The sequence below is a fragment of the Dipodomys merriami genome, unplaced genomic scaffold (assembly GCF_024711535.1).
Source record: "Dipodomys merriami isolate MVZ:Mamm:240054 unplaced genomic scaffold, mDipMer1.0.p SCAF_1315, whole genome shotgun sequence".
In the NCBI taxonomy this organism is placed as follows: Eukaryota; Metazoa; Chordata; class Mammalia; order Rodentia; family Heteromyidae; genus Dipodomys; species Dipodomys merriami.
This window is the reverse complement of record NW_027202622.1, coordinates 1-144179: the sequence shown is the minus strand read 5'-3', so window position 1 is coordinate 144179 and position 144179 is coordinate 1. Positions and strand designations below refer to the sequence as shown.

The following is a 144179-nucleotide window of genomic DNA, read 5'->3' as shown; positions in this document are numbered from 1 at the left end:
CCCTTCCCCAAATCAGATAAATATATATAAAAGACACATGGTACCAAAATAAAAGTCTGACAACAGGGGATAAACCAAAGGGGGAAAAAGCAGGGAAAAAAAAGGAAATAACTTCACACAGTACATTAAAAACAACAGCAACAAAAACAACAAAAAAATGCCTCTTGTTTCCATATCTTGGAGTTCATTTTGGTTAGCATCATTTTATATGGTCTTATGTACATAGCTATTGAGCTATTGTAATCCTCTGCTACAACTATCCTAGACATATACTAATTATTACAAATGAGGGAAGCCATGGAGCCTATGTTTCTTTGGTCTGGCTTATTTCACTTAATATGATTTTTTCCAAGTCTTTCCATTTCCTTATGAATGGGACAGTATCATTCTTTCTGATGGAAGCATAGAATTCCATTGTGTACATATACCACATTTTCTTGATTCATTCATCTACTGGGGGCATCTAGTTGGTTCCATATCTTACCTGTGGTAAATATTACTGCAGTTAACATAGTTGTGCTAGCAGCTTTAGTGTGGCCTTGTTTGTGTTCATTTGGGTAAATGCTAGGAGTGGGATGTTGGATCATAGGGTAGTTCTACGTTTATTATTTTGAGGAACCTCCATACTGCTTTCCAGAGTAGTTGACCAGTTTACATTCCCACCAACAGTGCAGTAGTTTTCCCTTTTGGACACATTCCTGCCAGCACCTACTAATTATTTGTTTTCTTGATAATGGCCATTCTAACTTGGGGGAGGTAGAATCGCAATGTTGTTTTGATTTGCATTTCTTTTATGGCCAGAAATGTTGAATATTTCTTCATGTGTCTATTGGCTATTCTTATTTCCTCTTCAGAGAAGTCTCTTTTTAATTCTTTAGACTACTTATTAATGGAATGCTTGTCTCTTTGAGGATTTTTAATTGGGGGGTTTAATTTTTTTTTTAGCTCTAGGTGTATTTTTTATATGAGGCTCTTGGCTGTTATATAGCTAGATTATTGATGGCTATGACTGATCCTACTCTTGTATTGAATGAAGCTTTGAAGAGTGGACATTCTCTTTTGTGTATGATCTCATTATCTTCTTGGAGCTGCAAGACACACTAATGGAAAATATGAACTAGATTATTAGATGATTGTTCAGATCTCCCCTCTCTGGCCAAGCTGTCCTTTGACAGTGGTGTGTGTGTGTGTGTGTGTGTGTGTGTGTGTGTGTGTGTGTGTGTGTGTGTGTGTGTGTGTGTGTGTGCAAGTGCACATGCATACCAGTATCTAATATTTTTGGCTTGATTGATTGGAGATAGAGTCTTGAAGATGTGTGTGTGTGTGTGTGTGTGTGTGTGTGTGCAAGTGCACATGCATACCAGTATCTAATATTTTTGGCTTGATTGATTGGGGATAGAGTCTCGAAGATTCATCTTCCCAAGCTAGTCTAAAACCAAGATTCTCAGATCTCAGTCTCCTGAGTAAATAGTATTGCAAATATGAGACACTAGTATAGCCCTGACCTTTGACATTTAATTACAATAGAGCTATTTTTTTTGTAGCATTAGTTATGGAAGCTCATAGCTTTCACAGCCTCAGTTTTCAGGGGTTCTCTTGGTATAGGGCTCATCTGTTAATGTTTGCTCAGGCTGTGCCCAGTAGATGTGATGATGTGGGACCTTCACATCAGGGCAGAGGGTACCTTTAACATTCTTTTATTCCATTTAGAAGAGGGGACTGGCCATGTTGTGACATCTTCATAAAACAAGTGCCTTTGTGAACTTCAGAGTCCAGAGATGACACAGCCAGACCCCTGGACACTAGCATGGGACATGTACTTCCTTATTTATTCTCTTTAGGAAAAACACATAGCTCTATAGCTGAGAGCAGATACAGAGGCCTGGGAATGCTTTGTTTGGGAACCATGGTTCTGTTTCTCTATTACCATACATTAGATTAAATATAGGGGCTTGTTAACCATCCCCTGTCACTAGGCCAGAAAGACAGTCTGTCTTTGTTCCCAGTAGAGCACTGAAGTATCAAAGCATAGATTCATGAGGCTACTGGGGACTCTTGATGTGTCCATTTTCATAGTTCCCACTGAGCCCTGGACATCCCTGGGGTTGGATGATTGGGGGAAAAATAATGCCACACCGCTCAAATACCAAATTTTACAGAGTTTCTTTTCAGGGTCTTATTTCTTCTTATTTCTGAGTATAAACAAAGAGTCCGTGGCTAAATGGCTAGAATACCTTCGGTCAAGACTAACTCCTCATTTAACAGGTAGGCGGTCCTGACCTTCTGATCAGGGATGGTTGCTGGCCCATTGGGATGGAAGCCTGGCACTGTAGATTCCTTCCTAGACAAAAGCTTGCTGGATTTGGAGACTGTAACCTAGGAGTGTAGAGGAGCTGCTCTGTGTGCTACAGGGTAGTCTGGGGCTACCCTGTTCTCTCTTATATGAGCCATGCAGGGCCCTGACAGGTGTGGAGGTGGGGCAAAATGAGAAGAGCCTGTGGGGCCTGGTACTCAGAAGGCAGCTTTTCTGAACTGGTCCAATCTGTGGAGACTAGCAGGTCTGTTCTTTTTCAATGGCATGGAGATCTGGCCAGGGACCAGGGGATTCTTCAGGTGGCCTTGGCCTCCCAAGTGGGACTTGACAGTAAAATCCTGGGTGTCCCAGGAAGGTTCTAGTATGATTTGGATGGGGATAGCTGGTAAGAAGCAGTGCAGAACAGCAATAAAGTGTATAGAGTAGTAGCTCAGACACAGGAAGGGTAGAGTGGTAGGGATGGAGACAGGACCCTTGGACAGCCTGGCCCATTGAGGCGCTTATTTGTAAATGACTTGTTTTCTGATACCAGCTTAGGAGAACATGGAGTTGGAAGAAAGCTGAGACAGGCTAGGATTGAATGTGAGTTACTGCCTATGTCCCTGATAGGCCTTTGAGAGCCTCCCTCTATAGAAATGTACTGCCCTGCTGTGGACTCTGCCATCCTAAGTACATCTTGTTTCCTGTTAACAGGTCTGCCGCCGCCTTAATGGGGTCCGGTTCACCAGCTGCAAGAGCGCTAAGGACCGCACAGCCATGTCTGTGACACTGGAACAGTGCCTGATCCTGCAGCATGAACACGGCATGGCCCCACAGGTCTTCACACAGGCCCTTGAGTGCATGCGCAGGTGAGTGCTCTGTCAGGCTACCGCCTGCCTGACTAGCTGCCCGCCCATCCACCGCCTGTGTAAACTGCAGATGAGATGGTGCCGGTTCCCTTACCCCACATGGGGCCCAATGCCCTGACATTGTAGTTTAACCCCTAGTCAAACAGCTGGCCCTGTATAATTCAGGCAGCATTTCCTTAGAGGGCAAGGCAGGGGAGCAGGACTGCACTGAAGCAGAATGAGAGAGGCAGGCTTGTGGGTCGTGCAGTTTGGTGGGGATGGAGAGTGACACTTGGCCTCCTTGCCTGGATGTGGGTGGGGTCTAGGGCTCACACTGTCTCAGTGGGCAGCTGCTGTTTGCTATTGTACATTGTATAGTTCCAATTTTGAGTGAGGAAGTACGTCTGCAGGTTGCACTGGTTTGCTATGCTTCCATTCTAGTCGTGGACACAGTTTGCTTCTATGAGCAAAGTGTCTACTGAGTGTTTTATGGTGACAGCTATCAGTGTGCCCTGGCCACCTCACCCTAATGACACCCTGATTTTGAGGCAGCAGGAGTGTTTGCAGAATGAAACCCATAACTCAAACTGTCTACTGTTGATCAATGCCTTGTTTCAAGCACTGCTGGGCAGCTCCCTACCTCACATACCACAAGAAAGGATAAGAAACCTGGTTTTCCTGTCTCCTTCAATGTAGTCACCAATGCTGTTAAAGTCTTGTTTCTAACGGTCACTTCTACTGAACGTTCTGTATCATTTGTCCTCTCACCAAATTCTTTAAAGTGTTGTGATTCTCTTATCCTTTCTGTATGTTTCTGCCGTTTGGCCTTCTCACAATAATGCATAAGTGATGCATGAACTCCTGCCTCTTGATAATAGCATTTTGTAAAAATGGCACATTTTTGTCTTTGTTTTGTCACTTGAAGTTCATTAAAACCTCTGTTAAAGTTCCTAATCCCTTTGTTCCTTTGCTTATAGCAGTGGAGAAGCAATGGAGATTCAGAAATTCAGGGATATTCAGGGTACTTCTTAAAAACTGACTTAAGAACCCCACCCTCAAGAACCTCAGTACCCTTAGGTTCCATGGCCAAGGTAACCCTGGTGCTGGAGGGGTAAAAGGGTGCATCTATACCATTAGTGCTGCATGGTTGGGGTGAGCTGCAGACTGCCAGAGAAGTGAGGATAAGCTAGAATAGAGATCCTTGTGTTTATAGAAGTAGAGCTCACAATCGGGTCTAGTCAGTAGACAAGACCCAAGTTAGGCTTAACCCACCCTCCAGTTTTGAGCTCTTAGGCCACATTTGGGCATCTAGGTCTCAGGCAGCCAGGGATGGAGTGACCTAAGGTCTCTCCTTTAAGTGAATGCCAGGCCTGCCAAGCCTCGAACACTGGAGTGCCACCTTATTCACTCACTTTAGCCCATCTGGACTTTTTGTATAGGACAGCTCTGTGTGTGTGTGTGTGTGTGTGTGTGTGTGTGTGTGTGTGTGTGTGTGTGTGTGTGTGTGTGTGATGTGCGCATGTGTGTGTGCATATGCGTGGGTGCGTGGGTGCACATATGTGCTGCTGTGGATGGAACCCAAGGCCTTGAGCTCTATCACTGAGCTACATCCCCAGAACAGATAGTGATTATAAGTATTGTAACACATAAAGCATTTTTATCACATGCATAACTGATGCTTCTAGTAGGAAAATTAATAAATGAAGTTGTCTCCTCTCTCTCTCCCTCTTCCTTCCCCTCCCTCCCTCTCTCTCTCATCCTTCCCTCTTCCTTCTCTCCTTTTCTACAAACAAATATCTGTATTCCAACTATTTTCTCTGCTAACATTATTTGATGATAGATATGATCATACATACATATATATTGGTGTGGGATCATTAATCCAGTCCCTGAATAACACATAAAGACATACATATGTACAAGCACAATTATATTTACAGTTTTTTTTTTTTTTTGGTCGGTCCTGGGGCTTGAACTCTGGGTTTGGGCACTGTCCCTGCGCTCTTCAGTTCAAGGCGAGTGCTCTACCACTTGAGCCACAGCGCCACTTCCAGTTTTCTAGTGGTTTATTGGAGATAAGAGTCTCACCGACTTTCCTGCCCGGGCTGGCTTTGAACCGTGATCCTCAGATCTCAGCCTCCTGAGTAGCTAGGATTGCAGGCGTGAGACACCGGTGCCTGGCTTTATATTTACAGTTTTACCTATTGTCTTAGCCTACTTTTTCCACTTAACTATTGTAAGTGTACTTTTATGTTAATAAGTATAATTCTTGTCAGTTTTAACATCCCATATTTTTCTAACTTTTCACTGATTAAATTGTATTTGATTTTCAGTATTTAATCAAAGGTAGTACAGTCAATATATATTTTTCTATTCATGTGCAATAGACTTTTTCATTATTGTGACAGATTCTTGAGAAAAACAACTTAAAGGAGGAAAGCTTTATTTTTGGCTCAAGTTTCAACTGAACAGTACATGTTCAGCCGACTACATTGCTTCAGGGCCTTCAGGGTGTGAGGCAGAACATCCGTGGGGGAGAAGTATAGTAGAGCAGATCTGTTTAGGGGGAGTGTGGAAAGAGAGAGAGGCAAAACCATTATACCAATATAATAGAATGGTGAGCTGCCTTGAAAGGCCTTGCTTAGTAAGTTAGTTCATCATTCTACAAGTATCGGGAAAAGGACAAAATGGAGATAAGTTTTTTGCTAGAATTTAATATGAGTGGCTTCCACTTCATTTCCTAAGTCCTGGCTCCCATCTGAAACCTCCTGAATAGTTTTTACTGTCTGCATTCCTATTAAGCATTCTGGTGTTTAGAGTTCCCATTTAGTTGCCAATTAAACTCTACTTATGGCATTCTAAGATTTTTCTAGCCAACTTCTTCAGGCTTTTCCAAATTCCTTCCACAAACCAATTACAAAGGCTTCAGGAAAACCACATTTGTCAAGGTTTTTCACCGCAGTGACCTCATTTTTCTGTTCCATCACTTCTGTGACACAGTCCCTGAGAAAAGCAATTGATGGGAGGAGGATTTATTCTTCCTGTCAGCTTCAGAGGCTTCAGTGCATGATTAACTGGCTCTGTTGTTTCTGGACCACAGTGAGATACACACATCATGGTATATGACCATGGTACAGCAAGGAAGCAGAAAGCAGCACAAAGGAACAGGTCAGATACAAGATAAACCCTTCCCTTTGTGACCTACTTCCTCCAAGTAGCTTCCACCTTCCACAGTTTTACCCCCTCCCGCCCCCATATTCTGCACATTTTTCATCCAATTAGTATATTAACCTCATGATGAAGTCAGAGCCCTCATGATCCAGTCAATCCCCCAATACCCACTTCTCAACACTGCTTGCTACAGGGACAAAGTCCTTACTCTATAAACTTTGTTGTTGTTGTTGTTATAGTTTTTAATGTACTATGTGATTTCTTTTTTCTTGTTGCTTAATTGGAAATAGAGACACATGGACTTTCTGGACTAGCTTCGAACCCCACTCTAAAAACTTTTTAGGGGAACACTTCATATCTAAACCACACACCATGTTTGCTAAAATAGTTCTTTAGGTTAAAAAGCCTACACCTTTGTAACTAAATAATTTTAATACAAATTAGCAAGCTGCTTCCATACTAGTCACACTCCTGTCCAAAGTTTCCTGAAGTATCCATCTCTACCCTCATTGGTCCTGTCATTACTTTCTCCATTCTGAGCTCAGAAGGCTGTATTTCATGGGGGACAGGAACCCAAGATTCTGAGCAGGAAAGAACTTTCCTTATATGGGAGGGCGCACCATTCCCTAACCTTGCTCTGCTTCTTACCCCTTGCCACAAATTATAGCTAGAACCTGCAGCTCACCTGAGAACCCTTACGGGGGAGAAATTAATCTCACCCATGTTTTTGAGCAGAGGAGTGCATTTTGGCTTTCTTTTATCTTTGTCAGATGGAAAGTAGAGCATTCAGGGAGAGGTAGATATAGGAACAAAGCCTACACTTTGCTGACTCTTGGAGGCCCAGGGGAAGAATGGCCAGAGTTAGGCTGTTCAGCAACCAACACACTACACACTGATCTACAGTGGTTGCCAATTTCTGTGACATAAATAGGTGCCCATTTGAAAATAGGTGAGCCAGAACCCATTTTAAGCTCCCAGAATGGCACTACTCAACATGAGGTTGGGAAGAGAATCACATACTTAACTTCTAAAAAGTGCAAACATGACTGTCTAGTGCTGAGGATAATGGGACAAGCAGAAGTGTACCTTTGTCCCTTGTCAGGGGCTGAAACCCTCACATAATGGGCCTTCCTGAGTAGCAGTGACTACCAAACTAGCTTAGCATAGAATGTGACCATCAAGCAATGCTTGCCAGCTTGGAAAATGTCTCTTACTACAACAGCACAGTATAGCAAGGCCATTCCAGAGCTTCTGGGTTCCATTTCACTTCAGTACATTTCTTTACTTCTCTTCTTCCTTTCCTTCTTTTCCTTTCCCTTCCCAACCCCCCTTTTGAGCCCAGGCCTGATGTGCTTTATCACTGACCTATGCCCACATTTTCATTTCTTCTTCAGCACCAAACAAAGGAAAAATAAAAAATGTCTAATGTGGAGTTGGTTGAATTTCTTGGGGCTCATCTTGTAGAAAAGAATCTTGTAAGGTACACCCTGCCACTGCTCAGCCTGAGACCTCCCCCAGGCTGGGAGGAATATGCATAGGGTTCAGACCTGGGATAAATGCTTTTTGTTTGTGTTCATCAAGGGGCAGTTTTGGCCAACTCCATTGTTCCAGCTCCTGCTCAGGCATCTGTGAGAAGGTCAAACCCCTGTGGTTCTTCATGTTCAGCTTGCTTCTCAGAAATGCCCATCTGCAGCATGTGGGGGCATGGTGGGCGGCATGGAGCTGTGCTTGGCCAACTGAGAGAGGGTGAACATGGAAAACCATTTCTTCAACCTACATGTGTTTAATTTCAGTAGACTGCAGTATTTTTTCTTATTTTCACTTCTCTTTCTCTCCTCCTTTCCTGTAACTGTGCTGGTTTTGTTTTGGTCTTCCTTTTATACCCTCCTTTGCATATCATTTTTTCTTTCTCTTGTGGTTTCATTCCATTCTTTTTTTTTTTTATCTTTTGGTTCTCCTTTTTTTTTCTTTTGCATACTTTTGGGTAAAATCCATCGCATGTGTATCTTTTCTTTCTTTCTTTCTTTCTTTCTTTTTTTCTTTTTTTTCTTTTCCTTTCTCCCAACCTTTTTCCTTTTCACAGCATTGGAACACGGGAGGTAGTCACCCAGAAGAACTTGAGCGGCCTGGTGCCCATCCGAGACTTAAGGCTAGACCCCAGCCTCCTCTGTTCCATTCCTCTATTAGCTCTGAGCCCCAATTTACTGATTGTGTGGCTCTTCTTGAGCATAGCATACCTGGTGACCAAATTGCGTTGTAAATGAGTATCATTGTGAAAAATCAATAACAAAAGTGCCCGCATATGTCCAGCTACCGTGTACCTAATTGGACAGAAGGAAGGTGTCAAAGCGTGGTCTGCCAAGAAATATTTCATGCCTTACAGTTTGACGTTTCATTCTTCTGAACTGTAAATACCTGCCAAATTATTTCGCCAAGAGGACTTGTTCATTTCAATCATGCAGCGTCTCCAGTGCTTGTAACATGTTCTTACGGTGCCCTGTTACTGCATTATTTAACTGGCCTGGAATTACTTGTACCAAATCTCTGGCCTTTTTATGTAAAACTATTTATTATTATTTCCTGTACATCTCATGTGCCCTGTTTCCAAGAGAAAGGGATTCTGTCTGAAAAGAATTTGTATATTTGATACTGTTCTTTAAGTGTATTGGTAACCTTTCCTTTCCTTTTGAAGAAAAATGAAAAGAAAAAGATAGATGCTTTATAACTGGCTTCTCTTGACAAACCTATTTAATAGGACATGTACTTTCTGCTTTCATTTTAAAGCATAGTCCCTGGATTATTGTAGCAAAAAGTTTGTGGCATTATAACATCTCCTTGCTTATGTGTATTATTTCTACTTGGGGATGATACAGCTGTGAATACAGTAACACATTGTACAATGTCAGGAGCACATAATGATAACATGTTGCACATGGCTTCAGATTTACTCTTGACTGGATTATTAAACAGCTTCCAGAAATTAGTGCACACAGTAACAAAAGGCTGTTAAAGTTACATGCATTTATTTTTCTTGAAATAACATTTTTCATTTAAAATTACCTAATTTTAGGTTAAAATCATACATCTTTTATCTTTTACCAATCAAGTATTATTAATAATAATCAACCAAAAATATGAAAAAAAATAAACAAAGGAGGCCTAACTTGTGAGCAGTTGTGTCAGGTAGAGCTGTGAGAGAGAAAGGCTCACTTTCACTTCTGCTGTGTTACAATGTCCTAAAACAGGATGACTTGAGATTTTAGCATTCATACGTGGCAGAGGGTAATTATGAAGAGAGCCACAGAAAGTGTGGTGAGGGAATGTTCCCCACATTCTGAGAGGAAATGCAGTGGCTTCTCTGTCTTCTGGTTTATGATATCTTGTACTTCTATTTTGTTGCCCTTCAGCTAGTTCCCCCATCTTCTGTATTTTGTGCAATGGATTTTTTTTTTTACCAGTCTAAAGAACTGGAGTGAGTTAGAAAAGCTTATGTTGCCAGAATCATCGCCCTTGTACACATAAACACAGTTCACTGCAGAATCTGGTCTCTCCATTCTCTCTTCTAGCCTTGCAGTTCTTACTCTGTGGAACCACCTAGGGTACAGGTTCTAGGAGTCAGAGAAGCAGTTGACAACAAATGACAAATGTCATACAGTTTAAATTTTGCAGTATAAGGCCATCCTAGAAACATACTTCTTTATAGACCTGCTGATTATTGCAAGATCCCCAGGGACCTCTGTGTTACCCTGTGGGTGAGTATATTTGTCTTTTCTAAAATAACTGTGGTGGCTGTTCTGTGGCATCCTTTAGCAGAGTCTTACTGACTGTTAATCAGTTGTTAGTGGCAAGTTTTAGCAACATGCCTTAGTCACTTGACAATGTTTTATTTAATTTATGATTTTCTGAAAGGCATGTTACATATTTACCTTCTTTTACTTCAAGGTATATACTTTAGCTCTGAACCATTTTGTTAGCATCATTTGAAAGAGGGAGGGTAGCGTCCACAGCCATATTTCATCAGCAGTGTGATTTCTGCGCTGGATGGCACCCTCCTGATGCCCATGGTTGTGACCTCAATACATACTCTGGCCTGGCAGAGCAGAGACCCCACTTAGATAAGGGTAGACCTCTGATTATAGGACAGTCTTCCTGTCTCAGAGCCCCAGAGAGCTCTGTGGCACTTTGTGGGGCTCCTCTCAGGACCCACTGCCCAGAAATGGCTAGCCATAGCTTGCTAGAAGAGCTCTTCCAGGACAGGGCCCTCCAGGACACCATAACCTGACATCCACATGACCGATGGAGATGGCCAGTACCACCTTCCTGTCCTATATGGAAGAAATGAGAAGGAAAAAAGGAGTAAGTTCTTTGTTCTTTTCCCCCAAGAGATGGGTAAAAGGCAATATACCACCCTGAGCCTCCAGTTAAAGAGGGGCCAGTGCTAGGTAGGATACTGCTGCAGGTGATTAAGGTGGGGGAGGTTCTTTAAATATCTGTTTGCCCTTTATGCTGAATTTCAATGTTGTTAAGACCTTTTACTAATGAATCAGGACAAATACATATTCAAAATCTTACTTGCCTTAACAAAAAGTCAGTAAGATGAAAGTGGGATAGGGAGATCATTCAAGAAGGGGATTAGTGCTGTTTTGTTATGGCTTTTAGATTGCTTCTGGAATCATGTTCATGCTGAAGCATTAGTGATATCATTCAGCTTTTCAGCAAGTATGACTGTCACTGCTTACTCTTTACTCCTGTGCCTTGGTTCAAACAGAGATATTAAAATGATGTTATATTCTCCCTCCACAAAGCAACTTCCCAGAATCTGCTGTGGCAGTGATAGGATGCTAAGGCCTCCTGGAAGGGAAAGCTAGAGATTTCTTTAGGGTTTTCATTTGAATTTTCATTTCAAAAATAAATGTTCATGGGGTTGGAAGAGCACTTGCCTAGCAAGACCCTGGCCCTAAAAAAGAAAAAGACCATGGCACCAGAAAAAGAAAAGAAAAATAAACATCCTCTGGCTAGTTATGGTAGCTCACACCTGTGATCCTAGCCTCTCTGGAGGCAGAGGCAGAAGGATCTTGAGTTCAAGGTCAGCCCAGGCAAAATTCAGTGAGATCAAAAGTTGGTGAAACCCTATCTCAACAAAATATAAAAAAAAAAAAAAAAAAAAAAAAGTATGTGGCCATTGCTGAAGTGGCAAGCACTTGCCTAGCAAATGTTAGGCCCTGGGATCAATCCCAGTACCTGGGGGAGGAGGAGAGATGGGTGTACTGAAAAAAGTATAATTATTTTAAACTTGTGGCTTCAGGATAGTTAAATCTCTCTTGCTTAGACTGGAAAGACCTTCTGAACATGAGTTATTGCCTCCCAAAAATTAGGCATCCCACACAGTCATTGCTGGCTCTGTAGCGGGAAATGCCAGTTACCAAGGTCTGTCTTTCTCACCTTACCTTGTTGCTGACAGAGTGCCAACTAACAGATAGCTGAGCTCACACAAGGATACTGGCAGGATGCAGAACTAGTACAGCAGCCAGATTTTATAAACAACCATATAGGAAAAATGATCTAAAAATGAAATTGAAATCAGCTGGTAATCTTGATTATAGTTTCATGTACATTATTTTCAGTGTTCAAAACCAGGTATTAGCTCCTTTCATGTATAATACAAGAAAATATCAAAATTCACAAATTATTCTTCCTTCTCAGGGGAGTTTGGTATTTTCTAGTGATAGGTAGGTTTTCAGAAGTTTGTCTTTATCTATGGAATGGAGAAGCCATATGTGAAATAGTATGTCAATGTAAGGGCTTCCAAGGATTAAACATTAACTGTACATAGGATCTTATCGCTTCTGCTTTAAAAATAGAATTATATTTTTTTGATTTCTAATACTTTTTTATTGTGAAAATACTGTACAGAGGGGTTACAGTTACATGAGCAAGGTAATGAGTACATTTGCTATCAAGTATTGTTACCTCCTCCCTCATTTGTTTTTCCCCTACCATCCCTTCCCTCCCATCTCCACAACTATACTCACCCCCCAAACCACCTAAATTGTAAAGTTCGTTTTTCAACGTAGCGTCTTGTACATATCATTGTTACCATGGGTCAACCTGTATCCCTATTTAAGCATTTTGTTTTTTCCCTTCCCCTCCCCAAGTTGGAGAAGTATATATACAAGATGCAGAGAATGTTTAAATGTGATCATTATCAGTTGTTGGAGGCCTGGTAGTTACTGATATGGTCCAGGTGTTTTACTCAGGTAGCACTTATCCAGGTGAAGGCTTCAGGTTCTGAGATAAGAAAATATTTAACTCAATATATTGGTTAATAGCAACTAGGAGGATGCTTTTCTAAAATACGTACGGTTATCTTTTAAAAAGAATTACTGTCTTTCCAAAAGCTGTAATGGGACTGTCATTTTCACTTACAAAGGTGTGATCCGTTGCCAATGATTTTTTATATGTATAACATGGTCTTGATACAAATTGAATTTTTTTTAAAAACACCATTTCTTGGTGATTGCAAATTCTCCATCTCATATGGGGGATTTTATACTGAACTTAATAACTACTTGATTTCATTGCTGGTCTTAGAACAGTAGGAAAAATCAAGTTATACTGTGATTTGAGAAGGCATTTATATTGAAAATTGCTTTTTCCTGTCTTACGTCTACCCCAGAACATTTCTCAGAGAACTTCCCTGAGACTCTCACTGGGGATGTGAGGTCTACTGCTCTTCCTCTTGGGCATCATTTGTTTTACCAGTAGGTTGCCATGGCAACTCTCAATCAAATTTTAATAGGAATGTTGTTAGCAGTGACTTTCCCAGGGAAAAGCACCAGTGGGCTCTCTGGTTCAGTAGCATTTGTTTTAGAGGTGACTTCCACTTGTACGATGATAGCTAGCTACCACCAAAGACCTCAGTAAGGTCACTCCTACATAACACGCCCTGCAAGGCAGACTGCACAGGCCTATGGGATTGCTTTATACCCAGCTAGCTGTCTCCTAGTTGGGGATGGGTGTCATATCAGCCTTGAGAGCCAGACAAGCAAAATGAGCATTTTGAGTTTGACGTGATTATAGTGCTTGCTTATATCTGAAAGTACAGCTCTTTAAAGTCTTTGGTAAGAGTAGCAATGTTTTTCTTTTCATATTAAATTTGCTGTAAATAGAACCATTGTACCTCAAGTTACAATAGAACCCCAAATAATCAGCCCACAAGCACAAAAAAACCATTAACTTAAACAGAAAACCTGCTTCCACATAGATACCACAAAGCTTTCAGAAACGCAGCCTCACAGCCCCACACGCATGTGCGCATCTCTGTGCTTCTCCCTTGCCTCATTCAGAAGCCTGCCATCTTACGTCTGTATTCATTGAAGTGGTGAATTCAGCACCCATTTAAGTCAGTCTTTTCTAATGCTATGAAAATAATCAGTTCATTTCATCTTAGTTTAAGTCTTTTCTTTTTTCCTTTTTTATTGCTGTCATTTCTTGTGCTTGTTTTTTCCCCAGTGAGGGTTGTCGAAGAGAAAATACAATGAAGAATGTTGGAAGTCGCAAATATGCATTTAATTCCCTGCAGCTGAAGGCTTTCCCCAAGCATTACAGGCCTCCCGAAGGGACTTATGGAAAAGTTGAAACATGAACACACGGTTTCCTCTAATTAGCTGTTACATAATAATTGTGGGTACCCTCTAGTGCACATACGAATTCTTCAAGAAGACCTGAAGGATTGCTTTCATTTTTGTGATTTTAAAAAAATATTTCACCAAATAATCTTTGGAGCATGTTTTTATTTTTCCTGTTGGAAGGTAATAAGAGGTAATGTTTGGCTCAATAACTTGGAAAACATCGACTGTCCATATAATTAGCAGTCAGCTGTAATTATATGGCTCGCATCAATAGTTACTGATAAGAACCCAGCTAGGTTTGTCTGAAATGCCAGAAGACTTTTTCAAATGCCTCTACAAGCACTACTCACCTAACTTATTTTTCTACAGAGTAACTCAAAAGTGAGCACTGACTCAAAATCTCCTTTTTAAAAATCTGAATGTAAAACAGTAATACATTAGTTAGTTTCCAGGCAGACCCACAAATATTAAGTCAAGCTGGAGCTGTCTTGTGCAGTGAGACAACTGGTTCTAATGAATCACCCAACACCTGCTGCCTGTGAAACTCAAGGTTGAAGGAAAAGCTGGGCTTCACCATGAGCTAAGATTTTATGAGATGTCACTGGCAAAGGGGCTCACACACCTGGGGCCACTCATTTTGCCCCTCATGAGCTACAGAACAAGGTGTCAGCTTAGACAAAGCCAGATATGATCTAGCTAGCTCACAACTGGCTATGCCCACAGGGCATCCTTCCCTTTTCTGGATGTTGAATTACAGCAGGGACCTGAAATGTGGCATGTCTAACTTCTGAGAGAAAAGACTCAGATGGAGAATTTATAGTAGAAGTAGTGGAAACAATATTTCAAAACAAATGTTCTTTTGCAAGATTTACATTAGATCTTCTAAAAGACAATACAATCATGTTTGAATGCCTGATGCAAGTGTCTTATTTTTAAGTTTGCAATAATTGTTACTTTTCTCAGCTGTTGTATGACTATTGAGAAATGGTGGAAATTATCTTCTCAAATGAGATTTTGAAAGGGATTTATGGGCCAGGAAACTTATGTCTGGTCATCTGTTATGAGGTAATTGAGTCTTGTCTGCACATAGTATAATTTTCTTTCTTAGAGGAGTTTATATGTCTTATCAGTTCTGTTTATCATGATGTTTACATATTAAGACTGTAAAAGAAATATATGTGGCACATATTGATGATTTGTAAACACCTTGGAAACTCTTAAACCTAAAGGTCTAGATCATTTTTTTTTTGGTTCCTTTAGAAATGTAACAAACTTTGCCTGGGGCTGGGGCACAGGCAGGACCAGTTTTTGGCAGGTACAGAGGGCTGGCATCAGGTATTCAGAAATCAGTGGGTAAACAGCCTGCTGTCTCCTGATTCCTGCCAGGAGGAAGGCCTGCTTTAATAACCGATGGTTGCAGTTTACTGTCCCTCCCTCAAAGAGCTGGCAGTGGAGAGTCAGTGGAGAACTCTTACCCACTAGGTCCTTCCTCACAGGTGACTGCTTGTGTCTGGTTTTCCTCCTATTCAAAGGTTATTTTTATTTTTCCTTAATATGGCTGAGTTAGCCCTTTCCCTCCCTGCCATTTCATTCGATTTGTAATTTTTTAGTTCCATCTTTTCTCATTTTGACATCACTGCTTTAAAAAAGGATTCCTCAGCTGGGCACCGGTGGCTCATGCCTATAATTCTATTTACTCCAGAGGCTCAGATCTGAGGTTGGCCATTTGAAGCTAGCCCTAGCAGGAAAGTCTGTGAAACTCTTATTTCCAATGAACTACTTTAAAAAAGCTGGAAGTGGAGCTGTGGCTCAAGTGCTAGAGTGCTAGGCTTGAGGAAAAACCTCAGGGACAGCGCTCAAGCTCTGAGTTCAAGCCCCAGGACTAGCACCAAAAAAAAAAAAAAATCCAAAACAAACCCTCAAAATTAAATGTCACTTGTTATTTTCTGATTTTTTTTTTATTGTCCAAAGAGCATTAACTCTGTTTATAAAGGGAATATTAGCAAATGTTGAGTCATGTGACAGCAGTTTTGCATGTAGTACCTTTACATGAATTATTTTTCCAATTTTTGCTTCATATTATGTCACCATAAAACTCTTCGAACTTGGTTACTCACACAGAAAAGACTCAGGCTTCGGTATTCTCTCGGAAGATTTTGTGACCTATATGCAGCACATGGCGCAGGGCACAGGGCACAATGAGGGCTCAGACCCCTCCTGGCTGCATGGAGGTTCGATAAGCTGTTTGCTGTACCAAGAAGGCAGTTGTACAGGTTACTGTCACGTAAAGGTTCCCTCCAGCACCTCCCACCGTTTGTAAAGAAAAGCTGAGGTGCGTGGACAGCTGGGAAGGCCATGTGGGCTCTGTCAGAGCTCCCGAAGCAAGCTGCCTGTAGTTCCCCTTAAAAATGTAAAGATATTGTATAGTACAGTTTCCCCCACACAGCTGTATTTGCCAAGGTTAGTGTCTTAAAATACTTTTATTTATTTGTTTTGGGCAGTATTAATATATATGAATATATAGTTTCTGTTTTATATATTCTTAGCTCATTCAGAGCCATGTATGCTGTAAATGTGCTAGTCTTTAGATTAACAAATAATAAATAACTGACAAGAATATTAAACTTGGTCTTGTTTGATTCATTCCCTTTTGTTGGAAGGACTAGTTGTACAGCTGGCACTTGACTGGACCACAATCACTGGGCATTGTTTTGAGTGCTGGAGTGCTGTATGGACAGGATTGGGACTACAAGAAACTAATGCTTTATAACCTCGTTTTCACTTAATTTGAAGCGAAGGGATAGCAGGATGTGGGGTTAAGAACCTAGACAACAGCAGCAGACAGCAGCAGTCCAGATTCTGCCACTCACTGGCCCATTACTTGGAGCAAGTTGCTTGACCTCTCTGAGCCTCAGTTTCAACATGTGCAACACATGGACAACAATGGTAGGTTCCCAGATGGCAAAGCTGTGAGGTGCCGTGACAGTAAGTGTTTCTTCCTGTCCATAAATGTGGATCACATCATCTCCCTAGCCCTTTGTTGACTTGCTAAAATGTGGTTCATTGTTTGTTCCTTTGTTATAGGGCATCTCTGTATTGACGTCTAGGCTTACATGCCTGGCATATGGCAATATATGTATACTCTTGGCAATGGGAGTATACAGTGACAATTACTTCAATGTTTTCAAATGTTTTTAATTTTCTTTTTTGAATTTTATTGTCAAGGTAATGTACAGAGGGGTTACAGTTATATAAGGTAGTAACTACATTTCTTGTCTAACTTGCTACCGCTCCCTAATTTTTCTCCCTTTCTTTCCCTCTCCAATTCTCCACCTCCAAGTTGTACAGATCATTCCCAACAGCCTTGTGAGTATCACTGTTGTATTGGTTCCCCCTTTGTCCTTTGTCTCAACATTTTATTCCCCTTCCCTTCCCTAATTGAGATAAATGTATATACAATACCCTGGTACCCTGGTACTAAAATCAAATACAGTGACAACAGGGGATAAGCCATAGGTTTCTAATTTTCTGAATTAACATTTCATGATAGTCCCAGAAAGTTAAGTTACTACCTGGAGCAGGTGCTTCTTCTCCCTCATTGATGCATCTTGTTCAGTCTCCATTTCTTCATGAACATCAAACATCCTTTATATTTTTACTTATATTTGTTTCTTTTTTTGACACTCAAGGTCTCCAGTTGATTTAACTGTAACAGCAACTGTTGGTGAGAATTTATTTTTTTCCCTAATACTCAATGTTTCTTTTTTTTTAAACTCAGAATCTATGCTTGCTAGGCTGGCACTCTACTATTTGAGCCATATCTCCACTACTGTTTTTACTGGTTATTTTTAGAAAAGATCTCTCTTTTCACCCAAACATGTGCATGAGCTGTGATTTGCCTACCTTTAGCCTTCCTGTCATTGCTAGGATCAAAGGTGGGATCCACTATTTCTCTCTGGAGATGGAGTATCGAAGAGTCTTCTGCCCAGACTGGCCTGGAACTGTGATGTTCCTGATCTCTACCTTCTACAGAGTTTGGAATGACAGATGCAATCAGTATCCCAAGTAGCTGGGATTATAGGTGTGAGACACCAGTGACTGCTTGATGTTTGCCTTTCTGTGACTCAATTGGAATGTTGTGTGTGTGTGTGTGTGTGTGTGTGTGTGCTGGGCACTGTCCCTGAATGTTGGTCTTTTTTCAGTGTGTGTGTGCTGGGCACTGTCCATTGGAATGTTGTGTGTGTGTGTGTGTGTGTGTGTGTGTGTGTGTGTTGTCCATTGGAATGTTGGGTGTGTGTGTGTGTGTGTGTGTGTGTGTGTGTGTGTGTGCTGGGCACTGTCCCTGAATGTTGGTCTTTTTTCAGTGTGTGTGTGCTGGGCACTGTCCATTGGAATGTTGGGTGTGTGTGTGTGTGTGTGTGTGTGTGTGTGTGTGTGTGTGTGTGTGTGTGTGTGTGTGTGTGTGTGTGTGTGTGTGTGTGTGTGTGTGTGTGTGTGTGTGTGTGTGTGTGTGTGTGTGTGTGTGTGTGTGTGTGTGTGTGTGTGTGTGCTGGGCACTGTCCCTGAATGTTGGTCTTTTTTCAGTGTGTGTGTGCTGGGCACTGTCCCTGAGCTTCTTTTCCTCAAGATTAGCAGTCTACCACTTAAGCCATAGCTCTACTTCTAGCTGCCTTTTTTTTTTTTTTTTTTTTTTTTGAGTAGTTTATTGGAAACAAGAAGCTTTCCTGATTAGGCTGGTTTTGAACCATGGTCCTTAGATCTCAGCCTTCTGAGTAGCTAGGATTACAGGTGTCAGGCTGGCTGCATATTAAGTTTTAAAAAATATGCAGTACATAAAAACTGTCATGTGTTGCAGATTTTTTAAATCTATTTGTCTTTTTGCTTCATTTATGAATATACAAGGGATATACAAAAAAGCTTAAAGCTTAGGGCTAGGAATGTGGCATAGTGGTAGAGTGCTTGCCTAGCATGCATAAAGCCCTGGGTTCAATTCCTCAGTACCACATAAATAGAAAAAGCCAGAAGTGGCACTGTGGCTCAAGTGGTAGAGTGCTAGCCTTGAGCAAAAGAAGCTCAAGAACAGTGCCTAGGCCCTGAGTTCAAGTCCCAAGATCAGCCAAAAAAAAAAGTTTAAAGCTTATGTAGCCAAATTTACCTGTCTTTCCATATTTGCTGCTTGTTCTGAAATTGTTTCAGCTTCCACACCAAAAGTGACACCTATGGGGAATGCTGTCCTTGTCTTGTAAGGGATGGTGGTGTGTCCTGAGGGGCTGGGCTCAGGTGCTTGGCCTGTCTGTGTGTTCATGCTACTCATGATCTCTGTCAAAGCTCTTCTGTCCAAGATTTGTTTTTGCAGTATTCACCTATTGTTAGTTCTTGTTTTGCTGTGGCTTAAGTTTTACACAGTGACCAATTTACCTGGAATTATTTGGCTTAAGTTCCATGCTATATTTAGAATTTGCTGAGAGTGACTTCTTCCTCTCAGCCTGACTTAATTTTGTTTCTTTAAGGATAAGCCATGGGGAAGTCCTGTCAGCCTGGATTTTATCCTGCTGTATCCTTTTCTTTTCAGCCTCTGCCTAGTTGAGAGCTTGATGCAACCTGGCTGCCCAGGACTAACAGCTTCCCAGAGAGGTTTTATATTAGAAGAAGGTAAAGCAGGCTTGAGAATGGAGCATCCCGCTTTATTAGCTACTGAGATGTTGCTATTACCTTGTAGATTCTTCTGATGGGTAAACAGTTCAGTTCATTATAAGCAACATTAAATAGCAAATTGGCCTCATTTTTCTAGAGGTCTCACAAAGTGTGAGGCAATATCATGTGTTCTTCATGCTGCAGTAGTTAGCCATGGGGCTTCCTAAGCTGTAGATCTTCCTTTATGAGCACAGTGTGACCTCCTCAGTTACACTGAAGAGCTTTTCTCAGTGCCAGAAAAGTCTGGCTTCATGCCTGGATAGTCTGCCATGCTCCTAGGCTGGCTCTTCTGGGACCAGCACCCACCTCTGGCAAGCAAGTGCTTGCAAAATGCTCCTAGAGGAGAAAGACAAAATCCTTTTTCTTGTCAATTCCCCCCCCCCAACCCCCACCCCCAAATGCCTCTTAACAAGCCCATGTGGAAAGCTGAGTTTTCAGGAAGTTGTACAGACTTCAACATGTATAAAACCCCACCCAGAATCCCAGGAATTCTGGGAGCATGCAGTGATGGTAGTGATGACAGCCAGTAGGACAAGGTGGGGACAGTGCAGTTAGCCCAGGCTGCCTGATCCAGCACCAAGGGCTGGGAGGCTTCCCAGAAGGAGAGGCAGAGCTTTGGCTTACAGGTGTTCATGGTTATTTTTATACTGTAAATTCAGCCTTTTCTCAAAGAACCTGAATTGTTTCCCAGAGTAGAAAGTAATGACATATACAATGGATATGATTCAGTATTTAAGATCAGTAAGGAAGACAGGAAAAGAAACTCCCTTTTTATGAGAAGAATGAGCACCAAGCAGAACAGACTTGCAGAAGAAGAGAAAAGTAAACAGTGATGAAGACATATTTAATAGGATCTGTGCTTCTGACACACCTTGGAAGTAACGTGTCTCTGGGCACGATTGACCACCTGCTGCAGGATTAGTTTCCTCAGACAGAGGTGAAGAGGCCCACACTGTAGGGGAGTGGAGAGGTCACTTCCTTGGCAAAGTAAAGCCATCACAATTTGAGAGTTCAGTGTCCCCAGCCTCATCAGGACCCTCCCCCATAACATACCAGCCACAGGATCCCATCTTTTTAAAAACCAGTGCCCTCATTTGAACTGCAGACACCATTTAAACTTGCCTTGCAATCCAGCCAGTTCATGTGTTGTTTGTATTTGGATTTTGGCAACTCAGCCCTCTGTCTACAGGAGAAGTTTTCCTTCAAGGCACACTTAGAGGCCTTTAGTTTGCTTGTGCACATCTGGAGCTGAGAAATTGATATCTCAGAGCTAGTTCTTTTCCTTTTGTTAAACTGGTGGCAGAAGCAACCAGACACCATCACTATATTTCTTAATTTTACAAAAATGTTCAAAAGTATCATTTATAGAGTCACCAAATTCCTTGACTCTCACAGGTGATTGATTAGAATTCTGTAAGCAGCCCAAGCCATAGGTTATCAGTGTTCCCTACATTACCCGAGAGTCTTTAGCATCTTTACATCTAGTCAAGTTAATAGTGGTAACTCCAGAAACCACAAACCAATTGCACAGGTCTGTTTCTCTAGAACTACTCTGGGGGAGACAGGCTAAGTTAGGAATACTGAAGCATGAGACAAAAAAAAAAAAAGAACCAGGAGCTAAGAAGCACTATACCAATAAACCATTGAAGTCTCCCATTCCTCACTACAATAACAATACTTTCAACCATACATTAATGATTTGCTTTAGGTAAATACATTGTAATTATCTCAAGAAAAGTATCTGATACAAACTCATCCTTTGGCTAAGAGGAGACCTTGTTAAAAGGAGAATAGTGCTGGGAGCTGGTGGCTCACACCTGTAATCCTAGCTACTCAGGAGACTGAGGATCACAGTTCAAAGCCAGCCCGGGCAGGAAAGTCCATGAGACTCTTATCACCAATAAACCACCAGAAAACTGGGAGTGGCACTGTAGCTCAAGTGATAGAGCGCTCCCCCTGAGTTGAAGAGCTCAGGGACAGTGCCCAGGCTCAGGGTTCAAGCCCTATGACTGACCAAAAAAAAAAAAAAAAAGAACAGTTACTTCCTACAGATGGGATCTCCTGCCTTAAATCAGAATCATAAAAGGAAGAACATGGCATATTTTCAAACATAAAGATATAATTAGAAGAGGAAGATGGTAAAATTAAACACTATAAAGAGTGTACATTTCTTTCTAAACACTCCCAATTAAACAATGTGTAAGAGAATAGTTGCTCTGACCTTGCCCCAGTTACAAGAACAGGTACCCATGACCCTTCAGTTAGCAGAATCACCTCGGACTCACTATTTCCTTGCTTGGGTTATAAAGCTACAATTTTACAATAGCAAAATGATTTGAGTATAACCAGATGCCAAGCACAAAGAACATGCTTATTTGGAGGAAAGTTCAAATTCTCCTGGACTACTTGAGCCTTATAAACATATCTTAACCAAGCATTTGGCACTCTTCATGTGCCCACATCTCCAGGGATGTGTTTTGTGCTCTGCTTTGTTTTCTTTCTTCTGTATGCTGCTAAATAAAACTTCTTACTAGACTCATCTTTTAAGTTCTTTTCTATGAAGTGTTATGAACTCAAGTCAGCACTATTTTCTGAACACAGCACCATGGGTCATAAACTGAATACCACTGGTGGAGGTCCTTGCTCTTTAGGAACCTCTCTCGGTTTGAACAAATACTGCTTCCAGTGACACTGATACCAAGGTCTGCATTAGAATATATGCATCACTGTCAAAGGGGACTTACGAGATCAAGTTACATGAGTAGAGGCTAGTCAGTCCCATGCTGACTGCATGCTGGAGAGGAAGAGACCCTGGTAGTCACTGTCCATGAAACTGGACACCTGAGAACAAGTGAGACCAATGATGTAGTCCCAGTCTGAAGGTTAAAGGAGTTCCCTAGAGAGTGACTGGAGTGAGTCCATACCAAAAGACTGAAGAAGCTGATGTTTGATATCCACTGGCAGTGGCAGCAGGAATAGATTCACACTCAGGAAGAAAGGAGCATACACATGCTGACTTTCTTTTCTAACACTGGATCTTATCCTATCAGGCCTTAAACTTACTAGGGGGTGCTAATGATTTATGACTGGTCTTTCACTCTCAGTTGCTCTCACGTCAATCCTTTCTGGAAATACCCTCAGAGACACAATGCCTTAATAATCCATTAGGCAGCTCTCAGTCTAGTCAAGTTGACAAGATTTTAACCTTCACAAGGCCCCATCAACCACTGTTTACCTCAATCTCTCTCCAGTCTACTCCATAGTTTGTGTCTACACACAACCCTGATCTATGTCCATGTCCCTCTAGTGTGGAGCATTCCTCAGCCTCCTTATTTCTCCTTTAAAGCCCCACCCTAGCAGGTCCTTATTTGGTGACTTCTCTCCCACACAGAATGAGTTGTCCCTTTAACTTGTTATCCTTTCTTTCAGTTTTAAATATGACTGATATTGTGTGTAGCCTCTCCCTCTGGCCATTTATCTTTGTATTCACAAGAGCAAGTGTAATGCCTGCTATAAAGTTGCTAGTCAAAACATTTAATGAGTTAACAGATGAATGATGTTTTGTGGTATATAATTAAAATCCTTCCTATTTCAGCACTAAACCATATTGCTTTTCAGATCTCAACATAATCAGTTATTCTAGATGAATCAGGAACCAGACTCATCAGATCAAAGAAAGGAATAGGCAAATGTCTATTTTAAGTTGCCTTACATTGCATTGGGTATATGCCTGAATGGTATAGCAGGATCATATGATAGTTTTGAGGAACCTCCATACTGATTTCCATAGTGGCTGCACTAATTTATATTTCTAACAGCAGTCATTTTTTCCTGCTATTTTACTATTTGTTATTCTCTTAAAAATCTCAATTTTGATTTGCATTAAAAGGAAAAGACTTTGAATTAAAAGCTTCAGTACTGCCAAAAAAAGGTAATTATGATACAATATTACTCAACCTTAAGAAGTATTACTAAGTGAAACCAGCCATTTGATAAAGGACATATATTCCACTCATATGAAGCATTCAGTACTAAAAATTCAGAGAAAGTACAATTTTTGCTCAGGATGGGGAGGGATGCAATGGGGATGGCTGGGAGAGTTACTTAGTGAATAGTTTTGCAAGATGAGCGACTGCTTCTGGGTTGGGTTAACAATGTCAAGACCCTTACCACTACCAAAATATACACTTGTTGAGCACGAACAAGGTTCTCTGTTTAATTCTCCATATCAAGAAACAGTTGTGGCTACTAATAAAGGTATGTGAAATTAAAAAAAAATGAATCAGACCCAAATGGAAGATGTGAAGTTATAAAATGCATAAATGAGTAATTTTCTGTAATCTACGATTAAGAATGATTTCTTAGTTACACAAAGAAAAACTAATAGACCAAAATTAAAATTCTGCTTCAAAAATCAACAAGGAAATAAATCAAATTGGGAAAAGTACATCTGCTTATTATCTTTAAAGCACTGTATCTACAACATATCAAGAACTCTTACAAGTCAGCTATAAAAAGATGGTACTCTAATTGAAAACTGTGCTAAACAGCTAAATAGACATCTTTGTTTAATGACATACAAATGACCAGTCATAGATGGAACAGACCTTACGGAATGCAAAGTAAAATACAAGTTAGATACCACTTGATAGCCACGTAAATGTAATCTGTTGGTGAGGATGTTAAGATCCAAGAATACTCACACATTGATGGGAACATAAAACCCTGGTGTAGCCACTGAGAATGTTCATGACACTTCAGTGAAATTTGCAATGTACAATTTGTTCAAGACTTAGTATTAGTCATAATAGGCCTAAAGTGAAAACAACTCAAGAGTTTTGGATGAAAGGTAGCATGTCTATAACTACAGAATGCTATCTGTCAACAGTGATGAAGTACAGGGAGATGCTATATATTGATAAATCTTGAAGGTAAGTGAAACCTTAAGGTAAGAGGAACCAGTCACAAGAGGCTATAATCTAATTTGATTTTTCTAATAGATCAAAAATAGACCTAGAGATAAAAGGGAGAATGAGGAATGAGTGTTAATAGACATTAGTTCTTGGAGTGACACATATATTTTAGAATTGAAGGTGATGACATTGTGGATACACTAAATATAATGAATCATGTTGTTTTAATAGTGAATTTTGTGGTGTGAATTTTCAACTAAAGCTCCCAATAAATGTTACTAAACAAAAGCAATGAGATCTTGTAAAAATGCATTTTAGACAGTTTCTTGTTAAAATTACCGTTAATGAAATGTGTAGCACTTGAAATTGGGCACTGTAAATGGTAGCACACTTGCCTAGCAAGCACAAGGCTCTGAGCTCCTTCCCAGCAACACACACACACACACACACACACACACACACACACGCACGCACGCACGCACACACGTTGTAGCCCTTAAATAGCTATACACCAGTATTGAAAAAAATCAATTTTCTCATGGTGGAAAGGTAGAAAGCAGTATACACAGCAGACTCACTGATACTCAGGAATCCTAATTTTAGATGAACTTCTAGAACAGCAAGTGATTACATAATATCTTGACTGTTTTATCTCCAATAAACTGTGGAAGTAAAAAGAAGCTATGTTCCTTTAGAATTGTTCTTCAATTCCAAACATCAAGTTAGAAGTTTAGATTTTTACCTGGCTATCTGCTAAGTGATCAGAATAACATTACTATAATTCTAAGCATTCTCAACCACTTCATGTCTTTACATTTGCTGCCATGTCATGGCAAATGTTTCAATATTCTCCTAATCCCTTTCCTCAAAGGATGAGTCCCATTACTCACCTAACGTGATTTCTGATGGGAGAACCTTAGCCTGGCTAAGATCACAAGAGTGAGATGCAAGGCCCAGTGATCCAGGGAAGACCAGTAGTAGTAACTTTGATTTGTGGACTCTGGGAAGGGAAGTTCCCTTTTTGGGTCATAGTTCTTAAGGATGTGGACTTACGCTTGATACTGGACCACTGAAGAGGGTAAGACTAAAAATGAAACTAGGAAGCAGCAGAAAGAGTCAAGAAGTAGAAGCAAAGAACCCTGGTTCTGCATCCTGCTATGCCTTTAGAGAGTTTTATAGTTTGTTACTTCAATCAGTACACCTGAAGCCCTTCTTCCCCAAGTAATCACAATTACTTTAGAACTAAATAGAGCCAACTGAATAAAAGAAAATCTTTTATCCTGAACTTTCCCCCAAAACACTATCTACATAAGCTGAGATATCAATGGTGTCAATCACATCAGGAGCCTTTTAGATCTTCAAGTTAGTTTGAAGAATTAGGTTTGAAAATAACCATCTTTCCATTCTTTGTACTTTAGGACAACTATCAAAAATACATTATTTCTAGTCCATAATTGTTCAATGAAAATTATCTTCTAAAAATAATTTCAACCATGAGAATCATTTACTCAAAACATAAAAACAAGTGTTCATCCATTTTTCCCAGTGTTCAGTGGAGGGAATGACTGGTCCCACCAAATCGCTGTAGCACACATCATGTTTCCCATTTTGGCTTCTTCTATGTTAATGACCAAAGAAAATATTCTCTTAGTCTTGCTTTTAGCATGGTGGTATTAATATCCTTTTCTTCCTCTGAATCTTGCTCTGGCATCCAACTGAAAATAAAGTGTACAATTACAAAAGTAAATTTGATACAATAAGGTACACCTTTGGTAAAGAGTTGTTAGTCACTACATGAGAAAAGGACACTATTTTCCACAAAATTAAAAAGGTACCTGGGCATGGTGGTATCTGAAATCTAGCCCTGGGTAAAAGGTACAAGCATTGTGAGTTTGAGACCGGTATGGCATATGGTGAGATCTTGTCTCAAAACAGCAAAAACAACAACAAAGGCAATCTGTCAGAACTACTAATGAAAAATACAATAATAAAGATTCATTAAAAATGTTAAGATTGGGGCTGGGAAGGTGGCTCAGTGGTAGAGCGCTTGCCTTGCATGCCAGAAGCCCTGGGTTCGATTCCTCAGCACCACATAAGCAAAAAGAAAAAAAAGCCGGAAGTGGCGCTGTGGCTCAAGTTGTAGAGTGCTAGCCTTGAGCTGAAGAGCTGAGGGACAGCGCCCAGGCCCAGAGTTCAGGCCCCATGACCGGACCCCCCCCCCCAAAAAAAAATGTTAAGAATCACTTAATGGTTAGTAGAAGATCCCAAGGAGAATTCAAATTACACTTATCTTTTCCCAGTTTGTTCAGGTTAGTATGCAAATGTATTTTACATCTTTAAATAAAAAACTGAGAAAAGAGGAAAGAACCCTGAAAAAATTGAGTTTACACAGTCATCTTGGGATCTGAAATCTTCACTGTGAGTTTCCTCCTGTGCTGACAGTGACTGACTTCAGCCTCACAATGCGCCCATTTCTGAAGGGTGGTAGGGAGAGTGGAAGGTTCTAAAGGCAGTCTAAGACAGACTTGTCTAGACAGTACTGCTGCCCACAAATCCCATAGAAAGTAATTTTTTTAGCTCTATCAAAGAGTCAATGCAACCAGTGTGGAGCAGACATTAGTGGTCTGAGTACAAGAACCATATTTTCAGAAAACAGTGGAACATAAGAGTGACCATAAATAATCCTAGCTACTCAGGAGGCTGAGATCTGAAGGTCGCAGTTCAAAGCCAGCCAGGCAGAAAAAAAATCCCCATGAGACTCTTATCCACAATTAATCACCAGAAAACCAGAAGTGGCACTGTGGCTCAAGTGGTAGAGCACTCATCTTGAGCTGAAGAGCTCAGGGACAGTGCCCAGGCCTAGATTCGAGCCCCCCGACAGACTAACAACATATTTGAATCCCCATGTACTCTGAACAGGATTTAATCTCTAAAACAGTAGGCAGAAGTGCCTACAAGATTTAAATGTTTCTCAATTTTACCAAGGCCTGTAAGTTGCCAGCATTAAGTGTGGCAACACTCCATTCATTTGGGAGGAGGGAGGAAACAAGGAGTGAATCAGTCTAGTAGGAAGCATGTGAAAATCTGCGCATCGGCCACCCAGTTCCCCAGGTTGCTCTTCTGGTGTCAGAGGGCAAAGTGATGTTTGCCAGAAGCACTGGAACAGGTTATTCAATTGTTAAAAATTTCTTAAAAGGTAAACTGAAAAAATAAGTTTAGGCTTGCATTTATGTGAGTAACAAAACTGGTGAGGGAAGGCAAGAATAACCTTTTCTATACCTTAAATAACAGGAAAATACATTAGAGAACTGCCACTTGGCAAAAAACACAGCATGGCCAAAATTAAGTATATCTTTGCTAGATGATCAGCCAACACCCTCATGTTCTTTGTTTGGCCTCCAGGCTCATAAATACCCATAATCTTTGTCCTCTGTGAACAAAAGGAAAGGCTTTACCATATGGTTTCTAAATGCAGACTTTGGGCCAAGTTTTTTTTTTTCTTTAAAGGGTGATCAAATTTCTGACTTCATATTTTTCTTTCTTCAGAAAAGCCTCATTTTCCATTCCAAAGATCATTGTACATTTTTCAAATCAAAGAATGTACTACAGAGCTCCAGATTAGTGATATCTTCCACAATCCATCAAATTTAAAATTAAAGCCAAGATACTGACATTTCTCTCTGGTCACATAAAGCAGAAGGAAGAGTATATACCTCACACCTTGACATTGTAAGTTTATGTATAACTGATACATGATCTGAATTGACAGTAACCACCTGCTTTTATACCTTTCTGGTTTTTTGTACTTTAAGAAACTCTTGAAGGTTCGCAGCTGTGGTTAGCAAGGTGAGAGATTACAGGTTAGGAGCTTTTATGAATGCCGTTTCACATTTAATTCACTGCAATAAGAAATAATATCCACATCATTTTTTCCCCAAACACTATCATTACTTATGACTATTAAATTGCTCACATGTAATTCCACGTAGCTAATTTTTAACATGTTTGCAAAACCCTTTAATCACTTACCATTGATCTTTTACACTCAAAAAATGAATACTGCAAAGCTCTGCAGTATCCTTCCTTCAGACACTGTCGAGGGGATTTTCCTTCCTGCGACACACAGAACATGAACATAAGGGACATCTCTGCACAGAGCACAAAACAACCGTCCTGAAAAGTTTTTTTTTTTTTTAATATTAAAAGAGGAAGACAATTATGTAAGAAATCTTAATTCATTTTGACTGCTGGTACTTGAAAAGGATAGAATAAAAAAACTTTTGACCTTAGGCACTTTAAGGAAGTCTGTGAACTTTGGAAAACACTAGTTTCCATGTGAAAATTTTTATTATGCTTATATTAAAATCTAGAATCTTGTTTCTTCTTATGGGTGAAAACTGAGCCAGAAACCCTAGAATCACAACATTTTTAATGTTGTAGTAATCATTTCCTAAGTGTTAATGAAGTAGGCTAGAAAATTACTTGCAGGAAAATATAAGTCAAATTGTCAGGTTGAAATTCAGAGTCAGGGTTTTCTCATCAAGCAATTTTTTTTTGTCTTTTTTTTTTTTTTTTTTAAATCAGTTGTGGGGCTTGAGCGCCGTCCCTGAACTCTTCAGCTCGAGGCAAGGGCTCTACCACTTCAGCCATAGTGCCAATTAATGGTTTTCTGGTGGTTAACTGGAGATAAGAGTCTCACGGACTTTGCCTGGGCTGGCTTTGAACAGCAATCCTCAGATCTCAGCCTCCTGAGTAGCTCCTCAGATTTCAGCCTCCTGAGTAGCTAGGATTACAGGCATGAGCCACCGATGCCAGGCAAATCATCAAGCAAATTTTGACTCACCAGTCCTACCAGCCCAACTACTCCCTACACCCTTATTTTGCTAGAAATAGCCATTCTTTCAACTTGAAAAAAGCTACAGGGCACCATGTCTTTGATATTTCTGTTACTGGGAACATTGCCACTTCCTAGTCTGTATGCTTGGGACCTAGATTTCAGGTGTCAACTTGAAATAGTGATTCTCTCACTATCCTAGTAGCAAGCTTCCTTGCACTAAGTTCCAGCTCTGTAACACTGCTGATGGGGGTTGTTGCCCACATGAACAATGTGAAGTCAGACAAAAAAAAATAATAATAACCTATGTAGAAGACTATGATTTGTAAGCTGATGCCTCCACAAACACTATCTTAGCCACTACATTTTAACGTTAACTACCAGGTGAAAACTCAAGAGAAAAAGATTGATGCTTACCTCCTACCCCCCAGTGATAGGTTGCTAGTTGTTCCTTACCATCCTTTTATCAAGCATGTGGCTGGGCTGCCTTACAGCAGGATACTGTCATGTGACTACGTTCTAGCTAATAATAATGTGTAGGTAACAGATGCAAAACTTCTGGGTCAGTCCTTAAAGGAAAGAGGCTTGCCCTTTCCTTCCACTATACTCCATAAGGTTAGGGAGTCTGATATGGAGGCTTGGCACTTGGACCAATGAAACAATCCTTACAACCTCACAACTTGCAGTCACAAAATCAACAGTCTGAATCCCAGGAAGACTGAAGGAAACTCCTGGGCCCTATTTATATGTGAAAGTGAGAATTTTTATTTGCTTATTTGGGGGTAGAGTCTCACTATGTAGCCTGAACTCACGATTAACTGGCCTCGGCCTCCTGAGTGCTGGGATTATAGGCCTGTGCCACCATGCCTCGCTTAAAAGAAATAACTACTTTATCTGGGTGTCTGTATTATATACTTGAAGTTATAATTAGGACGCTAATTATAACAACTTTGCCTTCTGAGATCAAAACCTGGTTATGTCTAAAAATTGACTTGAGAGACATGGTGGGAATAACAGTGGAATTTGCTTTTAAGCTCTCCTGTGTCCACTGCCAGATGATTTTTGAAGACAAGTCAGCAGGTTTGGCAGCTGTTAATGGAGACACAAATAGGAGTCCTGTGGTGAGCTTCCTGTGGCAGTTCCAATCTTTTGATCTCCCAGAAGTCATAAAACCCTGTACCAACTCCAGAGATGTCTCTTGAATCTGCTCTTCCCTAGACTCTCGTGATCACCCAGGGTTAACCGGATATTCTATGGAGTCTTATGAAGACACTGGGAATCAAGTGTGGCCGACTGCTAAAATTAGCGACTCAAATGTAAATCGGGACCAACAGAAACACTGACACAGACAGGGTGGATGTCCATTTTGGTGCTGCTGACAGTTCTTTGAAATGAGAGCAGCTTTCTGAAAGGGCAGTTCCAGATGCAAAAATCATCGCTGCCCTCCCGATGGGTCTCAAATTAGAAAGGGCTTCAGTGCTTTACTTAGGCTGTCAATCAGAACCTGGGCCAACTAAATTTCACTCTAAGATGCTGGGAAGGCTGCAGTGAGCGAAGAATTAAGGGTGGGAGTGGGGGTGCACTACATCCCGAAATGTAGAGCCCTTCACCTCAGAGACAAAGTCGAACGAGCCAAGAACACATCGTGGTACCCCATCCAGGCACCACCACCAACCCTGCTCGCCCGTGGGGCAGGTGTACGAAGTACCGCATATTCATTCATGCCACGGGATGTTCACTTCCTAGCCCCAGAGATCCCCACCCGCCTCCTCTAGGGTCCAGAAATGCCTCCCGAGGCGACGCGAGCCTTGGCCAAGCCCGACGGGGCGGGTTCGGAGGTTATCTCCCCCCTGGGCGGGGTGGGCCGGGAGCGTCCGCCGCACTACCTGGAGCACACAGTCCGACCGCAGCAGACAGGCCCCCAGGTCCTCCTTCACGCCCGCGCACGCGCCGCCCTCCGGCTTGTCTTCGTAATACCGGGGCATCACCGCGCCCCCCGGCCAGCTGCAGGCCTGACCTCGACGTCCTCGGCGACTACAGCCCCCCCCCTGGGTACACGCGACGCCCACAGAGGAGGGAACCCGGAGGGGTCACCGTCAGTTTCCGGTAGGTAAGCGGAGGTCAGGGCGGAAGAGTTGCGCGTCCCCAGGAGTCGGCGCATGCGCGGCGGAAGTGGGCGCCGGTGACGTAAAGGCGGGGCGCCGGAGCGCCGGGAGCGTCGCGGGGAGGGAAGTGGGCCCCGGCCCTGGGTGGGCTCGGCTTGTGGCGGAGTTGGCGGGCTTTCCGGACCCAGGTCGGGTCGACGCGACCACAGGGTCAGGTAAGGCCCCAGGAGTGCTCTGTCCGGCAGCGGCTCGTGCTGTCTCCGGGGCTGTTTTTGCGGCTGCTGGTGGCCCGGGCGTCGGGGAGACCCGGCCGGGGCGCCCGGGGTCCCGGACCGCCGGGGCGGGGACAGGTTTGGTTTCAGCGTGTCCTTGCTGCTGGACGGCGCGCCCTCACACTCACCACCGATCCGTGCACACACACACACATCCGTCATACACACGCGCGCGTGCACAGGCCAGAGCCTGCTCGTGGCTTCTTCCCGCGTTGTGTTTTCAGCCGTCACCCGCGGCGGCGAGGCCGTGGCCCCGGCCTGGGGCGCTGCTGGCCGGCGGTGGGGACCGCGGCTGCCCCAGCCCAGGACTCGTGTGGACTGGCTTCCCACTGGGTCACTCCTCCTTTAACTGTTCTTTGTGTTAAAAACCAGGGATTGATTGGAGTTTTGTGGTTACATTTTTTTTTTTTAATGTATTCTTCGGCCTCAGATTCTGAATCCCCATCCCCAGCTACATTACATTTTGAGGAACTGGTGGATCACGTCTGGTCAGCTTGCCGGCCATCGTGGACGGACTTGGATGAATAAGCGATTTCACCATTTCATCAATCTTGCTTTCTAGTCAGCCTTAAGTTGTGCCTCAAAGGCTTGGTCGTTAACTACACGGAATTTTGGCCAGAGTTCCATTTTTCACCGTTGTCTTCACCTACCGGTGCCCCTTTCCTCACCTTCCACGGACTGCATCTATCTGGGAGGAGTGTGTGAAGATTGAGTGAGGTCAAGGTTGGAAACATGGGCCCCGGATAAGTGTTATTAGATAGCTCTGAAGGGCGTGGTGCTGCCCTTATGGAGTGCGATCCAGCAGTTCTCCAACCCCAAGACAAGCCTCAGAACCAGTTCCATTGCTTTGGCCCCTGGCTCTTCTGAGGGGTGAAGGAGAAAGTGTAAAATAAGTTTCCAGCTAAGCAACTCAGAAGAGGCATGCTAGTTGCCAAATGTTTCTTCAGATTGCATGAAAAAAAATATATCTTTTTCTTCCTTGTAGAAAGATGCTACCAAGTACTTCAGTGAATTCCTCAGTGCAGGGGAATGGAGTCTTGAATTCCAGAGATGCAGCAAGACACACAGCTGGAGCCAAACGCTACAAATACCTCAGAAGGCTTTTTCGTTTTCGGCAGATGGATTTTGAGTTTGCTGCCTGGCAAATGCTCTACCTGTTCACTTCTCCACAGAGGGTTTACAGGAACTTTCATTACCGGAAACAGACAAAGGACCAGTGGGCCAGAGATGACCCTGCTTTCTTGGTCTTATTAAGTGTCTGGCTGTGTGGTAAGTGCCTGTTTATTTGCCATAGTGTTGAACAAATTGAGTGTTTCAGATTAGGCTTGTCATTTGGCTTATCTTCCATTATCTTGTGAGTTAGAATTTGGGGATATTTGAATCTGTGTGGGCTTTTTTTGTTTATTTTTTTTCTGAAGAATCTCACAGAAAAGTAAATTGCCTTCTTGGTTCTACACATTCCAAGAGAAGTAAGCCACTATTTCAAGCCTTAGCAAGGCAGAGAACAGAATTCAGTCTGTTTCTTGTTTTGTTAGTTTACTATTCTGGGATGGAACCCAAAGCTCTATTGTTGGAAACACACAGCCTTCTGGTGTCAGAAAATGAATAGACATTTACAGAGATTTAGGAGATTAATCAAGGTATTTTACTGATGTACAGAGGTATGTCCTGCCTTTTCAGAAATGTGTCCTGCCATTATTCTCTTCATAGCTAGACAGTCATACTGGGGAGGGTGGTCTGCTCATTTTTTATTCTAATCTCAGAGGTGATTTTTTTTCTTCTCCTTGTTGCTAAGGGGTAGACTCTTTTTTTTTTTTTTATACACCTGGTTACCATCATGATGAGGTAATACAAGGAAGCTAAAAAGCACCCTAACCATTAATGAAAAGTCCCTACTGTATTATGGGCTTCTGGTGGCCAAGAAATGTGTCCTGTTCCCTACAACCTATTAGAGTCCCTTCAGTGACTCTTGTTATAAACCTTGTAAATTTTTCTTTCAGTGTCCACTATAGGATTTGGCTTCGTGTTGGACATGGGATTTTTTGAGACAATAAAGCTTCTTCTATGGGTGGTATTCATAGATTGTGTAGGCGTTGGCCTTCTGATATCAACTTTAATGTGGTAAGTACTGTAACTTGGATTTTCAGATATTGTAGTGCCGCCATTTTTTTTGCTTTAAAAGTACAGTAGTTGATTGAAACCAAAGTCAATTAACTGAAGCCATCATGGTTGGCTGCCAAGATTATTGTAACCATCATTATGTGTGTCAGTACCTGTATCTGAAAATAATATTTAAGGGATGCTCTATATTGCCACAGTAGGAAAAATCAATGAAATGATTATGGCATGTTAACAAAAATCCCTAATTTACAGAAAATCACACATTTATTAATTCTGATAAAGTTGTCTGTATGTGAGGAAGCATTTCTAGGTGTATGTAGTTCCATACAGTTTAGATTTTTTACATCTAGAGGGTTATTTCAGGGAACTCTACTTTGAACCTTTTACATTCAGACAAGCACACTTTATAAAAGGACTCTCATTACTTCAAATGTGGTGCCTTAGCCAGGCACTGGTGGCTCACACCTGTAATCCTAGCTACTCTGGAGGCTGAGATCAGAGGATTGTGGTTCAAAGCCAGTCCAGGCAGGAAAATCCATGAGACTCATCTCCAATAAACCATTAGGAAACCAGAAGTGGTGCTGTGGCTCAAGTGGTAGACCCCTCACTTTGAGCTGAAGAGCTGAGGGACAGGGCCTGGGCCTGGAGTTCAAGCCCCATGACAACCCCTCTTCTTCCCCCCCCCCCCCCCCCCCCCCGCAAAAAAAAAGTGCCTTCTAGTGTTTGGCTTTTCACTTCTCTCATAGACCAAATTCCTCAGTCATTGGCCTGCTGGATAGAGAGGCAGGTGATCTCAGTAGAGAGTCACCAGTGGCTGAGGGAGGGAGGTGGTCATTGTATCTCAAAGGAAACTCAGTAGAACACTGCAGTCCCAGAGACCTGTGTTTGTATAGTCATTGCTTGACTCTTAATGTCTTCCATGAAATGGAGTTATTTTGTCAACTTTTGAGATCATTGTGATATGATAAGCAGTGTAGAATAATAGCTCTTAACATTTTAACCAAAACCCCAAGATTTTAATCTCTGTTATATCAACCTTTTCTTCCTTTGTAACATCTGAGTAAAAAAAGCACAGGTTTAGTTTGTACTAGGTAGGTAACAAATACTATACACCCGTAATCTAAAATTGTAAAATTAGTACAGCTAACTAATGGAACTCCACACATTCATTATCAAGCTACCCATGAAAAGAAATCAGTAAATAATGACTTTCAAGGGAATAAGTTATAGCAAGCCATAAATGTAGCGATGGAGCAAAAGAGACCAAACACAAGTCATTGTAGAGTTTAGCACAGTTTGTGTCAGTTTGAGTTCAGCAGAAAAGAACTTTATACCATTTTTGGAAGTTTGTGTTGTAAACCATGTGAGAAATTAGAAATGGAAATGATAACATACACAGGAACTAGTATGAGGTGTCTTGGTGAAATGTAGAATTGCATGTGGCTTGAAGGGTAGAAGAGATAGTTTGATGGTTTTGAAAGAAACATTGAATTCACACTTTAGGAAAGAATCTTCCCCATGACTGTGAAAGAGAAGTTAAAGAAGTGAGCAGGCCATATACCTTTGCCAAGGGCTCCTGGCAAAAGACCTCCAGAGCAATGCGGTGGTAATAGAGATGGAGTTAAGAACTTGCTATACCATGATGTAGTAAGGAATTGGGAAGAGGCAGCAGCTGCCGGAGGCCTCCTTGGGATGGTCTGAAAGCTTTGGGCATAGGTGACTAAGAGGCAGGTGTAAATGAAGCTTTTGTGGTGGCTGTGCTGAGTTCAGGGAGCTGAGTATTTTTGGTAGAGGGTTTGAAGCCTGGATGCAGCAGTCTGGCCTAGGATCTTGAGCATGAGTGGTGTTACTTACATGGCGGTGGGAGAGGTAGGCAGCTGGCATTTCTCTGAAGGGATGTCTGTGTTCCACTTAAGGGATGAGCAGAGGGAAAAAAGCAGCAGCTGGATTTCCTGGGGAGTAAGTTACATGTAATTCCATAAAATTATATTCTTACTCAAAATTTGTATTAATTGTACGTATGTGTGGAGTTCTGGGTGATAACACAGTATAAGGATCAAATCAAGGTGATTAGCATTTCCATCTCAAAAGTAATGTTTTGGTGTTGGAAATATTGAACTTATGGTTCTTAATAAAATGTATAATGAATTGTTTTGAATTATAGTCAACCTCTACTGTACTGTGGGACACTAGAACTAACTTCTGTCTATTCTGATAACTGTGACCTAATTGCCCTTCATCACCCCCACCTCCCCAATCTCTAGTGGCAATGCATTATCCCACACATTATTATGGGTGAACTTTATCTTACATGTGAATGGGAAACTTGTGGTGTTTGTCTTTCTGTGTGTAGCTTATTTCATTTTGTAAACTTTTATGGCACATGTTCTTGGCTAAAACAATGTTTTGGGAAGTTCCAGTGAAGCAGTATTATTTTAGCATTGCTAGATAACTAAGTGCAGGACTGTTTAGGATTCTATACCATGTTTTCCCTATTTCTTTATTGTCTATCTTTATTTCCATTGTAGGAAGAGCATTTTCTTAATTGTATCCTTGAATTGAAATGCAATGACATAAAAAGGTACATTGAGTTTCAACAGATATATAGTAAAAATGATCTTTTGTGGGTTGTTTTTTGTTTTTTTATTTTTTTTTTAAGAGACAGGGTTTTGCTATATAGCCCAGGCTGGCCTTGAACTGGATGCTGAGATTATAGACGTGCAATACCAAGTGATGTTCTTTTTCTTTGGTATGTTGTTGTTCTTTTGTATGTTGGTGTATTATACTTTCTTTCACTCTTCATTTAATAGGTAACTTGTAGAAAGTGACATAAGCTTGAATAACTTCTTATGGCTAGTATGTCATTAGTCCCTCTTTGCTTTCTGTTTCTGTTTTCTTCATCTTTAATAGGGAGTTAGCATAGATCTTAGGTCTTGGATCTACTTACTGTCTTTTTATTGTTTTGGTGATGTCATTCCAGTCCACAGCTTTAAATATATACACATTGATGAGTTTATATCTGCCATTTGGGTCTCTCCTTTAAACTGCAGACTTTACACTTCTTTGTATGAATAAGCATGTTTAACATAATTAAACAAAAATCCAGAGTTGTTCCCTCTTCCATTTGTTCCAGGGCAAAACTTCCATTTGTTCCAAGTCACCTTTGACTGCTCTTGTTCATTCCCCACATCCAATACTTCATCCTTCAGCTCTATAATGTGTCATACTTCACCTCGCTGCTAGCTGCCTATAGTTACAGGCTGCTGCTTGCTTTCTATGCAATGTAGCTTTCTGTCTCCACTCCGACTCTTCCCTAGTATCTGTTCTCAGATTGGCCACCAAGGAGCCCCTCAAAAATTTCAGATACTTTTTTGCAGCTCCACAGATCTTTTTCACTCAGAAATCAAAGGCACCATACAATGTGGCTCTTTGGCTCTTTTTTGACATCACTTCTTAGAGGCACACTGGGTCTTTTTACCCAGTCCTCACTGTCCTTATTTTACCTGAACATCACTGTATAACCATCCTATTTAATGCATCTCAGCTTTGCTGTAGTTTTGTCTATGGTACTGTCTGACATATGTTTATTTTTTATTTGTCGGTCGTGGGGCTTGAACTCTGGGCCTGAGCGCTGTCCCCCAGCTCTTCAGCTCCAGGTGAGCGCTCTACACTTGAGCTACAGCACCACTTCCAGTTTTCTGGTGGTTTTATTGGAGATAAGAGTCTCATGGACTTTCCTGCCTGGGCTGGCTTTGAACCTCGATTCTCAGACCTCTGCCTCCTGAGTAGCTAGGATTACAGGCATGAGCCACCGGCGCCCGGCTCATATATTTATTTATATCGATATATATATGTTTATATATTAAATATATTAATATAATTAATTAATATATTTATATTAATTATATGTTTATTTATATTAATGTTAGTCTTCTCCCACCAGATGTAGCTCCAGAGTTCAGTATAATGTCTGGCATATAGGAGGTAGTATTAACAGAACTAATTTTATTGTATAATGCAAGAAATTATAATGTTGCTTTTCAGGTTCATCTCCAACAAGTATTTAGTAAAACGACAGAGCAGAGATTATGATGTAGAGTGGGGCTATGCCTTTGACGTGCATCTGAATGCTTTTTATCCACTCCTAGTGATTTTGCATTTTATCCAGTTGTTTTTCATCAACCGTAAGTAGTAGTTTTTCAAATATTATCAAAGTCTTCATTATGTACATCAGACTCACGGTGTGCATTTCTCCTGGCAGATGTTATCCTAACAGATACATTTATTGGATATTTAGTTGGAAATACTTTATGGTTGATTGCAGTTGGCTATTATATCTACGTAACCTTCCTAGGATACAGTGGTAAGTAGTTTTAAAAGATGTTTTGGTTGATTGAGTGGAAAAGCTTTAGGCCTTGTTCAAGAATTTTACATGAATTATCTCATGTCTTCCTCCTTTGAAAAATAAGGAAACTTAAGCAGAGAGACTAACTTGCCTGTGACACATTGTGGTATTTCCAGGGTGTTGGCAGAAGGCCAGGACAATGTTTTTCTTTTCTCCAAGGTTCAGGTTCCAAGTTATTAACAATAAACTGGGGTGAGGGAAAAGTATGGGCTCACTTGATATGCACTGAAATCCTTTTGCTTCATTTCTATGTTTTGTGATCACTGAAGATCACAAAAGATCAGGTCCAACTTTTCCTAATCTCAGAACACATTTGCATTTACTTTTTGGGGGGAGAGGGCAGCACTGGTGATTGAAGAGCCTGGCCTCATGCTTGCAAGGCAGGTTCTGACACTTGAACTGATTCCTCTAGCCCCTTTTTGCTTAAAGGGTTAAAGGTAGGGTCTTCCTCTTATTCCTGGGCCAGCCTGGGTTGTGATCCTCCTACCTGTACTTCCCCTGTGGTTAGGATAACAGGATATGCTCAACCATTGGTTGATATGGCCTTTTGATCTCTCATGTTGGCCTTGAACCTTGATCCTCAATCTCAACCTCTCAAGTAGCTACTACTATAGGTATGAGCTGCCTTGCCTATTTGTATTTATTCTTTTTGGCTCAGGTCTGGTGTTATTTCCCATGAACCACAACTGTCTTCCTGTATTTATTCTTCAATCTTGTCAGTTCATTTTTCTTAACATGAATGAGAAAGTCTTATGTTACTTAAGAAATGCATGCCTGGGATCCCAGGTACTTGGGAAGTACCCTCACTGTACCACCTTGTTTGGGGTCATTTCTCTAGTCCAGAGGGGAGGTCTGGGATCTTATATTCACATTTCTAATGACCTCATGTATTTTTGAGAAAGCATTTTGTTGTTTAAGGAAGCACTAGGTTCTCGGTTCTCGAAGTGAACTTTTTTTTTTTTTTTTTGCCAGTCGTGGGGCTTGAACTCTGGACCTGGGCGCTGTCCCTCAGCCATTTAGCTAAAGGCTACCACTCTACCACTTGAACCACAGCGCCACTTCCAGCTTTTTCTGCTTATGTGGTGCTGAGGAATTGAACCCAGGGCCTCATGCATGCCAGGCAAGCACTCTGCCACTGAGCCACCTTCCTAGCCCTCTAAGTGAACTTTTGATGCTTCTGCCTGTAGAACAGTGTGCTGTTCAGTCTGTGGTTAAGAGCAGCCTATATACCTTCAGTCAGAATGTGGGGCAGGGTCCCACTTACTAAGAATGAACAGGCAACATGGTTGTTTATATTTTGAAGCTTAACGCTTTCCTAAAGCGTAGAATATTAGTTGAGTGTGGAGCTTTGATACTTTTCAATCTGTGAAATTGCAAATGGCTCTTTTTCCTCACTTCTTCAAACAGCTGTCAAAGATAGGCAGTCACTGCCAATTAGGAGTTGTGACCTTGGTCCCTCTCTGTCCTGATTTGCTTCACATTCAGCCTTGTGCATTGAAACAGTTTGTCCTCAGTCCTAAGTGAGAAGAAAGCAACAGAAAAGTAAATTTGTCATTTTGGATACTACTTAAGAATGTTCATGTTTCCTTGTTTAAAAAGTCAATTTGGCTTTGTTTCTTTTCTAGCACTGCCATTTTTGAAAAACACAGTAATTCTTCTTTACCCGTTTGCACCTCTCATTCTACTATATGGGCTGTCGCTAGCCCTAGGATGGAACTTTACCCATGCTCTGTGTTCTTTCTACAAGTACAGAGTGAAGTGAAGAAGTGGCAATACTATTGTCTGCAGTATTGGGGAAGTGAGTTTTTGTAAAGCTTGTAAATATCTTTGTAGATATCCTTTAGCTGTAAAGGGGACAGGTTAACACTATTGTCAACATTCCTTAAGACTAATTAAATGTACATTTCTGTAATAAATATTTTTAAAGCATACTTTTTGATGTACTATTTGCACATATATGCTATAGATAAAATAAGGGTATGGGGAAAACAACAAATTTTTAATATGAAGTACTTTTGGATATAGTAATACCACACACATACCCAATCCTGTTGACAGGCACAGGGTCTACCTCATTTATGTAGGGTGGGGAAGGTAATGCTGAGGTTGAACTGAGAGTGGGAGGTGGCCTAGTAGACAAACATGTATCCTCTTCCCTCTGTTCCCCAAGTCACCAGGATTATTGGCAGTCATGCCTGTAGTCTATCCCCATGTACCTTAAAAACGGGCCATGCAACCCTAGTCTCACCTTCAGTAATATGAAAGTAGAACTCACACAAGAACCACCATACTAGGCTCTAACAACACATAATAGAGCACAAACCTGAAAAATATGTTAAGTTGAAGAGACTAAATAAAGCAAACATTGCTTAAAGCCTTCCAGACTTTATCAGTGCTAAACAGAAGTTTATCAACAACCACTTTCTTGTTTTACCCATTTTATTAGAAGGAATCTTGCATTCAGTGTGGCTTTATAAACGTCTTTATTCAAATACACATGAACATTTGTGGCACAGAGAAACAGTGATGGAAGGCACAGTCAACAGGACCAGGTATTCCGTTTTCATTATAGCAGCAAACTTGAAAAGAATCTTCCTGTAAAAGTTGAACAAGTACCTAAAATATTACTACGGATGTTAACTGTTTAACCCATGAAGACATCCTAAGAAAAATATGTACAATACATTTAAGAAGGAAAAACAAATTGGCAAACCCTAGCAGAGAGATTCCTCAGGCAGCTTCTCCAGAGGGTGCTTCCAGAAATATCCTCAAATGCAAAGACAGCCTTTCCAAAGGAAGTGTTCTGAATGAAATACACTTTTTTTAGTTTTTTATCCCATGAGTTAATCATTAAGCTTAGAAGACTTCTAAATCTTCCTTAGAAAACATTACTGTCTATACTGAAAAGTATCAAATCTGCTGGCAGTGCATCTTACAGTACTGTCGGTATCAGCCATTTTTAAGGCTCAATGTACATATCTTTAAAAGTTATTGTCACCAAATTTGAGCAAACAGCATTTCACATAATGGAATGCCAATCAAGCTAAGTACCAAACCTTAGATTCCAGGACAATTTGCTAACTACTAAAACACCAAACCTTTGATTCCAGGACAATTTGCTAATTACTAAAACAATGAAACAGCTAGGAACAAGTGATACAAAATAGCCTCCCTAATATCCAAAAGTATTAAAATATTCCCCACACCAAATAATCCTTATTTTAGAACAGTTTTAGCACCACTAGTCTGTACATTTTTACTGCAGTGTTAACAGTGAGAATGATACTTTGCACAATTGCTTCCCTTCAACATTCTGTTACTGTCTGGAACAGTCTTAAATCTCACACAGACTGGAGAGCCAGCTCCTGCTGCCATGCTGTTCCCTGACAATCATCTAGTTAGTATTCCAACTGGAGAAGGGAAGGTTTCAGGTGAGATGCTGTGATGGCGTGATGGCATGGGGCATATGTAACAAAATCTTAAGTTGGATGCTTTTTTAAATTCTTCCTTTAATAATAATACTGTTGTAGTCTTTTAGTATTGTATATTTGCATGCATTAAAGAACTAAAGCATACTAGTTATCATAGCATATATTTTAAGATCAATAATTTAAAATTTTACAACTATCGAAGTTTTAGTTTTACATAAACATTGTTACATAGGCTGGCAAAAGTCCTTCTCTACAAAAGATTAGATTGGGAATCTAAAATCTTTTATAACATAAATATAAGATTATTACATAAATTGGTGATCTTTTGACAGTATTTAGCCTCATTATCTTTTCTTTAATTCTGGTTTGTCTTTCATCAAGAGTCTGGCAATATAGCAGAAGTAAGCACAGAGATTAATGGATAAACCAAAACAAAAATGAACTTCATTAGCATGGCACAAAGGCAGGGGTACTTTGGAAAACATTCTCAAATATCAACAAGTTGATTGACACAAGTACCTAACTAAAGGCATAAGTTACTTTTCCTCTTAATGTCTGATTTTAAATAGCACTGTTTATCATTCTTTACTATACTTCTGATGCCCCACCCCCCAAAGCAGCCTGTCTAAATCCTCATGTTGGAAAATATCCTATACATCCCACAATCTCATTCTAGCAGTTCTTTCACAGAACACTACCCAAATGTTGGACCTTTATTTCTTTTTTGTGATATAAGGGTCTGATCTCAGAGCCTTGGGCTTGCTAGGCACTCTACTACTATTTGAGCCATGTCCCCCAGCTCTACACTGCAACTTTTACTACCAGTAGAGACAGATCTCTTGGCAGAGAATCCTAGCTGTAACCGAGAAATAATGATTTATCAGTAAGGACTTTGTGTTTAAAGAAGGCATACACCATGAACTAGGCATAAAATCACCAACAAGTGATGTTACAAATTTGATTTCTAAGAAATCTGGGGAAGCTCAAGTGGGAGGATTGAGTTCAAGGCCAGCCTGAGCTGCAGAGCAAATCCTCTGTTTCAAAAAACCAAATGGGAGAGGGACAATGCAGGGAATCAAATAGGAATTCAACCTTTTAACAATATATTCATTTTCTACATAATAAACCACTATATCTCTAGCAGCTTAAAACACTATCCATTCTCTTACAGTTCTGTGGGTCAGAATCCAGGCAGGTTTGAGGTCTCCAACAGCTGTAGTCAAGGTGCTGACCTGGGTAGACTTTCTGGAGACAAATTCATCTTCTGAGTGTGGAAATCAGTTCCTGTGTTTGTAGGGCAGCAGATCCCACTTCCATGGCTGTCAGCCAGAGCTGTCAGCTCATCGTCACCTGTATTCCTTCCCTGTAGTCCCTTTTTAAACTAGCAAGGGTGCTTTGTCTGACTTTTGCCCTGAGAAAATTGCTTTTAATGGGATCATGAGATTCAACTAGTTATCCCTAGATAACCTTCCTTTCACTATATAGCATGGATCATAATTTACAGTTCCACTTACAACCAAAGTGGAAGGTATTATACAAGGTCACAGGGGTGTTGTGAGAATTCTGCTTACTACAAATATACACTGCTATTAACTGGAACAAGTTGAACATGCTGTTCACATATAACCAAACTGCTATGGGTTTCATATAACCAAAGCTTTTTTTAAGAGGCAACATTATTGGGAGACAACTTTGTTCTTTATAGTTATGAAAGATTTAAAGGAAAGCCCTTACAATTTTGCTAATGATGTTTTTTTTGGGGGGGGGTCAGTCATGGGCTTGAATCCAGGGCCTAAGAGCTGTCCCTAAGTTTTTCCGTTCAAGGCTAACGCTCTACCACTTTTAAACTCAGCACCACTTCTGGTTTTCTGGTGGTTGGAGATTAGAATCTCCCTGACTTTTCTGCCCTGGCTGGTTTTGAACAGCCATCCTCAGATCTCAGTCTCTTGAATAGCTACAATTACAGGCATAAGCCACTGGCACCGAGCCTTTCTGATGATTTTTAAAAATGGCTATGCCTAATCTTTTACTGGTGCAGCCACCAAATTCTTTGCACATCTGCCCTCATTATCAGGATTAATTTCTAAAATGTTCACATTTGTATTCTTCACAGTATTAGCCAACAAAACTTTTTGCAATGATGGTTATGTTCTGTATCTCTAGTGTCTAATGTGCTGACCCACCAGCTACATGTGGCCACTGAGTGCTTGAATGAAGTTTATGTAATAATGAATACTTTAAAATTAATGAATGTTTTAAAAACATTTAAGAGTATTAAAAGTACATTTAAAAGTATAAATAATACTTTAAAAATGGAATTTTTTACATTAATAATTTAGAGTTACCATGTGCCTTGTGGCTGCCAGCACTGTTCAAGGATTTACATAGTTTACCTGAAATGCACACCAACTGCCAAGCCATGTGTGTGTGCATGTGCGCGTGTGTGCGCGCGTGTGTGCGCGCATGCATGTGTGCATGCACGTGTGTGGAATTCTTACCATTTGATACTTTTCCCATTCATTATTTTGGTAAGAATGGTTCCGTGTCTTTTCAAGGCCAAGTGTTTACCTTTTTATTTTCTTCCAGCCCCACCACTCTTCACTTCCTCCAATCTTTGCTCCTGCACTGTCGGTGCTTGCAGAAAGCAGCCATGCGTCAGCCTATCTGCTGTAGTGGAGGACACAAGTAGAGCTGTCCCCTTGAGCTCTAAGTTTGTCAAGAGAGAACACACACCATACACAATCAAAGCTAGACACCTATATGTGTGTGTTCATGTGTGGCAAGTCTGGCTGGCAAAAGAAGCGAGGCAAAAGAAAGATGGCAGGGACAGCCCACTGGCCCACCAAGATTTTATCGGAACCTGCCCTGCACACTCTAGTTACTGGGAGTTAATTTATCGAAAGGAGGGAAGAAATTCTTTGAATGAAAGAAAAAGATTTGGTGGAAAGGATTCCTAGGAACAAGAGGGATGCACAGAGCTTGAGTGGAAGCCAAGTGTGGCAGCAGGAAAAAGCAAGCTAAACAAGTTTGTTGAAGCAGGGTTGTTCAAGAAGCCATAACAAATGGCATCTGGAGCACAATCCTTTCTCCACCCTAGATTTTCAGAACTTTGCCTTTCTTGAAGGCAATGTTCAGTTGGCTACTGAAGACCTATAGACCAAGCGGACTCAAAGGCACAGAATTTTTACCTTCTGTTACTAAGTTGCTTGAACAGTAATTTAGTAATAATCTAAGCTGGTGCCAGCATTTTATAATAAAAAAATTACTCCTCTTTTTGAAGAAGTTTGTTTGTGAACACTAGGTTAATTACAGAAGAAAATAAAGTAAATTAAAGGAAATGAAGCCTAATAAGCCCAAATAAAGATTCTAGCTGGATATAAAGCCTGACACAAAATCATTTGACATAAAAATCATTATTAACAGTTAGATTAACTTTTTAATCAAGAAAAGAAAAAATGATTACAAGATAGAAGGAAAAGAACTGAAACTTGGGGCTGGGAAGTTGGCTCAATAGTAGAGTGTTTGCCTTGCATGCATGAGGCCTTGGGTTCAATTCCTCAGCACAACATAAGCATAAAAAAGCCGTAGGTGGTGCTGTGGCTCAAGTGGTAGAGCACTAGCCTTGAGCTGAAGAGCTGAGGGGCAGCGCCCAGGCACAGAGTTTAGCCCCTACGACTGACAAAAAATAAAAAAACCTCAACGCTTATCATGTTTCCTGAACCTCCCTGTCTTAACACCAGACAGAAAATGAGGCTGTTTGGTGCTTTTGTTCTACATAGTTGGTAAAGAGTGAAGCCCCTGCAGGCTGTCAGCCACCAGCTGGAAACTTTCCACAGCCCTAGACCATCACCTGAGCTGCCCAGAAAGCTCAGGGCTCAACATTGGCAAGACACCTGCAACCTACTGGTTTTGTCAAAGCAGACTGGCTTGGAACCAGTGTGAGAATTTATAATTATTTAAAATGAAATACTTTTGTAAAGATTACTGATTGTTGAAGCATCTTCATGTAACTAGTAGTATTTGATAACATTTTTTTTATACATTTGAAATTTGACTATTTGAAATTGACTGTTTAGGAGTAATAAGCACTCACTTGGACATAGGATTTGTCAGTTTATATAATGCAATAGAATAAATCATCTTGGAAAACATACAACTGCTACAATACCTTTCACCAAAAACCAATATTACAATTTTGTTTTTCTTTAAAATTATATCCATTATTGATTCATACAGTAGCATTGCCTAGAAAACAGTCAGAACTAGACTTGAAGATATAAAAGAATGAACAGGAAACAATGTATCTGACTCACAGATTAAAAACAAAGATTAAAAAGGAAAAAAGAGTCTCATCTGCCACACCAGAGGAAATGTAATGGGTGAAGTGAATGGTGATTCAGGCTGAGGGCATCATACTGAAAACACTGAAATTTATCAGACTGGTTTTCTGTGGTCACATGCCATATACAATACAGTAAAATAACCCTCAGGAAGAACATTGGTCTTTAAAATCTTAGCTTTAAGGAATGATAAATGCCATTGAAAATATTTTTTTCAGAATCACAGCAATTATAAAAGTACTTCAAGTTAAGAAATCCACCTATAATCAACCTTAAATGGCAGTGCAGTTGAAAAATGGAATTGATCTGTAATGTTTGCATTTCCAAAGAAAAATATAGAAAGAACTTAAAAAAGCAAGGTAACTTGTTTTCAAAAAAAGTATTGATTCAAAAATTTACTGCACAAAAATATGTACTTTTAAGTATTTCTAATAAATTAACTCCATAACATTTTATGTGTATTTATATATTTATATATATATATATATATATATATCATCCCTGATAATCTATAAAAGAGGGTCTATAATAGTAAAATAAATGAACATCAAAAGTGCCCCCTTCATAAAATGTATTTAACATTAGTTTTTCTCAAATTTAAGGAATGTAACAATATGTACAACTCTTATGTATTAGTATAATACCAAAATAGTACAAGTCATATTAACAGGCTGTCATAATTGTAAAATGTTTGTGACAAGTTAAAATTGGAGGACAGCTGAGTTTCAAATGAATACAATTATCCATGGGAGGTTTACTTTCCAAGTGGAAATGACAATTGTCATATCTACAGTAGATTTCACAAGAGGTAGTATTCAAGTTTGTTTGTTTTTTTTAAAAAAGGTACATGCTTAACTATCTTTAAATGACAGGTTCAAGGGGGAGGAAAGTATTTATTGGTTCCTTAGAAGATCAATTGGTGATTTTCTTTATATGAATCTGAAACAGAAAATAATGATAAAGCAGTTAATTTTACAAAGTCCTTACATGCAAAATTAAGGCCTAATGAGCATATAGTAGCTAGCAGTTTCACTGATTTATTCTTACCTCATTAAGAATGGCCCACACAGCAGAATTGTGAATAACTGAAAGTCGAAAGGCTGAAATGGGATTTAATCTACGGTCCACCATTCCTTCTGCAACACCATTCTCAAATTTTCCTTCAAGGCAAAAATGAGTATTTGTTAGCTATGAGATGAACACATATCACTGGCTGAAAGCAAGAGGGAATTCACCAAAGTATTTCTAATAGGCATCTTTAGACAGTGAATAAATGATTTCCCCTTTTTCTACTTTTATTCAACTTTCAATTTTTCTATATATACTAATATATACACTATTTCTATAGACACTAATGTACTGTATGCCTAAAAACATTGAAACAACCAGCTTATTAGGCAGAGGTATACTTTTATTTATTGTAAATTTTAAAAAATTATTTTTTTCTGGCTTCAACAATTTTTAACCTACAGATTTTTAACAAATTGTGTACCAAAATCTAATTTGTAACATCACTCTGTCTGACTACTTTGAAGGATAAGTGAGTAGTGACCAACTTCAGTGTTTCAGTCAGTTAACCTTGAGCAGGGATACTTTTCAAGGGCACATCATGCAATTGTCACATAAAGTACTGTCAAAAACGAGAAGCTAAGAACACTCCCTTGTAGGAACAGGGACCAAGAACTTCTACTGTACTTAATTCGTCTTGATGGAGGAATAATATCCTAAAAAAAATGAAGGAAATGAAGCAACCTGTTTCTTTGGGTGTGGCTTACTTTAATATAATGTTTTCCAAGTCTTTCCAGGTTCTTACACATGGTACAATATCATTCTTTCTGATGGAAGCACAGAATTACATCATGTAACACAACATTTTCTTGATCTCTTCATCTACTGAGGGGCATCTACGTTGATTCCATATCTTAGCTTTGGTAAACAATGTCTCAATGAACATGGTGCTGGTCGCTTTAATGTGGCATTGTGTTCTACTGGATAAATGCCCAGGAGTGGAACTGGTGGTTAATAGGGAAGCTCCATGTTTAGTCTTTCAAGGAACCTCCATACTGCTTTCCAGAATGGTGGAACAAGTTTACATTCCCACCAACAGTGCAGTAGGGTTCCCTTCTGCCCATATCCCCACCAGCATGTTAGTTTTCTTAATAATGGCCATTCTAGCAGGGGCGAGGTGTAATTTGATGTTATACCGGTCTCTACGTATACCACAGTGAGACCAAAGGTGGATATTCATAGGAGTGGATCCCAATGGCTCAGTAACTATGTTCATATGAGCATATAAAATAATATTTAGTGAAATGAACTTCAAGAAAATGATATATTTTGTTGTTGCTGTTTTTGTTCTTTTCCTTTTGTCTTTGGGAGGGTAAAAAAGGCATAAAAAAGGTGGAACGAAGACAACAGTGGTTCTCACTAAACAGTATGTGGAAAATGAACTGAACATCTTGTAGGGACAGGAGGGAAAAACTATGAATGAGGAAAGAGCTGATATGGTTAAAAAAGAAATGTACCCACTACCTGACTTACGTAACTGTAACCCTTCTGTACTTTACCTCTACAATAATAATAAAATATATATTTTTAAAAAAACAAGAAAAAAAAGTGCTCAGAAAAGTGACAAGAAAATGGTTTCCTTCTGGGGAAAATTTCTCCAGGCCAGGGGTTGGCAACCTTTCCTTAAAGGGCAGTCTGTATAAGCCAAAAGGAAACTGAAGATATTAGATTGGTATTTCCATACAGAAAGAGAAAATGCAATTTCCCCAAATTTTATTGATTTAATTCAATATACATTAACACAAGTATATTTTAAATATAAATAAACAAGTGTGTATATGTACTAAGAAGAATGCAATTCCTTTTCCTTAAGATAACATTTCACTAAAAGTGCAAAGTTATTGTTTCCCTGTCATCAAATGTTCACATTAATGCTGATCTACCTTTGAAATGTCCTATCACAGCTTAGAGACAGCCAAGTACTGATGCCAATCCACAAACTTGGTCTAAATGAAGCATATTCATCTCCTGGAAGTTATTTATAGAATTAATTAAACCTCACTCATATTCACCTTCTGGCATATTACTTCACTATACATAAATCACTTCCACTTGACAACTGGGGAAATAGTTGCCATTAAATGGATTTTGAAAAATGGAAATTTCTTTTTCATTTTCACTGAGGTCCAAAATCTCTACTGGGCATATTGTTCTGACTTAGAAGATGTCCTGACAATAAATTTGTATGCTTCCTATTACGTTTGATATCATGAGAAGTGTAGAAGGGTTCAGTATTACAATTAACAACGCTGACTGCCACCAAAGTGACTGGACACCATAGTTCTGTATGGAAGCACTATTTTAGATAGACTTCATGAAGAAACAAGGTTTGCAGCAAAAACTAAGTTTCACAGTGATGATAATGTGTGAGGGCTCTTATTTGGGAAAATTTGAATCTTGTCCTAAGCTCAAAAACTACAGCAAGCTTACCAGTCAGGTAAGAACTATGAAGTAGGGCAGGTCAGAATATTCATTTCCTGTGTCTAACAAAAACTTAATAGCTGAGTCCATGTGAGCAAATAAATAGTATAACCACCTTCATTAAAATACTTTCAGCAAATTTATTAACATCTGTAAATAACTGAAAATTACTTTAGGAACAAGTCCAGAAAAAAGGAGTACATTTTCCTAGACATTACCTATTCTGAAGTAGCCATCTTCTAATCGTTTCTCTTTGGTTTCTTTGCTTATTTCCAAACCTTCACTCTAAAATAAAAGTATTCATTTTAAAAGTAGTTATTTCTATTTAAAACAAATATAATTCACTTATCTGTCTAGAACCTTTGTTAAATAATAATCTCTAAACAGAGAAAGGGAACCTCTGTCTCAAAGCCTAAAAGTACGCCAGTAAAAGTGTTCTGTACATTAAAATACTAATGGTTGAAAAAAGTCGTAATAAATCAGTACAACATTATTTCCTATTTAAAATATATAGAGGTAAAGAACTATGTGTTAACTTGGAAAAAAATATGTGTATTCCTTTACTGACTAGTAAATTAACTTTGTTTATCTATCAACAGGCATTAAGATGCCTACATGGTTTGTGAATTCAAAATACAAATAGGAAGAAAACACTGAGGTAAAATTATGATTCATTTACTAGCGTAAACATCCACAGTATTTTCCAATAGGAAATGATATGAAGGCTCTGTGAATGAAGCAGGTGGGTATATTACAACCAAGTGGTCCACATGTCAAAAGAAATTTCTGTGCCATCCCTAGAGTCCTCTCCATCATGAGACATTTACTCATCTCATAAATAGACTACCCTCAAACTAAGCCTCCCTGGTTTGGTCCTCAGCAAAAAGTCAGAGAAATAGTCATACCTTTAAAGGCAAAACATCCACAGTTGTGTTTAACAGAATGTCTCCTGGATGTTCTTGGTTGCCACTATGGAATAAATAGCTGAAATACAGACAGAAAATGTTCAAAGTGAGTCAAAACAGATTTTTACAAAGAGTCAAGAAAACACACACAGATTTTTTTTTTTTATGGAAAGTAGTTTTATTGAAGTTTTGCAAGTAGAAGATTTCTAACACTTTTTTGGTAAATCTATAACTTTGATGGTGCAAGTATAAAATCTTCTAGAAGCTATACTATTTATTTGCCCACACGGACTCTTCTTTTTTTTTTTTGGTCGGTCATGGGGTTTGAACTGGCCTGGGTGCTGACGCTGAGCTCTTCAGCTCAAGACCAGTGCTCTACTACTTGAGCCACAGCACCAATTCCTACTTTTCTTTTAATTAAGTTTTTTATTGTGAAAATACCATACAGAGGGGTTACAATCACCTGAGCAAGGTAATGAGTACATTTCTTATCCAGCATTGTTGCCTCCTCCTTTGTTTTTCCCCTACCATCCCTTCCCTCCCACCTCCTCAGCTACCCACCCCTACCCCCTGCCGTCTAAATTGTAAAGTTAGTTTTTTGACATAGCGTCTTATACATCTCATTGTTGCTATGGGTCAACCTGCCTACCTATTTAAGCCATTTGTTTTTTCCCTTCCCCAAATGGAATTCTTAACTTCACAGAACCAACAATAGTAGAACTTGAAAGCACAAGTTAAGAATTCTGAATTTCAGTTCACTGGAAAAGACAGGAACTTAAAAACTGGAGGATAAAACCCATAGGGAAATGCATTAATTCTTTCTGCCAGACGCTGAAATATTTGTAATCTAACATAACAATGTACTTAAAAGACTTTAAAAAAAAACCCAGAATGACAATAATTTTATCTGTTTAGAATGCTTTTTAAAAAATATTTTTTACTTATTGTAAAGATGATGAACAGAGGGGTTACAGTTACAGAAGTAAGGTAACGAGTACATTTCTTCTGTTACCCCCCTCTCTCATTTTCTTCTGCTTACCACTCCTCACTCCACTTCCCTCCTCCCAGTTTAAAGTTCATTTCCAATATAGTTGTCTAGTGAGTATCACTGTTGCATTAATTCATCCTTTGTCCTGCTGTTTCTGTGATTCCCTTTCCCTTCCACGGATCAGATAATCTTATATATAAGACAAAGGGTATAGAAAACAAAAGCAGAAAGAAAAAAATAAAAATTAACTGCATACAGGACATAAAAAGAACCTCTTTTTCCGTATCTTTGAGTTCCTTTTGATACGCTTCATAATGTATGGTCCTATGCACTTAGTGATTGGGCTATTGTGATCCCCTGCTAGACATATTCTAGTTATTACAAATAAGGGAAACCATGCAACCTGTAATTCTTTGAGCCTGGTTTTCTTCACTTAATATAATTTTTTCCAGGTCTTTTCATTTCTGTACTAATGGGACAATGTAATTCTTTCTGATGGAGGCACAGAACTCCATTGTGTATGTATAAATCTTCTTGACCCATTCATTTATATAGGGGCATCTGGGTTAGTTCTATATCTCAGCTATGGTAAATAATGATACAATGAGCACGGTTGTGCTGGTATCTTTAGCGTGGCTTTGTTTGTGGTCATTTAAGTAAATTTCCAGAAGTAGGATTGCTTGTTCAAGAGAAATTCCTGTCTCATCCATAGAGTCCTCTCCAACATGAGACATTCACTCATCTAGTTCTGTGTTTAGTAACTTTATGTTTAGTCTTTTGAAGAACCTCTATACTGTGGAGTGTAAACTTGTTTCATACTTCCACCAACAGTGCAGTAGTGTTCCTTTTTGGCCACATACCCTCCAGCCGTCTATTGTTATTAGATTTCTTGATAATGGTCATTCTAACTGGGGTAAGGTGCAATCTCAATGTTGTTTTGATTTGCATTTCTTTTATGGCCAGAGATGTTGATCATTTCTTCATATGTCTATTGGTCATTTTGTGTCCTCTTTAAATAAGTCTCTCTTTAAGTTTTTAGCCCACTTGTTAATAGGGTGTTTGTTTCTTAGAGGATTTGTTTTGGGGGATTTGATTTTTTGAGCTCTAATTATATTTTAGATATGAGGCCCTTGTCTGTTGTATGGCTAGTAAAGACTTTCTCCCAACTTAACCAAAGAAGTGAAGGACCTCTATAATGAAAACTTTAAAAACCTGAAAAAGGAAATTAAAGCAGAGCTAAGAAAGTGGAAAAACCTCCCATGCTCCTGGATTGGGAGGATTTAACATCATGAAAATGGCAATACTGTCAAAGGCGATCTACAAATTCAATGCAATACCTATCAATATCTCAACATGATTCTCTAATGAAATAGAAGCAATCCAAAACTTCATATGGAATAATAAAAGACCCTGAATAGCAAAAGGAATCCTTAGCAGGAAGAACAGTGCTGGAAGATTATCAATACTCTATTACAAAGCTGTAGCAATAAAGACAGCTTGGTACTGGCACAAGAACAGGCCTGAGGACAATTGGAATAGAAGTAAAGACCCAGGAATAAACCCACAGATCTATGGCCACCCAATCCTTGATAAGGGAGTCCCCTCCCCCCAAAAAAAGTATGGAAGAAAGACAGCCTCTTCAACAAATGGTACTAGTAGAATTGGCCATACATGAGTAGAAATCTTAGGTTAGATCCTTATATATCACGCACACCAGAATCAATTCCAAATGGATCAAAGACTCTGAAGTGAAAGCAGTAACCCTGAAAATATTACAGAAAGAATAGGAGAAACTAGAGCTCCTTGGCACATACCAAAACTTTCTTAAAGTAAGTTTGGATAAATGGGACTATATTAAACTGCAGAGCTTCTGCATGGCAAAAGACATAGCTAGCAAGATTAATACAATGCTTTAAAAACACAAAATTCTTACCAAAGTATCTTAACCATAGCACCATAGTGCCTTGTATCAGAGAAAGTTTTTACTAGGACACTCACAAGTCATGTGAGTTCAAAGACTAGTTTTAGGTTTGGGATATGGGTCAGTGGTAAAACACTTGCCTGGGGCCCAGAAAGTGCAAAGCCCTGAGTTTAAATCCCAGCAGCCACCTCCTCCACCACAAAGATTACCTTTATGTAATACAAAGAATTCTGGCATTTGAAAATTAACCTCTCTCAAACATCTGAAAAATTCAACTTGTCATTGTTAGAAAACACGTAAAGAATAATTCTATAATATATTGTCATAATCTAAAATACATTTTGGATCTGAGTATAATGTTATTACATTCTGACAATGAACACTAACTAGTGGGAAGAGTAGGAAATAGAGAGGACAAAGTATAAATCTAACTTTAGTTATATTAACTAGTTAAAAATTTAGGTTAAGAGTAAGAAACACCTTATTTTCTAGAATTTTCATCTTTAGAAAGTTGAGTTAGTTTTCAAGCCTAAATGTCATAGTCTTTCCTATCATGACTGTTCCAAGGATTTTATAAGAATAAAAAGTACCCTTCATATTAAAAAATAGCCAAGTAATAGTTATAAATGGTAGTTAGTGGAAGGTATAGTAGGGTACACATGGACATAACCTAGAGATTAGAAGACTGATTAAAAAGTGTTCACCAGAAATGGTGCTGGCAAAATTGGTTAAACATCTGTAGGAAACTAAAGCTAGATCTCACCCTGCACCAGAATCAACTCCAAATGGATCAAAATAAAAGCATTACACGAAAACATTACAGGAAGGAAAAGGAGAAACTAGGGCTCCTTGGTACAGGCCAATTTTTTTTAAATAAAGACCCAGAAACACACACACAAAAAAAGAAAGGTTGGACAAATGAGATTACATAAAACTGCAGAGCTTCTGCTTGGCAAAGGACATAGCTAGCAATATCAATAGAAAGCCCATGGATTGGGAGAAGATCTTCACTAGTCACGACAGACAAGGTCCTTATATCTAAAATATACTTTGAACTCAAAAAAATTAAATCCTCAAAGAAACCACCACCCAATTAATAAGTGGGCTAAAGACTTAAAGACTTCTCTGAAGAAGAAATAAGAATGGCCAATAGACCTATGAGTAAATACTCAAATTCTCTAGCCATAAAAGAAATGCAAATCAAAACAACATTGAGATTCCACCTCACCTCAGTTAGAAATCTAATAACAACAGATGCTGGAGGGGATGTGGCCAAAAGGGAACCCTACTGCATTGTTGGTGGGAGTGTAAACTTGTTCAGCCACTTTGGAAAGCAGTATGGAGGTTCCTCAAAAGATTCCACATAGAGCTCCCCTCTATGACGCAGCAATCCCACTTCTGGACATTAACCCAAACTGTAACAAACAAGGCCATACTAAAGCTAAAGGACCAACCCAGATTTCCCTCATTAGATAAGTGGATCAAGGAAATGTGGTGTGTGTGTATATATGAATATGTGTATATACATATATATATGTATATGTGTATATACATATATACATCTACATATATGTATATGTTGTATATATATATATATGTATATACGTACATATGTATATACATATATACATATATATATATACACATATATACACACATACACACACACACAATGGAATTCTATGCCTCCATCAGAAAGAATGACATTGCCCCATTGGTTAGGAAATGGAAAGAGTTGGAAAAAATTATATTAAGTGAAGTAAGACAGACCCAAAAAATATAGGTTCCATGGTTTCCCTTATTTGCAATAACTAGTATACATCTAGGATAATCTTACCAGACAAGCAGAAAAGGTCAAAAGTTATGTTCATAAGACCATGTAAGATGATAAAGGAAATGAATCCCAAGATAGGGACATAAGAGGTTTTATCTTTGTCGCTGTTGTTTTTAATGTACTATGTTTTGTTTCTTTTGTATGTTCTTCCCCTATGGTATAACCCCTGTTGTCCCTGTAGTTGATTCCAGTGCCCTGCATCTTATATATACATTTTTCTAATTTGGGGAGGGGAAGGGAAATAACAAAATGCTGAAACAAGGATACAGGTTGACACATTTTAACAATGAGGCTTATAAGACACTATGTTGAAAACAAACTTTACAACTTGGGGGGAGGAGAGGGAGGAGTTGGGAGGGAGGGAGGGAAGGTATGGCAGGAGAAAAACAAAGGAGGATAGGAAATATACTCATGTAACTATAACCCCTCTGTGCAGTATCTTTATAATAAAAAAATTTAAGTATTCACCAGGCAATTATTCACAATGAAAACCTCAGTGCCACCTAGAAAGTGTAACATTAGGTGAAGTGATAAGAGAGTGCAAAGCCCAAGTTTAAATGCCAGTATCATCAAAACAAACAACCTGACTCATCCAGCTAATTGTATGTTTAATACATTTCCCCTGCTATCAAGAAGAAAGGATGCCTTCTCTCACTACTGTCAGTCAACATAACACTGCAGATCCGGTCTCTGCAATAAGTGAAAGAAGTAAAAGGCATATAGATAGGAGAAGAAAAAAGATAAAACTATTCTTGTTTGAGGCTGATAGGAATCTATCAAAAATTCCCAATCTAAACAAGTTCAGCAAATAAGAAAGCACGAACAGCATGAACATACAAAAGCCAATGGGCATTTCCATGTTACAGGATAGTAAACCTCATTCTATTAAATATTCCACTACATTCTGTTAAGTATACCCAGAAGCAAAAAATAAAAGGCTGAAAGAATCATGAACCATGATTGCTATATTAAAAAAATGGAGAAAAAAAAGTCCTAAACTTTGTAAACTAAACACAAATATTAAAAACAAAATAAAAGTTATAAATGCCATCAAGTAGTCATAGTATATCAGGAATAGTCATAGTATATCAAATTTGTCACTTCAACCAAATTGCTGAGATAATCAACTTGTTCTAAGGGTCTAAGTATTTGTCTGAGATAAGAGCATCGGTACGGTTTGAATATGAAATGTTCCCCCAAGGCTTATGTGTTGAACAATTGGTTCTCTGCTAATGTCATTTTGAGAGGTTCTAGAAACTTCAGAAAATGTGGACTCGTGGAAGTATGTCAGTGGGGACATGTCTCTAGGTAGTAACCTGGTCCACAGTCCCTCACTCACTCTCTGCTTCCTGACATGGTGCCATAACGTTCTTTCTCACAATGGGATAAGTAAGCACAGAATGAACCCTCTGAGCCACCAGCTAAAATACATTCTTTGTCCCTTAAGTGGTTTGTGTCAGACATTTAATCATGGTGACAATAAAACTGACTAATGTAGACATGAAAACTATTAGAGATTTTTGAGAGACTATGCTTTAATACTAAAAAAGTTCATTAAATGTAAGCCCAGAAATATCAAGAGAATCTACTAAATGTGTTCAATGCTGACATTATATCTGAAAACATGGCTTTTATACAACTAATTAGTTGTATTAAATATAATTTATAACCCAACATTTTAAGAACTGTTATCTCTTCACATCTGTAATGCACAAAAATCCTATCACGAATTACATTAGAAATATTACTGTGAAATCTAGGTCTGAAATCTAAGACCAAATATACTTCAATAGTTACCAACCTTTCTACATTAACTGGCTTGTCAAATTTAAACAGGATGTAGTCTCCGGCTGTCGGGGTGATAGCCCAGAAGAAATCCTCTCCCATGTATGTTTTCTCCAGTGTATGTCCCTGGTAAACTTTCAAGGAAGTGGACACCTCTGCAGGTGGGTTTACATGGATTTTAAGAAGTAATGGTTTCATGTAATCTTTATCCTAGGGGGAGAGAATATATTTGCACTAAATAGCATTTATATTTAAGAAGAAAAGTAACAGTTCCACACTAAATAATAAATTGTACATCCATCAGAAACAACCAACCGTGAGTTTCTGAATTTTCCCAGACAGTGATGAATGCAGACCAACGTGTTGGAAAAGGGAAGGTCTGAATCGAATTCGTAGATTTGCTTTCTGTCTATCACAATGTTTCTAAACATAAAAAAATATTGGGGAGGGGGGGAAAAGACATCATTATTATATAATTAGCTGAAATCTTTTTTCTGGATCTATTTATCCTTTTATTGCTGTTTCTGTCCTTTCACATATCTCTTTTTCTTTTTTTATAAAAAAAATTTTTGGGGTCTGGTCGTGGGGTCTGAACTCTGGGCCTGGACACTGTCCCTCAGCTCTTCAGCTCAAGGCTAGCGCTCTACCACTTGAGCCATAGCGCCACTTCCGGCTTTTTTCTGCTTATGTGGTGCTGAGGAATCAAACCCAGGGCCTCATGCATGTGAGGCAAGCACTCTACCACTGAGCCAATTTCCCAGACCTCTTTTTTTTTTTTATAATTTTTTAATCGTCAAAGTGATGTGCAGATGTGTTAGTTATATAAGATAATAAACACATTTCTTTTCAAACCTATTACCCTTTCCCTTATTTTTCTCCTACTTGCTCCTCCCGCCCCTGCAACTTCCCTAAAAGTCCCTTCTGTAAGTTAAATATAGAAAAGTAGCTCCTTTCCACCTTCAGGAAGAATTCACTTACTGCATCTTTTTCAGGGTTGCAGACTTTCACCCAGAGAATATGGTCCAATAGCCAATCAATGGGTTTCTCCTTATAGAACATAAAGATGAATTCTACAATCAGAGTGAGATCTGGTGCTTGAAACATTTTACCTGAAAAGATATTCCCAGTCAATAGCTGTAATAAAGAAACTTTAGAGTTTTCAACTATCAGTCATCATGAACAGTTATCAAAAGCAAACAAACATGCTTTAGCTAAACATTCTCTTCAACTGTCATCTGGTAGACAGTGAATTTCTGAAACTATTACAAAAGTTACAACCTACTGACTCATAGGATTGGAATGGAAATAGCAAGCAAGTTTTTGCTTTCACATCTTACTGAGATGCTTCCCATAAAAGAACTTGAGAGGTTTAGATTTATTTTAAAAAGATATAAAAATCAATAAATGAGGAGCAAAACAACAAAAACGTCTCTTCATTTTGTTTTCATTGAACATTTCAAAAGCAGAGGTATTTCCTAAATCTCAAGTAAGTTTTATTTTATTTTGGTGCTGGGGACAGAACTCAGGCCTTCACACATGCTAAGCAAGTGTTCTTACCACTGAACTACAGCCCAAGTACTAACATTAAACTCTCTGCAAAGTACTATAGGCAGTACTATTCAAGAATACTACTGTGTTATATTTTTAGGTTTTGTTTGTTGCAGCGCTAGGGATCAAACCCAGATCCCTTGCACATGACAGGCAAGCATTATACTAAAAGCCTTAGTTGTTTTTAGACAGAGTATGTGCTACCATGACCAGGTCTTACTTTTTTTTCCTCCTCAAAAACTGGGTTTCATATTTACTAGGCAAGTATTCCACCATGTGAGCCATTCCCCCGAGTCCTTTTTGTTTTAGTGTTTTACAGACAGTTGTCTACCTCCAAGTAGCTGGGATCAGTTGAACATCACTTTATCTAGTTTGAGTGTGGTTTTTATTGTTGTTTTGTTTTGTGCTTGTATTGGGGTCTGAACTCAAGGCCTCACATTCTTTCTTGGCTTTTTTGCTCATGGCTGGCACTTTACTATGTGAATCATGCCCCCAGTTTCAGCATTTTGCTGGCTAATTAGAGATAAGGTCTCTCAGATTTATCTGACCAGGCAGGCTCTCAATCTTGATCCATAGTTCTCAGCTTCCTGAGTAGCCAGGATTACAGAGGTAAGCCACTACTAGCTGACTTCTGAGTATTTTTAAACATTTGTAAATTCTTTCATTTCTTCAGCTTTAAACATTCTTTTTCATAGCTGAATTTAGAAAATTAGCCTCCAAAAGTTCTTAAAATGAGCATCCCAACTAGTTAATGAAAGAAAAAAAAAAGTAACCACTCAATGAGAACTTCACACAGTGAATAAAATATCAAGAATTCATACATTAATAAAAATCCCAGGGGCTAGGAATGTGGCTCAGTGGTAGAATGCTTGCCTAGCATGCATGAAGCCACAGGTTCGATTCTTTAGTGCCACATTAAAAAAAAAAACCTGAAATGGCACTGTGGCTCAAGTGGTAGAGCACTAGCCTTGAGCCAAAGAATCTCAGAGACAGTCCAGGCCCTGAGTTCAAGCCCCATGACAGGCAAAAAAAAAAAAAAAAGAAAGAAAGAAAGAAAAGAAAAATCCCATGTGTTTCCAGGACTGTGATTGGCATAAGCAACTCTCTAGAGAACTTGTAATTCTCTCCAGAGAACCTTAGCAACCTCCAAATTCTGTCTTGTTCATTTTCATCATTTTATACAAAGAGTTTTACCTAAGTTAAATTTTTCTCAGAAATCCATTTCCATAGAAAAAAGCTTTAACAGGTACTGTGGTTCATACCTGTAATCCTAACTACTCAGGAGGCTGAGATCTGAGAATCACAGTTCAAAGCCAGCCTGGACAGGAAAGTCCATGGACTATTATCTCCAATTAACCACCAGAAAACCAGAAATGATGCTGTAGCTCAAGTGATAAAGCACTCGCCTTGAACTGAAGAACTTAGGGGCAGTGCCCAGGCCCAGAGTTAAAAAAAAAAAAAAAGAAAGAAAGAAAAAAGTTTTAGGACAGAAAAGACAATTAGCTTAATGTTCTGAAGCTTGGTTATTTAGAAAAGTAAATGAGTAAGAAAATTTTCTTACCAATAAAGCCTAGCTGGGAAAACTCTAGAATCATCCATTCCTCAGAAGAAAGTTGAAGTGCAAAATTTTTTATAGTATTAAAATAATTCTGTTTTACAATAATATCATCTTCAAGCTAGAGAAAATAGGACATCATTAATAAATCAAATTGGAGGAAAAGATACAGATAGAAGAATATATTATGGGAAAATCATATTTTCATCATGAAAATAAACAAACAATGGCCTAAAATGAAAATTAAAACTCAGAAGTAATTAAAAAGAAATGTGGAAAATAAGATGCTTTCTGTAGGTCAATTAAACCACTCCTTAACTGTGGAAAATAACAATGTAATCCTGTGAATTGCTCCTTTTTTTTTTTACATTTTATAATGCTCAAGAAGATTCCACACTATCTTTACATCTTTTGAAGAAAAATAAATTTTGTAAGCATTTACATTTTTGTCCTTTTTACATAAACCCATACCTACTCACAGGCCAGGTCCCTTCATTTTCCTACTTGTACCTCGATAGCTGAGTTCACCAACATAAAAGTTGGTTTGTGCCAGCTAGACAGACATCTTTTGTTATTGACACAGATGCGTATATAAGTCTTCCATCGCCACCTATTTAACAAAGCTGGAAATAGAACTCACAGTCTCATGCGTGCTAGGCAAGCACTTTTCCACTGAACTCTCATCAAGTTTTAAAACCATGCCCAGTGGCTCCTGCATGTAACCCCACCTACTGAGGAGGCAGAGAGCTGAGGATCATGGTTCAAAGGCAGCCCAGGTAAGAAAGCCCATAAGACTCTGTACCACAAATTAACTACCTAAAAAGCTGGAAGTAGAATTGTGGCTCAAGTGGTTAAGTGCCTTGAGCAAAAAAAAACGTAGGGACAACGCCCAGGCCCTGATTTCAAGCCCCAGGACTAGCATCAAATTTTATATATATATACACACACATATATATAATACATTGTATAGAATATTATGTTATATATGTATATATACATATATATATACACACATATATACATATATACACATATATATACACATATAGATTCACATGCAACTGTAGGAAACAATACAGTGAAGTCCTGAATATCCATCATCCAGATCTTCCAGCATACTCACAGAAGAGATCCCTGCCAGCACTCAGATACAATTCATTTACTCAAATGTCATCAGTTTTACTCTAATTAGTTCTGTGTATGTTCTATGCAATTTTACCATATATGTAAATTTGTGTGACCACCACCACAACAAGGACATAGAGAAGCCCTGTCCTGAAGATCCTTTGGGCTGCCTGTTTATATCCCCTCTGCCACTTTACTTACTTCCTCGACTTCCCAACACCTGGAGATTAGCAACTATTCTCCGTCACTACCCTTTTGCCAAATTAACAATGCTATATAGCGGGGCCTAGTTGCCCAGGTCTGTAAGCTCAGCACTCAGGAAGTTGAGGAAGGAAGTTCTCGAGCTGGAGGCCAATCTGAGTTACATGGAGACTTCAAGTGAAAACAGAAACAGCAACACCACCAAAAAACATACGTAGAACTATTTATGGAATTATATAGTTTATAACCTATTGAGACTGTTTATGGTAGGACTAATACCCTTGGGATCCAATTTGGTGCGTCAATACTTTCTTTTGTTTAATAGCCTTCCTATGGATGAGTAATAGTTTAACAAGCCACCTTCTGAAGCACACTGGGGGGATTGATCTGCAGTTAGGAGCTATTGCAAATAGAGCTGCTATGCACACTTATATGCAAGGTATTAGGGAATCTAAGTGCTTCTCAGACATCATGGCAAATCACTGAAAAATTCTAACATATCTCTCATTAGTGATTGGTAGTTTACAGAGGGAAACTAAATATCAAAATGCAAAACACTTCCCAGGGGCTAGAGGTATGGCTTCATTGTACAGTGCCTGTCTAGCACATGTGAGGACTTGAGTTCATACCCTGATACTACCAAAATAAATAAATAATGTTTCTACAGAACATAGTACCAGAGAAAGGGCTTATTCTATATATGAATTTATTTCAGAATGTTTAAGTGCAAGGAGAAAATAAAAACTAACGGGGGTGAAAGGAAACAAAGGTGAAGGGGGACAGGGATCAAAGTGAGATGAGTGAGAATATAACTTGCTTTATGCAAGCTTCATCTTTGGAATGCTATTGTTTTACATAGCTAAGAAGGAAGAAAACAACCCTAACAAGGGAATATAAACTAAAATAAGTGGAACTAGTTTTAACATCAACTTGGTGGCATGGTCACACAGAATAAAGAACTACTCAGGTAATTCTCAGGTGAAATCATTTTCACATGTGGTGCTGTGCATCTATTTGTAAGAGAAATATATTGTAAAGGGGAAAAGCAAAAAAAGTGTCTCAATAGAGACACTGTATTTTAGAGACACCAGAAAAAAAAAACCAATTGTTTTATCAGGATATTATTTTTTTAAAAAATAAAACAAGACTTTCAGTGTAAGGGAAAACCAAATACATATTTTAAATTTACAAGATTCTAATAACTTTATATATGAACTGAAAATATCAATAAAAGCTGAAAAAATACCCTTTTTATTGCTCAAACTGATAGAGGCAAGGACAAGGAAATAGCACCTTACAAGCCTACACCACAGCCTCCAAGAACAGTGGGGCTCCTTCAGGAAGTGACTGACTGCAGATCTGGGACAGGAAATGAACAAGCTATATCTGTCAACAAAGAAGTTATCAGAGATCAGAGGACTTAAACAGGAAGGATATAAAGTAGATGTGAAGCAGCTCCCTCTTGATTATGATGTATCAATGTGAACATGACTAAGAATAATTGCAATGTGCTGATGCATTACTAAGTGTGCCAAATCTCACAGAGGGTATGGTAAGTGACTTGATCCAGTGAAACTAGAAGGGGCCTGGGGTGGGGAGATAGGTACCCTGGAGCCACGCACCATGGCAGGGGTGGTGTCATCTTAGACCATAGCTGGCTAGAGCCCAGCTCTGCCATCCTCCCTTCCTCACATTCACTAGAAGGTTCACCGGCTCCTTCCAGGACTGCTGCGCTAACTACAAGGCCTGGAAGCTGGTGAGTTGTACAGCTAGTGGTTGTGACCGAGATTCAACACAAAATCCAACTTGAAGAAACACGTTGAACACAAACAAAAACCCAGCAAAAACAGTATGTATGCAAGAAGGTTGTAAATAAATACCAGCAGCTGGAAATACATCAGTGACAGTATACCAATGAGCCTCTGTTCAGATGTCCCCAGGATGTGGGAAGCCCCTTGCTTCACACCACTGGGTTAAAATGACACGCGAAGACAAAAACACAGACTGAACTTCTAAAATATGTGAGAGCAACCTATAAAGGTAATAACATGTGAAGTATGCCAGAGATGATAATACAAAGTAACACATGAAAACTCACATCTCAGAAAGGGATGTGTGTCCAAGAGAAGGCTATGGTAGGACCTACACAACTGTGTTCAATCTCCAGAGTCATATTCTCTCTTTCCATGAGGAAAATCACCCATTAGTGTGTGAACAAATGGCTATGGCAAAATGAAGTCTAACCAGACATGCTGTGGTAGCTGATCCTGACAAGAAGAAAATGAAGCTCAAAGTAAAATGATCTGTGAAAAACAGAGCTTGGCATCTCTTCTTAGTAGATACATTCCTTCTAAGGTGAAACAGGAGAAAGACTCATTTTTGTCTCAGGATGCAGGGTCGTGAAGCCATGTTGAAAACACTATGCCCTTGGCAGTTGCAATACTTAGCCCTCTACTGGGAACTACTTGGCCTCGATGAAGGACACCAGTGAGATTCTTCTCACTCAGGAGCTTTCTCCCACCCCACCTTTTTAAATCAAAATCACTGATGAGGAACGCATGGAAAAAAATTAAAATAAATGGCCACTACTGACTACTAGAGTACCAATTAAAAAAAAAAACTAATAGATAGAACTAAGCATTTATAACTCCTTTTCATCATAAGTAACTAACCAAACAATTAAGGGGAAAAATTCTTTATAGAGGAACTCAGTTTTGGACAGCATTAGAAATTACAGAATTAGAATATTGCTACCTGTCACTCTCTACTAAAATAATAGGCCTCAGCAAAAATAACTAATGGATATTGAAACTGGAAGAGAACGGCTCCTGGTGGTAACTAAGAGAAGAGCTGGCAACATGGAATTTGCTGTCTCTCTCTCGGCATCACACACCTGGGGCCACTGATAGAATGCCTCATTATGTGACATTGTAAGGAGTCCATGATTCAGGAATGCCTGAATCATGTCTTTGGAAGAGTATTCTAATTTAAGTCATTCATAATAAAGCAGCACATGAAGCTGTCCCTAGAAACTTCATTCCAAGTCATCGGCATGGTGTTAGGACAGTTGGTATTTTTCTTTCCCTTTCCATATATGTCCTTGGTGATTTGAGGTAACAATTCTATATTACCTTTTGACATGCACTGTTTTGGGGGGTTGGGAGAAGTGTGAGGAAATGAAACCAGCACTTCACATGTGTTAGGCAATGGCTCTACCACTCAGCTACATCCTCAGCCCATTTAAAGAACCATTTATTGTATTGTAACACTCCTCCCCCATCACCCATGCAACCATAAAGTCCCATCTCTAGGGACCAAGTTCTACAAAGACTGGGGTAATCTTAGCTTCCCCATCTCTCTGCCAAGTTTTCTACAGGTAACCACTTTGTAAATATTCAAAACTAACAGGATTTAAGGACTTCTTAGGTCAAATCATTTTCTAATTTTGTAGACAGCCGAACAGACTCATGGAAGAGCTCCTACAGAATGTACAACTAACTATTTAATTTGGGGGCAAACAGCACTCAAGAAAATTCATTTAATTTATCTTAGGTGCAGCTGAAAATGTAGAAGCAATCTAATCACTAACAACAATTACTACAATGTCTGAATAACACTTTAAGAACTTATTAAAAATTGTATCAATCCCTTTTATGGTATCTACAATATGTTAAATAATATAAAAACAGGTTATCAGTCAGTATGTATAATCTCTTGTAGCTATAAACGGATTATCTTAGACATCACCAAGATGGACAAGAAAATCCAGCCTTCCTTCCTCCAGAGACATGGTTTTAAAATTTAGAGTGTTCCGTACAAGTTCAATCTACATATAAATGTATATGAAAACATATACACCATATATCTGATGTAACCCCTTTGAACAATTAACAGTATAACAAAATGAATACTGAAGGTGAAATACATCTGAGGCAGGTGGGAGTTAAGGAAAGGAGATGGATAAATGGGCAAAAGAATAGTGGGTCATTAATATATGAAAATGGAGCTAGGAAACATGAAGAGATGAGGTTGACAGAGATATGGGAAGAGAATGATGGAAGAGAATGATGACAGGGATCCAGATGTTTTGTCCACATAAATTAACATGTTGAGCTGAAACTTCTTTGAACAACTTTTTTTTTTAATTTTTATTTATTTTTTATTGTGAGAACAACTTTTTTTTTAACCAATCCTGGGGCTTGAACTCAAATCCTGGGCACTGTCTCTGAGCTCCTTTTGCTCAAAGCTAGCACTCTACCACTCAAGCTACAGTGCCACTTCTGGCTTTTTCTGTTTATGTGGTACTGAGGAATCGATCCCAGGGCTTCATGCATGCTAGGCAAGCACTCTACCACTAAGCCACATTCCCAGCCCTGTACAACTATTTTAAATATATTTTAAATTATTAAATAAAATTAGAGCATTCAATAGCCAGAGCCCCTTTCCTTGAAAAGGGAATCAGCATGATTGGGAAGAAACACCAACTGCTGAGTTCTCTATAGGAGGGAAGATAGTAACACATTCAATGTCTTTGGATTCTGGGGGTACACCCCAAGGGACTTCTCTCTTTCCTAAATCCAAACAGTAACAGAAATAGGGCACCAAGCAGTGACAGGAATAGGCCCCAACTAGAAATTAAGAACAAAAGCTATTACCACCAGAAGCCTCAGTACCAACAGACACTAGGCAGAGAGAGCTCCAGTACTCTGGTTTAGTAGACCATCAGAGGCCTCAGTACCATCAAGGAACAGGAGAGGGAGCACCACAACAGAAATCAGAGGACAGAGTGCCAGAAAAGGCTTTAAAGGGCTCAATAATCTTTTCATAAGATGACTAAAATAATGCCTTGCAGTAAAATCAGACTGCAAAGGCTAAAAATAAGCAGTGAATTTGTAAATGCAAAAATCCCAAAAATAACAACAAAAAATACTGTCATAAGATACTTGGTGAATTGAAAAGGACAGCTAAATATCATGAAAAATGGTGTCTGACAGCATCAACAGACATAAACTATGGAGGAGAGCATATAGAAACTAGATATATGAAGAAATAAAACCTGAAAATTTCAGTAAAGGTCTTTAACAACAGACCTACCCAGGTAGAAGAAAGAATCAGCAAACTTAGAGACAAAACTTACAAAATTAATGATTTAGAGGAACAGACGGAAAAAGAATTTTTAAAATGATGGTATAAGGGAACTATGGGCACTGTAAAACAATATAAAGAAAAAACATCCCATTTGAAGAAATAATGGCTGAAACCTTATTAAATACAAATAGAAAATGGACATATAAATTCTCTACTATGCTAAATCTAAAGACACCAACACTAATAAACACCATAATCAAGTTTCCAGAGTTACAAAAAAAAAAGAAAAGAAAAAATAGGAAACAGGACAGAGAAAAGGACCCAACACACAAGGGGCCTCCCCTTATTAGGAGGAAGAAGCAGTACAGGGAACTGAACTCAGGGATCCTGCTTGTTAGGTAAGTACTCTTCCATTTAGGCCATACCTCCCAGTCTTTTTTTTTTTTTTTCAGTTGGTCGTGTGGCTTGGACACTGGGCTTGGGTGCTCTCCCTGAATTCTTCAGCTCAAGGCTAGCGCTCTACCATTTGAACCACAGCGCCACTTCAGGTTTTCTTGTGGTTAATTGGAGATAAGAGTCTCACCAACTTTCCTGCCCAGGCTGACTTTGAACTGCAATTCTCAGATCTCAGCCTCCTGAGTAGCTAGGATTACAGGCACGAGCCACCAGAGTCTGGCTCAGTCCTTTTGTTTTTAGCTTGATTTTCAGATAAAGTCTCATCTGATATTTATGCATTTTCATAAATGAATAAATTTCTGTGTACATGGATAGTAAAACTTACTATTAAAAAGTCCACATTACTGAAAGTGACCTACATAGTTAATGTAATCCCTACTCAAATCTTAATGGAATTTTCACAGAAATGAAAAAAAGTCCCTAAACTTTATATGAAATCTCTAGGGACTCCATAGCCAAATCTTAGAAAAGTATAAAGTTGGAGACCTCACACTAATTGATTTTAAATATACTATGATATAATAGTATGATATAATAGTATCCCAGTACAATATAAAAAGAGATATACAGGTTAACTGGGTGAAATAAAGCCCAGAAAGAAACCATTACATACATATATGGACAAATGATTTTCCACAAGTATGCCAAAAATACACAATAGGAAAGCACAGTCTTTTTCAAGAGTGCTGAAAAAAATTGGATAGTCCATATAGAAGAGTAAAACTGGACCCATATTTTATAGCATATACAAAAATAACTCAAAATAGGTTAAAAACATAAACAGAAGAGCTAAAATTATAAACAATAGAACTTTTTTTTTTTTTTTTTTTTTTTTTTTTGTCGGTCGTGGGGCTTGAACTCTGGGCCTGGGCACTGTCCCTCAGCTCTTCAGCTCAAGACGAGCGCTCTACCACTTGAGCTACAGCGCCACTTCCGGTTTTCTGGTGGTTTATTGGAGATAGGAGTCTCATGGTCTTTCCTGCCCGGGCTGGCTTTGAACCGCAATCCTCAGATCTCAGCCTCCTGAGTAGCTAGGATTACAGGCGTGAGCCACCAGCGCCCGGCTAAACAATAGAACTTTTGAGAGGTAAGGGTCTGGCTAAAATTCTTTAGGTAACTGAATTCATGCCTAACAGGGGATTGTAGGTGCCTAGCTGCTCCTTCATTCTATTTTACTCTCTAGTCATGAAGTGGGTGGTTTTTGCACACACTCTTGCCTTGATGTGAAACCTTAACCACAGGTTCTGTAAGTCAAAATAACTCCTTCTCTTTTTAAGTTTATCATCTTGGGAAGCTGATGTCAAATGTCATAGAGATATTCTCAACTCAATTTATCTTCCTATCCTGTGAAGTCAGGCTGTTTCCTTCTCTCTTCCTCCCCCTGAAGTTTCCCAGCCATTTCTTTTTTGATTAAGGGCCCCAGAGTGTCTTCTAACTACTCTCATCAAAATCATCTCCTAAGAAAGGATCTAAGAATGTCTACAGTAAAAAAATAAGAACTGGAAGCCTTACTGCCATACTGAAGGGAATTTACATTTTGAACAAGGGATAAACTCTCATTGGTTAAAGAAATAAAAATTCAAATTGTGGGATTTAGGCCTAAGTCATTAAGAAAAATGATATTTGAAAAAAGTAAGTATGGTTGTGTGTTTGTGTGTGTAAGCGCACGTGTGTACCAGTACCAGGCCTTGACTACTCATGGCTGGTGACAAATCATTTGAATCATATCACTACTCTAACATTTTGCATGTTGATTGAAGATAAAGTTTCTCCAACTTTTCTGCCCTGGATGGCTTCACACTGTGATCCTTTTATCTTGATTTCCTGAGTAGTGGCTAGTGGCTACTAGTGTCCAAAATACTCTTTAAAGTGTTGTCTAACTAGCTAACCCACAGTTCTTAGATCCTTTCCTAGGAGATTTTTGATGAGAGTAGTCAGAAAATACTCTAGGTCCCTTTAATCACAAAAGAAATGGCTGGGGAGCTGCTGGGCGAGGAGGAGAGAAGAAAACAGCCTTACTTCACAGGGAAGGTAGATAAACTGAGGTCAAAGAAACACATTTATTGTGCTTGCATAGAATTAGGGCCATAAAGTCAAAATCAGGATGCCAGAAGTGAATGCCAATTCTATTACCTTTATATAAATGAAATTACTATAGCTTAACACCAATTATTCTACCATGAGACCACTAAAATTATTGTAAGAAAATTCTTTAAAACTTGTGAAACAATTAAATCTGAGTTCACTGTAACAGTGGAGAGAGGAAGAAGGAAAGAGCAGAAGCGGAGGGGAGCAAAAGAGAAGGCAAGACTCAGTGAGCTGTGCACATGTTCACTCCACCACCTAGATGATGGCGTCTGTACTTGCTGAGCCAAGGACCTTGAAGGCCACATTCTCAATTACCATGGAGAGCCTCTGCTCTCTAAGATAGAATTAGCAACATATATTGCTTAGAAGGATTTATCATGGTTGTGAAACTTCCTGTTTTAATGAAAATATGCCCTTAGTAGTAATACTTTTTCTTTAGAGATGTGAAAAACATTTTTAAAAAAACACACTTACCTGAATGTAATATACACCCTTTTCCTGAGCATACATCATTAGAAAACAATAATCCAAGTTTTGCTTTGTTCTCCATCTGAAATAGTTTCACAAGATAAGTTAAGAATCAGCTTTAGGACTGGGAATGTGGCTCAGTGGTAGAATGCTTGCCTAACATGCATGAAGCCTTGGGTTTGATTCCTCAGTACCACATACACAGAAAAGGCTGGAAGTGGTGCTGTGGCTCAAGTGGTAGAGTGCTAGCCTTGAGCAAAAGGAGCTCAGGGACAGCACCTAGAATCAGAGTTCAAGCCCCAGAACTGGCAAAAAAAAAAAAAAAAAAGAATCAGCTTCAAATTTAGTAAAATAAGATTGAATGCATTGGCCTCAAGAGTCTATTGTAATAAACATACACAAGATAGACAAAGAAAATTCATTTTCCCTAATGAAGCCTTAATGAGGGTATATTCCTAAGAATACTAATTCTCAAGATGTGTGAATAAAACAGGAGTATCATATAAGTCAGTATGGAAAACACTGTATATGTAACCCTCTTCTAGAACTGTTTTAGAACATTAGAGCCATTAGAAGATCCAGTTGGAAAGATGTAACTTTTTTTGTTTTTGTAGTGCTAACAATAGAACCTAGAGCTCCATACATGCTATGCAAGTGTTCAACCTCTGAACTATTCCCTATCAGTCCAAGAAAAAAAAACACTTATTTTCCAAACTTCCTTGATCATAGGTCTTTCTTTTAGTAGCCTCTTGATATTTCATTGATCTAGTGCCTTTACATTTTAAAGACTGTTACTCTGGTGTCCAGGGCTGCCTTTTGCAAACAGGTTTCACTTAATACACACTGAGCTGAGTACAATGGTATGTATTCAACTGGGCACTGTGGCTCACAAAAGTAAGCTACCCAGCAAGTAACAATCATGAGTATCATGATTCAAGGCCAGACTGTATAAAAAGCTAATGAGACCAATAAAAAGTTGGGCATGTTGACTGCACCTGTCACAAAGCTATACAGGAAGACTAATAAATAGGAGGATCATACTCTAACTCTGGGCATAGATTTGAGACCCTAACTGAAGCAAAAAAAGGGCTGGGTGTGTGGCTCAAGTGGTATAGCATCTCCCTGGCAATCACAAAACCCTGAGTTCAAAATCCTAGTACTAGCTGGGCACTGGTGGCTCACACCTGCAATCCAGAAGATTACAAAAAGCTCTTCAGAAGGCTTAGACCTGGAGGATTTTGGTTCAAAGTCAGCTCAGGCAGAAAAAAACATCTCATAGATATTTCTTATCTTTGTTAGCCAGCAAAATGGATGGAGGCATGACTCAAGTAATGAAGCATCACTTGCACAAATGCTGAGCAAAAGTACAAGGCCCAGAGTTCCAGCCCACACCTCCCCCCCAAAAAATCAGTACTGCCTAAAATAGGTGTATGCAATGAACAAAGAATAAATATATTAAATATATTAAACTTATAAATATATTAAACTTATAATACCAGTTTTCTGAGCATTTCTGATGGCCTATAGAAACACACTGACTAGTGTTGAGTAACAATGGTTCTAAGTCATTTCAAGAAAACACAGTAAGAAGCCAGGCACCAATGGCTCATGCCTCTAATCCTAGCTACTCAGAGGATCTGGATTTGAAGCCAGCCTGAGCAAAGTCCTTGAGACTCTGAACTCCAATAAACTACTCAGAAAAAGCCAGAAGGAGAGCTGTGGCTCAAGTGGTAGAGCAAAAAGCAGCTGAAGAACAGTGCCCAGGTCTTGAGTTTAAGACCCAGGACTGGCACAAAAAAAAAGAAAGAGAAGGAAAAGAAAACACAGTAATATCAAGGCTCACACTATGCTCTCATTCAAATTAAGAAAATTCCTTCAGAATATATTTCACAAGCAGTCCTGAACTTAAAAGTAATGAGGCCACCTAGAGTATTTCCCAAACTTAATCCCAAAATACTCTAAGCTTTGATGAACAACTATTGTAGACATCAAACTGACATGAACAGAGTATTTTAAATGACATACAGCTCACCTTACTCTTTCTTTAGAGTCTCCAAATGTCTCCTTCAGGTTTGTCAGGTCAGGGTAATAGCTTTCAGGAGGCGATATTATTTCCACCAAACCAGAGCTGATTTCTTTAGAAAATCTATTGTGAGAAAGGTCAACTAAGTTATTTAAATTCTATGAGATTTCATTTGTCTAATGCTCAATGTACTGGATCTAACATAACACATCTGTAGGTATGTATAGCAGGTTATGTGATCACAAAGTGTTCGGTGAAGTAGTTCATCCCTGACTGATATCATTTACTAGAAAATGCAGGTTTCTGTAACAGCCTAAGTTTTTGCCTTTGTTTTTTTCTAACAATGCTTTTTAAAACAGTGTAGAGATGCCACTATCCTTAAAGTAGCATTAAAAACCCTGGGCAAACTGTAGGCATTATATTCCTAAAACGAATCAGAATTTAAAGCAAACATATGAAGTTCTCACAGGAAATAAAGAATTGAAGAAAGAAAATAAATGAGTATTTGTGTGCATCCAAATACATTGTTCATGTAAAGTTCAAGGTTCTATTTTCAGGACACTTTAGTTGTAGGTTATAGTATTCAGGGCATTCTAAATTAGTTCCTCTCAAGTGGGGACAATTTCATCCTTCCTGAGGACACTGTGGTTGTCCTAACTGATGAGCAATAACACCCTTAACAGCTTATGGATAGGCACTCAGAGTTTGTCCAACATTCCATATGCACAGATACCCCCTACAATAAAGAATTCTCTAGCCCTTTGGGCTAGAAAGGGCTTTTGCTGAGAAAACCTTTTTAAAAGTTTTGAAACCATTTCTTTTTTATATACTTTTTATTGTAAAAATACTGTACAGAGGAGTTACAGTTACATGAGCAAGGTAATGAGTACATTTCCTATCAAGCATTGCTACCTACTCCTTTGTTTTTCCCCTACCATCCCTTCCCTCCCACCTCCACAACCACACTTCCCCCTCACCTCACCTCCACCCCTCCCACCCCCGCCTAAATTGCAAAGTTGGTTTTTCAACACAGTGTCTTGTGCATCTCATTGTTACAATGGGTCAACCTGTATCCCTATTTAAGCATTTTGTTTTGTCCCTTCTCCTCTCCAAACTAGAGAAGTGTATATACAAGATGCAGGGCACCAACATCAAATACAGTGAAATCAGGGGTTATACCATGGGGGAGGAACATACAAAGAACAAAAAAATCACATGGTACATTATAAATACCCATTTCTTTACAAATGGTACTATATCATTCTTCCTAATGGAAGAGAGAAGTTCCATATGTGTATATATGCCACATTTTCTTGATCCATTCATCCACTGAGGGGTATCTGGACCAATTCCATACCTTTGCAATGATGAATAGTGATGCAATGCACATGTCTGTGCTGGTGGCTTTACTGTATGCTGGTTTGGAATCTTTTGGATAAGTGCTCAGGAATAGAATTGCTGGATCATTGGGTAGTTCTATGTTTTTTTGAGGAACTTCCATACTGCTTTCCAGAGTGGTTGAACAAATTTACATTCCCCCCAACAGTGTATTAGGGTTCCCTTTTGGCTGCATCCTCACTAGCAAGTGTTATTGTTTTCTTGGTGACAGCCACTCTAATTGGGAGAGGCGGAATCTCAAGTCAGCCAGCCAGGCCAAGAGAGATAAAGGGTGATGTTTTCCTTTCCATGTGGAAGCTCTATTCAGCGTATAAACTTGTAAGTAAATATGTTGGGTGTTACGCAAGTGCATACAAATGTGTTGACTGACATATGATCGATTCAAGGGAGAACTCAAATAATTTAATTCCTTAGAAAAGCAGTCAGAGTTCAACAAAATAAACACTAGGATGCAGGTATTGAAAGGGATGGAATGGGGTCAAGGGATGCAGTCAAGAATCCAATGTATATCCTATAAAATTAAGATCTTCCCTCCATCTTCTTAGTAGGTGAGAATGTTGAAAGGAGTGACATTAATCAAGATGCATTGTACTTATAACCTGCTTTATTAAATGGCAACTCCTTTGCATAACTACTTAAAAGTTAATCAAAGTTTTGAATTCAACTCACTGGCGCAAACATAAAGTCTTTTGTATTCTCATTTTTCAATTCTCCACAAAATGAGTATGTATCTGCCTTTGCACAATATTTCTTGGTGCTTAATTGTACTTTTATTCTCCTGGCCTTGCCTGCATATTTAGAAAGAAGCAAATCAACAAAATAACTACATATGTTCACAAACCTAGCCAAGTGGTCTCTAGGAAGGAAAATCAGGAACTATTATCCTAGTTCCTTATTTAAGTATTTATACTATTGTGTTCTAGGCAGACTACCAAAAAAACTTAGCACTTAAAGAAAATCTAACAAATTACAATTTAATCCTAAGCTTTCTATAAGTTACCTACTATAATCCCTGCCCACAGGAAATTGGTAACCAATCTTTGCCAAACAGAGCAGATTTAGACATGGTTTACAGCACATAAGTCTATAATGATTACATTAATAGCTGTCCTGACAGCTTAAAAAATTACTTGATAGAGGGTAAAAGATTTTAAACAATCTCAAGAATAGACTTTAAATTGACAGTGTTATATACATATGATATTTAAATCTCCTCTACAAATGCAATATGCCTATTTTATCCCCTCAGATCACTGAATTTTTTTTGGGGGGGGGTACGGTCGTGGGGCTTGAACTCAGCCTGGGCGCTGTCCCTCAGCTCTTCAGCTCAAGGCTAGCACTCTACCACTTGAGCCACAGCGCCACTTCCGGCTTTTTTCTTTTTTCTTATGCGGTGCTGAGGAATCGAACCCAGGGCCTCATGCATGCAAGGCAAGTGCTCTACCACTGAGCCACCTTCCCAGCCCCAGATCACTGAATTTTTAAATGACAATTTGAAAAATCACTGACAGGCCAAAGAGCAATGAACTCCACAGAGAAATGAATAAAGACATGCTGTTATAGCAAAAAATCGAAAGATAATAGCAACAAAAATGTTTCAATTTCCATCTTAGGAAGGACTTACTCTTTCTCCAGGTTGGTTACAACACCATGCACATAATCAGTATCTGTCTGGGAAAGAAAAAAAAATTATACCTACATTCATGCTTTTATAATGTTTAGTTTAACCTACAATAATTAAATGAACAAGAGATAAAGGATAAAATACACTGAAATTATTATTTTTGGGGGGGGGTGTCTGGTCATGGGGCCTGAACTCTGGGCCTGGGTACTGTCCCTCAGCTCTTCAGCTCAAGGCTAGCGCTCTACCACTTGAGCCACAGCGCCACTTCCGGCTTTTTTCTTTTTGCTTATGTGGTGTTGAGGAATTGAACCCAGGGCCTCATGCATGTGAGGCAAGCACTCTACCACTGAGCCACCTTCCCAGCCCCCACACTGAAATTATTACATTAAACTTCTAGTCAACTTATGGGATCTGCTTTTCTATATTGTTCTATTACACTGCACTTGTGTCACTGACTACCTACTAATAGAGTAAAAGCAAACTTCTAAGTTATTATTTCTGAATGGCAATGTTCATTACAAAAACAACACAGAAACAATGTCAGCTTCTCCTGAAACATCTGAACTTTAAGTAGCAAGTAACCATAATGACAGAGACAGCGATCTTAGTTGGAATCAAGAAACACAGGTTCAAGATTTGCCTCTGTTAACTACTATACTGTATAAAGTTAGTTACTTCTCTGACCTGTAGCTTTTTATATTAAAAATGTAAGAGAAAAGAAGATTTCAGGAACTATGAAATTCAATAATAAAAGTATAAAATAAAAAGTTGCTATATACTCTGTTATTATACTGATACTGAGATCCCAAATCAAAAGCACTATATCCACATTCAGAAATAAATGGTTATCAGACCTATATAATGTTCAAAGGATCGGTGACTAAAAAAATCCAATATTCTGAATTATAAATTTTGTGACAAGTCGCACACATGCTCATTTCTCAAAGCGTATTCAAGATATATAAAATGACTTCATTATCAAGGCTCAAGCATTTACTACCTGAGGGGGGAAAAGAAAGAAAGATAGATAGATAGATAGATAGATAGATAGATAGATAGATAGATAGATAGATAGATAGATAGATAGATCCTGGAATATAAAGTATTAAATCATTTAGCCTGGGTGCTGATGGCTCTTTCCCATAATCTTAGCTACTCAGGAGGCTAAATTCTAAGGATCATAATTTGAAGTCAGCCCAGGCAGGAAAGGTCATGATACTCTTGTCTCCAATTAACTACCAAAAAGCTGGAAATGGAACTGTGGTTCAAGTGATAGAGTTCTAGCCTTAAACAACAACAACAAAAAATTTAGAGACAGTACCCAGACCCAGAGTTCAAGCCCCATGACCAGCACACAACCATATATACAAAGTCATTTGGGGGCTGAGCTGGGGAAATTGCTCAATGGTAAAGAATCTGCCTAGAAAAATGTAAGACCCAAGTTAAAGGCCCAGAACTACCCTCGCAAAAGAAAGTTACTAAGATGTTTTCTGTATAAGTATTTTAACTACATTTTTTATTTGTTGGACTTTCAATTTTTTATTAAGTTTAAAGACTTAAGAGAAAGAAATCTTAGTTCTACATATTCAAATTTTTAAAAGGAACTTTGAAAACACAAAACACATATAGATGAAAACCTATATAAGCACAAACATTTACAAAAAAATATATAGCCACTGAGTAGGCTATACTTTTGAATACGAAGTTAACCATGTTCATGTAAATAATAATATACCTAGCAACAATCTGAAATTCACTTAGTGAGTACTAAATTTTGCCTGTCTAAAGAAAGGGGAATACAAAACAAAGACTGGCTCCCTCTCCCTAGTAAGCTGAGTACAGAAAAGAATCAAGAATAAGGTTATATGAATACATATCTGCTATGCTATGTGCAATCCCATTTATGAACCAAAGTGATCTATATAGAATAAAACTCATAATCCTTATGTTGCTTGCTAATTGACATACCTAGCAAAAGATTCATTTAAACAATTGCAATTCACATCACATTTATACAAGAGATCGATTCTTTCTGGTTTCTGCTAACAGGACTGTTCTGGACAACACTAAAGGAAGATAATCCTATGACCAATCTAGAAGCACAGGTCCGGAAGAAAGGCAACCATTTGCTGATCCTGTAGCTTGCTCAGGTTAAGTTGAGAGCAGTTGCTACTGGTTCTTTTTAAAAGGCATGTCATACTTTTAAAAGACAGTGCTATTAGCCAAGTATGAGAATGTATCTGTGATTTTCAAACCAGGGTACATATATTTCAGGAATATAGGAATAGGATACATGGACAGGAAATAAAATAGAAGTAAAAAAGCAAAAGAAGAAATAACATTTATTCCTGGAGAAGTAAGTGTTCTCACAATTAAGTACAATATTTTTATATTAAAACTAATAGATTATACATGTATGCTGAAACATAAACATTTAAATGAAACATTTAAATAAAAACATGAACCTTCTGAGGCCGGGTGCCAGTGGCTCACGCCTGTAATCCTAGCTACTCGGGAGGCGGAGATCTGCGAATCCGGGTTCAAAGGGAGCCCAGGCAGGAAAAGTCCATGAGACTCTTATCTCCAATAAATCACTAGAAAACCGGAAGTGGTGCTGTGGCTCAAGTGGTAGAGCACTTGCCTTGAGCTAAAGAGCTGAGGGACAGGGCCCAGGCCCAGAGTTCAAGCCCCACGACCGATCAAAAAAATAAGAAAAAAGTTGCAAAGGTCACAAAATGTGACTCTTTTTATATGAAATATCCCAAAGGAAATGGAGTGACAAAGGATGAATAAATAAAGCAAGTGTACTCACTGGAGACTATGCTGAAAATTAACTATACACCTTGTGGGTGGGGATGGAAAACATTAAAGAGAGCCAATGAACAGGTTATACTATCAAAAAAATGTATTTTTTTATTGTGAAAATACCATACAGAGGGGTTACAATTACATGGGCAAGATAATGAGTACATTTCTTATCAAGCATTGTTGCCTCCTCCTTTGTTTCCCCTTCCCATCCAAGAAATCTACTTTTTACCTGACTTATATAATAAGTGAGGTAATCACCTTTATAATAACAATAAAAATTTAAAACTAAAAAAATAAAAATAAAGAAAAACATCCATAAGGATAGGAAGTAGATTGATGGATGTCTAGGATTAAAGGGAATGGAAGAGTTGATGGGTAAGGCTAGGAGTATTTTAGGGTGATGAAAATGTTCTAAAATGGTACTAGGTGATAGCAGTATAACCCTGACATTAAGTGGATAAATTTGAGTTATCTGAAGTACAAGCAAGAAATAAAAAAGATAAGAATATAAAACTGAGAATGAAATTAAACATAAAGAAACAAACATTTCAGGCAACACATACGAAAATATGAAGGACGTAGTCATGGAGGGGGTCTATATGTAAAACTTGAATATACAAACCCAGAAGGAATGATATCAGCTAAATAGTGGAATCAGAAGTCTCAGGCTCCACTCTCTACCACAGAAAGTTCAACTTTTAACTATCTACAGATCAGATTTCTAAAAAATCCAATTATTTAGAAAATTATTACCAAGGCCCTTTGGGCCTATTAACATAATAGAGAGGATTTCCCTAGATTCACGGTTTCTTTGAGGGGGGAAGACAGTCATCCAGCATTTTTTTTCTGATTGAACTCAAGGCCTTGTACTTGCTAGGAAAATCTTAAACTAAGCCAAATCCCCAACCCCTCATCCAGCATCTTTAACATACTGGGAGATACCCCAGTAAATCCACTCTGGTTTCACCTCACAGGGAATATTAGAGACAGTGGCACAACCAAACCACCAAGGTCAGGTAAGAACAAAGAAAGGATACAAATTAAAGGGACTACTACTTGGACTGTAGTAGCTACTCTGTGTTCCTACTAGCTATGGTTCCTAATCAGAGATAACAGCTAACTTCCTATCCTATCCACAAAAGTAAACTGATCATCTTTGTTCCACCTAGCTTGAGTCACTGAATGAGTCTCCATGCTCAGCCTTATAGCCAACACCAACGACAACATCCATCTCTGCACACTTCACCAGAACTATACCTTCATAGGAATAGACCTTCCTGAACACAAAAACAGTGGCTCCTCTTAGCTAAAAAGCCCCCTTAGACTCTCTAAAGGCAGAAAGATTCCTACTTCCCAACATTTTAGAGAAGACACCTCAACTCAATCAAATGCTCAGCCCATGGAACCAACCTGATCGCAAAGCAGTCCTCACCTATGCATTTATCAGGAATATAGCCTCCAATCCGCCAATACTGAATAGCAACTTTGCCAAAACTTGGAGCCAAGTCTAAAGTCCTACCCAAGTGCAGATTCCAAATAATGGAATTATGATTTGCCAAGAAACTATCATAGAATCAGCCAACATTATATCCAACTACAGAATTCAAAATAACTATGCCTATCTAGTACCATCACCAGCCTTTTCTTCAGAACCACAGCTGGCTAAGCAATAGTAAAGGAATATCTATAAAGGCCAGAAGAGGAGCTGTCTCCTCAAATGCAAAGAAAATTACTCAACATAAGAAACCAGGAACCAGGAAATCCTTCCTTACACCTATGCCTCACAAGAAAAAAAAAATCCAGTAACAGACCCAAAAGACATCTATGAAATGACTAATAAAGAATTTAGAACAATTTTCTTAAGTTCAGTGAATAATAACAATATCAAATAGAAAACTTAAGTGAAAGTTGGAAATTACCAAAAGCAAGAAGTTAGACAAAGCAACGGGAATTTTAAAAATAGAAAGAAATATAATAAACTGAAATTTTTAATAGAAAGATAAAACATTAAACTAGATCAAACAAAAGGATGATTAATTAGAAGTCAAAACTTTGAAATTACAAAGTTAGAGGAAAGGGCAAAAGAAGAATTTTTTAAAAAAATAGAGAAAGCCCACATGAGGAGACTATCAAGAGTCCAAATCTTCACAGAATAACAGCTGCAGAAGGAGGAAAAGAGACAGAAAATATAAAGTGATGGCTGAAATATCTTTCTAATTTGGAAGCAAAGAAAAATGAAGCACTCATAGTATAGAGGTCTCCAATAAAATTCAGCCCCAAAGAGGAATTCACCAAGACATATAATAGTCAAGCTATCAAAAAGAAAGATAGCTCAGTAGCAGTGTCCCCTGCCTATAATCTTAGCTACTTGGGAAACAGAGAATGAGAGGATTTGAGGCCAAACCAGACAAAAACTTCAACTGCTTTTCTAACTGTAGCTAGGCACAGTAGCATGTGCTTGTCCTCCTTAATTATGTGGGAGGCAAAGACTGGAAGTTCCAGGCCAGCTTGGGCAAAAAAGTTCACAAAACTCCATCTCTTTAGAAGGAAGCTTGATGTGGTGACAACTGTCAATTCCAGCAACTACAGGAAGCCTTAAGTAGGTCACTCACAGTCCAGGTGTACACTGAGCAAGAAGCAACATCGTTTTTTATAAATAAATATTTGTTATGAAAGTCAATAAAACTTAGAAAACCATAAAAGTTAAACATTAAAGCATATGATGACATCACCAGTGTTAAAACCTCTCATTGTTCTGGACTACCTAGGCATGGGGATAAAGCAACAGTGGGTCTTTTCGTCTTTTGGCTTAACATTGTGCTTCTATGTAAGTCAATAAAGAAGCAACATCTTATCTTTAAAAATCATCAGCAAAAAACAGGCTGGAGGCCTGGGGCAACTGTAGAATGCCTGCCTAGCAAATGTAAGGCCCTGGGTTCAAACCTGAGAACTGCTTTTAAAATGAGAGAAAGCACAAAGAGGTAAGAAACACATCATATATAAAAGATTGCCAATACAATTATCAACTGATTTCTCAGCAGAAAACCCAAAGGAGTATAATTTTATATTCAAAAATATGTAGGAAAAAAGTAGTCTTTCAGAAATAGAACACTAAAATTTCCCCAAATAAAACCTAAGGGAGTTTATAATTTTACACCAATTGCTGAAGGGAGATCTTTAAGCTGAAACAAAAGGCCTCTCAATCTCATGGAATATACAAAAGGACAAAATTCAACGACAGAAGTAAAACAGCCATATTCTGAACACTAGGACTGCAGTTTATGATGTATACAGAAATTTTCTCTCTAGTATGAATATTAATAACTACAGATAAAATAAACTGCCAAAGTATACAAATTACAGAATGATATAAATTCTCATGTCATAAACATAAGCAGTGAGAAGAGAATAAGTGTGTAGAGTTATTTTATGCCATCAAAGTTGTTATCAGATTGAAAAAGGTTGTTACAAGTACAAGTTGTTCTATGTAAGCCTCATGGTAGTTGCAAAGCAAAAATCTTTAACAGAAACAAACAAAAGAAAAAGGTGCGGAAAACACATCACTACATTAAACTACAAACATCAAACTACAAAGGAAGACAGGAAGAAAAGGGGGAAAAATATTTATAATCAAAAACAACTAGAAAAATCATAGTAGTAACTCCTTATCTATCAGTAAGTGCCTTGGACGTAAATGGATTAAATTCTCCAATTAAAAGACTTAGTTGAATGAAAAGTTAAATAAATTTTAAAAATAACATGGCCCAGCTATACAACTATATGCTATCTATAAGATACTCAATTCGCTTATTTTTTTTCTTTTTTTTGTTTTAGTACTGGAGCTTGAACTCAGGGCCTCATGCTCTCACTAAGCTTGTTTGAGAAGCTAGAGAGGTAGGATCTCTACCACTTGAGCTACATCTCTAGTTTGGCTTTTTGATGGTTGCTTTGGGGATGAAGTTTCACAGACTTGATTCTCCAGGTCTCAGCCTTTGGAGTAGCTAGGATTAAAAGTATGAGCCACCAGCACTCAGATCAATTCACATCTAACTATATAGAGAGATTATGAAGAAATAAAAAAAGATATTCTATGCAAGGGATTCCTATATCAAAAGCCAATAATAAGAGTGGCTATACTTACATCAGACAAAATAGACTTTAATAAGCTATCAGAAGAGACAACGGTCAATATATAATGATAAAGGTCTATTCATAAAACAATTGTGAATATATATGCACCCACTAGAGAATTCCTAAACCAATACTGAAGTATCTGAAGCAAAGGATGGAGTACATACAGTAAGAGTGATCACTAAAGACTTGTCATGCATGGATAGCCCAATACAGTAAACACTTTCTGTGTAGTATTTTCCTTTCTAGAACTCTCTTCTGCAATTTTTAGCGGCTCTGTTTGGTTTTTCCCTTTCTAAACTGTGATATGGAATATGTTACCAGGTAGAAGGTTAGGCAATGATTGTGCTTACTCCTCTGTTGGGTAACCACATCCTGTATTGTCTGCTGAGCATGGCTGATTCACAGAGCTTATTCAGCTTCCTAGTTGCTTTTATCAGGAAGACAAGTCCAGTTCTTGCTAACTCCACCATGGCTGGAAATACCATTTTACATAATAAGGAATTAATGAAAATTCCCAAAGATGATTTGAATATGTGACAAAATAACAGGACTAAAATGACAGTCATGTGCCAGTATGGGCCTGGCAGCTCATAATACATTTTATTTCCCTAGACTCCAAGGAAAAGCAATTGCTCTTCACATAATACTTGATTTTATACTTTAAGTTCAATATATATATATATATATATATATATATATATATATATATATATATATATATATATATACACCAACAAAGGCAAACAATTACCCAAGTATTTTAGTTCACTTTACAAGTTTCTAAACTAGTATGTTAAAAAATATTTAGAGTAAGAAAGCTCAAACATTAGACAAAAGACAACATTTGCGAATACATCTGTCATACCTTTTCCTTCTCCCAATATGTTGACACTACAGCAATGTTTTCAAATATTTGAACTCATTTAAGTTCAAAGTTTTTTCATAAATTAACTACTTCTAACCACCTCCGTGAATAACCCAGTCCAAGCCTTACTTGGATTCTAACAGTTTCTGCCCTTACCTAAGAAGCCGTTGTAATCCACCCAAGAGATATGCCACATTATTTTCACCATAACAACAATGTAATCATGAGGGAAACAGAGATACCCAAACAGACATTTGGTAAAATAATTGACCAAAACTCATGAAAAATGTCAATGTTCAGGAAGTGGGGCTGTGGCTCAAAGTGGCAGAGTACTAGCCTTGAGCAAAAGGATTCAGGGACAGCACCCAAGCCCTAATTCAAGCCCCATGACCACCAACAAAAACAATGAAAAGTGTTCATGTTTATAAAATACTAAATTGTTACTATGGATAAAAGGAAACTGAAAATTACGAATAACTAAACATAATGTGAGATTCTGTAATGTATGTTAGAACAGAAAGATAGCTTTAATTGGAACATAGAAAATTCAAATAAAATTTATGCTTAAAGATGATTATTACTACCTGAAATTGCAGCTTTTTAAATTGTTAACATTAGAGCAAGCTGAGCAAAGGGAAACTTTCCAGTTAACTTGTGCAACTTTTCCCTAAATCGAACTTTTCCCTATATCTAAAATTATCTCAAAACAAAAATTTTAATGTCTTAAAAAATAGTTAAGAGAGGGGGTGCCTCCGCCCAGCTCCTGGCCCCGCCATTCCTAACCTATCAGCAGTGGGAAATGCCTTTCCCCTCAGGGAGTGGACATCAATGCAAACCTGAAGAAAACAGTTTTTTCCTCCTAAGCCATGGCATATCAGTTATATAGAAATAAATACCACGCTGGGAAACAGTCTTCAAGAAAGCCTAGATGAGCTCATACAATCTCAACAGATCACACCCCAACTTGAACTTCAAGTTCTACCTCAGTTTCATAAGGCTATAAACTCAGCACTGGCTCAGAGGGTCAGGAACAGAGTCAATATCAGGGGCTCTCTAAATATATACAGATTCTGTGATAATGTGTGGACTTTTGTATCGAATGATGTTGAATTCAGAGAACTGACAACTTATTAAAGTGGATAAAGTAAAAATTGTAGCCTGTGATGGTAAAAATACCGGTTCTAATACGACAGAATAAGTAGGAAGAAAAAGGCATTTTTATGCCATCTCCTGTTATTACTGCTTTTTGAAGAGAAGCATAGGAGAGACTTTTTAAATTTATTCTAGCATTGCAAAAATGACTATACTGTGCTATGCTATCGGAGAATACCAACAGAAAGAAGCTTATAACTCTGTATTCTTGTACATTACCTTTATTATACAGCATGAAGAAATGACTTTTTTTTAATGACAAATCAAAAGTGGTTATCTTCCTAAGAGAATTCTTTAATAAATTCATTTAAAAAAATAGTTAAGTATTTGGGCTGGGAAGGTGGCTCAGTGGTAGAGTGCTTGCCTTGCATGCATGAGGCCCTAGGTTTGATTCCTCAACAGCACATAAGCAGAAAAAGCCAGTGCTGTGGCTCTAGTGGAAGAGTGCTAGCCTTGAACTGAAAAGCTGAGGGACGTGCTAGCACCTAGGCCCAGAGTTCAGGCCCCACAACCAGAAAAAGTTAAGAATTATCTTTTTTACCTGAAATTCTGAAATGGTTTCCTATTTTAATTAGAGCAAATTCTAAGCATACTCTACCTGATATCCTAAATTACTATTTTATTCGAATGGAATAATTTATTTTTATATTTATTTATTTGTCGGTTGTAGGGCTTGAACTCTGGGCCTGGGTGCTGTCCCTCAGCTCTTCAGCTCAAGGCTAGTGCTCTACCACTTGAGCCACTGTGACACTTCTGGTTTTCTGAGTGGTTTATTGGAGATAAGAGTCCCACTGACTATCTGTCAGGCTGGCTTTGAACCTCAATCTTCAGATCTCAGCCTCCTAAGTAGCTAGGATTACAGGCATGAGCCACCAGCGCCTGTCAGGAATTTTTAAATGAATGCAATTCACTTATGTATTATTTATGCTGTTTTAAGGCTAAAATGGCAGTTAAATTGCTTCAAAAGAAACTCCAAGCCTCAACTATATACCACTAGTATTTCCTTCAAAAAAGAAAAAAAGATGTATGTTGGCTCCATTAGAACAATAGTAAAGTTCTTACAATGACCTAGTGTCCCTTGTGATCTTGCCCACCCTATTCTTTTCTGACTGTCTTCTATGGTTGATCCCCTTTTTTGTCATTTCTACTCCCCGACATTCACAGGTCTCTTCTGCTATTTCAAAATAGAGCCCAACAAAGTTGTTACCTCAATGCCTTTGCATATAAAGTTGTTCTGCTTATATTCTTCCACTAACACGTCCTTCAGGTCTTTGCTCAAATGTCCTAAATACTCTAATAAAACCTCCACACAGTAATAACTACCTTCCTCGCCCTGACTTTTCCTCCACTTATCCTCACTACATATAATGTACTACATATTTGGTATTCTCCATTACAATGTAAGTTTGAATGGGTAGAGTTTTTGATTTATTCATTTGTATGTCTAGCACCTATCATTCTTTCAGTAAATATGGGTTAAGCACAGGCAAAGTCTATGGAATATTTTATATGTGTACTTTCTCAACAGCCATTTGTATGATCTATAATAAATGCATACATTTTGTGTGTGCACACATGAATGTGCACACACATGCCAAAGTGGGGCTCAAACACAGGGTTTCTCAAGTACTTAGCTTTGCTTGGCATTTTTTTTTTTTTGCTCAAGACTGGTGTTCTACCACTTGAGGCACACCTCTATTTCTAGCTTTCTGTTGGTCAACTGGAGATAAGATTCTCACAAATTTGTCTGCCAGAGCTTCAAGTAGCTAGGAGTACAGATGTGAGCCACTTGGTGGCCTAGCCTGCATAAATGTCTTAAAATCTAGCTGCTGAATAAAGACCAAACTATTACTGACACCCAATATAGTAATAACTTAAAATCAAGAACAGAAGTAACTTGCAAAAGGATAATCAACAAGTACACAAAAGACTTAAATGATACTATTAAAGAACAAACTCCATTTTGTCCTCTCCAGCTCTATTTTGCCTTTTTATCCTTTTCCACCAAAACCTCACTTTTCTGCAGTTATCTTGGATTCCAGGAACAAGACTGACCAATAAACATCTTTATGACAAGGAACTGAAACTACAACAACAAGCCTCAGAAGACAGATTATTCCATGATGAGATCACCCCCCCAAATGAGAGCAATTATCAAGGATGGTGAAACTGTAGGTACCCCAGATGACAGGGTTAATAATGTATCTAGAATCCATTGTAGAACCAGAACAGAGATAGCTATCAGATCACTGACCTGGACCAGTTATGCACATCCCAACCCCCTTCCCTTTGTTTCCCAGCCTCATGAAGAGGTAGGGTTCATTGAAACCCTTTAGTCTGTTCTGCCCAACATGGCATGTTGATTAAAGCTCTTTTCTATGCCCTTCATCACTTCTCATTGGTGTGGGAGATCAAGCCTAGCTTTCCCAGAGCTGGGGGGCTCTTGTCCTAAACTCTGGTAACACTATTCACCAATCTGACCTAATAAACATTTATATAGAGTACTCTCCTTGATGAAAAAGAGAATTCACTTTTCCTAATCACACATGGATATGCCAGGGTAGACTGTACACTGGGTCATTTTAAAAAAGCACTTATGTGCTGGGCACTTTTGGCTCACGACAATAATCCTAACAACTCAGGAAGGTGAGATCTGAGGATCAAGATTTGAAGTCAGCCTGGACAGGAAAGTCCATGAGACTCTAACCTTCAATTAGCCACCAAAAAGACAGAAGAGGTAGAATGCTCAGAAACAATATCCAGGTCTTGAATTCAAGTTCTTAAGTAGTACTTAAGGGAAAAATCTGTAGCCTTAAATAGCCTATGTTAGAAAATAGATTGCCAACCTATAATCCAAGCATTCATCTTAGAGAAAGGCTACAAACAAGCAGCAAGAATAAGATAATTAGGAGAAAGGATCCAGGATGGTGACAAAACAGTAGGGAAACACCATAGCTCTCTCCAACTAAACAGAGAATTCAGGCTTCAATAAGCATTTCCCCCAAGAGATGGACAATAGCAAAAAGGCAAACAATCAGAAAAAATACAGGAACTGAAAAAAAAAAAGGAAAGAAAAAGCTTCAGAACTTGCACAAAGATGGAAAAGCTCGAAGACCCCTCCACAACCCCTCAATCCACTCCACCAAGCTGCAAAGGCAGCCGCCTGGGACCTCAGAACCACAAGTGTAGACAGAGACAGAGACCAGAGGCAAGGTGCCTTGGTACCCAGACCCAGAGCTCCCACCGCCACGCTGCTCGGCCCACAAGCATCACAATGGAGCGTGTGATGACTGCCAACCAGTGAACTCCAGCACATAGATACAGAGATCTGCCACAGCACTTCTAGAAGCACCTTAACCAGTTCTAGGACCAGTGAGCATCCCACGAGGGAGTCCCCCACCTGCCCCGCCACGGGAACCACGCTTGGGCTCCAGCAGCCTGCGAATCGAGTTCCGCTGTAACTGCACAAGGGCCCAGCAGCCCCACGGGTGCCCCAGACTGGGATGGAGCAGCCTCAGCCACAGGACCCAGGATGAGAAGAGCTAGGAATCACGCATAGCTCTAGCTGCTGGAGGAGTGCCCCCAGCCCGCTGGGAACTGACAAGCAAGTACACACCAATCAGGATCCTAAGCCGCCTAGGCCTGGACCCTGGCCGGTATCAAGAAAGATGTGCGTGCTCCTGCCACTGGAGGAGCACCCACCGACACCGACACCGACACCGCGAGCTGCCAAGAGTACCTACAGTGGCCCTAAGGTCAGGCGACCCACCACAAACCAGCCCGGGCCAGGCACAGCTGTGGAACACCAACAGGCACAGCTTGTGAGGCCACAGAACTCACAAATCCTGAACCTAAATGCATAAATCACAACGAAAGATTACAAATTTCCCGAACAATCAAGACAAACCAAACCCCAAAGCCAGCAGCAACCCAGGAAAGAATTCCAGTGAGAGCCAAGAAGAAATAGAGGGCAAAAGATGAAATAAAGAGATGATGGCAGAATTGGCCAAAGAAATTTTAAAAAAGAGATACAAGAGCAATTTCAAGAGTACAAAGAAGAAATATCAAAGGAATTCCAAGGCCTAAAAAAAGAGATGCAGTCAAGAATAGACACAGTACACACCTTGTTAAAAGATGAAATTAACACTTTGAAAATCGATTTAGAAACCATAAATATATCAATTTTTGCAATGCAAACCACAATGAAAGCCATAGGTGGTAATATGAGTGAGATGGAAAATAAAATATCAGGAGTTGAAGATAAAACAGAGGAGCTAGAGAAGAAGGTCATAGATATGGCAAAAGCACTCAGAAATTACCAAAGGTTAAGTCCAAGAACTGGCAGACAATGCCAATCTAATCTTTGTATAATTGGAACTGATGAAGGAGAGGAATACCAGAATAGAAGGATGCAACACATATTCAATAAGGTTATTACAGAAAATTTTCCCAATCTCAAGAGAAAACCACATAACAGAAGCATACAGAACACCTAGAAGACAGGATCCTAGAAGAAACACTTCTAGACACATTGTAGTAAAGACACTAGACCTGAATTGCAAAGAGCTGATTTTAAATGCTGTCAAATCAAAGAAGGAACTATACTACAATGGAAAGAAAGTTAGAATCACTGCGGGCCTCTCCATACAAACCCTCAATGCAATAAGAGCCTGGAAAAGTACCATCCAAGCCCTGAAAACCAACCACTGCCAAACCAGACAGATATATCCAGAGAAACTAGCATTCACATTCGGCAGAGAAACAAAAATAAAGAAAAATTAAAGGAATTCATGAACAAGAAGCCAGCACTACAAAAAATACTAAAAGAGGAATATAACCCAAAGAAAATAATCAAGACCAGGGAACCACATCAGACAGAAACCTAATGGAAAGTTCACTTTATTAATATGAAATGTCTTTGTTTTTTCTAATTGTAATTTGAAATATGTTTTATCCGATATTAGTATTACTACACCAGCCAGTTTATGAGGGCCATTTGCTTGGAAGACTTTTCCAGCCTTTCACTTGAATAGTCAATATTTGAAAGCCTCAAGGCCACAGTTAATGAAAGAAAGACAGAGGAATGGTTGCAGATTAGGTAAACTAAGTAGGCAGGATAACTAAGCAGGCTAGATTAGATTTTGTGATGGAAATAGAGGATTAGTGAAAAAAAATGCTGGTTAGTACTAATAAAGCAAAAGCAATTTAGTTTAAAGCATTACATCTTGATAATTATACTAAGGTTCTGTGGGTTTTCAGCCTTAGGAGATGCTGATAAATGACAAGTAGCTCTTTGAACTGTTTTTGTAATTATTCTATAAATCTAAAATGATCTCAAGGAAGTGGCGCTGTAGCTCAAGTGGTAGAGCTGAGGGACAACGCCCAGGCCCAGAGTTCAGGCCTCACAACCGACCAAAAATAAAAAATAAAAAAAATAAAATAAAATGATCTCAAGATACAAAGTCAAAGAACTGTTTCCCCAAAGTCCCTTAAGTAGACAATAGGAAACTTCAGTGGTTTGAGAGAGCACAAACATGTCACAAATTTAAAATGTATTATATTGAAATTAGTTATAGGATCCTTACAGAAATCTTTTTACTCTCTTCCTGTACATTCTTCAAAGTACACCTATGCCTCAAATGTATTATATTGAAATTAGTTATAGGATCCTTACAGAAATCTTTTTACTCTCTTCCTGTACATTCTTCAAAGTACACCTATGCCTCAAACTTGGAACCAGTCAGTTAGTGGTCCATGGCCTTTGTGTCTTGGCAGATACTTATTTAATATTTGGGGATAATTTATCACAGAAAGTACACCTTCAGGTTGTTGATATTTTGCTGCTTATATTTACTGAACTTGCATTTTTGTTATTATCTTTGTGTTATAGCATACATTCTTTTCAGAGATTTGAAGGGGTATAAAATTTGAGACAGAAATGTTAATGAATTAGCTCAGAATTGCTAACACAAATGTAAACTGAGAAGAGTAATCCATTAAAAAGGAAAAATTATAAGAAGTATGTGTTATTGAAAAGCTGAGTTTAAATAATATGTTGCATTAGAATATTATCTGAGATGAAATTCTGTGAAGAGTAGCTGCAAAACTATGATGTTTTCTTTAATGACATTTCTACAGAATGTTTCAGGACATATTTAATAAACTAAGGGTATGGATAAAAAAAATTACTGCCACAGACTTTGTGTCCAGAAACCTAGACTAAATGCTAAAGAGTTGTGTAAACCTAATTCTAAAAGATTTAATTTGCTCACCAATAAAGTAAGGGTAATGAAATACTTAAATCACAGCAGTAGTGAAGATTAAAATAAATAATACTTAGAACAAATACTAAAGTTTCAAAAAGCATCTAACAAAAAAAGATAATGTTTTTGCTTTATTGTTATTGCCATTGTATTATTGTGACATATTGGAAAAATTACCCATAACAATGTATATAAATTAAAAAAAGAGATAAGATTAGAGTAGTAATCAATGAAAAAGGAAATAGAGAAATGATAAGTATCAATAATAAGTTTTTCTATTTGACCTACTAGCCAACCACTTAGAGGACTTAAAGGGTCACAGATTGGAGAAAATAGTGAAAGGAAGTGGGTAGAATAGAAGCCTAATCTGACATAACAAATTTTGTAGATCTACTGAACTCTTCAGCAATAAGCATATGCAATTAATATTTTTTTCAATCCTCCTCCAACACAAAAATTTTATAAAAGGCAATGGCACAGAAACAAATATTCTTGAACTGGGTATAGTGGTTCAAGCCTGTAATCTCAGAAGCTGGAAGGCTGAATAAAGCAGGAGGACTGTGGGTTCTTTGTCAGACTGAGCTACATAGAAAAACACTGTTTTGTCTCAAAAAACAAACAAATGAAAATATTTTTGTGGAATGCTAGACTTTAATTTCTGGGCACCACCTATTTGTTAATGAATTTTTAAGATTTTTTTTAATCTCCAGCATCTTCCTCATTGCAGTGCTTCAATACATCCTTGGCCAATGAGTAAAAGAATACCAGCGGTGAAATTTGTACTTTGCCCTGTTAAAAACAAGTCAAACAGGTTAATTATGGAAGCTTGAGAAAAAACAGTGAAGTCCATGTTTCTGAGGCTGTTCTCAGGTGACTCAAGGTAGACAAAAATTCCCAAAACTGTTAAGGTAACTACATCCTTGATGAAAGCGCACAGAAGTGTCTAAACAGAAAAGATTAAACTGCTTAGAATTTGGATAAGCTTAGAGATCTGACAGTATTTTTCATTTCCTTCCTTCATGTACAAGTATCAGTGAGAACCAGATGTATGAACTACAAATTTCATTTTGAAATATTAGCAACTGAAATTTTGAAGCTCAAAAGAATCCAATTTGGTTCCAATAGTCAAAGGTAACATAAGCAACTGCATGGATTTAGCTCTGTGACAGAAGTTAGTCTTTGTTTCATTGTAGTGCTTTTTTGTTGTTTTAAGAAAAAATGAAAAAGCAATTAGACTAGAATACCTCCCTCACCCTACAGCAAGCCAGTAGCCTAAAAGCCAATCCCTTCAATGCTGACACAAAGAAAAAGGAATGAGAACAGGAACTACAAAATTTTTTAAAAGGAGAAGCTCAGAAAAACCTAGCAACATCTTTCTCCTTGTCATACACATGAAATGAAAGAACAGAAATGAAGAAAAACTGTTGCCAAATCTTTCATTTAAAAGAAAAACAATTACAAAAGTTGCAGTTAAGAAGCAATATCAAATTATTACAAATGATTGCAATAATGCTAAAATATGTATGAAAATTCTAAGGACATATCTGAAGCAAACCTACAAAAAAACAAAACTGAAGGACTCACTCTACCTGACTTCAATATTTAACATAAAGCAATATGGTTGACACCAGCACACTGAGTATTCTTGTAATATTTGGAATTTCTCCACTATTTTTTGTAATTTTTTGTCAGTTAAAAATTATTTCAAACTAGTTTTAGAAAGTGAAATGTGACACTCTCTAAACAACAAAAAACCCAGCAAGCAGATTCTACCAATTAGATATTGTAAAAAATATACAGATCATTTCCTTGGCCAAAGACAAAATACCAATTTTTAAAACTGCAAGCTAATAACAGTACAGATACATTACAAATTAGCTAGCAATGCTCAGAAGAATATTCATACAAATTCTTCTTTAACAAAATAATGAAAATGAATGTTTAGCATTTGGGCCACGATGCATGAAAATTAAAAAAGAAAAAACATGTTAAGTGGGTGTTAAAGAATTAGGAAAACAGATCCCAAAATGGGCTTGGGAAATACATATAAAAATAGATACACTAACCAAGAAGGGGGAAAGGAACAAACACACATATGCATAATAATCACAAATAGAAGGAAATCTATTTTGCTCAGTTTTATATAAAGAAATTTCTTAAAACTTGGATTTTCTAGGAAAGTATTTTATCAAAATTGGAAAAAAAAACCTAAGTAGCTTTATACCCTAACACAAAAACTTATCATGGAAATGAAAACATTACATGAATGTGTTTAACAACAATAATAATTGTTGTTTGCATAAGCAAACCGAATGGCTAAGAAACAGTGCAAAGGAGCTTCCACTGTATACAACACACCACACACACAACACACACACGCACGCGTGCTCACACACACACACACACACACACACACACTTTGTAAAAATCATGTGACTTTATCTTTCAAAAAATTAAAAACATAGGAAATAATGGTTCCTAATATCAGTAAAATATACAACAAAAAAAAACTAAAAATGACACAGATATTTAATTCTCTACTCAACTTCTATATTCATTTACAATGTTTATAATGTTTTGCCCACAGTCTGGTTATTAGCTTTGTCAAACCAATTAGGTCAAAGGATTGAAAGCAGGCATAAAAGCATTTGGGCATGGTAATGCACATATATACTCAGGAGGCAAAGGTAGGTGGTTTAAGACTAGCTCAGGCAGTTAGCTGGTGACCCTTCTGAAAAACAAACTAAAAGTAAAAGAACTTAGGAGCATGCTAAAGGTCTATCTTGCCTAATGAACCCATTAAGGCCTTGAATTCAATCCCCAGTCTACAGGGAAGAGAGAAGGAAGAGGCATAGAGGCCTCAGGCACCCTTACTGTAAAGCACCAAGTAAAAAGACTGAAAAAATAAAACTGTTTTCACACTGCATACTAAAAGCCTCTGAAGCTAGAAATTCTCTAAACTCAGATTTTCAGAGACTAACTATAAGTGCTTTTCCAACATGGTCAACTGGTTATATCATTCAACTTGAGTTCTACTTTAAAAATAAATGAGGACTTTGGAATGCTTCTCGGCAAACTGCAGAAACGATGTGAACAAACAGGGTGATATGAAAGACATGCTAGTTAAGGTTCTCTTTACAAATTCTCAGCCATCATCATGATTGTTACCAACATAACCTGCTTGTTATGGTTCAAATCATATTCAGCCTGATCTGTGTCTTTCTAAACCACTGGGAATAGCACCTACACATCTACCCCTGCCATCCCTATTGAGTAGCTTTTTTGTTTAGTGGTAATTACAAAAATATTTGGATTTTCTTTTAACTAGATACAACCTGTATCAGTCACAATCTTAGGTACAACAGGCAGAAACAGCCTCTGACAGAAGAGTCAGAAAAAATGACTTACTAAAGGTGATGGAGAAGAGTTCATCAGATCTCTGGTTGGGCTAAAGAACCCAGCTAGGAAGGTACATAAATAAGATTGCCCTGCAGCCAAGAATCATAGAATGCTCCACAGCCACAACTTAAGAGACTTCACTCTGTACCTGCACTGAGGTCTTGGGACAGACACTACTCTGCCATCACTATCATCAGAATAATTGTCCACAATCCTCATTACCTTTAATTTTCTTATTTTCTTTTGTTAATGACATAAAGAGTATGCATTGGTCATATATTTAACCATGGTGCTAGATTCCTCATATTCTAATAATTTGCCTTTCTGTTCTCTGGGATTTTCTATGTGATCTGAAAATAATGAAGCTGCACTCAGAGTTCAGAGTGAGAATATACAAGTGGCTGAGTCCAGGTCACATGCCTGAACTGTAAAACAAGTAGGCACTTTTAATTTCCATAGAAAGAAGTACTTCATCCCACCAGGATTAGTTGAGTGGTTCCCCAATTATAAGAATGGGGTGGGGCAAAAAGGTTTGTTAAAATCCTGAGTACACTGAAAAAAATATTCTGTCGTAAGTGATCTTGGGTAATAAAAATGTAAGTAACAATATAGCATACATAAAATCCTCATTCACATGATTTTTGAGTTCTTTAAGAATTATAATCATGGTTGCAGCTTGACAGTGCAAAAAAGGGGTAGAGAGAATAAACATATAAAATCCCAGAGTAAGCCAAACCTTTCCAAATTTAGGCCTCAGAGCTAAAAATGTGAATTTACTCTTTAAGATCTACATAGATGATAGTATCCTGCTAACAACAAAGATGACTATTCCTGGTTTGTAACTGCAGAAAAGTTAAACATAAGTTACACTGACATTAAACTATTAGATGGCATGCATTACCCAAATTTACTTACCACTCTTCAAATGCTTATAAAAGCATATTCAGACTATAGTTGTAACTCATATATAGTTGAAAAATAACAAATACTTACCTCTCCTATGAAAACTACTATAACACAGTCCAACTTCTCTTCAGGATAGAGATTATCAATAAGAGAATGAAGAGTTTCTATGAGGTAAGATTTAACTTCTCTCTTCACTGTGGGGATTCCCATTACTATTGAAACTGAAACAAAAAAAATATAAAATATTTTACAAGAATATAAAAAACACCATTCTGTACAAAGTATTATACCATCTCAAATTCAAAAGAATAACTGAAGCAATCAATATCAATTTCAGAAAGAAAGAAAAAGGGCATGGCTGTGTTATTCTTTTCCTTTGGCTTAACTAGGGTGCAGAAAGAGAGTAAGGTTGAAAGGAGGGGAAAATGAAGGATAGTGGAAAGGGGCAAAGAGGAAAAGGGCAAGGAGGAAGGAAAAATATGTGGTAAGCGATTAAATCTCACGTTAAATAGTGACAATGAAGTATATTTGACAAATTTTTATTATACAACTTAAACCAATAAACATATGCTAAAAATTTCTTACATATCAACTTCAAGTAACTAAGGGAGTCAATATCATGTCTACGGCTTCCTTGCCAAAAATGTATAATCCTCAATCTAACCATATAGAAACACCAGGTAAATTCTAATGAGAGTTAGTCCACAGAATAACCAGTCCCTACTCTTTTAAAGTGTCATGGTCCTGTAAGAAAAAGAACTGTCCCAGATTGGAAGGGACTAAGAAAACAATGAACTAGGAAATCCTATGTTGGACTCTGGAACAGAAGAAAACTTAAAAGGGAAAAATCTGAAATAGAGACAAGGTTAATGAACAGTATAGCATCATAGTTAATTTTCTGGTTTGGATCACTGTAATAACGTGAATAGGGACTACTACTGGCATTTGTACAATACTTTCAAGGTCTAAAGTTATAGTCAACTACATCGTATTGCTTGGTTTGAATGCAAACTTCCTAATAGTGAATGATATTGGTGTAATAAGTTGCATGTTTTCTTTGTACATTTAATCCTGAGACATTATCTAGGTGGATAATGGAACTTGCACCCAGCTAAAAATGTTAAAAAAAAACTGAACTAACTATGTAGACAAGGCACATACTCAAACATATACCAGCTCCCTGTGCTCCCAATGTGCAATGAAGCACATCCATCCCGAGGTGAGACAACATTCAGTCACATTTCAGACAAACCACTTTGTATGACTTTACAGTAACTTAGCTAACGCCCTTCTGCCTCCATTTTAACAAACTAAATCTCAGGTCTTTCTAAAGGACCATATTTATTGTACTTATGTATCACTTAATCCTTTAGCATGTGTAAAATTATTAGGTTCTAATTTTTAATGTTTAAAGTTTTTTGCCTGTTTTTTGTTGTTGTTCAAGTCATGGTACTTGAACTCAGGATCTGGGTGCTATCCCTCAGCTCATTCACTCAAGAATAGCACTCTAATACTATGCCACATCATTTCCAGTCTTCTGGTGTTTAATAGGAGCTAAGAGTCTCACAGACTTTCCTGCCCAGTCTGACTCTAAACTGTGATCCTCAGATCTCAGTCTCCTAAGTAGCTAGGGTTACAGAGGTGACCCTCCAGTTCCCAGCATCGGTTTTTTGTTTATTTACTTACTGTTTTTGTGGTATCAAGGCCCCCAGGGTGGGCCTCATGAATGCTAGAGTGGCAAGCACTCTACCACTAAGCCACATTCTCAGCCCTGATTAGGTTCTTATCTTTTTTATGTGTAATTGACAAATTTTTTGAGTGTTGTGATCCTAATTCCATTTTTCTCATTTTATTGAGCAATGTTTCATAGCAAAGGTTTTGGGGAACACATACTGTGTTAAAGAACTGTTTGTCAAAGTTTTATATTTTTAAAAAATTATATCTCAAAAGTTTTAGTATTGTATTATTTGTTTTGTAAATATTAAAAATAATTTAATTTTGCCAAGTGCTAGTTATTCATGCCTATCATCCTGACTACTCAGAATGCTGAGATCTAGAGGATCATGAAGCCAGCCTATCAAAAAAGCAAGGCTAGAATATGCATGGTAGAGTGTTACCTAACCAACAGTGAAACCCTGAGTTCAAAATAATAATAATAATAATAATAATAATAATAATAATAACAATAAATTTAATCTTAATATTGAAAAATTAGAGATGCTGCAAAATAATTATTAGTCATACAATTCTAAAGTTAGAAGGCTGAAGGTAATAGACCATCTAACTTACTAGGACTATTCTATAAATAAGATACTAAGGTAGCAAAGGTTCCATGTTATATTCCTCCCTTTCATTTCAAGATGAAGAGCTATCAATGACTCAGAGATAGGCTCTGTATTGTACTTGTTCAGTAAATACCTATGGAAAGCAAGGCATTATTCTAGGTGTTAGGCATATAATGGTAAAAGACAAATGGCCTCTGTTCTCCTAAATCATCTTTCTATCTCTCCTACCTATCTAGTCCAAGTTCATCCTATCTCAAGTGGATCACTAAAGTAACATTATTTTTTGTTTCTTTGGTTGGCTGGGTTTTATTTTTGGATTTGTCATTTTTTGTTTTGTTTTTGATACCAGAATTCTGGGTATTATATTATCATTTGGTTTTTCTTTCTCACAGCTAATGTTCTATCACTTGAGTTGCATTTCCATTCTCGCATTTTGCTGGTTAACTGAAATGGAATCTCAAAGACTTTACTGCCCAGCCTGGCTATGAACCACAATCCCCCAGCTCTCAGCCTCTTGAGTAGCTAGAATTATAAGTATGAACCACCAGTGCCAAGCTAGTTGATTGTTTTTTTGTTATATGGTATCAATATGTTGCACAGGCTGACAAAAAACTTGTAATTCTCCTCAGCATCCTGAGTGCTGGGATTACTGGCATATATCACTAGGCTTCGCTTAAAACAGCTTCTTAAACTGGGCATTGATGGCTCATGCCTGTAATCCTAGCTACTGAGGAGGCTGAGAGCTGAGGATCTCAGTTCAAAGCCAGTCCAGGCAGGAAAGTCCATGAGACTCTTATCTCCAATTAACTACCAGAAAACTGGAAGTGGCGCTGTGGCTCAAGTGATAGGGTACTCACCTTGAGCTGAAGAGCTGAGGGACAGCGCCCAGGCTGAGAGTTCAAGCCCCATGACAGACACCCCCCCAAAAAATATATATATATAGCTTCTCAATCTGGTCTCTCCCATTTGCTCCTCTTACATCCTCAAACATTCTTTCTATGGGAGAATACGTGATATCTAAATTTTAAGTTAAAAAGTCATCCTTAATAAGTCCTAGAGTCCCTTTAGTAGATTCCTACCACTGTTAGGATAAAAACCAAAATCCTACAACTATCTAGAAGACCCTAACATTATTTAGCCTTAACTAACATCGGTAGCCTCATCTGGTTCCATGGTTCCTCACTCAACATATTGTAACTAGAGTGACCTGCTGTCATTTTCTAGACTAGTACATGTTTCTGTCCATCATAGAGCTGTTGTAGTGCTCTTATGATTTTTTTTACCTTTGTGGCAAAAATAAATAAATAAATAATGACTTCCTAAAGAGGACCGTGCGCCAATTCTTGGAACCTGTGAAGAATACATACATGACTTTTACATAGCAAAAGGAACCTTTCAGTTTTGACTAAGTTAAACATCTTGAGATGGAAGATTATTCTGAACTACCAGTATGTTCAATGTAACCTCAAGGGGCTTTATAAGAGGTAGGCAGAAGGGTCGGTGTGACAGAAGATGTAATGTAACAACAAAAGCAAGAGGTTTACAGGGAAAGATTTGAAAAAGCTAGCCTCTGAAGATAACCCCTTGCCTTTCCTAGCTTCTACAGGCTGCCTACATTCTTTTGTGGCCCTTTATTCATGTTCAAAGCATAGTATTTTCAAATCTCTCCCTGACTGTGATCCTTTTGTGAGGAAAGATTAACCCAATAGGTTCCAGAAGGAATATACGCTTTAGATACTTTAATTTTAGGACTTTTGCCCCCCAAAACTATTAGACAATACACTTCTCTTGTTTTGAGACATTGAGCTTGTGCCATAGGAAACATACCTCTTCACCAGCAAACTAGATTTTTTAAATTGTGAAAATACTGTGCAGAGGGGTTACAATTGCATGGGCAAGATAATGAGCACATTTCTTATCAAGCATTGTAGCCTCCTCCTTTGTTTCCCCTTCCAATTCCTTCCCATCACCCCTTCCCACCCAATCCTCCCCCCCCCCACCAAAGTTGTAAAGTTCGTTTTCGACATAATGACTTGTACATTTCATTGTTGCAGTGGGTCCACCTGTATCCCTATTTAAACAATTTTTTTCCCTTCTCCACCACAAATTATAACAACATCAAATACAGTGAAATCAAGGGTTATACCGTGGGGGAGGGACATACAAAGCAACAAAGAAATAATCTTATAAATGTGTTAGAAACAATCGCATGAAAGAAAAAAAAAACATTTGAATACATATCTTAGGGTTCACTTCCAACATCAACTTATCTGACCTTTTCTGCTTGACTCAGACATATACTAGATATTGCAAATAAGGGAAACCGTGGAGCCTATGTTTCTTTGGGCCTGGCTTACTTCACTTAATATAATTTTTTCCAAGTCTTTCCATTTCCTAACAAATGGGGCAATGTCATTCTTTCTGATGGAGGCATAGAATTCCATTGTGTATATATACCACATTTTCTTGATCCATTCATCTACTGAGAGGCATCTGGGTTGGTTCCAGATCTTAGCTATGGTAAATAATGCTGCAATAAACATAGTCATGCTGGTAGCTTTAGTGTGGTCTTGTTTGTGAACATTTGGGTAAATGCCCAAAAGTGGGATTCCTGGGTCACAGGGGAGCTCTATGTGGAGTCTTTTGAGGAACCTCCATACTGCTTTCCAAAGTGGTTGAACAAGTTTACAGTCCCAGCAACAATGCAGTAAGGTTCCTTTCTGTCCACATCCCCTCCAGCATCTGTTGTTATTAGAGTTCTTGATTTTAGCCATTCTAACTGGGGTGAGGTGGTATCTCAATGTTGTTTTGACTTGCATTTCTTTTATGGCTAGTTGAGCATTTCTTAATGTGTCTATTGGCCATCTTTTTTCTTCTTCAGAGAAATTTCTCTTTAAGTCTTTAGCCCACTTATTTAGCAAACTACATTTTTTACTGGTCTGAAATCAAATACATATAATTCCACACCTCCTTAATTAGGTCAAAGCCCTTTTTATATATCCTCAAAGCATCCTTTACATCACTAAATATTGTGATTACATAATTACTGTGTAATTGCTTATTTTTCAGTTATAACATTCACAAGAGTAGCATTCAATTTCACAAATTAAAGTGTCTGGCACAGGGGAGTAGCTAATGGACTTTGATTTCAGCAAATACTGTTGTCCACCACCAACCAGGAATTCCATTTTGGTTGTTCACCTACAAGAGTCTTTTGTCAGGCATCATGTTTGGCACTAAATGGATCAAGACCTGGGTATTTCTTCAACCCAAGAAATTGTTTTCTAGTATTTGATTTCCTTCCCTTTCTTTGTTTTCTCCTTCTGACGTACCATTTTTATTTTCTTCCATTCTTTAGGTACTTTATGATGTTTTCTGGAAGACTCTATGACTTAACCTTTTTGACCACTAAAGTCATTTTCAGCTGGACCTATTCTTAATCAGGGTATGTATGTGGAAATTGTGAATATAATCACTGAAATGAAAAATAACTGGTCCTTTATAATATTTGTTGTTTTTGGTTTTTATCCTATCTAATGACTCATATCATTTGCTCCAGAAAGTCCATTTTAATTTTCTTTAGTGTTGTCATCCATGGTATTGATCTTTGATTCCAGGGAACTTCTATTTGTAGAAGATATACTTTTGTTTGGCTGGGTAGTTTTAGTTTCTGTGGTCCTAGAGATTGGACCACAGGTCTTACTCATGCTAGACAAGCATACTACTGCAGCGCTCCATTCCAGCTACAGAAGGCACCATTTACTAGCTGTAGTTGCCATGTCTAATCAGAGCAGCTACCTCTGAAAATTATGTAGGAGGATTCAAGGTGGTGCTGAGTAAGTGGGCAGAATTTTGTTCTGGACTTCAGAATTCCAGTCTTCTCTCAGGGTCAGTAACCACTGCAGTCTTAGGAAGGCTTTGCTCCTCTAAGTTCTATTCCCAAACTACTAAAAAACAGAATTTTTAGAAAGCAGTAGTTTTCCACTAATATAAAAAGCAGTCATTTATAATACAAAGTCCCTATACAGCTTATGGGGTTGCATAAAATTCCATAAGTTATGTGCAAAAATATTTTTATGTGCATTTTTTAAACATAGGTTAATAGCCTTCCTAGGACAGAAAAGAGTTCTGCAGCTCAAAACTATTAAAAACTGAGAATTTAGGAAGGAAAAAAATTTAATGCAAATTTGCATTTTCCAGTCCTCCACTTCCCCTAACCCTACTCCTGCTGGGTTTTGTCTACCTTTCAAAAAGTGTCAATTTTATAAAAATGTTAACTACTAAAAAGTTGGCTGATCGAGATTTTGTTACATTACTATTGTTGATAAGGTCATGTAAATAAATGGAATAAAATAAAGTATCTTCAAAAGAAAAGAAATGTCAAATTCACAAAATTATTAAAAGCAGGCTATTCTTAAAGAGCCTGATAAAGGCAATTAAAGTTTGTTAGGGTTTTTTTTGTTGTCTTATTTGGAGTTTTTCAGTTGGGTTCTTTATTTGTTTTTGTATTCTGAAGGTTTTCTGATAGTTCATTCCTTTGTTTTTGCAGAGTTGCAAAAGTGATACGATGTTCCCATATACTTTTCATTTCATTTTCTGGCTTTTGGCTGTTTCAAGATAGTCTTGGTATGTAACCCAGCTAGCGTAGAACTCATCATCCCCCTGCCTTAGCTGCTAAATGCTGGGGGTTGCAGGTGTATGACACTATGTATGCCAACTGAAAGTTATTAAATGATGTGAAAACTTCTCCTTTCTCCCCTCCTTACTCTCTTGTACTATGGTTTTCACTTGGGACCTCAAGTTTGCTTGGCTTACTTGCTTACAGTTGGCACTCTACTACTTGAGCTATACCTCCAGCCCGGCTTTTCACTGATTAGCTGATATAGTCTCAAAATCTTTTCTGTTCAGGCTGGTTCTAAACTGCAGTCCTTCAGATTAGCCAAGATTACAGGCATGAGCCACTTATGCCTTACAAAAATTTCTATTTTCGGGGCTGGGAAGGTGGCTCAGTGGTAGAGCACTTGCCTTGCATGCCTGAGGCCCTGGGTTCAATTCCTCAGCACCACATAAGCAAAAGAAAAAAGAAGCCGGAAGTGGCAATGTGGCTCAAGTGGTAGAGTGCTAGCCTTGAGCTGAAGAGCTGAAGGATAGTGCCCAGGCCCAGAGTTATTCTTTTTTGGTTGTTATTAAGTAGTTGTACAAAAGGATGTTATTATTAAGTAGCTGTAAAATTCCATAAGTTAGGTTATGAATATAATGCTTCTTGTTCACTTCATTTTCTCCCATCTTCCCCTCCCACTCATACCCACAAGTTACATAGTTCATTTTTTACACAGTGTACATTGAATACAATGACTGCATTTGCTCACCCTTCCTTCCTCCATTCCTGTGACCCCTGCTATTCTTATTCATATTGATGTTTCTTACTGAAATTCTGGTTTTTAAATGGAGAGATATAATATCAGCTTAAAAAATAATTAACAGGGGTTTGGAAGGTGGCTCAGTGGTAGAGCGCTTGCCTTGCATGCATGAGGCCCTGGGTTCGATTCCTCAGCACCACATAAGCAGAAAAAAGAGCCAGAAGTGGCGCTGTGGCTCAAGTGGTAGAGCGCTAGCCTTGAGCTGAAGAGCTGAGGGACAGGGCCCAGGCTCAAGAGTTTAGGCCCACGACCGGACCCAAAAAATAAATAAATAAATAAAATAATTAACTATCTAAGAAAAGTAATTTAGAGTTACCTTACTTATTAATCTTTGTATATCTGGCACATGCAGAATGGCAGGCTTAAGTATTTCTTGAATCAATAAAAAAAATGGGAGAATAAATATGAAAATGATTTTTTAAGCTACTGCATACTTAGAAGGACAGCATGTCTTAAATGACTAATAGAAAGATGACAGAACTAAAATAAGATAAATGTAAAAGCATATACTAATAGGTTAAATAGTATGAAAAAATGTGACCCTCCCCCCCCAAAAAAGACAGGAAAATACTTAAGATTCTTATCAAATCAAAAGCCAACTAGTCCAGAAGTATAGTTCCATAGTAAGGTGTTTGCATAGAACATATGATGCCCTGAGTTTAATCCTTGGGACTGCAAGAAAAGGAAGAAAAAGTGTAATAAATCAGCTTTTCAAAAACATTAGCACAAAAATGAATGCCAAGCTGGGCAAGGTAGCCTACCCTTGTAATCCCAGCTACCTGGGAAGATGAGATAGAAATAACTTGTGTTCAGGCCAGTCTCGGTAACAGTGACATCTCATCTTAAAATACAGATAGCAAGTTAGAAAGATAGGAAAGGAAGGAAGAAAGGGAGAGAGCAACAGGAGAGAGAGAAAAATGGAGGAAGGGAAGGTGGGAGGGGAAGGAGGCAGGGATGAAGGTATGGAGGGAGGGGAGGAGAAGAGGAAGAGGGAGGAAAGAAGAGAAAGATAGATAAACAAAATAAAAATTACAATTCAATGGCTGTGAAGTAATGAGTTATATAAGAGAATGAAATATCACTTAAGTCTCTAGCATTTTAAAACCTACAAAGAAAAAGTTAATGAAGTTCAAATGTAGGATTAAAATGTAGCAAGATGTAGTCAACAAATCCTATCAGGAAAATCCAAGAAGCCCTGGTGAGACAAAGAGAGAAAAATTGCCATAAATTATTATTTTAGTATAGAGGGAAGAAAATCCAAGTATTACTCCATGACAAGTTAAATGAAAGTGACTATCTACCTACATCTTTAATAAAAGGAGGGCAAACATAAGACAAACCTTGATATGATTGTATAAACTACTAATGTTGAAATAAGATACAAGGTGGAAAATCATCCACCACCCCAATTTTCAAATTGAAAAAGTACAAAGGTTTAAATATTTGTCTGTCTAAACTAGGGTTCCTTGATCTTATTCTGGTCCGTGAAAAGAAATGCACAACTCCTTTCCTCATGGAGTTTGGAATGAATCCCAAGTTACTGAGCACAGATAAAGACTTTTTTTCTCTTATCTGCCATTGGTTAACACTAATAAGCCAAGTTACAATTCAGACAAAAGGTACAGCCATATTAGGATCACTAAATAAACATACCTCCTGTTCTTCCATTTCCAATCTGTACAGCAGGATGAAGACTTTTTTCATTTTGCAATAAATGAGGCAAATGATAATAAATACTTGGCACTTGAAGGGATTTTTTGCTTGTTAACTCTTTTAGTAGCTTTAAGGTATTATCTGAAATACAGAAACAATTAAGCCACAAGCCACAGGAACATCTTAAATTACAGAATTTGCTGACTTCATTTTTAAGATAGCGGTATTCATTCTTTTTACCTCTAACTTCTTTTTATAAAACTTATCTTTTAAATATTCAACAAATATTTATTGGTTATCTATCTTGTTCTAGGAATTGTGCCATGCATATGAAAATCAACAGTCATCAAAACACATACAGATCCTGCTTTAAAGAAACTTATAAATTCATGAAAATAACCCACAGGCTACCAGAAATGTGATATATCCTAACAGAGTTGAAAGACAGAGGAAAGGTCACCAACAAATTATTTTTAAAATGCTTAATATTTTCAGGTATATTATGCAATGGTCATTTATAGATATTCAAATAGTATTTTGAAGAATATTTAATGACATAGGAAAATTTCTCATGGTACAATTTCAAGAAAAGAAAAAAATGCATGGAAAAATAGACTAGAAAGAAACAAAAAATTGTTAACAGAAAACACCTGGCTGGTTCACAGGTGATTTATTATCTATACTATTCCATAATCCTACCCAATACTGTGACAAAATACATACTTATCATCAGGAAGGGAAGCAAAAGATGTAAAGGGTTCAAAAGTAAGGTAATAATTTCAAGATTAGAGGAACACTTGGTTTATCGATTTGTTTAGATTAGCAGGGTAATCACAAAAGATCACACAACTTTAGAGACAACTGATTAGAAACTTGTTTCATCCTAACTACTACATAAGATGGGCACAGAAACAGTAAAAATAATTGGTGTTCATTTTACTCTGACTTGAAGATCTCAGACAAGGAACAGGTTAGACATTCCCAAAAAGTGTACACTATGGAGCTGGGAAGGTGACTCAGTGGTAGAGTGCTTGTTTTGCATGCATGAGGCCCTGGGTTCAATTCCTCAACACCACATAAACAGAAAAAAAGCTGGAAGTGGTGCAGTGGCTCAAGTGGTAGAGCGCTAGCTCAGGGACAGCACCCAGGCCCAGAGTTCAAGACCTACAACCGACCAAAAAAAGCAAAAAAAGTGTACACTATGAAACCAGGTATCTTCCTTAAAATTTAAATTAAGAGTACTAATTAAGCCAGGTGCCCGTGGCTCACGCCTGTAATCCTAGCTCTCAGGAGGCTGAGATCTGAGGATCACGGTTCAAAGCCAGCCCAGGCAGGAAAGTCCGCTAAACTCTTATCTCCAATAAACCACTAGAAAACCATAAGTGGTGCTGTGGCTCAAGTGGTAGAGTGCTCGCCTTGAGCTGAAGAGCTGAGAGACAGCGCCCAGGTCCAGAGTTCAAGCCCCACAACTGACCCAAAAGAAGAAAAAAAAAAAAAAAGAGTACTAACTGCTTTAAATACTCCAATTCTCAAAAGGACTTCTGAAATGTATATACATTATATAGAGAGAGTGTATATACATATATACATACATATATGTACATGTCACAGCAATATGCATAAACAAAAAGTTAAATTTTAGTCTCATTTTGAATGCCTTAAATGATATGTCTTCACCATTGTCAATAAACTTATACAACTGAAAACTTATCTTGTTAGTATTCTCTTAACATCAAATTTAGCAATTGAGAGTCCCTTTACAACTCACTAGCACAGAAAGTTTTGTGTGCTTTTCTCCCTACATCCTGCTCTGAAGAGTCACAAATGAGAGCTGACAAATTATACAAGTTTTAATAACATACTCCAAATAACCCCTTAAAATAATCATTGCATAATGCAAAATATATCATTTGTACCTGAAAACTTATTCAATTCATCCTTACTTCCATTTGTTTCTGCTCCTACACGTCGGAATTGTTGTACAATGGTGCTTAACTCAGAGGAACGTTGGGAGATTCTGTGTTCAGCTATTCGGAGACGCTCTTTTAAAGCAAGAAATTCTCGTTGATAAGCAATTAGTTTTTCTATAAAAAGCAAAACCAAAAAATAAGTTTTAGTGTATCTTCTTTCTTCTTGAAGGGGAGAAGAGGGTCAAGACAGTTTCTTACTATGCTGCTCAGGCTGACTTTAATCCTGCAATCTTCCTATCTCAGCCTCCTGAGTGTTGAGATTACAAAGACATGCCATCATGCCCAGCTCTTACATTGACCCACCAAAGGAGATTTGTGTATTTCTTTAAAAAGAGAAGAAGAAGAAGAAAAAAAGAAAAAACAACAACCAGGTGCCAGTGGCTCACGCCTATAATCCTAGCTACTCAGGAGGCTGAGACCTGAGGATCACAGTTTGAAGCCAGCCTCGGCAGAAAAGTCCATGAGACTCTTATCTCCAGTTAATCACAGAAAAAATAGCTGGAAGTGCTGCTGTTGCTCACAGTGCTAGCCTTGAGTGAAAAAGAGCTCAGGGACAGTGCCCAGTCCTAGAGTCAGGCCCTAGGACCAGTGAAGAAGAAAGAAGAAAGAAAAAGAAGAAGAAAGAAGAAGAAGAAGAAGAAGGAGAAGGAGAAGGAGAAGGAGAAGGAGAAGGAGAAGGAGAAGAAGAAGAAGAAGAAGAAGAAGAAGAAGAAGAAGAAGAAGAAGAAGAAGAAGAAGAAGAAGAAGAAGAAGAAGAAGAAGAAGAAGAAGAAAGGAGGGAGGAGGAGGAGGGAGGAAAGAGAGAGGGAAGGAAGGAAGAAAGAAAGAAAAGAAAGAAAGAAGGAAGGAAGGAAGGAAGGAAGGAAGGAAGGAAGGAAGGAAGGAAGGAAGGAAGGAAGGAAGGAAGGAAGGAAGGAAGGAATCTGGGCATAGTGGTGAACATCTAAAATCCTAGCTACCTGGAAGGTGTTGTTAGGAGGATCTCAGTTACAGGCCAGCTCAGGAAAAGTTGGTTAGAACCTCTACCAAAAAAAAAAACAAACTAAAACTTGGGAAGTAGCTCAAGTATAATACTAGCAAGTGTGAAGTCTAAAATTCAGTCTTTAGTTCCATAAAAAGAGAGTCTGAAAACCTCAATGAGCTTACATATACAACAACCTTAATTAAACCACTTATTTTAATAATTTGAGACAATCATTAGTCAAGAAAACCTGCTCTGGGAAATAAAAATGGACTTACAAGGATGAACATAGGCATTAAAATAAGTATCAATGGGAAACAGAGAGACAAGTACACAGTAAGAAAAGGCCCAAGGACAGAACTGAGTATTCATATTCATACCAGCAGTGGATGTACAGTAGTTGAGGCAATGGGAGTAGAAGTTAAGAAAAGCCTAAACAATAGTTTTCAACTTTTCTATCAATTTTGCTAGCCTAAGGCTACTACTTTGACACTGAAACTAAAGTCTTAGAAAGGCTATTTTTATTTAATATTATAATCTCTACCTTATTCAAAGATAATTTATAAGAAACAGACTTATGAAATTAAATCTGCATGTTTGGTAAAGTTGGCCTTAAATCATCCACTGAGCACAGTAGCTCACACCTATCTATAGTCTTGATACTTAGGAGGCAGAAATCAAGAAAAATCTCAGTTTGAAGCCAGCGGAACATAAGCCAGGCACTGGTAGCTCACACCTGTAATCCTAGCTACTCAGAGGGCTGAGATCTGAGTATTGCAGTTCAAAGCCAGCCTGGACAGGAAAGTCCATGAGATTCTTACCTCCAATTAACCACCAGAAAACTGGAAGTAGCATTGTAGCTCAAGTGGTAGAGTGCTAGTCTTGAGCTGAAGAGCTCAGGGACAGTGCCCAAGCCCAGAGTTCAAGCCTCATGACCAACCAAAATAAAATTTTAAAAAAAGCTGGACATGGTAGCACGCACATGTCATACTAGCCATGCAGAGAACACAAAGAGGAGGACAACAGTCCAGGCCAGCCTAAGGCATACAGAAAGATCCCGTCTCAATCAATAGTTAAGCACAGTGACAAAAGCTTGTCATCCCAGCTTCATGGCAGTCTGAGATTAGGAAGACAGAGGTTCCAGGCAAGCTCAGGCAGAAAAATTCACAGGATTCAATCTCAATGGAAAGAAGCTGAGTGTGATGATATATGCCTGTCATCCCCATGATGACAGAAAGTGTAAAATAGGTGTATCATGGTCCAAGCATGTACCTGGGCAAGAAGCAAAACTCATCTCAAAACTATCAGTGAAAAGAAGGACTGGAGGCATGGCTCTGTGATAGAACAATAGAACACCTGTCTTGCAAACTTTGCCCTGATTTTAAATCCCACTACTGACAAAAAAAAAAAAAAAAGTTTTTTTTTTTAATTAACAGATAAAGGGAAAGCATTGCTTATAGCTGAGCATCAATTCATGAATGCAGAAGGAATGATGAACAGAGGAAAATCACCATTTCAATCACCATAAAAATGACTTATCGCTGGGCACCGGTGGTTCACGCCTGTAATCCTAGCTACTCAGAAGGCTGAGATCTGAGGATCACAGGTCAAAGCCAGCCCAGGCAGGAAAGTCCGTGCGACTCTTACCTCCAATAAACCACTAGAAAACTGGAAGTGCCACTGTGGCTCAAGCGGTAGAGCACTTGCCTTGAGCTGAAGAGCTGAAGGACAAGGCCCAGGCCCAGGCCTAGAGTTCAAGCCCCCATGACCGACAAAAATAATAATACTTGAACAAGAATAAAAAGTGAACCTCTAAGTGGAACATTGGGGGCTCATGCCTGTAATCCCAGCTACTCAGGAGGTGGAGATCTATGGATGAACCTTCAAAGCCAGCTCAGATAGGAAAATCTGTGAGATACATTATCTCCAATTAACCATCAAAAAAACTGGAAATGCTGCTATGGCTCAAAGTGGTAGAGCACTAACTAGCCTTGAGCACAACAGCTAGGACCAGTGCCCATGCCCTGAGTTCAAGACCCAGGACTAGCACACACAAAAAAATTACACAGCTAGGTGCTAGTGGCTTACTTTATAATCTTAGCTACTCAGGAGTGTGAGATCTGAGGATCTTGGTTTGAAACCAACCCAGGCAGACAAATCCAAGAGACTCTTATCTCCAAATAACCAGCAAAAAGCCAGAAGTGGAGACCTGGTTCTAATGTAAAACACCAACTGTGAGAGCAAGTTCAAACCCTAGTACTAGTATTTTACAAAAATGTTGTGGGCTGGGAATGTGGCTTAGTGGTAGAATACTTGCCTAGCATTCATGAAGCCCTGAGTTCAATTCCTTTGTACCACATAAACAGAAAAAGCTGGAAGTGGTGCTATGACTCAAGTGGTAGAGTGCTAGCCTTGAGCAAAAGAAACTCAGGGATAGTACCCACGCCCTGAGTTTAAACCCGAGGACTGGCAAAACAAAACAAAAAAATGTTGTAACTAGTAGGTGAAAGTCTGAAGAACAGAGTATATCAACTCAAAGTTTCTCCCCACAAAGTACTCATTTTTATGGAGGGACAGATAATTTAATTTTACAGTAGTAGAGAAACATGGCAGATGTTAACACATCAAGCACCTCCTGAAGTTACACATAGCAAAGGCTTGGCACGTGGCATTTCTGCTGAAATGCATAATCTGAATCTAATCTCAAGGAAGCAGCAAACATGACGGATAATGTATAAAACACATGGCTTATACTTTAAACAGTGTGAAGGTCACTAAAGACAAAGGCTAAGGAAATGCCCAAGACTAAGGGGAATAAACAGCAAAATGGACAGCCTAATCTTGAAGTGGATAAATGATAACAAGAAACTAGTGAAAAACAAATAGAGAGTACAAGTGATTCTGAGAGACCCGAATAGATTTTGGAATGTTTGAAAAGTTCCCTTGGGGAATTTGAGTCACATAGATTCCACTGTGGTCCCAGATGCTGTTCTTAATCCAAAATCCATGGCCACAAAAAAGCCATTTTCCACCTCTCTCAAATCCTTTGTTTCTATTCTATCCTTCTATGTCAAAAGAGTTTATATTAAATCTCCTGAACTTGACAGTTGTACTGTGGTAATGTAAGAGTAATGCCCCTATTCTTAGGAAATAAACACTAAATCATATAGGAGTAAAGAGGCATGTTTCTATTAATTACTCTCAAAGAGTTCTTAAGAGAAACAAATATCTATGTGACAGAAAGTTAAAAGAGTGTATAGCGGGCAAAAATATGTAACTCTTCATTTCTTCAAATTTTTTCCATGAAAATCATTTTTTAAGTGAGCAGGAAAATTGGATGGTAGATATAGGTTTGGTCTTTGATCAGTTCTTGGGTGGCAGTTAGAAATATGAATCCAAGTGTACTCTGTCTACATACATTTTCTTGGTAGTTTCTGAAACTAGCCTTCCAGAGAAGACAGCTTCACGGAGGAAGAAAAAAAACAAACAAACAATGCTTTTAGAGGAAGACTCCCACCTCTAATTCTAAAATGTTCTGATCTGAGGGGACCTGAATACACTTTTGGAAATCGGCCTGTGGACTCTTACTATCTACCTAAAGTCACAGATTTCTTTCTGTTCAGATGCTGTTCTTAGTCTGAAGTGTATAGTTATGAAAAGCTATTTCTCATGTATACCACCTCCTTAGTTTCCACCCTTCCATATTAAAAGAATTTTCCACAACATTGGGAGACAGTCACAAAACACCTAGAAAGCCAAATGTGTTTCTTAAAGGTTTCTAGAATTTTCTGCATTTATACCTTCCATATTTATACACTTTCTTAAGGAAAGCCATGTATTAGCTCCTGGCAGTTTCATTCAAACGTCAGTATCATATACAAAAAGTTCCTCCAATTACTATTAAGTTTTCAAATAACTCCCTATTTTCAATATTAGTAAGAAATCCCTTATATTTGCTTTGAGTCATTTCAGTTTATATGGGGGATCATACTAGGAAACTTAGGGACTCTCTTAACAGGAAGCACCTGATTCTGCTTAGTTTTGTTATTATAGACAAAATGTTTTTAATTCTAAAAATTTATACATCCAGATTACAAAACTAAAGTACTAAAGTACAAATCATGTTTTGTGAATCTAAGGTTCAAAACCATAAAAATTCACCAGATGTGGTGGTACATGCCTGTAATCCCAGCTTGCATTGCAAGTGATCTACCATTAATTTCTTAATTTTTAAAAATGTAAAGCTTAATAAACAGTAAAAATCTAGCTCAAAAGGATGTTGGTATATCATCTGTTCTTTAATATTAGACTAAACTACTTCACACACATAAACAATTTTCTTAAAAGGCACCAATGACTCAGATCTATAATCCTTGTTCTTCAAGAGACTGAGATCTGGAGGATCTTGGTTTGAAGCAAGTCCAAGCAGAAAAGTCCATTAGACTCTATCTCCAAAAGCTTTAACTGGAGATGTGGCTCAAGTGATAGAGGGCAGCCAAGCAACCAAGCCAAGCAAGTGTAAGGCTCTGAATTCAAACCCTGGCACAAGAAGGGGGGAGGGGGAAGAAAGGCAGGAATGAGGGAGGGAGGGAGGGACTTCTTCACAGTTGTTAAAATTCCAAAATTTAACAAGTTTTACATTTTAGGAAGTTACTACCTTTAAAAGTGTTTTTGATGGGGATGAGGAGAAAACTGGGAGAGATCAAGGGAAGGGGTGATAATGTCCAAAAAGAAATGTACTCTTTACTTGACTTACAAAAATGTAACCCCTCTATACATCACCTCTGTAATAACAATTTTTTTAAAAAGTGTTTTTGCTTAAAATCTCAGGAACAGTGCCCAGGCCTTGAGTTCAAGTCTCATGACAAAAGGGGGACAGAGTTTGCTTCATTTGTTTAATTTCACATTCACCATTTTTACAACCAATTTAAAACAGAAAGAAAAGGGTCTGGATGAGATCACATTTACAACCTCTAAATAACAAAATAAATACAAAAATAAGAACTAGATTCAAAAGGAGATTTAGAAGAACTGAAGACTAGAAAAGGCAGTGACACAGTCAGCAGGAATCCAAACAAAATAAGTTTAAAAAAAAAACAGAATTATATGAATAGACTATTTTAACAGAGAGCCAAAATTTAAAACAAGAGCAGATATCTCTGTTTCCTAAACTCTTTCCTACACAGAATCCATCTGGGCTTGTAAAAACAGGATTCTGGAGTCTACCTCCAGAGGTATTGATTCTATAGGTGAGACCAAAAATGTTCTAACATGTTCCAGGGTGATGTTGATGTTACTTGGACCACCCACTCAGAAAGAGGGGATGGCTATTATTGTCCCCAAGGCTAGACCCAAGCAGCCTAGAAGTAGAGTTCTCTCCCAGCTTCTCCTCCTCCTTCCCATTGGTCCAAATGTCAAGGGACCTCATTAACATGTTCAAGGCCAAAATTTCCAAGATTATATTTGGGACATTGAGGGGTTTCAAAGTATCCAGTGGACACCTATTTCACATATCTTCAGGAGTTACATGGAATTATCCCTGCCATTCTCTGTTTCCCACTAAAATCCATCGCATAAGCAAGGACTCTCAAAAGGCCTCTCTGAGATCAAAAGAGAAAATGGGGTTCAAAGTTAGACAGAATCATATACTTTACTCAAGTTACAATAAAGACCATAATGCATCCTATCCTCTCCCCTCTGGATAACTTCATTATACTTACAAAGCAGTTTGAACTAGTGAATGTATGATTGGAAAGCTTCTGGAACACAATCACTATTTCTCTAAGTTGTCCCTTAAGTAATATAATCATTAACAGTATAATTAAAAATAAACTTCTAGGTACAGGTTTAATAAGTTAAAAATCTATCTAGTGACCTTATAAAGCATACCTTATGACAAACAAATGATGCTACATATGCCTATGAGACACTTCCTTAGAAATATATTTTTTAATCTAAATGAAGGCAGTCATTTTCCTTGATTTCCCTTGAGGAAAGGAAAATCTTCTTTTAGTAATTTCATTAAGGAGCCACAAATTCCATTATCATAGTGAAATGAGGATGAAAAGTAAGTCGTGTAACTGAGGATAATACTCACTTGAATATACTTAAGATGTATGTCTTTTTTTTTAGGGGGGGGGTCCGGCCCTGGGGCCTGAACTCTGGGCCTGGGCGTTGTCCTTCAGCTCTTCAGCTCAAGGCTAGCGCTCTACCACTTGAGCCACAGCGCCACTTCCAGCTTTTTTCTTTTTGCTTATGTGGTGTTGAGGAATCAAACTCAGGGCCTCAGGCATGCAAGGCAAGTGCTCTACCACTGAGCCCCTTAAGTTGTATGTCTTAACAGTTCTTTATTGTTTAAAATATTTACTTTTAAAGATGATTTTACTCAGTCTTATTTTTTGAAATGCAACAACCATAAGAAACTTGGTTAAAAAATTATCAGAAAAATATTATCCTTGAGTACTTCAAACTTTTTTGTAAGCATTGTTCCATAAAACTGATGTTTCATTCTCAAAGGAAAATATAAAACATTCTGCATTCTAAAAGACATAATGCTGTCTTTTTATGAATAATTCTTTTTTTAAGTAATTTTGAATTCTTATTACTATTTACTTATTATTTTTTTCTTTTTTATGTAAATATATTTATTGTGAAAATACTGTACAGAGGGGTTACAATTACATGGGCAAGATAATGAGTACATTTCTTATCAAGCATTGTTGCCTCCTCCTTTGTTTCCCCTTCCCATTCCTTCCCATCCCCCCTTCCCCACACACACCAAAGTTGTAAAGTTTGTTTTCGACATAACAACTTGTACATCTCATTGTTGCAATGGGTCCACCTGTATCCCTATTTAAACGATTTGTTTTTCCCCTTCCCCTCCACAAATTATACCGACATCAAATACAGTGAAAGCAGGGGTTATACTGTGGGGGAGGGACATACAAAGCAACAAAGAAATAATCTTGTAAATGTGTAAGAAACAATCGCATGAAAGAAAAAAAAAACATTTGAATACATATCTTAGGGTTCATTTCCCTAACATCACCTTATCTTTATGAATAATTCTTAAGTCTGAGCATTTCGTTTCACATTAGGACCATTTTTATCTAAAAAGCAGAACACAAACAACCAATTCCACACTATGGAATAGTTCTACCAATATACATGATGTTCTTGTTTCCCCTTAGTTACATCTCCTTGTTTCTTTTATTATTTCACACTTTTCTTCTTCCCTCTCCCCATATTCCTTGATAAATGTCACCCTTTCATCATTCTCCTCCCTTCCTCCCAAACCCATCTATCCCCTCAAGTTACCTGGTTCCATTTTCACATATGTACATTGAATATTATGACTGTATTCACCAAACCTTCCTCTCTCCATTTGTCTCCCCTGGACCCTTAACTCTACCTTCACTCCTGACAAAGCATATTTCAGCTTCCTTTACCTCTTTTTTCTTTCATATTACCCCAACTCCCATCTACCTCACAATGTTCCAATGCCCAATCTATTCTGTTTTTTGTTGTTGTTGTTGTTATTGTTAAGTTTGATTTTGGTTTTGAGACAAGATCTCACTATATAGAAAAGGCTGGCCTGGGCCACTTAATTGGGCAAGCTTCCTGTGTGGTCCTTTACTTAGGATTTTTTTTCTACAATTAGTTTGTATGGGAATTGAACCCAAAATTTTGAGCATACTAGGCAAGCACCCTACCTGTGTGCTACATCCGTAGCCTCCAACTAAAAGATTTAAATAGTACCTCTGCCCCATCTACTAGATTAAAATCATAGCAGATATCATTTCCAACACCAATTAGTGCTTCTAGGCTGAAGCTCTCTCATTTTAACTATGGGAATTCAACAGATTCTTCAGTGTTATAAAAGGGACCTGGTAAACCCAAAGATGCCCAGCTAACAAACAAAAACCAAATAAGGGTCTGAATGAAACAACAGTGAGAACAGTGAGCTACTAGAGCCCTGGCCTCCCTTGTCCAAGTGCTCACATGCAAAAATCAAGTAGACCCATAAGAGTACAGATTAGTAGGAGTTTGCTTTCCTTCCCACCCCACCCTGTTCCTTTTTAGCCCTCAGTAAGCCCTATTCATCCAAATTTATCTATTCAGTTTCTATTTTGAAATCTATTTTGTTTCAGGTCTTTCTGTTTTTGTTGTCTTTTGCTAGAACTTTGTTTTCAGCTCAGGGCATTGTGCTTGCTAGGCCCATACTCTAGTGCTTCAGCCATATCTCCATCCCTTTTTGCACAGTTATTTTGAGATATACTCCTACTTTTTGCATGGGATGGCCCTGACAAAAAGGCCAATTGTCCTATTTTACACATTCCACTGGATGGACAGAAATATATCACCAAGCCCAGCTTTTTGGATTAGAATGGCATCTCAAATTTTTTGGGGGGTCAGAGGGGGGCGCTGAGCTGACCTAGAACTGCAATCCTCCTATCTCAGCCTCCTGAGTAGCTAGGATTATAGGTATAAGCTATTACCCCAGTTTAAAATTTTGTTTTTAAAGACGAAATATTTCATGACTTCTAATCTTTCCAAGGTGTTCTATAAAATAATAAGGTTTACAACTGCCATCAGAATTTAATAAATCTAAGTAGTCTCTTCAATAGTCTCTAAAGTAATACAGTGGTCCTTGCCCATCTGTGTTCACAACCTGGCATAAGCCCCACTCCCCATCCCAACCCCACCCCACTCTACCCTGCCCCAAGTACAAGCAGGAACTGTCACTTGCTTCCAATGAACTAAATATGGCAAATATAATGGGCACCATTTCTGGGATATTGTATATGAGACTTTATCTTGCCAGCATTCTCTCTAAAGATACCCCCCACCCCCACCCCCACCCCCAAAAAAAACCTGGATTGGAAGAAATAAGCAAGTAGACTGGAAGGTCTACAACAAAAAGGTTAGAACTACTTCCAGCCAACAGCCAGTAAGAATTGGTGCTCTGAGTCACAGCCACAAAGAAATTAATTCAGTCAACAACTTAAATGAACTTAGATGGATATTCTTTCTTAATCCAGTCTCAAGAGAATAATGTGGTAGCTGACATCTTCAGCCCAGCTCTCTAAGACTCTAGAGCTTTCAGAGCACCAGGGAGCTAGGCCCACAGAAACCATGAGATCAAAAGTTCATGCCATTTTTAGCCACTAGACTTATGGTGATTTGTAATGCATCCATAGGTAACGAATGCACATATATTATGGGATCTCAATGATCCTCTTTTCCTTATCTCTTAAAGCTTTCTGCAATCTCTTTGTCCTAAGAATTGTAACTACTCTTCAATTATTCCTTTTTTTTTTTTTTTTTTTGGTCCAGTCGTGGGGCCTGAACTCTGGGCCTGGGCGCTGTCCCTCAGCTCTTCAGCTCAAGGCTAGCACTCTACCACTTGAGCCACAGCACCACTTTCAGCTTTTTTCTTTTTGCTTATGTGGTGCTGAGGAATCGAACCCAGGGCCTCATGCATACAAGGCAAGCGCTCTACCACTGAGCCACCTTCCCAGCCCTCTTCAATTATTCCTGACAAAAAAAAAAAAAAGAAAGAAAATGAAAATAGAGCAATGTCAGATGCACAAGTTGCCAGGTGCTGACAGGAGGCTACTCAGGAGGCTGAGACGTAGGAGATTACAGTACAAAGTAAGCTCAGGCAGAAAAGTCAACAAGACTCCATTTCCAATTAACCAGAAAAAATGCTAGACTGGCTGAAGTGGTAGACCACCAACCATGAGCAAGAAAGCTAAGCAAGAAGGCCCTGATTTAAGTCCTAGTACTGGCTCGTGCACACACGCACTCAGAATGATGCACAGTGCCATTAATTAACCACTATTACATCATCTCCAATCTCCTATTGAGCAAACGATTGCATCATCTTTTAAGAGGGCAAACAAGTTTGTTGCAAATCTTATTGTAACCTTTGCTGAAGACAATTGAGAATTTGGGGTTGCTTTCTCCTTCCTTTTTAAAAATTTTCTTTTTGCACTCATTGTGGAAAGGAAAAAGAAACTGACAAAGGAAGACATTTTACATTTTTTTGATTTCCTTTGAACTCAGACCTCTTACTTGCTAGTCAAGCACTCTAGTACATTTAGTCCTTTTTAGTCCTAGTTTTCGGATAGGGTTCATATTTTTCTGCTCACGGCTGGCCTTAGGTCACAAACCTCCTACCTCTACCTCCCATGGGCCTGAGATAATTGATGTGCACCACAATGCTCATCTTGTTTTGTTTTTGTTGTTGTTGTTTTTTTGAGATAGAGTCTTAATATATTCAGAATGAAAAATGCTAATCTCTCACTTGCTAAATGACTCCATTCATATAACATTTCCAAAATGACAAAACCATAGTGATGGCCACAGGTGTGACAAGGGAGACCTCTGTAATGTTGTAGTTGCTCTGAAATGGTGGTTAAAATGATCTACACATGAGACAAAATGCTTATAGCAACATAACACCAACACCAATTTCCTGATTCTGATCCTCTACAGTATATAAACATAACTTACCACAAGAAGTAAAAGTCAGAGGAAAGCAGATGAAAGATTACATTGTTTTGCACTAATGTCTTGCTAAACTTATTTTAAAATAGTCTTTTAAAAGCCAAACAAGCCAGGCTCATGCCTGTAATCTTAGCTACCCAGGAGGCTGCAATCTGAGGATCAGGGTTCCAAGCCAGTCTAGGTAGGAGAATCTATGAGGTTCTTATCTCCAATTAACTACTCCAAAAGCCAGAAATATAGCTGTGGCTCAAGTGGTAGAGTACTAGCTTTGAGCCAAAAAGCTCAAGGACAGCACCCAGGCCCTGAGTTGAAGCCCCAGGACTGGAACAATAATACTAACAAAAGCAACAAACAAAAAAGAATCAATGAATTAACAGTGGTTTTAAGGAAAAAGTGGATGTATGAAATTTTCTTATTTCATCATTCAATTGGAAGTCCTATATCATAAAGTTATAAGGACCCAAACACCCTGGGTCCTTACAGCAAACTTGTAATAAGAATAAGAATAATAAGAATAATAATTCTTTCATTTATTACATATCTGTGCAACAAGATTTCCCTGATAGGTTCATAAGTATACAAATGCTGAAGGCTGGTAGACATACAAATGTGTTTAGAAAAAGATGGTATAAAAACTACTTCAATCTTCACTAGCCATACAACGGACAAGGGTCTCATATCTAAAATATACTTGGAACTCAAAAAATTAAATCCCCCAACAACAAATCCTCAAAGAAACAACTGCCCAATAAATAGGTGGGCTAAAGACTTAAAGAGAAACTTCTCTGAAGAAGAAAGAAGGATGACCAATAGACACATGAAGAAATGCTCAACCTCCCTAGCCATAAAAGAAATGCAAATCAAAACAACATTGAGATACCACCTCACCCCAGTTAGAATGGCTAAAATCAAGAACTCTAATAACAACAGATGCTGGAGGGATGTGGACAGAAGGGAACCTTACTTCATTGTTGGTGGGAGTGTAAACTTGTTCAACCACTTTGGAAAGCAGTATGGAGGTTCCTCAAAAGAGAAAGCAGTATGGAGGTTCCTCAAAAGACTCCACATAGAGCTCCCCTATGACCCAGCAATCCCACTTTTGGGCATTTACCCAAATGTTTACAAACAAGACCACACTAAAGCTACCAGCACAACTATGTTTATGGCAGCATTATTTACCATAGCTAAGATCTGGAACCAACCCAGATGCCCCTCAGTAGATGAATGGATCAAGAAAATGTGGTATATATACACAATGGAATTCTATGCCTCCATCAGAAAAAATGACATTTCCCCATTTGTTAGGAAATGGAAAAACTTGGAAAAAATTATATTAAGTGAAGTAAGCCAGGCCCAAAGAAACATAGGTCCCATGGTTTCCCTTATTTGCAATATCTAGTATATGTCTGAGTCAAGCAGAAAAGTTCAGAAAAAGTGATGTTAGGGAAATGAACTCTAAGATACGTATTTAAATGTTTTTTTTCTTTCATTCATTTGTTTCTAACACATTTATAAGATTATTTCTTTGTTGCTTTGTATGGCCCTCCCCCACAGTATAACCCCCGCTTTCACTGTATTTGATGTCGGTATAATTTGTGGAGGGGAAGGGGAAAAACAAGTCATTTAAATAAGGATACAGGTGGACCCGTTGCAGCAATAAGTACAAGTCGTTATGTCGAAAACAAACTTTACAACTTTGGGAGGGGAGGATTGGGTGGGGGGGTCGGGGGAGGCTGGGAAGGGATGTGAAGGGTAAACAAAGGAGGAGGCTACAATGCTTGATACGAAATGTACTCATTATCTTGCCCATGTAATTGTAAGCCCTCTGTACAGTATGTTCACAATAAAAATAAAAAAATAAAAACTACTTCACTGATTATTCTACTTGGTATTTTTGTAGTTCCAGCACAAAGCCCTTTCTAAGGCTCTTCAATATAATTATGAAATGTCAGTTTTCAAAAGTTGTGTGTATGTCTGTGTTGCCTGTTCTGGGGCTTGAACTCATAGTCTAGGCACTATCCTTGGGCTTCATTTGCTCAAAGCTAGTGCTCTAACACTTGAGTCACAGCTCCACTTCTGGCTTCTTTTGTAATTTACTGGAGATAGAGTCTCACAGACTTTACTGCACAATCCTTATCTCAGCTTCCTGAGTAGCTAGGATCATAGGCCTGAGTTACTGGCACCCAGCTCAAAAATTGTGTGTCCTGTTGTTTCCAGTGCAGAACTAGAAGTAATGGGAAGCTAGACTCTACTGAAGACTCACTGGAATTAGAATTTACAAAGATGTGTTCCATGCTCATGCATGACAGTTAATGAGAAAATTGTCCACTTCAGCCTAGATATATCTACCAAACAAGAAATAGGCAGAATAAAAACAAATCGTTTAAATAGGGATACAAGTGGACCCACTGCAACAATGAGATGTACAAGTAGTTATGTTGAAAACAAACTTTACAACTTTCGTGGGGCGGGGGAGGATTGGGGGGGGAGGATGGGAAGGGATGGGAAGGGGAAACAAAGGAGGAGGCTACAATGCTTGATAAGAAATGTACTCATTACCTTGCCCATGTAACTGTAACTCCTCTGTACAGTATTTTCACAATAAAAAATATTAAAAAAATTAGTAACTAATGAAAAAAATTTGGCTCTCAATCTTCAAATTCTTGGACAGAAAGGAACCATTGTTGGTGGGAATGTAAACTTGTTCAACCACTTTGGAAAGCAGTATGGAGGTTCCTCAAAAGACTTCACATAGATCTCCCCTATGATCCAGCAATCGCACTTTTGGGCATTTACCCAAATGTATACAAACAAGACCACACTAAAGCTACCAGCACAACTATGTTTATTGCAGCATTATTTACCATAGCTAAGATATGTAACCAACCCAGATGCCCCTCAGTAGATGAATGGATCAAGAAAATGTGGTATATATACACAATGGAATTCTATGCCTCCATCAGAAAGAATGACATTTCCCCATTTGTTAGGAAATGGAAAGGCTTGGAAAAAATTATATTAAGTGAAGTAAGCCAGGCCCAAAGAAACATAGGTCCCATGGTTTCCCTTATTTGCAATATCTAGTATAGGTATGAGTCTAGCGGAAAAGGTCAGATAATGTGATGTTAGGAAAACGAACCCTTAAATATGTATTTTAATGTTTTCGTTTCTTTCATGCATGTGTTTCTAACGCATTTATAAGATTATTTCTTTGTTGCTTTGTATGTCCCTCCCCCACAGTGTAACCCCCGCTTTCACTTTATTTGATGTCAGTATAACATGTGGAGGAGATGGGGACAAACAAGTCGTTTAAGGATTCAGGTGGACCTGTTGCAACAAGGAGAATTACAAAATGTCATGTCAAAGCAAGCTTTACAATGTTGGTGTGGGGGGGGGAGGGGGTATGAGTGGGTGGGGGGGAGGGGGGATGCTGGGAAGGGAGGTGAAGGGTAAACAAAGGAGGAGGCTGCAATGCTTGGTAAGAAATGTATGCATTATCCTGCCAATGTAATTGTAACCCCTCTGTACAGTATGTTCTCAAATAAAATAAAATAAAAATTTTTAAAAAAAAAGTGTTTTTTTTTTCAGGATCACTTATCTTATTCCTGTAGTATTTACAAAATTACTTACAATCAAAATAAGTTCATTGAACCCATACAGTAAATGACACTTTGTTTTTCCTAGTGTAATTAGGGACTTTAAAAATTGAGCTTAGGGAAGCTATCAAACTCCCCCTTATCCATCTCTTCCCACAGTACTCAGAGCTTACATCAGCATTTGGGAGTCCTCACCTTTGGAACTATGATGTCTAAGAATAGGAAGAATCTAGAAATACACCACTTCATGATTTCATCCTAACAGCTCCTACATGGTCCTCTACCTTATTAAGCCAGTTCTAATTCTGAGGAAAGGGGACAAAGAAGATGGCCTTTTGCTTATAGGTAACAGATTGAAACTGCTATAAATACACAAACTCTGAAATCATATGTAGACTGAGGTCTCAGAAATACCTTAGCCCTTGCTTATCTATCTTTCTGATTTTTACCTTTATGTGTATGTGCTAGTATTGGGGCTTGAACTCGAGATGAGGGTTATTGTTCCTTAACTCTTTGGCTCAGGTTTGGTGCTGTATCACTTGAGCCACACCTCCATTTCCAGCAGCTTGCTGAGTAACTGGAGATAAGAGTCTCAGGACTTTCTTGCCTAGGCTTGTTTCAACCCATAATCCTGAGATTTCAGCCTCCTGAGTAGTTAGGATTACAACCATGAGCCACTAGTGCCAAGCTCCCATTAAATTGTAAATTGAAATTTCACTCCATTTGCTTATTTTGGTTGGTGCTCATCTACTTTTCTTCTCCACATAGATGCTACCAGAAGCCCATGTTTTATTCCTCATCTGTTCTCCAGCTCCTCTTACCTTGTTAATTGAACACCTGTTTTGTGGCACTGTACCATAATTACACACCTATTTCTTTTCCACTCCTGAACTATGAGTTCCTTGTGGCAGGAGTACCCAAGGCTACCCTCCACCAACTCTCTCCTTCAGGACTAAAGAGATACTTACTGGCAAAAGGAAAAGGCACACGGATACAAGTTTGAAGGATACCAGGCAAAGTTTCTAGGAGTTGTACCGGAGTGGAGTTTGCAGGACACAAACACACTCAAATCACTGAATACCAGAGAAGTTTAAACAACTCAACGCCTGAGTCTATCACTGGGAGCTGGTCATATAGCAGCCTTTGCTTAGCACATTACAAAATTCCAGGTTCTGAGACAGAAAGTAAATGTTCAGTTAAGCCACAAGGCCTCTACAAATAGTTCAGGCGAAAGAAGCCATTCATATTATGTAGGGAAAGTATCCTTATCAGTATTTATCAGCCAAGTTTCCAGATGCCAAAGCCAAACTTTGCAGAAGGCCTTTCTGATGGAAATACTACATTGACTTTTTGGGGGGGCCCAACAGAAATGGTATTTTACCAGTTCTTTTTCTTTCTCTTATGGCAATGTCTTGCAGAATATGAAGCAATTTCTAGCAACTAATCACTTTGAGGAAAATAATCTTAAATTTTAAAATTATAAGAAACTGATCAATAATATCACAAAGTATATCACATTTTTTATGCCAATCCAGAAGCTTGAACTCAAGGCCTGGGCATTGCCCTTGAGCTTTTTTTGCTCAAGGCTAGTGCTCTACCACTTAAGCCACAGCTCTACTTCTGATTGGTTTTTGGAGGTTATTAGAGATAAGAGTCTTATGGACTTTTCTTCTGGCTTTGAACCTCAATCTTCAGATCTCAGCCTCCTGAGTAGCTCGGATTATAGGCATCAGTCACTGGTGCCAGTTTATCACAACATTATTTATACAGTTTCATATGATAATTTTATAATACTAGGACCCATTAAAAATTCATGGGAAACATTTGTGATATAGTTAGCAAAAACTGAAGACTACAATATGCACAGCATGAGGAAAATTACATCTTAAAAGAGATATACTGGTATATGTGTTAATAATCATTTTCATACTGATTGGTCTCAGAATTCCTTTATACTCTTCAAAATTAGTAGACTCCAAAGATCTTTTATATGAATTTTATCCATGAACATTTATGATTTTAGAAATTAAAGCCAATAAACTTATAAAATATTTAAAATTTATTTTAAAGCCTATCACATTAGCATAAAGACCATGAAAAATAACCATTTTCTAAAACAAAAAAAATAGTGAAGAGTGCTATTTGTTCAAACCCTTTTAATGTCTGACTTCACTGGGGTTGGGAGGAATGTGAGAAAACAATGAAATAGGTAATATTGATCAAGATGCATTGTACTCATAAACTGACATATTCAATTGTAACCCCTTTGTGCAAATAAAGATAATAAAAATATAATTAAAAAAGAAAACAGCTAACTTCCAAATCTGGTTCTTTTTTTTTTTGTCAGTTGTGGGGCTTGAACTTGGAGCCTGGGCACTGTCCTGAGCTCTTTTGCTCAAGACTTGTACTCTACCACTTTGAGTCACAGCACCATTTCCAATTTTCTGGTGGTTAATTGGGGAGTAGAGTCTCATGGATTTTCCTGCCCAAGCTGACTCTGAACCGTGATCCTCAGATCTCAGCCTCCTGAGTCACTAGGTTTACAAGCATGAGCCATCAGCACCCGGCTGCTTCTATACCTTATGAGAGTGAAAAAGGCAAATCATCAATATCAGTATTATTATTTTTAAAAGTCATGTTTCCTAAGCCTCCTGAAAAAGCCTAGAAATCTCCAGGGATCCTGGGAAAACTACTAGTCAGAAAAATGAAAGACAAAATACTAAAAATAGTAGCATTCATCTAGTTACTAGATTCAGTTCACTTGTACTTTAAGAGTTAAACAGAGCCAGATGCCGGTGGCTGGGTTCACACCTGTAAACTTGGCTGAAATCCAAGGACACAGTTTCAAAGCCAGCCTAAAGACAGAAGCAGAAATGTGTCTAAGTGGCAGAGGGCCAGTCTTGAGGAAAAAAAAATGCTTAACAAGAGCACAAGGCCCTGAGTTCAAGCCCCAGTATTGGCACCAAAAAAAATAAAAAATAAACCAACTATGAGCTGGGAAGGTGGCTCAGTGGTAGAGCGCTTGCCTTGCATGCCTGAGGCCCTGGGTTCGATTCCTCAGCACCACATAAGCAAAAAGAAAAAAAGCCGGAAGTGTCGCTGTGGCTCAAGTGGTAGAGCGCTAACCTTGAGCTGAAGAGCTGAGGGACAGCGCCCAGGCTCAGAGTTCAGGCCTCACGACCAGACCCCCCCAAAAAAATAAAAAAATAAAAAGTAAACCAACTATATATTCATTTGTTTATATATATATTTACATTCTATTAAGTGAGACTGGTTAATTAGTCCCTTCTTTTAATGCTGTGTTCACCCACTACTAGCTTAAGAATAGAATGCAATCTTTATCTATGTATTTTATAGTACATGCTGAGTCTAATGGCTGGACAAAATCTCTTATAGCCAAAGTCTGATAGGCAGTCTTTCTAAACTAGCATCAAAAAATTAGTTAGCTAATGTTCTGTAATAACCTAATGTTCCCAATTTAGTCTCCTCTAATATGTCAGCCATGAATAATTTCCTCTCAAAGTTAAGAATACATCAAGCATAGATTCCAGACAACCTCTGAGCACAGCACATGCTTAAGAAGATTTCCAATCTGAAAAAATTAGATTAGTTGGCTGTGCAAATGGATGCTAGTCAACTGAGCTGAACACAAAATAATAACCATAGCAAGTCCAAGAAATCAAACTATCAACTTTAATATATAAATAAGAAAAGCTTTTGGCCATAACAGCAGAGGCAAAGTCTATATTCTGGCCCCTATTTAGATCCTGTTTTAATTTATGGTGCCTCAGCCCTTATACTGTTCTATTTTGGAAAGTGTTTATGGCAAAAGCTTTACTATGCTATGATTTTTGTGCATATATTAAAGCCTAGGAAAGCTAGGGGCAAGGTTCTCCACTCTGGTCACCTGCAGGAACATTAAGAACTACTCAATTCTGGCCTAAAGGTAAGAGGAGGCCCACAAATTCTTCCCTCATAAAGCAATTACAGAGCTGGTCAAAATAGTAAAAAACAGTCATTTCAGTACTCTGGAAATGAACCAAAGGCATTCAACAGACTGAGAAGTGTTTATTTATAAAAATGACTAAACTTGAGCTAGGAACAGCATAAACTCTGACTTTCTTGCCAGGAGCTGTCCTCAGCTCTCCCCAGTTCTGTCACTCTAAAAAGGTCAGCAAGGGTGGGGCAGACTTGGAACACCAGCTTCAAAGGTACTGCAGTGGGGACTCAACTAATTTGGATGTTGGCAATCCACATAACAATAAAGGGGGCAAGTGGACGTGAAGTGCCAGAGGCTCTACTAGCCTGGCGTTAACTGTTCTATTTGGAGCAAGCAATGAACTAACTGGCAGACTAGCTAAACACTTATAGGACTTTTAGGCTGTACAGAGTTTTCAAATCTTTTTACAATCAAACACAGGTGGTTCAATCCTATAGTCCTAGCTACTCAGGAGGCTGAGATCTGAGGATCTCAGTTTAAAGCCAGCCCAGGATGGAAAATCCCTGGGACTCTCATCTCTAAACTTAGGAAATAGAGCTGTGGCTCGCTTAAGTGGTAAAGCACAAACACTCAGGAACAGTGTCCAGACCCTGGGTTCAAGGCCCAGTACTAGCACACACACACAAATCTTTTTACAAATCCCCACGCTGACTGGAGGCTAGGCGCTTGCAAACAAGCCCAAGTCACCCACAACTACTGGGCCAACAGAACATTTGCACACATATAGAAGAGAAGAAGAAACAGCCAAAAATGTATTCTGGAGCACACGCACAGACAAGACAGAAGACACATAGACAGATACACACACACACACACACACACACACCGGAAAGGAACACACACACACACACACACACACACACACACACACACACACACACACACACACACACACACACACACACACACACACACACACACACACACACACACACACACACACACACACACACACACACACACACACACACACACCGGAAAGGAAGGGTGGAAAAGGGAAAAGAGGTAAGGGGAAGGGAACAATAGCAAATTCACCACTATCTTCAGGAGCACCAAGTCATAGTCCAGATGTGAATCAATATCTAAGTTATAAATATAAAATGTCACAGACAAGACAGAAGACACATAGACAGATACACACACACACACACACACACACACACACACACACACATGGAAAGGAAGGGTGGAAAAGGGAAAAGAGGTAAGGGGAAGGGAACAATAGCAAATTCACCACTATCTTCAGGAGCACCAAGTCATAGTCCAGATGTGAATCAATATCTAAGTTATAAATATAAAATGTCAACAAAACTTTTACAAGAGGCAGAGGAAAAAAACAATGTGACCCATAGGCAGTAGTCAATAGAAATGGTTTCTGACTACCTCCAGCTGTGGGCTTAGAAGATGAAGACTTCAAAATAGTTACTGTAAACATGCTAAAAGGACTAAATAAAGCTATCTGTAAAGAACTAAAGGAAAAGTATAAGGAAAATAAAATTAGGGAAAAATATTAAAACAATATAAAAATATTAAACAAAATGCAAATTCTAGACTTATTACAGCTATTAAAATTTTAAAAACTCACAAGCTAGGATCAACAGACAATTTCAAATGGCAGATTAACAGAAGAATCAATGAACCTGGAATCAGACTAGAAATAATTTGAAGAACATGAAGAAAAATAGATCAAAAGTAATTGGAACAGAAAGCTTCAGAGTGTGAGGTATCAAGTGTGCCTGGAAAGAAAGAGTAATAAAAACAGATACCTAATATATCTATAAAAGACTTACAGTAGCTGAGCACATTGACTCATGCCTGTAATCCTATTTAGGAGGCTAAAATCAGAAAGACTGAAATTAAGAGGTCAGCCCCAGGAAAAAGTTTTAAAACTCCATTTCAACTATTAACAGCTAGTGGTACACATCTGCCATCTCAGGTACATGGGAAGCATAAATAGAGAGGTTGCATTTCAGATGCATGCCCAGCAGTAAGCAAGACCAAGCAAGACCTTGCCTCAAAAATAAACAACATTAAAAAAAAGGCTGGAGGTGAGGCTCAAGTGGTAGAACACTGCCTAGCAAAGCAAGGCTCTGAGTTCAAACCTTGGTAACGGGAAAAGAAAAAAAAAAGATCATTAACATCACACTAATGTGAGAAACTGGATGCTTCCCCACTTGAGAAAACAACCTTATCCTCTTAAGATCAAAAACAAGGAAAGGATACATGCCCTCCATCATATTCCAGTATAATACTATCATATTAGAAGTCCTATTTAATGCAATTAAACAAAATAAAATGTGCACAGAGTAGAAAAAAATGAAAATCTTTTTGAAGATAACATGTTTGTCTATGTAGAAACTCCCAAAGAATACCAGGTCAGGATAATGACCAAAGGAAAATGACTCATATCTGAAGGGATAAAATGTGAGCTCTGAAGGACTTGGTAATCTAGCAAGGTTAAATGCAAAAAGGATCTGTGTTAGTCAACTTTCTGTTACTATAACAGGTACCACTGATAAGCACAAAATGTTGTTTCAGTAAACAGTTTTAGAAGTTTCAGATCCTGTTGTTCTGGGCCTTTGGTGAAATAGCACATATTGGGAGCACATAATGAATGAAAACACCCAACTTGCCAGAAGTTGGTGGCTCAAACCTGTAATCCTAGCAACTGGAAGCTGAGATCTGATGATCATGGTTCAAAGCCAACTGGGGCAATCAGTGAAACTTAGCTCCATTAAACTACCAAAAATCTGAAAGTAGGCTGAGGCTCAAGTGGTACAGTGCCCAGGCTCAGAGTTCAAGCCTCAGGACCATTAACAAAACAACACAAAACCCCACTCATCTCATGCCAAAAGAGGATGGGCCCAGGAGCACCTTTAGAGCATGCCTATGTGAACTAAGGACTTTAAGGACCTCTCACCAGGCCCCATCTCTTAAAGGTTCTACTATTGCCCAATAAAGCCAAGCTGGGGCCTCAGTCTTTAACACATGGACCTGGGGGGGGGGGGTTGAGGGGGTTGTGATAATTAAGGTCCAAACCACAGTGGAACCCAACTAGATCACAAATAGCCCAGATGAGAATTATCTTGGAAAAGTAACCAGGTCTCTGGTTTTGCTCAATATTGTCTCAATCTGATCCTGCTTAGCTTGAGTAGTCTTAGAAGACATCAGTTTTTGTCATCAGCTTAAGATTTCTAAAATCACAGAGAAGTATAAAAATACTACTTAGTACAATCATAACTTTCAGAATGTTCAGAAACTAAAGAATGAAACCTATGGTGTTAATAACTTTGAATTAAATATAAATATGGCAAGTTTTACAGTATTTGAACTTGTTTTGTTTACTGATTAAAATGTTTTAAAGTTCAAAACAGTGAGTTGTACTTTCAAGCAATACATAGCAAAAAAGATGTGTATATATATGTATATACGTGCCATGTCAGCATCAATTCCCCACTCCTGAAAAGTACTTAGTATAGAGATATTTTATAAGAAACTTTAGAAAAGATAATAATGACATTTTCCATCACAAACCCCTCCAGAGCCCTTCAGATTTTCTGTTACCATTACTGTCATCACACCTACTCTTAGAGCTAACAGAATTGTCTAGTCCTTATTACCTCCTTATTATCCCTCTTACTTCTAGCTCCCCTTCTATTAAAGAAAGGACTCCTGAATATAGTTCAGACTCTTGACCCTCCAGGCCAAACTCTGGCCTACCTGGTCAAATTCTGTCATTCAATATTCCACCACTTAGACATCTCTTGTTTCAATCCAATATCCACCTTCTCTATTATTACAGGGAATGCCTATCTTCTAATTCATATTCACCTTTTAGAAAACTTAAATATCACTTTTTTGCCAGTCCTGGGGCTTGAGAACTCGGCGCCTAGGCACTGTCCCTGAGCTTCTTTTGCTCAAGGCTAGCACTCTACCACTTGAGCCACAGCACCACTTCCAGTTTTTTTTCCTGTTTATGTGGCACTGAGGAATCGAACCCAGGGCTTCATGTATGCTAGGCAAGCATTCTACCAACTAAGCCATTTTTCCAGCCCCTGAATATCACTTCTTGTAAGAAACCTTCCCAGAATCCCTTTCAGAATGAGCTCCTTTTATCTCAGTCCTATGGCAGCCCTCTGGCTGTACCTCTGAAAAAGTAACATTACTTATTCTCATCACTCCAGTTGCCCCTGCACAGTGGCCTACTTCAGGAGGCAGGTTTTACAACTCAGCCTCTTTGCCTTCTGTCACTGTGCAAGAGCAGACAGAGTTCTATCAATGTTGGGGAAAGGGTAGGTAGGAAGGCTAAATACAAACTTCATGAAAAACAATAAAACCCAAGACTTGGTTCCTTCAGAGAAGCACTGAGAAAGACTCCTTTTTTAAAAGAAGTTGATGATAACCCAAAGAACTCAAAAGGAGAAGGGAGCACTAGACTATTCTATTGGTTACAATACATGTCCAAGCTGAACATTCAGGATGTGTGCGCTTTTCACGTTTATGTTATACTTGAATTAAAATATTTTAAAAAAAAAAAACTGTTCTGAAGACAATAATGTCTGCATCTATTGAACAAAAGACAGATTTGTATGTCAACTTCTCTTTCTCTTAACTAGAATACCCTATCACATAATCTCAACTGTGCAAGGAAAAGAGAAAAAAACAGTATGCAAGGGTGTGTGTGTGTGTGTGTGTGTGTGTGTGTGTGTGTGTGTGTGTGTGTGTGTGTGTGTGTGTGTGTGTGTGTGTGTGTGTGTGTGTGTGTGTGTGTGTGTGTGTGTGTGTGTGTGTGTGTGTGTGTGTGTGTGTGTGTGTGTTTTGTCCAAGGCTAGTGCTATACCACTTGAACCACAGCTCATTTCTGGCTTTCTTTTCTTTGTTTTGTTTTGGTGTAGATAATTGGAAATAAAAGATTCCCAAAATTTTCTGACTAGTCTGGCTTCACACTTTGATCCTCAGATCTCAGTCTCTTGAGTAGCTAGAATTACAAGTGTGAGCCACTGGAGCCCAGCAACATTTAACATTTTTAAAACTTGAAAAATCAACTTCAAAAAATGGAATAATGACTATGATTTTGTTACTTTTTAACTTCCTGTTAGGGAAGTTGGGAGATAGTAAAATTTTGGTTGATTAGTTGACTGAGACTGAGTTTCACTATGTATTATAGATTGACACTGAACTCATGATCCTCCTGCGCTAGGGTTACAGGCATGCCTCGCTTGACCCAATTTTATCTTTAGTTTTGCAAACTAAAAGTCATGTTTAATAGCTAAACAAGATATACTTCAGCAAAAATGATATAGATTCTGCTGTTCTTAAACAAGGCATTTAAATTGAAATGTTAAACAAATCAACTCTCTCCAGAATTTCATGTTTGCAACATAAAGGGCAACTCTTCTTCCAAAAATTAAGTTCTTAATTTCCCATGAAAATTAAGGTCAAAATTAGACCTTAAAATAAAACTGTAAACTAGATTTCCATTATTCAAGCCCTAGCACAAAGCTTTAAAGAAAACACTGAAAAAAACTGAATAAATGTATATTACGTAGCTGAGAAAAATGAGGATGAACTCTATGAATAAATATGGAGTGATTTCTAGGATATATTGCCAAGTAAAAAAGGTAATGGATAGTTGCTGGGAAGGTGGCTCAGTGGTAGAGCGCTTGCCTTGCATGCCTGAGGCCCTGGGTTCGATTCCTCAGCACCACATAAGCAAAAAGAAAAAAGCCGGAAGTGGCGCTGTGGCTCAAGTGGTAGAGTGCTAGCCTTGAGCTGAAGAGCTGAGGGACAGCGCCCAGGCCCAGAGTTCAAGCCCCACGACCGGACCCCAAAAAAAAAAAAAAAAAAGGTAATGGATAAAAGGTCTTCAGTATGCTATTCTTCATATAAAAAAGAGGAAGAAATAAGGAAATGTTCAGTATCTCTCAGTTTGTGCAACAAGAAATCTAGGCAGGTTAAAACAAATAACAATAATACTGAATAGCTATACAATATAGTTAGGGGGCTGGGAAGGTGGCTCAATGGTAGAGCGCTTGCTTTGCATGCATGAGGCCCTGGGTTCGACTCCTCAGCACCACATAAGCAAAAAGAAAAAAGCCGGAAGTGGCACTGTGGCTCAAGTGGTAGAGCGCTAGGCTTGAGCTGAAGAGCTGAGGGACAGCGCCCAGGCCCAGAGTTCAGGCCCCACGACCGGACCCCCCCCCCAAAAAAAATATATATATATATAGTTAGATAGGATCTATGTAGAAAGAAGGGAGGCAGCATGCCTTTTTTTTTTTATAGTTCTTTTATGAAGATTTTGTTTCACAGAACCAAAATGTAAATTATTTCAATTAGACAAAAAATGGGAGAACCCAAAATGGATTACAAACAGTAATAAATTACCTAAATTGATTATAAATGAATAATACCAGAGAAAAAGTGACTAAGATTTCTTTAAAAAGCAACAAGTAATTGTGGGAAACTGCAGTAGAATGTATTACAAAACTAAAAAGAAAAAAAACTGTATAAATATTGTACCCTAGTGAAACTACTTTTCACTTGACTATGGATAAAGTTCCAATTAATAAGAATAAATTAAAATGAATGGTAGAAAACATATTTGGCCAGTGTTCAACAATAACTGTTGCAGAAAAAAATCATCATGCATGCTAAAATCTGTGGGCAAAAAAAAAAAAAAAAAAAACCTGTGATGCGATACCTCCACAAAAATGCTCACTAACTACAAAGGCAAAAAAATAGTAACTTTGCAGTTACTATTAAAATCAGGACATAATCTTTACCTTTAACAACTGCTCCAAGTCATCATACTCAAGATCAAGATTCATGGACACCATGCACCTCACAGTACAATGCACTGGGAAGGACATAGCACCAATTATGTGAGATCCTTGCCGAAACTGTATCTCCTCCAGCAAATAATCAGATAAATGCAAATTAGTGGACAATCTACAACATAAATGTCCAAATCTTAGCTAAAGTTCCAAGGACATAAAAGATTTAAAAAAAGACTATGGGAGCCTGGAATGGGTGGCTAATAAATGTAATCCTAGCTACTCAAAAGACTGAGATAGAAGAATCATGATTCAAAATTAGTCCAGGGAAAAAAGTCCATCAGACTCTATCTCCAATTAACCAGAAGAAAAAAGTCAAACTGGAAGTGTGACTCAAGCAGTAGTGTCAGCCATGAATGAAAAGCCTGAGTCCCTAAGCTCAAGCAACACACACACACACACACACACACACACACAGACACACACACACACAGACACACACACACACAGACACACACACACACAGACACACACACACACACACACACACACACACACACACACACACACACACACACACACACACACACACACACACACACACACACACACACACACACACACACACACACACACACACACACACCCCGAGGAAATTTCCCATAAGTAAAGAAACTTGACAACTGAATGCAATATGGGATCATGGGTTGGGCCTTGTACATAAGGTCATTAGTGGGAAAATTTATGAAATTCAGTAAGATTTACAGATGAGCTAATAGTACTGTACCAAAGTTAATTATATGATTAGAAAACTGCACTTTGGTTATATTAGTTGTTAGTACTGGTGAAAGCTTGAGAGGAAAGTACAAAGGAACCTTGTATACTAACTTTTTAATGTATGGTATATTTCAAACTAAAAAAAAGTTTCAACACATGCTATTGTTCAAATTATTCAGTTCTTCCTAGTTTTTCAGCTCTCCTCTCCTACAATTGGCAAGCCCAGTCTCTCGGACATGTTTACTAATGCATCCCAGAACCTAACAGTGCCCAGCACACAGAAGACATCAACACAGCAGACAATTTCAGTGATCCAGAAGGATGATGGTATACTCCAAATCTTATACTGTTATTCATTTCCTTTAAAAGAAAAATGCTAAAAACTTTTATTTATTGCTTTTGTTTACAAATAAGATCACTTTCAATAAAATAGCTCCATGTTTATAACAGAAAATGAATCTTATTTTTCTATGCACTCTCACAGCTGTTTGGTGCTGAGGCTTAATTCCAGGTGAGTGCGGCTAAGAACTAGGGGTTCCCTTCTCACCCATCTCCCTTGGACGTAACAGAAGTCTACCAGTATACTGAGTACTGAGTACCAGTATACTGAGTACTGAGTATGCAGTGTACTAAGAATACTGAGGCATGAACAGCTCTCTCAGGGGCTCATGGGACAGTGGTTACATACTACAGAAGCAGAGTCAGGGGAAAGTAAAACTTGTATGCCCATCTAGTGCTCAACTCCCCAGAGTAATGTCAACTCAGAGATGCCTGTCACTGTCCCTACTCCCTGGCTCAAAAATATTACCTGAAGCAATTACTATTCTCTTCCCAAAGGAACTGGATTCATTTGAAACAGAGCATGAAGAAGATGGGAATGTGGAGAAACAGACATCTAATGAATACACAGTCTAAGGAATAGCTAGCTTGGAGGAGAAAACTGGAAAAAGTAAAAGCTAGGAGTCCTGTCAGGTCAAATAAATATTAAACATGAAACCACAATATGATCAATCTGTAGCTCAATTACTATAAAATATCAGCCAGTAAAATGGAAGAAAACTCTACTAAAACAATGGCTTATCAAGAAGACTATGGACAAATCCACAGCTGTGCCACTCTCAAAAGCAACACCATATATACAACGCTTTTGGAGGAGCAGACCTTGCATTAATTTTTCAAGCCAATCACTAATCAAATAAAAAGTCCTGAGGAAAAGGAGAATTACTAAAATGTATTTATGTAAAATGTTCACTATGTAGCAAAGAATTATATGCAAAGAAGCAAGAAGCATGACCTATAAATCAGAAAAAAAAAAAAATCGAACAACAGAAACTGCCCATGACTAAAACCAGATAATGTATTTAGGAGTGTGCTCCAAAACCAAAAGCTATTGGTTCACAGCTATAATCGTAGCTTATCAGGAGGCAGAAATCAGCCAGGCACTGGTAGCTCACACCTGTAATCCTAGCTACTCAGGGTTAGCTGAGATCTGAGGATCACAGTTCAAAGCCAGCCCAGGCAGGAAAGTCCTCAAGACTCTTCTCAATAAACTACTCAGAAAAAGCCAGAAGTAGGGGCTGGGAAGGTGGCTCAGTGGTAGAGCACTTGCCTTGAATGCCTGAGGCCCTGGGTTCGATTCCCCAGCACCACATAAGCAAAAAGAAAAAAAGCCGGAAGTGGCACTGTGGCTCAAGTGGTAGAGCACTAGCCTTGAGCTGAAGAGCTGAGGGACAGTGCCCAGGCCCAGAGTTCAGGCCCCACGACCGGAACCAAAAAAAAAAAAAAACAAAAAAAAAAAAAAAAAAGAAGAAAGAAAGAAAGAAAAAGCCAGACGTGGTGCTGTAGCTCAAGTGGTAGAAAGCCAGCCCTGAGCAGAAAGCTCAGGGACAATGCTCAGGCCCAGAGTTCAAGCCCCAGGACCAGCAAAAACAAAAAACAGAAACCAGGAGGATTATGGTTCAAGGCCAGCCTCAGCAGAAAGTTTACAAGATCTATTCTCAACCAACAGTTAAGCATGGTGGTACATGCCTGATATCCTAGCTACATAGAAGGCTGAGATCAGAAGGATGACAGTCAAGGTTAGACTGGAGAAAAAATAGTTTGTGAGATCTTCTCTCAACAGAAAAAGCTCATTAGTGGAAGCTCCTTTCACTTATGCAGAAAATAGGATTAAAGCCTAGTTTAGTCTCAGTAAAAAAAAGCCAAGATTATCTCAAAACTAACCACAGGGAAGTGGTGCTGTGGCTCAAGTGGTAGATTGCTAGCCTTGAGCTGAAGAGCTGAGGGACAGCGCCCAGGCCCAGAGTTCAAGCCCCACAACCAACAACAACAACAACAAAAACGAACCACAGCACAAAAGACTTAAGGTATGGCTCAAGCAATTGCTCAAGCAGTATAGCACCTGCCTAGCAAGCACAAATCCTTGAGTTCAAGCCTGGGTATCACTGGAGGTGGGGGGAGGGGGAAGGTGGGTGCCCATGGCTCACTCCTATAATCCTAGCTACTCAGAATTGCAATTTGAACCTAGTCCATCCAAGAACTTGCTCCAAGATGAGCAAGTGGGCGCAAACATGCTTATGCATGAGTATGCATGTGCGCGCACACACACACACACACACACCACACAAAAGAAGTATAAGAAGGCATGACATTACATTAAATATAGAATATGGATAAAACTTTAGAAATAAATAAAATTCTAGAATTTTATATAAAGTAAAATAAAAATAAAAAATTCACTAGAGAGCCTCATGAGGAGTAATTTTATGTGTCAACTTAACTGGGCTAAAGGATGCCCAGATAGCTAATCAGACAACACTTCTTGCTTTGTCTATGAGGTGTTTCTGGAAAAGACTAGCTTTTGAATTAGTGGAATGAAGAAAAGCCACTTTTATCAGTGTAGGTAAACATGCAATATATCAGTCTCTACCCTGAATAGATTTTTTTTAAAAGTGGAGGAAAGTCAAATTTGTTTGAGCTAAAACAGAAACAGATATCTCCTTCTCCTGGTTCATGTGCCACTGGACTTGAATAAAGACAGGTTTATACTTTCAATTCTCCTGGCCCTCAGGCATTTAGACTAGCCAAATTACACCACCAGCTTTCTTATTCCCCAACTCAGAGGTTGCAGATTAGACTTCTCAGACTTTATCATCATGACCTAAGTTTTTCATGCTATAGTTTGGATCTTAACTGCCCCCACCCACCAAAGTCCACAGATTAAAGGTTAGTCCTAAGGCTTGTGTCACTGCTGATGTGAGAGAATCATTAGGAGGTGGAGCCTCCTGGAAGTAAGTTAGATCATTAGTGAAATGTCCTTAAAGGAGCTACCCGCTTTCCTATCTCTCTGCTTCCTAGCAACCATTAGTTTAACAAGCCACCTCCACTCTGCACTCCCCATTTTGGCTTAACAGCACTGCTAAAGGCAACAGAATCACAAAACCATGGATAGAAATCTCTGAAACCCTGAGCTATCATAAACCTGTCACCCTTACAAATTGGGTTTTCTCAAATATTTATCACAGTGTTGGGGACCTGATTATCACACATCATTATATATTCTAGAGCTGAAAAGAACAATAATATTGGGAAAATATCACACACTCACCCATTACACATAGTTTCTCAAGAAAATCCTGATAAACTAAGCATGAGTGGCTCACACCTGTAATCCTGTTTACTCAGGAGTCTAAGATCTGAAGATTGAAGTTGAAGCCCAGCTCAGGCAGAAATTTCTGTGAAACTTAAGTCTCCAAAATAACCAGCAAAAGCAAGCCTAGAGGTATAGCTTAAGAGATAGAGCACCAGGCAAACAAGCATGAAGCTCTTAATTCAAATTCCAGTGTAACAAGAAAACAAAATAAAAATAAAACAAAATCCCTGACTAATACAACAATAGAATTGAACTGGCAGAGGAAAGGAGTAGCATAAATATTATATTAGCTGAGGAGAAAAGAATGAAGAAAAATGAACAAAGCCTCAGACTTAGAGCATTATTGTATTTGTAGTGGGAACACAAAAAAAAAATACTTAGAAATGATGGAATACTGCCCAAATTTACTGAGAAGTAGTAACTTGTACATCTAGAGAGCTCAAAAAAAATCCAAGGAGAATAAACACAGAGCTCCACCAGCATACAATGGTAAAAATAATAAAAAGTTTAACAAAAGAACACCTTGAATGCAGCAAGGGAAAAATGACACATCACTTACAAGGGAATCCAGTAAGATTAATAGCTGACTTCTCAGAAGACACAGAACTTAGAAGTCAGTGCTCAAAAACAAAACAATAACATTGTCTACCAAGAATATGTCTAGGAAAGATATCCTTCACCATCATTAAAGGTGAAATAAATACATTCCAAAATAAACAGAAGCTGAGAGAATTCATTGCTAGCAGATCGGTACTACAAGAAATACCAAAGGGAGTCCTTTAGACTGAAAGAAGTGATCTAATTCATACCAGGAGCATCAGTAACCACGTAACTAACACACTATGAATGCCTACATTTTTTGCTCCTTTTCTATTTAACTGATTTTTTAAAAACAAGTGTATAAAATGGCATAAAGATATAGTGTATTTTTGTGTAACATATGAATAATATAACTATCAGTAACAGCACAAAGAAGAGTGTAAATAAAATTGTAATAGACTAAGGAAACAATGACAGATGGTAAGATCACAATTACAACAATACATAATGACAGATGGTAAAATCATAACAATACTCCATTCAGTTTGTAACATTAATAGATGTACATACATGCAAAAAGAACACCAGGAAAAAACGGTAAAGAGAACAAAACCATATAGGAGTAACATTAATAGAATTCAACTTATAGTACAATTCTGAAGCTGATTTTGGTAAGTTCAAAAACTACAAGAAAATACTCCAAGCTTGGCAGGTTGATATACACATGTAATCCTCAGCTTCTTGGCAGGTGAAGATTGGAGGTTCATGATTCAAAGGTAGCCTGAGCAAAATTATCACAAGACGCCTATCTAAAAAAAAAAATAGGCATAAGTCCCTGAGTTCAAACCTTTGTACTATGACAAACAAAAGCAAAAACAAAAAAAAATTCTAAAAGTCATAAAAATCAAGCAATGAAGGAAAATTTTAAGGAATAAATAAGGCATAGTCAGGTGTTGGTGACTCAGGCCTGTAATCCTAGCTACTCAGGAGGCTGATATCTAGTATCAGAGTTTGAAGCCAGCTGGGGCAGGAAAGTCTATGAGACTCTTATCTCAAATTAACCATCAAAAAGCCAGAAGTAAAGCTGCAGCTCAAGTAGTAGATTGCTAGCCTTGAGGGGGGTGGGGGGGTCGGGGAGAAGCTCAGGGATAGAACCCAAGCACTGGGTTCAAGCCCAGGACCTGTACCAAAAACAGAAAGAAAAGGGGGAGGGGGATGGTTGTGAAGAAAGGAACATAGGAAAGAAGAAGGAGAGAGGAAGGGAGGGAGAGAAACAGAAATAAAAGGTATAAGACATGCAAAAAAATGGCAGAAATAAATCCCACTACATCAAAAATAACAATGGGCTGGGAAGGTGGCTCAGTGGTAGTGTGCTTGCCTCACATTCATGAGGCCCTGGGTTCGGTTCCTCAGCACCACATAAGCAGAAAAAGCCGGTAGTGGCACTGCGGCTCAAGTGGTAGAGCTCTAGCCTTGAGCTAAAGAGCTCAGCGACAGTCCCCAGGCCCAGAATTCAAGCCCCATGACCAACAACAACAACAACAACAACAACAACAACAACATAATAATAATAATAATAATAATAATAATAATAATAATAATAATATACAAATAAACCAATCAAAAGCAAGAGATTGTCAGAGTGAATTTAAAAAGTATAATCTAGAGGCTGAGATATGAGGATCATAGTGAAGTCAGTCTGGGCTGAAAAGATCCCATGAGACTCTTATCTCCAATTAATCACTCAAAAAACAGAACTGCCGCTGTGGCTCAAATGGTAGAGGACTATTCTTGAGCACAAACATGCCCAGGGAGAGCACCCAGACCCTGAGTTCAAGCCCCAAAACCAACAACAAAAAGAGTATGATCCATTTATACATGGTGTACAGGAAACATATTACAGATTCAAAAACACAATAGATTAAAGTAAACGAATGAATTAAAAATGTACAATTTTCAACCAATCTGATTCAGCCACTATGATAAATAGTCTACCATTCCTCAAATCATTAATCATAGTTTCTCATGTGATCCAGCAGTTCTACTCCTTGGAAAATACCTGAATGTAATGTCCATACCGAAACATGCACACACACATATACGCATGGGCATATACACATTCCTCAATATATAAAAAATATTTATAACATTTTTATTCATTCATAAGAGCCAAAAGGTAGAAACAACCCAAATGTCCATCAATGGATGAATGGATAGCCAAATGTGTTTCATCCACAAATGGGAACATTACTCACTGTAAAAAGAAACAAAAAGATTGAAGAGTGTCACAACACAGATGAACCTTGAAAAGACAAGGCAGTTGTAACAGACCACACACAATACAATTCCATTTCTATGAAAACTCAGAATAAGCAAATCTACAGAGATAGAGAGCTGTCTGGTATAGCAAGGAGGAGTGGGTGAGACCTAAGGAGGTTATATCTAAAGGGTAGAGAATTTTGTTTCCTTTTATTTTTTTTTCAGTGCTGGGGGAGGGGGGAAGATAGGGCCCTGCACATATTAGGTAAACATTTGACCTATCTTCCCCTTCCCCTATATCCCTAGCCCAACAGAATTATTTGAGGTGGTGAAAGTGCTCTAAAATTGACTGTGGTAATGGATTCACTATCAATGAACAGAGTAAGAAACACTTAAGTGGGTGAATTTGTTTAACCTGTAAATGATATCTCAATAGCTAAGAACACAAACTCTGAAATCTGCCTCCCTAAATTCAAGCAACTCTACCACTTAACGCATGGCCTCAACCACTTTGCCTTGATTTCCTCATCTACAAAGGAAAGGCAATATTTCCCAGAGTTGTTTTCTTTATAAGATTCATGTCATGTAAACCTGTTAAATGACAGATACATATGTTTAGAAACATTGCCTCTATCTCATCTATCTGTTGGCATCATATGATTAAATGAATTCTCTCCTTCCTAGTCCCTGCCCAAAGGCATTAAGCTTCTTATTCTTTTCATATGCATAATAGTGCTAGGCACAGGACAGATTTGTGCAAGGGACTAATGAAAGAATGACAAAATTATCAGTCCAGCAATCTCAATGATTATGTAAGTCATACCTTCATAACAAAAATCAGAGCACACAGAATTGAACATGTGAAATCTGGCCTGCCCTAGAGAATCCAGGCTGCCTGTCTGAACTGTCTAGAAAGAAATCCAAATACTATGCAGTTAGAGTGGTTGCCTAAATAACAGCAATTCAACACAGGGGATTTTACACAACCATAACAGAAGACCTGTGTTGATCCCTGAAAGAGTCTGGACAAAACATTAAGCAGAAGAGCATGTACAGAAACAGTAGAGCTACTACCACTTGAGCTATGGTTTGATTTCCAATGTTTTGCTAGTTATCAGAGTTAAGAGCCTTGTATATTTGTTTGCCTGGGTTAGGTCCAAACTTTGATATTCCTGTCTCAGTCTTCTAGGTAGCTAGGATTATAGGTTTTAGCCACTGACACCCTGCTTATTCTATATTAGTATATGGTTGTACAAATCAGTTTGTATGTTACTAGAATTCACAAATGTGTGAGAATAATTTTCTCCTTTATCTTATATATTGTGATTATATGTTAATTTTAAATATTATATATTGTACATCATATTAATTACCATTGATGAAAAAAGAAATAGAGCTATTCAAAGGGTAATGATCATATAGATAAAGAACCTTTACATTCTTCAAATTCATTTTGATGTTAAAAACAGCTTTATAAGGAAAAAAAATGTTTCTAATGCCTTTATCTAAGACACAGATCAATAAAATGGAAAGTCCAAAAATTTCTCTCTTAAATCAGATACAGAGAGTTGAGTCAATTTCTCCATTACTATAATTTTCTGAATAGGTAAGTTTCTTGATTTTGAAAAAAAAAGTAAACTTTTGCTATGGTAAATTCTCTTACATAGTAAGCAGATTTTTTAGCAGACATTTATTTTATTTGTGCCTAGGACAATCAATAGAGTAAATGAAGTATTCAATAGTCTTCTTAATAATTATTTTCACTTGGAACAAAAAATGAAATCTGTCAAGAGTTGTAGCTCAAGTAGTAGAGCACTCACTTAGCAAGCACAAGGTCCTGCCTGAATCAAAGCTCCTGTACTGCCCAAAACAAAACAAAAAACCCTGAGATCACTCAATATTTTGTGTACAAATATACATTTGTCGTTAGCAAATTTTTGTCTTATTTTTCCCTAAGTAGCCCAAAATTAGAGCCCAACTCAGACAAAAAAAAAAAAGAGAAAAGAATACCATACTTGCCAAAAGCAGTTCATTTTTGTTTGTATCTGCTTATTTTATATATATAACACATAAAATATATATGGACAGAGTATATATGTAATATGTTTATATAGATATACATCAGAAATATACTGGTCATCCAACAGTCCTTTCAGTTGTAACATGAATGAGGAGAACAATAGCATCTTCAAATGCTCAGCCTCTCCACCTTTCTTGCTGTCAATATTCCTTAAATATAAGGAGACAGGTAAAAGGAATTTATTCTAAATACTTTCTCTTCAAAAAAAAAAAAAAAGGGAGGGGCCTATGGTGGGTTAGGGAGAAGAAATGCATCATGAAATCCAAATGGCAGACAACCTACCTTTAAAACCTAGTAGAAGAAATTAAAACTCTTTTGATTTTTTTTTAATATTCCAATGAGAATTTTCCTCACCCACTTCTTAAATACTTTTAAAGAGCAATTTTTCAAGGCATTCAGTTTAAATGATTAACTATATAATGTCAAATCACTACTGTAATTGACATGTAAACTTCATGAAGACCCTGAATGTGTCTTTTTTAAGTGCTTTATACAATGCCCAGACCAAGACAGATTATTAAGCATTTACTGTGATTAGTTTTTTTTAGGCCAAAATAAAAGTCACTGTCATTCCACTTAGCTGTCCAGTGTACTATATACCACTGATCAGTATGTTTTTCTAAGTGCAATTATAAAAAATTAAAAAATAAATCCCACAGATATTCTATTCCCTCTGTCCAAGAATACTGTTTTTGTTTCAAGTAAGCTTCCAGCAGAAAGCAAGCAACATGCAGCTTGCTATTATATTGAACATAAGCATTTCTGCATCAATGAGTAAGTCAAAAGCCAGCCAAGTTTCAGTGGGTCATGCCTGTAATCTCCTCAGGAGACTAAGAGCTGAAGATCACAATTCAAAGCCAACTCAGGCAGGGAAGTCCATGAGTCTCTCATCTCCAATTAACTATCAAAAGCCAGGTAGATGTAGAGCTGTGTCTCAAGTGATAGAGCTCTAGCCTTGAGCAAAAAAAGCTTAGGGACAGCACCCAGGCCCTGAGTATAAGCCCAAGCTAAGCATGTGCGTGCATGTGCACACTTACACACACACACACACACACACACACACACACACACACACCCCAAAAGCCTGTTGTACTTCATACACATTTCCAGAGCCATCTTCCTTACCCTTCCCATTTTGCCATGTAGTATACCAGGATAAAGTAAGGAACGATGTGATAAATACTAAAGCAGTGGCTACAGTTCCATTTCGGAGCCTCATCTCATTTCACCATCACACTGGTTCATATGTTTGTGATGACAACCAAGACTCTTCTTTTTAGCCTGAAGTCAACTGAATCCAGTACTTCTGGCTTGGTGAGAGATGTTCATTTCAGATGCTTGGCAGAATGTGTCTACCAGCAATCCCATTCACAATTGCTACTCAGGATTGTCTTCGCAGTTTTCAAATGCTGATGTCTCAGGGTTTTTTTCCTGTTCAGGGGGGAAAGAGAAAGAAAATCTTGTTTAAGAATGTAATGCATAAGTCTCTATTATTCAACATTATAGACAGACTTTTGATAGGACTATAGTTTATGAAATCATCAATAAAACTAAACAACTCTTTTCTTCTTGTCAGTAATGGAGCTTGAACTTGGACCTGGGTGCCATCCCTGAGCTCTTCAGCTCAAGGCCAGAACTCTACCACTTCAGCCACAGCACGACTTCCAGTTTTCTGGTGGTTTATTCGAGATAAGCATCTCATAGACTTTCCTGCCCAGGCTGGTTTTGAACCCCGATCCTCAGATCTCAGCCTCCTGAATAGCTAGGATTACAGACCAGGCATGAGCCACGGACACCCAGCTTAAACCACTCATTTAACATAATAGAATTATATAGTCCTTCTCAAGGAAAAAAGCTTCAAACTATATTCCTTCCTTGCCGGTTTGCTTTTGTCTGTGAAAGTTACCCGTTTAAAGAGAAAATTGCTCTGACTCCTCAACTAAATAACATCTCCAGACTCCTCAAACTAAATAACAAACAATATTTTAAAAAATAAGAAAAATGACAAACTACAATATTTTTTAGGGTTAAAAGACCTGAATCCCAGCTACAGCTCCAATATGACTCTCAGCAGGTCTCCTATCCAGAGTTCCAACTTGCATCTATGTAATAAGAAAACTACAGGTCCTGTCTCCTCTTTCACAAATTATCAACAGTACGAAGTTACAGTTGTTAATACTATTTATTATTATCATAAAACAAATCCTGTTTTTTCCAAAGATATTCTCAGCTAGGGCCCATTAGTCATTTGTATTGCTTTAACTCAGGAAATTGAGATCTTTATCTACCAAAACTGCTGAGAAAAACAGAAAGAAATGGGGTTTTTGGAAGTATGTTAAGTATAATCTGATGTGGTGATGCACATCTGGAATCTCAGCATTCTGGAGGCTGAGGCAGGAGGATCACAAGTTCAAGGCCAGGTTGAACTACAAAGCAAGCTCCAGGCCAGACTGGATTACACAGCAAGACCCTATCTCAAAGAAAAAACAAATACTTAACCATCGTGCCCACATATAATAAATTCTCAATGAATGTTCACTGCATTTAAAAAAAAAATCAAACAAGCAAATGCAGCCAGCCTTGGTTCAGTCTACCCTGTATAACTGGCCTCATTCCCCAGAGGCCTTTCAGGCAATGCAAGATGTGCTTTGATTTCGGTGGTCTCAAGGGTACCAGAAGATGGTCTTGCTAATATACTAAATGAATTCTATCGGGGTAAGTTAATGCACCTCTAAAAATTTCTAATAAACCCAAGGGACAATTCTGTCAGCGAAAGAGCATAGTGGATTAAAGCAGCCATTTCCAGGCAATTCAAAAACTACCACCTCAGCTCCTTTCCACTGAACATTACTAGAAATCTAGCAAAGAAAAATCATGGAGGCATATTACTGATAATAAGGATGATGACAGCTATGCAATTCACTAGATGTTTCCTATGTGCTGAGTCCATTGTATGGTTTCAATCTTTACAAAAACCTGTGTGACAAACATTATTAGCCTTATTTTGCACATAAGGAAACAAACACAGAGGTTTTGTTGTATGACTCAGAAGTTCAAGCGCTTATCTACCACTTTTTTCCCCTCAAATTCAGCTACCTACATCTCAGCAATATAAACAATAGTACCAGGGGACACTCCAAGGCTCAGGTATAATTGAGGAATCTTCCAGGCATGTTAGTTTTGCCCAACAATAAAATTAAATTGTACTGGGCACCAGAGACTCGCCACCTGTAATCCTAACTGCTCAGGATGCTGAGATCTTAGGATCCAGGTTCAAAGCCAGCCCAAGCAGTAAAGTCCCTGAGACTCTTATCTCCAATTAATCACCAAAAAGACAGAAGTGGAGCTGTGATTCAAGTGGTAGAGTGCTAGCCTTGAGCACAAATGCCCAGGGACAGCACCAGGCCCTGAGTTCAAGCCCTAGAACCAGCACCAAAAAAAAAAAAAAAAAAAAATCAAAAAAAAAACCAGTGAACTTTTGAAATGTTGTATATTCTATAACAAACATGGATCTAACTTCAAAGCGAACTTCACAGCAATTTTCAAATCTAAACACAACTGTAAACAAATTTCTGAGCAAAGTGGTTCCTAATACTTCTCACTTCAAGTTTGTGTTGCTA

General features: G+C 38.5%; 4 protein-coding genes and 2 pseudogenes across 13 annotated transcripts in view; 4 read left to right on the top strand and 2 right to left on the bottom strand.

The window, feature by feature from the left end:
• Window positions 1–16591, top strand: part of LOC138825022 (inositol polyphosphate-4-phosphatase type I A-like) — a 56020-nt gene extending 39429 nt beyond the window's left edge. For 3 of the 8 annotated variants that reach the window (XM_070019376.1, XM_070019375.1, XM_070019383.1), the window contains 2 exons: window positions 3008–3162; window positions 13825–16591. In XM_070019376.1, coding sequence (XP_069875477.1) covers window positions 3008–3162; window positions 13825–13957 — 288 coding nt within the window. In that variant the 3' untranslated portion in view covers window positions 13958–16591. The other 5 variants (XM_070019379.1, XM_070019380.1, XM_070019378.1 and 2 more) reach the window with 2 other exon arrangements.
• A 1489-nt stretch (window positions 16592–18080) lies between these two features.
• Window positions 18081–31509, bottom strand: LOC138825024 (cytochrome c oxidase assembly factor 5). The gene is made up of 4 exons (XM_070019386.1): window positions 31271–31509; window positions 28580–28663; window positions 20509–26265; window positions 18081–19973 (listed from the first exon to the last, which is right to left on the bottom strand). The coding sequence occupies exons 1-3, from the start codon at window positions 31367–31369 to the stop codon at window positions 26224–26226; spliced, it is 225 nt and encodes a 74-aa protein (XP_069875487.1). The 5' UTR covers window positions 31370–31509; the 3' UTR covers window positions 18081–19973; window positions 20509–26223.
• A 57-nt stretch (window positions 31510–31566) lies between these two features.
• Window positions 31567–40218, top strand: LOC138825023 (protein unc-50 homolog). Of its 2 annotated transcripts, XM_070019385.1 has the most exons (7): window positions 31567–31704; window positions 32192–32484; window positions 32747–33030; window positions 33762–33882; window positions 37927–38066; window positions 38144–38245; window positions 39913–40218. In XM_070019385.1, exons 3-7 carry the CDS (start codon window positions 32751–32753, stop codon window positions 40047–40049), a joined length of 780 nt encoding a protein of 259 aa, XP_069875486.1. In that variant the 5' UTR covers window positions 31567–31704; window positions 32192–32484; window positions 32747–32750; the 3' UTR covers window positions 40050–40218. The 2 variants fall into 2 exon arrangements, with proteins under 2 accessions (XP_069875486.1, XP_069875485.1); XM_070019384.1 differs by lacking the exon at window positions 32192–32484.
• A 5600-nt stretch (window positions 40219–45818) lies between these two features.
• LOC138825019 (alpha-1,3-mannosyl-glycoprotein 4-beta-N-acetylglucosaminyltransferase A) lies at window positions 45819–141987 on the bottom strand. 2 transcript variants are annotated; one of them, XM_070019373.1, is made up of 15 exons: window positions 141685–141987; window positions 105356–105523; window positions 103440–103580; window positions 94169–94302; window positions 74555–74601; window positions 71542–71655; window positions 69516–69591; window positions 60090–60204; window positions 57959–58089; window positions 57296–57403; window positions 56997–57190; window positions 50453–50531; window positions 49766–49832; window positions 47106–47218; window positions 45819–46997 (listed from the first exon to the last, which is right to left on the bottom strand). In XM_070019373.1, the coding sequence occupies exons 1-15, from the start codon at window positions 141776–141778 to the stop codon at window positions 46971–46973; spliced, it is 1608 nt and encodes a 535-aa protein (XP_069875474.1). In that variant the 5' UTR covers window positions 141779–141987; the 3' UTR covers window positions 45819–46970. The 2 variants fall into 2 exon arrangements, with proteins under 2 accessions (XP_069875474.1, XP_069875475.1); XM_070019374.1 differs by having other exon boundaries at window positions 105383–105523.
• On the top strand, window positions 62348–64341 carry LOC138825026 (transcription factor IIIA pseudogene; annotated as a pseudogene).
• Window positions 83162–83559, top strand: LOC138825021 (transcription initiation factor IIA subunit 2 pseudogene; annotated as a pseudogene).
• Window positions 141988–144179: the final 2192 nt, after the last annotated feature.

Coding starts and splice junctions, on each gene's coding strand:
- LOC138825024 (XM_070019386.1), bottom strand. CDS start 31,369: ATGCCCCGGTATTACGAAGACAAGCCGGAGGGCGGCGCGTGCGCGGGC. Junction 28,664..31,270: donor GGTCGGACTGTGTGCTCCAG/GTAGTGCGGCGG, acceptor TGTGTGTCGCAG/GAAGGAAAATCCCCTCGACA. Junction 26,266..28,579: donor TTGAGTGTAAAAGATCAATG/GTAAGTGATTAA, acceptor CTTTATTTTCAG/TTGGATGCCAGAGCAAGATT.
- LOC138825023 (XM_070019384.1), top strand. CDS start 32,751: ATGCTACCAAGTACTTCAGTGAATTCCTCAGTGCAGGGGAATGGAGTC. Junction 33,031..33,761: donor ATTAAGTGTCTGGCTGTGTG/GTAAGTGCCTGT, acceptor TTTTTCTTTCAG/TGTCCACTATAGGATTTGGC. Junction 33,883..37,926: donor CTGATATCAACTTTAATGTG/GTAAGTACTGTA, acceptor GTTGCTTTTCAG/GTTCATCTCCAACAAGTATT.
- LOC138825019 (XM_070019373.1), bottom strand. CDS start 141,778: ATGAGGCTCCGAAATGGAACTGTAGCCACTGCTTTAGTATTTATCACA. Junction 103,581..105,355: donor TGAATTGAATAAGTTTTCAG/GTACAAATGATA, acceptor TCTGTATTTCAG/ATAATACCTTAAAGCTACTA. Junction 46,998..47,105: donor TGTGGGCCATTCTTAATGAG/GTAAGAATAAAT, acceptor TTTCTGTTTCAG/ATTCATATAAAGAAAATCAC.